General features: G+C 35.0%; 8 protein-coding genes and 2 long non-coding RNA genes across 14 annotated transcripts; 3 read left to right on the top strand and 7 right to left on the bottom strand.

Moving 5' to 3' along the window:
* Positions 1-1,212: 1,212 nt before the first annotated feature.
* On the top strand, positions 1,213-4,184 carry LOC119084693 (protein sister of odd and bowel-like). Its single transcript, XM_037194773.1, has 3 exons — positions 1,213-2,159; positions 3,483-3,664; positions 3,734-4,184. Exons 1-3 carry the CDS (start codon positions 1,324-1,326, stop codon positions 3,934-3,936), a joined length of 1,221 nt encoding a protein of 406 aa, XP_037050668.1. The 5' UTR covers positions 1,213-1,323; the 3' UTR covers positions 3,937-4,184.
* Positions 4,185-61,510: 57,326 nt separating this feature from the next.
* LOC119084704 (protein drumstick) lies at positions 61,511-80,468 on the bottom strand. Of its 5 annotated transcripts, XM_037194787.1 has the most exons (4): positions 79,760-80,447; positions 72,132-72,534; positions 66,303-66,419; positions 63,312-63,927 (listed from the first exon to the last, which is right to left on the bottom strand). In XM_037194787.1, the coding sequence occupies exons 2-3, from the start codon at positions 72,350-72,352 to the stop codon at positions 66,395-66,397; spliced, it is 246 nt and encodes an 81-aa protein (XP_037050682.1). In that variant the 5' UTR covers positions 72,353-72,534; positions 79,760-80,447; the 3' UTR covers positions 63,312-63,927; positions 66,303-66,394. The 5 variants fall into 5 exon arrangements, with proteins under 5 accessions (XP_037050677.1, XP_037050679.1, XP_037050678.1 ...); XM_037194782.1 differs by lacking the exon at positions 66,303-66,419 and having other exon boundaries at positions 61,511-63,927; positions 79,760-80,468; XM_037194784.1 differs by lacking the exons at positions 66,303-66,419; positions 79,760-80,447 and adding an exon at positions 78,854-79,100 and having other exon boundaries at positions 61,511-63,927.
* Positions 80,469-97,882: 17,414 nt separating this feature from the next.
* On the top strand, positions 97,883-100,820 carry LOC119084699 (FAS-associated factor 2). The gene is made up of 6 exons (XM_037194775.1): positions 97,883-98,195; positions 98,268-98,651; positions 98,720-99,167; positions 99,798-99,969; positions 100,048-100,191; positions 100,262-100,820. The coding sequence occupies exons 2-6, from the start codon at positions 98,276-98,278 to the stop codon at positions 100,424-100,426; spliced, it is 1,305 nt and encodes a 434-aa protein (XP_037050670.1). The 5' UTR covers positions 97,883-98,195; positions 98,268-98,275; the 3' UTR covers positions 100,427-100,820.
* Positions 100,821-102,258: 1,438 nt separating this feature from the next.
* LOC119084561 lies at positions 102,259-102,635 on the bottom strand. Its single transcript, XR_005089084.1, has 2 exons — positions 102,517-102,635; positions 102,259-102,369 (listed from the first exon to the last, which is right to left on the bottom strand). It is a non-coding gene; the product is annotated as an uncharacterized LOC119084561 (long non-coding RNA).
* Positions 102,636-104,016: 1,381 nt separating this feature from the next.
* On the bottom strand, positions 104,017-105,167 carry LOC119084677. Its single transcript, XM_037194755.1, has 4 exons — positions 105,008-105,167; positions 104,787-104,942; positions 104,557-104,724; positions 104,017-104,340 (listed from the first exon to the last, which is right to left on the bottom strand). The coding sequence occupies exons 1-4, from the start codon at positions 105,071-105,073 to the stop codon at positions 104,164-104,166; spliced, it is 567 nt and encodes a 188-aa protein (XP_037050650.1). The 5' UTR covers positions 105,074-105,167; the 3' UTR covers positions 104,017-104,163.
* A 3,396-nt stretch (positions 105,168-108,563) lies between these two features.
* On the bottom strand, positions 108,564-109,661 carry LOC119084701. The gene is made up of 4 exons (XM_037194778.1): positions 109,389-109,661; positions 109,135-109,324; positions 108,982-109,070; positions 108,564-108,909 (listed from the first exon to the last, which is right to left on the bottom strand). The coding sequence occupies exons 1-4, from the start codon at positions 109,527-109,529 to the stop codon at positions 108,649-108,651; spliced, it is 681 nt and encodes a 226-aa protein (XP_037050673.1). The 5' UTR covers positions 109,530-109,661; the 3' UTR covers positions 108,564-108,648.
* A 133-nt stretch (positions 109,662-109,794) lies between these two features.
* LOC119084663 (probable prolyl 4-hydroxylase 3) lies at positions 109,795-112,441 on the bottom strand. Its single transcript, XM_037194740.1, has 2 exons — positions 112,320-112,441; positions 109,795-110,547 (listed from the first exon to the last, which is right to left on the bottom strand). Exon 2 carries the CDS (start codon positions 110,515-110,517, stop codon positions 109,849-109,851), a length of 669 nt encoding a protein of 222 aa, XP_037050635.1. The 5' UTR covers positions 110,518-110,547; positions 112,320-112,441; the 3' UTR covers positions 109,795-109,848.
* Positions 112,442-114,709: 2,268 nt separating this feature from the next.
* LOC119084690 (histone H1E) lies at positions 114,710-116,886 on the bottom strand. The gene is made up of 5 exons (XM_037194770.1): positions 116,730-116,886; positions 115,665-116,230; positions 115,464-115,591; positions 114,998-115,174; positions 114,710-114,919 (listed from the first exon to the last, which is right to left on the bottom strand). The coding sequence occupies exons 1-5, from the start codon at positions 116,758-116,760 to the stop codon at positions 114,835-114,837; spliced, it is 987 nt and encodes a 328-aa protein (XP_037050665.1). The 5' UTR covers positions 116,761-116,886; the 3' UTR covers positions 114,710-114,834.
* Positions 116,887-123,316: 6,430 nt separating this feature from the next.
* On the bottom strand, positions 123,317-123,897 carry LOC119084689. The gene is made up of 2 exons (XR_005089116.1): positions 123,712-123,897; positions 123,317-123,655 (listed from the first exon to the last, which is right to left on the bottom strand). It is a non-coding gene; the product is annotated as an uncharacterized LOC119084689 (long non-coding RNA).
* Positions 123,898-124,714: 817 nt separating this feature from the next.
* On the top strand, positions 124,715-143,776 carry LOC119084672. Its single transcript, XM_037194749.1, has 7 exons — positions 124,715-124,737; positions 125,102-125,274; positions 126,371-126,457; positions 136,779-136,919; positions 138,641-138,858; positions 141,745-141,914; positions 142,557-143,776. Exons 1-7 carry the CDS (start codon positions 124,715-124,717, stop codon positions 143,596-143,598), a joined length of 1,854 nt encoding a protein of 617 aa, XP_037050644.1. The 3' UTR covers positions 143,599-143,776.
* Positions 143,777-144,179: the final 403 nt, after the last annotated feature.

The following is a 144,179-nucleotide window of genomic DNA, read 5'->3' as shown; positions in this document are numbered from 1 at the left end:
CGTTTTCACCACCGTGGGTGGTCAAAAACAAGCACTTTTTTGTTCCGTGTGACATATACTATTTTTCATTCAGGCTGACCAAAAGGTCACATTCCGAACAAACCATAACAAAAAACTTGAATTGAATATTTTGTTTACTGTGTTTACAGTGATCATATTTTTTACGTCGTCAAACAAAGAAATCTATTCAATGTTTCGCAAATATTAACTCAATTCTTCATAACAAATGAAATCCGAAATTGTTTCAACGTTTAATTTGTAATTTGTACAGAAACAAAATTAAATGTTACAAATTCCTTAATAAAATTGACATAACTGGACACGAAAAGTGACGTGAGTGGGAACGAAAAGTGTAAAAAAAGTGGGAGGAAAAGTTGTTGTTTTGGTGCTCTATCTGGTGAGAGAATGTGACGTTTTCGGTCCGACTGAATGAAAAACTATTTTGTGCAACAGAGTCCCAAAGATTTTGTGATTCAAAGTTTCCTTTCCTTTACTACTTCTTGATGTGTATAAGAATATATTAATTTTTAAACCAAATCTTCAACTCAAAAGACATTATACAAACCGATTGTTTCTGGTATAGTTTTGCCTGTTGATTTCGAATTGGTATATTATGTATATAGGTGTGTAGGTGTGCATTTCAAGAATCATATTTCTTTTACCTCCAATAATTCGTTCTCTTTTCCGTTTTTCGTAAATACATTCAAATATCTACCGTGTAAGACGTTTTATGTATTGGAATTGAGTGTATAACCGAAAAAAAAACTTGAATAATTTTGTATACATGTAGAGGGCAGCAGGTCCGCGAGTAGCTTTCGCTTAGTGGCCGTTTAGTCGATTCGTGGACTTTGGTTATATTGCGTCTCTGTGTACATCGTCTCGGTATTATTTTTGGTTGTGTTACGGCTGAAGACGTTGTGTTGAATGTATAATATCATTAAGATTAAAATAAATAAAATTAGTTCGTTAAGCGGCAGTGGTCTTGTGATAAATTATATTGTTAAACGAATTTTAAGTAATGTAACTACATTGTGATCGATGTCAAATTGAAACTGAAACTTGAGACTGTTTACAAGGACCATATATGTCCTTTTTCGACTTGTTTTGCCATACCGGAAACTCACGATGATAAGCCGAACATTCAAATTAATATCATGACTTTACAACAGAAATTGTAGCTCCAAATTTATTGTAACATTTCTTTTTCTAAAATCGAAGAAAATGTTAAAGAATCGTTGCTTCTTTGAGGTATAGTGAAGACAGTGATACACTTGTACGTTTTTTACAATCAACTGATAAAAAAAATTGAAAACGAAAATCTAAATGAAAAGAATGGAACAATCATCGACCTCAGTTACTACATCGTCGGACAATGGTACCGTCAATAAATCACGAACAATATCAGCACCACCATCGGGAGAATTGGCTGCAGCGGCAGCTGTTGCATTATCATTACATGGTGCAGTAATATCTAGCCTACAGCAAGCAGCTATGTTGCCTGCAAATTCTGCCGCAGCAGCTGCTCTTAATCTCCAAGCACTTGAATCATATTTAGCTTTTCAAAGGCTTACAAGCAAAGCAGATGCATTACGATATACATCTTGTAGTCCAGTGCAACATGCTTACAACAATCAATCACAAACCGGACAGCAACAGGCTATTTTCCTCGATCAAATACTAACCAATGATGAACACACCAACGATTTGAAAGACGTTGATGATTTAGCCTTACTTGACAATGAAGATAACATTTCCTTTGAATCGCCTGTCGATTCGCCGACTGATCTGACCCCATCGTCATCATCATTGTCACTGGACAATGCACTACCCAGTTTGCTACTGAACACCGCCTATCATCATCATCAAATGAACGAGGCCATTCTTCAGCATTCGCTCAATTCATCCAGTCCAACGGACAAAAATGTTTCGACTCAGAAAAAAGCGTCGACAACGACGACATCATCATCCGTTTCAGCAGTCACAACGACAACAGGCACCCAACGCCCCAAAAAGCAATTTATATGCAAATTTTGCAATAGACAATTTACAAAATCGTATAATTTATTGATTCACGAACGCACCCATACCGACGAACGACCATATTCATGTGATATTTGCGGAAAAGCATTCAGACGACAAGATCATCTGAGAGATCATAGGTAGGTGGTGTATATTAAAAGACATTGTTTGCGTTTTCAAAATTTAAAATAACAAAAACGTCCTCTCAAATCTTCGATTTTTTCTTCTTCTTCAAATTGGTTTCTTTCAATAACAAAAAAAAAAAATGGTTATTGATGAAGCGGATAGAAGAGGAATTGTGAATATTATTGGAATTGAATGTAATATTATTTTGACGTGTGTTAACTGATGATCTTTGACCTGGCACCTACAGCACACACCGATATCTATTCTTTCAATTTTGATTTATGAATTTTTTGATTGGAAAGTTTTTCCATTTATCTAAATCTTTCTCTTCGTTCTCTACGAAAACATTTTAAAATACAAATTATTATGCATGTGTAACGGGAACAATATAAATAAATATAAAAAAAAACTTCACTCACACCTTAGAATATATCATTCCGGTGATGTTTATATGGATGTCATGCAGGTACTCAGTTGATTAGTTGAGTTGGAAAATGGTATCTACATTTTTCGAATTGCCGACGGCAATTTTTGGTTTCGTTGCGCCCGTTCATTTATTCTACGAAGCTTTCCGAAAGCTTCTGTTCTTCCAATATTTGATTTTGAAGCAGAACCAATGGCAGGTTTAGAAACGTACCCTGAATTTCTGTAACTTAATATCTAGGTTTTACGTTTTGATAACAAAGGTTCGGTCATGAATCGGTAAAGCTATTATCATTCGTGTTTTCAATTCGGTAAAGTAAAGTTTACATTATCGAGCGAAAAATTGTGTTACTTCACATGTCATATCATCATATTAAAATATTGCTGTAACGTACAGTATGACAGTAGGTGCTTGAACCGTTCTTTTGACAGTGGTTGTGACGTATGTGTTTTTAGCGATTTTCGCAATCAACAGATGTCACTGCTTCATAATGTTTGATGTGCATTTATTATTGACGATAAATATTGCTTCCGTTTCTCATTTATGTCGCCACTTTCTATGTTCAATTTGCACCTTTTGGAGACGGTCTTTGTTATTGTTACGAATTGCCGATATTGGCAGTTGGAAATAAATTTAAAGAAATTTATTTTGTATTAGCGGTGTTTTGCTTTAACTAACCCAATGCCGGTGCTAAAACATATCTGACATTGGGCACAGTTAGGGTCGATCGATTGTAGCACGAGCGTTTTGAATTAGAATTTTACTTTCGGTTACTTCTGAAGATTCGTTCAAAATTCGAAATTTTAGTTAATTAACTCCCTGCTGTAAGTGCACGTTCTTCGAGCAATCTTAAACACTCTAAAAAAAATTGAACACACTCATTAAAGAACCATTCCTTATCCTCTAATTCCAGATACATCCACTCAAAAGAGAAACCGTTCAAATGCCTGGAATGTGGCAAAGGTTTTTGCCAGTCACGAACGTTAGCTGTCCATAAAATACTGCACATGGAGGAATCGCCGCACAAATGTCCAGTGTGCAATCGAAGTTTCAATCAGCGATCTAACTTGAAAACCCACCTATTAACACATACCGGTAAATGACAAAGCTAATTTCGGGACAACAAAAATGCCATATTTCATTTGGAATCTTTTATTTGTATAGACATCAAACCGTACCATTGTATGGCCTGTGGCAAGGTATTCAGAAGAAATTGTGATTTGCGAAGGCACAGTTTAACACATAATTTGGCGGGAATTGCCACAATCACAGATCATTCGAGAACTAGTGGAGCAACATCATCATCATCATCTCCCATGGGAACGATTAACAGCACCACTAATTTTGACGTAGTTGCTACACAGTAATTCTGGTAGATTGATTATTTCGGAAGAGACAATAAACATTTGAGAAAAACCGAAAGTTCTACTCTCACATTGAATCGGAGTAGATTTTTCTAATTTTTTTTTTTATTTTGTTCATAATTTTATTAGAATTGCGATTTGTGATTATTAATTTTTTAAATTAAAAAGTCTCTTAGATGTTAAGATATAATTCGAATATTATTTTCATATGTACAAAATGCAATAATAAATTTTTTGATACTTTCTATTTACAACAATGTTTATGCTGTGGTCAATTGCTTTTGAATCCTATTTGGTTCCTGAGGTGAGCAATATTTGTTACTGGTTGAATCTTTCGTTCAAAAAATTTGAAATAGTCAACAGATTTCCGATGTAAACGCCAAACTTTTCTATTAAATGATTATAACAGATTGACTTTCACTTTGCTTGTTGGGTTCCAACACAGCACTGCTACTAGCATGAACACTGATTTGTCAAATTTGGAGGCTTTTGTGATAAGAGCTACCGCTTACGATTGTTTGTATTGTATGTTTTAACTCACACATCGAACTCATCTATCTATCTATACAAAAGAAACACAGTGCCTACTGTGATTTCATCAGCCTCCGAATATTTTGTATGTTCATGCTAGTAGCAGGGCTGTGGTTCCAATTAAATGACCAGTCCTCGAAATGAATTTTTGACAGAAAATGTATGGACCATCTGTCAAAATTTTGAACTTGTGTGGAAAAATGAATGAGAATTTCATTTCACCGAGTGGTTGAATACTTGATTTTAATAATGACTCCTTCCCCATTTATGAATCTATGAATTTCGTGACACCTAGGGTATGTGCGACAATGTGTCTTGTCATGACACTAGGCTTGTTGCACGAGTAAACACTGAACGTAAAACGAATCTTCGGTGGAAAAATGTGGAATCCAAGTTTTGCGTGAATTTAGCAGCGTCATATTTCCTAAGGAAATTTTCCTTTGGTGTAGCGCTAACGATTTCTATAGAACTGATGGAAACTCAATGAAACTTGGATTTGCATTCATTTTTACGAAGGTACGATAAAGCTGCTGTAATCAATATGTCAATAAGTTCTTCGCAGGCTTCAAGTGTTGCTGTGCACAATCTCTTGTATTTCATTATTTTAAACACTGTCTAGGGAGCTTTGCTAGGGATGGGAGGCGTTCAAAATTATCGATAATATCAATCGAAAGAAATTATCGATAATCGATTAATCATATCGTTATCGATAATTTAATAATTATCGATAATTATCAAAATATCGAAATTCGATAATTATCAAAATATCGATATTTTGATATTTATCTGAAAATTCATGATAATATACCGATATATCGGAATATGTAGATAAATATCGGATTTCCGGACCGAAATATCGATATATCGAATTATCGATATCTTGATAATTATCAAAATATCAATAATTATCGATTATCGATATTTTTTTGATAATTTTCGATAAAAAAAGTCGATAATTATCGATTATCGATAATTGATAATTATCGATAATCATTTTCATTATCGCCCATGCCTAAGCTTTGCTGTTAGTTCAATTTATATTCACATAACACATGTTATCACACGCTGCGATAAGCTTACGAAGCACACACTACAATTTGAGTGTTCATAGTAATATACTGTTTTCGGTGATTTAATATCCCGCGGATATTTAAATCCCCTCAAAACGAATGTGTTCATTCCAAACATATATGCAGGAAATTTTTCGGTAGCATTTTCAGACACGAAACTCACAAATTTAATTTAAATTATTGGACTATAATTTGGATCATTATACGAATATAATCTAATATAAGCTAAAGAATCATTTATATCATTAAATTTTCAAATATAAGATTAATGACACCCCAATATCGTTTCCAAGCTTTAATCGATTTATATTATTTTTCAACATGCAATCATACATACGCAACACATTGTAACGTTTAATGTAGGAACCTACTACACGGAGGAAAATCTCAGGTTAGATATAACACGGTGTGCCTGAACCGATTTTAAGTGATAATTTTGGAAAAATCATGAATCATGAGTCAGTGCTCAAATCCAATATTTACCATTGACCATTGAGATTGACAAAAGTTGTGTTAATTTGTGGTGATTATGACTTTACAGTAGATTAAAATATTATTGCTAACGTGCTAGTAATGTGGTTGTTTTGAGCACACAATGTGTTGCCGATTCGAGCGAAGCAACACCTCTTGTACGCAAAAGAACCCCATTTACCAACTAGTTCGCAAAATAGCTATTTTCGAAATGCAGCACATTGTTTTTGGGATATTTTCTAAATTGTGGATTGAAACGAAATATTTTGAAAGTTTTTAAATGACGATTAGACCCTTTCCTCCACGTAGCTGTGAGTGTATACTTTCAAGAAAAATTCAATCTTGAAATTATGATTCATAAAAAATGACGACAAAAAAATGTAAATGAAATAAACAACTAAAATTACGATAATTTCAATAACAAAAAACGACTAATAAATATTTTCTCATTCACCGAAATCATTTACAATTATTAGCATTGTGTGTGCACAGTACATTTTTTGTGTATCTCCCGATATGCCTAAGATTTGTTATGTTTATGATAAATTATCGCATATTCATCTAAATCTACAATTCCACATAAATACTTTATTTGTATCATAACTTTATTTTTATCTTTCAAAACAAAAATGCCGACCTCACATCAAGATATTTCAATAATTTATCATAGAGAGGAGCGCATTTTCAAATGAGTTGAGACGATTCGTCAAAAGTTGTAGTTTTTTTATGAATATTATTCTTTAATAAAAAATTTCTACGATTTTTTGCTCGAACAATTAAAATTATTTATTGATTTTTGATTGGAATTGTATTTATGTTTCATTTACTCTTAATGCCAAAAATGATTCGGTAAATTGCAATCAATTTTAAGACGGAAATCCTCAATTAGGCGACATCGTGTGGCGACATCTATCAATTTTCAAAGTTGAATATAGATTGTGGGAATTGTTTTCGTCCCTTTCCCGCTTAAATCAGCGGTGGCACTGTCGGTCATTTCAAGGCTGTATACTTTGGGGAGGTCACGCAGATCGCCATTTTATTAGATACGCGGGAACACACCTTTTGCATACAAACAAATTCACCAAAATTAAATTTGTATGGCGTGGTGAATTTTTTGTATGAAACGTGGTGTGTAACCCGCGTATCTGCATCTGCGTGACCTCCCCAAGGTATACAGCCTTGGGTCATTTGACCTCTATGATTTAAAAATAGAAACTATTTGATGACAAAAATTTATTATTTCATCAAGTTGTCCATTAAATAATTGTTCTTATAAAGTGACATAACTGACGCGTCAATCAGTGACAGTACTGAGAAATCGAACTAGGGGATTTTCGACAGTGACGCCACTCATGCTTTCATAGTAGAATACGACCAAACATAAAACAAATAACTTGATTTATGCACAACTATCTGTCGATTTTAGTAGTACTGAATCTGCACACGCGTTTGAGGCTGTCAATATTACCTCTAAAAGAGACGTATTTCACGTCTTACCAAAACTAGGTCTTCAAATTTTTTTAACGATTTTAAAATTTGCCTTCTTTTAAATGTCAAAGAATGCGATTTGTTGGACACCGAATCGGTGTCACCGATGACATATACTTAGAACAGTAGAAAAGAAAATTGGTTGATAGCGATAAAATAGATCCAAATTTTCACTACTGGTATGGTAGTACAATCGGACACCACAATTTTGTGTGCTAACGAAACACAGGAACACAGCAAAATACAGCAAAACTTCGCAAAACGGCGTCATTTCTGTTGTTCTCTTTGAAGTTAAGCAAAGTAAAATAACTAAATTTGTTGTTAAATTTCTCAGGAATTAAATAGTATGTTGTGTTACAAGTATTGTAATATTGATTTTTTCAGCACTAGACCCAAGTTTTCCTTACGAGCGGAGCGAGTAAGGAAAATTGGGTCGTGTGCTGAAAAAATCTCATTACAATACGTGTAACACATCATGCTTTGTGCCAACCGAGAATTGAAATAGACAAATGCCCAAAAAATCATAATTTTCATGGTAAACAATCACTCTTCAAATTTGATCGATCACATTGCTTTGCATTTTCTCAAACGAATGCTGTAACAACTCATACAAATTCCATATCAACACTGCTTTGAGTGTTGTAATATCACATCAAACGGGTGCTGAAATAAGTCACTTTACAACACTAAAATGAGTGCTGAAAAGAGTCGTATTTCAATTCTCGGTGGCACAAAAAAATATTCCGGCATCGCATCGTGAGGTTAATCAAAGTGCACAAGGTACTGTCATTAGTTTAGCCAACTGAAGAAATCTATTCGCACGGGCGGGCGATTAGTCACTTCGAAGAAAATTAAGCGTACAATCAAATAGTGTGTGTTTTATCAATTCTTCGATTTAAAAATGTTCAAATAATAGTATCTAAATTCTGAAAGCATTCCATTTAATTATTTTTTGACTCACAATAATCTGCATCACTTTCAACGGCACATCAATGACTTCAATTGAGTTAATCCTGAGCGAACGCTCAAGATTAAATACCAAGGAAAAAAATCTTAAAGATTTTCAACATTTTGTTTCACACAATGCACAAGAAAATATTAATTCATAAATTATCCGTCCGATACACACAAAAGGTGGCATTATCATCTCTTGATTATTATCTGTTATTAACTCATATTTGACACATTCGTTGTATTTTAAATAATAATAAAGACCCGTATCATGTCAGAATTATTACTGAAAAGCAATGTAGTTGTCGTTGAAATCGGAATTTTAAAGGGACAATAATAGTTGGAAGATGAAAAAAACATCGAAAATGATTTTCAATTCATTCAATTTTGAAATTGTAAGCCATCCAAAATGGCAATTTCACTTTGATGTGGTATTATACCCATCTTCAGATGGTTATTAATAGATTCTTGAATTGGGTATTTAGCTTTTTTTACCTTACTGTGTCATTATGAATGAAAATAAACATTTTATCAATAAAAACAGTAAATAGCGGGTGGGTAGTGCCTATTAATATATTACATTATTATTCCCTTGACTGAAAGTCAGGGTCTTATGAAAGAAAATACCCTTAAATGTCCGTAACGCTAAGTTCACTTTGATATTTTGAAAATGTTCTACATTGGCAAAAAACGTTAAATACAGAAAACGTCCGTACACTTGTGGACTCGATAACTCGAGTAATTCTTTACCGATTTGCAAAATTTTGGTTTTAATCGATGGAGAATGAAAATCATGAGGTTAAGTTCGTAGATGGGCAATATTGGGGTAATGAGATGGGAGTAATTCTCAAGATAATTTTATTCCTTGTTACCGCGATAACTTCCGTAATTCTTATCCGATTTCCAAAGATTTTGTCTTAATCGACGAAGATTGAAACTCTTGAGGCTGAGTTTGCTGATGGATAATATTCGAACAACGAGATGGGAGATATTCTACACAGACGCTTTTTCTTGTTACCGCGCGATAACTTGAGTAATTTTTACCCGATTTTCAAATTTTTTGTTTTAATTGACAGAGAATGACATATTGGAGTAGTGAGTTTGGAGTAATTGTAAAGATAACTTGTTATACCACGACATTTTTGCAACGGATTTCCAGAAAAATTTCTTATTTGACGAGTTGTGAAATTCTGGTTTTCTGGTCTAACAGTTTAGAAGTACTTCCCAAAAGAGTTTTTGCTTGCTTGAGAAACCGATGGCTCGAGTAATTCTCAGAGGCTTCAAAAGTCAATTTCGACCAGCAGCGTAATTCATGTGGTTAAACTCGAACATTGCAATTTAATTGGACTAGTAATCTGGGATATACGACAATTTTTGGGTGAAATCCGTAAAAGAATTTTTTTCGTTCGTAAAATGTTTGAACGAGTGTGAACTTTGCGGCCAGAGCGAAGCGAGGGCCGTAATTCACACGAGTTTTATTTTTTCAAGAGGTAGGCAAGAAATACGCCGCCTTTTCAGCGCTTTTAGTAGACTCATATTAGGAGTTAAACGTACCTCGCTGGACCTTCCATTTATAGTGCTTTTTAGAAGACAATATAAACGACTCGTAATGGAGTAAAAGAGTAAAGAGTAAAGAGTAAAACTATTATTTTGTGATCGTTTTTACAAGATATGGGAGAAATTATACTCAGACGCTTTTCCTTGTTATCGTGATAACTTAAGTAATTTTTGTAGATGGTTAATATTGGAGTAGTGAGGTTGGAGTAATTGGGATTGTAAACACAACTTGTTACGACATTTTTGCAACGGATTTCCAGAAAAATTTCTTATTCGACGAGTATGTGAATCTGGATTTCTGGTCGAACAATCTAGAAGTCTAAAACAATCTTGCTTGCTTGATAACACGATAACTCTAGTAATTCTCAGAGGCTTCAAAAATTGCAGATTTGAAAATATGAAGTGTTTTCGACCAGTATCGTAATTCCTGAGGTTAAATTCGAACATTGGACTTTATTGGACTGGTAATCTGCGATATACGACAATTTTTTTTCGTTCCTAAAGTGTTTGCACGAGTGTGAACTTTGCCAGAGCGAAGCGAGGGCCGTAATTCACATGAGTTTTTTCCACAGGCAAGAAATGCGCCACCTGTTCAGCGCTTTTAGTAGACTATATAGGAGACTCATATTAGGAGTAAGACATCGCTCGCTGGACCTACAACACATAGCTCTTTTTGTTTCTTCAGGAAATTAAATAAATATGAGTAAAATGAAGCATGTGATGACTGCTGTTTTCTGAATAAAAGAGACATCACCTTTTCATGTGACTTTAGTTTTGTTATCTCAAAAACACCACCTTATTTAAAATTGGCTGGAAAACTAAGACTGGAATTATAGAAAAAAAAAGTCAGTCAAGGGACCTGACCCACCCAAGAGGTGGGGCCTAGTAGTGAGAGCATTACAACTGGCGTGTATATTACACAAAACGAGTGAAACGAGAAGGTATCAGAAGGTATGGTCGTACTAAATATTGACATATAAAATTGTGCATTAAATTTGTATCTATAATGAAAAATGGTGGCGACACTGCTCACATAAAGCGTGTCATTAGTTGTAGCCTTACATTTTCTCGTAAAGATAGATAGACTACACACAACACATGCAATCGTACACTCATATATATTTGAAAATTTGGAGGCTTCTTGACGTTGGAAAAATGAGTGTTCGTGCTAGAAGCAGTGCTATGGTTGTATGTTAGTTCGTATGGACCTGTGAATGTCAGGACGGAGCAATAAGAAAAATGAGGACAAGTTTTATGTTGAACTGCAATTTGCTATGAAAATGAACAGATGTCGCCACTTTAGAAATGATGAAAATGATTAGTACTATCTGATGCAAGACTCGCCCAGACACACATTTTTTGCTGTCTCATTTGTCAGATTGTACAACTACTGCGAAGGTTGTTGCAAGAAACATTTTCGTTTTACGAGTTTTGCAACTTCTTTTACAACTAGGTACTTCATTTTTTATTCTCTCACTTCATGGTATCTGATAATTATTCTCGAAGATTAATTTCTATTTTTTTTTCCTCTCTTCAATGCTTCATTGTACTTACTCTTCAATTTATTTTCGCAATTGATTTTCATAGTTGGCAAGGGTATACTTAAGTTTCGTATGGATCTATTCTTCCGACGAAAAAATACAATGCATCTTTTGCTAATAGTGTCAAAAATCGACCTTTTTGCACACTGATGGCAATGGATTGCTGTTTAGCTTACGCAAGAATTGTATTTAACAATGCAATAATTATCAGAAGTAAAATAAATATTTTGGCTCAATGATGCAAAGTCATTGTTCGTTGGTTGCTTTTCATACTTTTTTTTGTCACATTTTTATAGACCTACACAGTGAATGAGTTTAAAAAAATCTGTACAACAGTATACAACTGTATTGTATAAATATTTTAAATTTTTAGAATTCATTCCATTCAGATCCATCAGTAGAAAATATAATCTTGTAGGATTGAGGCTTTGGATATGGAGAGGCGACATTTTTACACGGTAAATATCGTCCTGGATGAAAATATCCGCTGGACGATATTACCATTACTTTCTTTGCGAATTTCTTTTGGACGATATATATCGCCCTGGGTGATAATATAGTCCAGATTTCTTCCTTGACTGAAAGTCAGAAAATAACCTAAAATGTCCAGAACGCTAAGTTCACTATTTTGAAAAGGTTCTACATTGGCAAAACACGTTAAATACAGAATACGTCCCAGTGGCGGATTACCCTATGGGAAATTCGGTACCGTGCCCATGGCGCTGGAAAGATTTGGCGCTGAGCTCAGCCACAGACAGAATGGAAAATTATTGTCTGAAGAGAAATGGTTTTTTAGTTTCAAACTGAAATTTAAAAAAAAATTGCCTGCGGCGCTCGTAATCTGTCACAAACGTATAGAGAGTTTGCGGATGCCTAATCACGTAAAGCACAGTACGCACGTAGTTTTTAAAATTTTTATTTTGACGAGTGCAGGAGTCCACGGGTTAAAAGTGAAAAATTCAATTCGTATGTCATAGTATTCAGTCCAAACATTTACAAAAAGGAATTATTTTGCGAGGAAACATGAATGGGGAAGTCTAAAATGAAACATTTAGAACTATAGTTCTTCACATCATGGAAAGTGTCAAAAAACGAGGAAACAGCGCCTCTTCGATCACTCGAACTAGTTCAGAATGGATTGCTGAGCTGATGTTCATTTGCCTCTTACACACAAGAGCGTAAATCAGGTTAAAAAAGGAAATCTGATGCCTCGAAAAAGAAAAAGCTCGACCATTGAATTAGCGTAAAAACTACGAATTGTGATGTGGTCTTCATAAACTAAAATTTGTAACTTTCACACTAGTCAGTGCTATGCCAATAATCAAAAAATCATTTTTTTTATGGTATCAGAATTTGTGTAGTGATACCTTATTTTTGAAAATTTTCTTGCTCGCTGCGCTCCTAATTACATTTCTTTCACTTCTATCGTAACACTATCATTCATTTCAATAGTCTCCAGAATGCACGTCTTGAACAAGCAGCAATTTTCATTAGTACCACCTTGTTATATGAAATTCATATAGGGGAAATTCCAGCGTAAGTCATGTTACCAAATCAAATTTTGTCTCTTTTTGATGTACGAATACGCACCAAAGAAGATGCGAAAAAACATACCGTAAGTCATGTTACCAAATGTGACTATGCATATTGTAGAGCGCCATCGCTACAATACAATAGGGATGTTGTGAGAGTGAAAGAGAAAAATTTCTGTCACAAAATACGTGGATTTACTATAGAAAAATTGGCCCTTAAATTGCGTTTTCCAGTGGCGCTGAAAACCTTAATCCGCCCCAGATACGTCCGCACACTTGTTACCGCGATAACTCGAGTAATTCTCAACCGATTTTCAAAGTTTTCGTTTTAATCGACGGAGAATGAATAATAATAATAATATTAATAGCGTATGGTTATTGTTCAGCCGTAGTACCTATAGCAGTGCTAAACCCACTAAAGCGCAGTAGGAGTAGAAAACCGGTAGCTCCCAACAATGTCTTGACCGGTAAGCCGTGTGACAGCTCTAATACACACACAACCATACCAGATTTTTTATGAATCGATTCAACCAGCTGTGTATTTGTGTACACGTCTGACAACCGATTTTTTTTGTGGCCTGGTTGAGGCTCGAACCACCGACACTGACAACTCAATCGACTATTGGAAAGCAAACGTGCTAACCATTACGCCATTGACGGAGAATGAAAATCATGAAGTTAAGTGTGTAGATGCGCAATATTAGAGTAATGAGATAGGAGTAAATCTCAATAGATCTTTTTTCCTTGTTACCCACGGTGAGCTTGAAAACATTTTATTCGCCCTCTCGTGGACAAGAAATGTTCTTAGAGGTTTTGTAGAAGTCAGTACCATGAGTAATAATAAAATAACAAGAAAATATTTCGATGGGAAATTTTTTTGGTAGGTCTATTTTTCCCTTTTTTTTGGAGCTTCGAAGACAGCTTAATCGCAAAAATTTAGTTGCTTTTACCCTGAGGTCTAAGCTTTACAAGGTTACCAATCATGATATTCGTGACTATCAACAAACATCTTTTTTTTTTATTCTTTCATCTCATTTTACATAAATACATTGTTTTCTAAGTTAATATAACCGAAAGTATCACGGGTGCTGCAGGAGTTGCCCCTCTGAATCGCTATTGGATTCCGCTGCAAGAGGAAATCGAGCGATCTATTCTCGCCTGTCTTCTTCTTCATAAGGTTACCAACTTCTTGAGGAAAATTTGTGTTTCGGGCCCGACGGCGCCAAAAGTTTCGAAAGCTAGTGGCGTGAACTCATAGTGTTGTTTGAGGTCTAAGTAATTATTGTGCTTAGCTCGCTCAGCTTGGTCAGCCGCAGATCCACATTGCGCCGATGTCAGGTTCAAATAAGAAGAAGCGGTTGTATTGACCACGGTAACGTCCCATATTAAAGATCTACCACGGCTCCAAGGATAGCACATTAAACCGTCTGGTCTTTTGCCATCACGACGAGAGAGTCCATAAGGTTCAAGGTCGGTGGGAACACCCGCTGAACTGAAGGCCATCGAAAATATTTTGTTTATTTCGGCATGTTGAGCGTATTTACCCTTCGTCTTGGGATCGACCATTTCGCCGCAGATGCATTGATGCGGTTTGCATACTTTGGTGCCAAGACGTAGCGCGACCGCGATCCTAGCTGAGTCGTTATCCAGCAAGAGACCTAATTGATGGGATGGAACTGCTTGAAGCCACTTTGAAGATGTTTTAGATGATGACGCAAGCAGTCGGGCCCGATCGGTAGGTCCACTAGTCGAAATTAACTCAGCAAGAAAAACTTTACATCGGAGATTGTCCCAGGCTCCTTGTACCATTTTTGTTTCCAGAGTCGCCGGAGTCCATTCAGCTGGGTAAGCCTCCACCAAGGCCACAAAATCTGTGTCGATGATGTGCACGTTTGATTTTGCCAGGATGCGGTCGGAAATTGCTTCTGATTGGAACATCGAGGAAAAATATGCGGGAAAAGCCAAATCGACTGTACTTCTGATGCCCAGATCAGACAACGCCAATGGTAGAGTGGCTTGTCTCCATGATGTGTCGTGAATTTTGTTGTTCGTAATGGTTTCCAGCGTCCTCCGATAAAATTCGTCGATTTCAGTTAATCGGGATTCATGTGTAAAAGTCGGGCTGGTGCGAAGCAAATACTGGAACCTTGGTGATGACAGCGAACACCGGAGTAGACGCAGAGCTGGGTGAGTATCCAACAACGGGAGTCACGATCATAGTGTTTTCACTGTGTCCAGACCGGAAGATAAGGCCTCATCTAGTCCTTCATCCAAAATCGGCGCACCAAGCAGTTTGAAATTAGCAGCATCAATTAATCTGATTCCCGGCAGCAGACTTTTCAATCATTTCTTCCTTAGCCTCTGGCGATGAATTGATGAAGTAAACTTCACATTTGGATGTATTCAACGTTAGGCCGGATACTTTAGAAAAATCAATCACTTTCTTGATGTCACGCAGAACCGCTTCGAACTCGTCGCCAATTACCCCATCATCCAAAAACCATGCATCTTTTATAGTAAGTAATATAGTATTGGAATAATAGGAATAATCTGAAGGCTCTTAAAGTTTCTCTTGATTCCCAAATTAAGCGGAAAGTTTTCCTTTTAGAGATTCATTCAGAAATACTTCCTAGAATACTTCGCGAACTCTGAGATTCCTAAATAGCTTCATTGTTGTTGTCGTTATTGTTTCACCGAAAAGAAAATAAACCGATTTTCTATCAATTCATTTCAAATGTCGTTTTGAATCATTTATTTATGTGAGATCGAACCCCATGTTAAATAAAAAGAAAAAAAAATATTTTCATTTCATCTTGCGTGCACATAAATATCAAAATGATTTAATTTGTAAAACTACATAAACAAGAATTCGGTACTGGTTACATTAAATATACCCACCAGTGGAATGGTGCACACCCTAAGAAATCAGAAATAAGAAGACGAAAAAAAATGATCATCGATCAACAAACAAACGTCGCTTCTGATCGAAAGATAACATTGAATGAATGAAGACACACTCAACATTATGTTTAGCCACATGAGCAACAAGAGCCACAAGCCAGAATATAAAAATGTTTAAAAACTCTTTGAACGCACGACCCCGGCAAATCGTGATATCGCTTTGTGGGAGGAGTATTCTTATTACTGTTGTTAGATGAGCCACAAAAAAAAAGTATTTGTTGCGTGGGCCGACGGGCATATGCTGGCTTTGGTACATTACAATTTAATGTACCTACAGGCACATCCAACACCCACGGCATTTTCCGAATGTGCGTTCATATTCGCTGTGCACTCAATGTAATTTCTTGGACGATTATTGGAAATGAACAAATTTTTGTTTTGTTTTCCTATCCCATGAATTAACGACTTAATTACCACATTGTAAAATAATTATCTATGAATGCCGACCTCGTCACTTTAACCAGCTAATTTACACATTTCAACAGCATAAAAAGATCCCTCTGCATCAAGGATTTATACTTCAATTATGCTTCACTAAATAAACGTTTCCTCAACAATCGTGCGTACCAGTTGTTAGTTTTACCATTCACATCACTCGGTTATTGATATCCTATTATTAAAGTAGCTACCCCTATGCACATTAACTGATGCTAGAGTGCTCTTTTCGTGGTAAAACCCCAACCGCATACAATGTCAGCCAGCTATTTTATGAAATGAAATTTTAAATTTTAAAAATGTCTAAAAAGTCTAATCCTTGACACGCCCTTTGCTATGAGTTTAAAATGGAATCATTAAAAAAGTTGTCGGATAATGTTGTTCATTATGTTTGGAAAAGCGGAAAATTTCTCCAGCTAAACATCTGTTCATGAGTTGGCTTATTTGACTGATAAAGATGTGTGTTTGCACCAGTTTTTTTTTTAGATTATAATTGGGCTTCTATTCATCAAGAAGAGGAGAAGCTTGGATTCAACAATTTGTTCGCCATTAAAGAGTATTCGATTTGTTTTTTAATGTGTGAGGGACTGAGGGTCACAGCCAACTGAAATTAGTTTTAGTGAAATGAAGAAGGAACGTTAAGCTAACGATAATATTGGACATGCAAAGAAAGACGGACGGCGGGAAGTAGGGTGTTGATTTGTTCAGACAGCGAATCAGCGAAAGATTCGCCGCCTTCCTGCAAATTTTCGGCTTAATCGGCTCTCAAATGTAGAGAGCACCTGAAAACATTATCGGATAACAATAGTGTTTCTCTGGTATGCGTGTCTGGGCACTCAGACATAGTGGGTAATGAAAACAATCTATGAATTGGCAAGTTGATTCATGCAAGTATGACAGTGCAACAATGTCGACTGGTTCTTTGTTACCTTACAAACTATCGTTTTCCTTTGGACCAGAAGGGGAGTCTCGTGCCGTCGGGACAATTGTTACCGTCGTTGCGTGAAAGACCATTCGGCTCTAACGTTTAAATGAAATGTTCAAATGGCCCGATCCCCCAGGACGATATAATCATTGAGTATCGTTCAGACCATTTTAAAATTTTCGACGATATTTTGGTACATTTAAGACTAAACCTATCTTGCCCCGTTTCTCTTCTATATACTCATTGAAGAGTATAATCTGAAGTGAATCATAACTCGCCAATCAACGTAACAATCGCCTTTTCTACCTCTTTACACATTCATTCCTGGACCCAATACCACATAGGGGTTTAGTTTGGCTTAGTTAGAAGTGAATTTTGGCCAACAGTTCATTCTTCGTAGGTGAAAAATTTTCAAACGATAATATGGTTGTTTGAACGATATTATCGTTTTTTGACCGTGCAGAGATGTCGCCTCTCTGATCTGCACTTTGCATTTGATTTCACAAGTATCCGAAACTTATTATCTCAAAGACTGACATGTTACAAAAACTGTTGATGATAGGTCAGGTAACCGGGTAATCTGTATGGAAAGATAATAATTCATTTTATACATCATTGAGCACAAAACATCTATCAGAATTTATTTAAATTAATATTTTTCGAACATTAAATTTATGTTAAACTAATATCGATTACAGATAATTTGCATAAATCTTTGATGTTGGATCTCGCAGATATTGTAAATAATTAAAATCTTCCAAGTCAAAAATTTTATCAAACATTATAATAAACACCGTGTGTGTATCACGTATCGTTTGTCATCTGTCTCTGATAATTGATTACCTCGATTTTTATGACTAAATCAAACTTTTATTTATTTTAGATTTTTTTTTTCTTTTCACAAAAAAAAAATCTTTTATTCCAGTTTCATTTTTATCGATATACAGGTTTTGAAAGGTCTCAAATTATAGCTATTAATAATCGAAAAGTTGTCAATTTTTTTTGGGTTTATTGTATGATCATCAGGTTGTCGAAATTGAAGTGCTATGCATTACTACATTTATGGCAACGGAAGAAAAACCTTCTTCATATTTAGCATGTATTTCAATAACCAGCGTTACAATAGTACCACTCTTTTAGTTCCTTTTTTTTCCGTAAAAGGGAAAAAGTGGAACTATTGTAACGCTGCATATATGCAACGTTACAATAGTTCCACTTGTATAAGGAAAGTGGAACTAAAAAAGTGAAACTATTGTAACGCTGCATATATGCGGCGTGAAGATAGTTCCACTTTTTCCTTTTACGAAAAAAGTGGAACTAAAAGAGTGGTACTATTGTAACGCTGGTATTTCAATATAAATTCAAAATTCTATTGAAAATTAATTAATTAATAAGGTGTACTATGAGCGCCTATACTCTATTACATCTGAAATGCAGAAGTGTACCCAGAAGTGTATCGAATGAAATGAGTTCTTGATTCGAATTTCATTGTAAAATCAGTCATTCAATGACCCGTAGCGAATGCACTTACATTTTATGGAACATCATGCAAACAATTTAAGAGAAATGCATTCTATGCAAATTTGTAGTCTACATTTAGGCGGAAAAACATTCGTTTTATGATGATTTCTTTGAACAAAAATCTGTTTTCAAAAAGTAAAACCGTTGAAGGACCGGAAATGTGTTACTTTAAAAGGAAAAATTGGTTTGTGTGGGATAACGTGTGGGGCAGAAGAAACCTTTGCAAATTGTTTTAAATTTATATGTAATCTGCCGAGGTTTCTCGGCGTGGGTTATGTTATCACCCACAAACCAATTTTTCTTTTAAAAGTAACCAGGGCTTACTTTAGAGAATTTTAATTCTGAAAATTCCGAAAATTCTGAAAAAATTCCGAAAAAGTTCCGAAAAATTCTGAAATAATTTTTCGGAATTTTTCAGAACTTTTTCGGAATTTATTCAGAATTTTCGGAATTTTCAGAATTAAAATTCTCTAAAGTAAGCTCTGAAAGTAACACATTTTTGTGTGCTTTAATGGTTTTACTGTTTCAAAAGAAAGATTTCTGTGCAGAGAAATCATCTAAAAACGAATATTTTTCCGCTTAAATGTAGGCTACAAATTTGCAAAGGGAACATTCCTCTTAATTTAATTTAAATTAGGCTGTCGTTGAAATGGTCCCTAGATCTCAAAACGGTCTTCGCTCTTCAAATCTTAGGTCGTGAATGCAATTGGTCGAATTCGATCTCACGTGATTGAATGTGACTTCTTTAAAGAGAAAACGCATTCATTGTTACTAGGAGAATTTCTGAGGTAAATATGCGTGCGCTTTAACATGTCATTTACGTAGAAAGCGACAGACAAAAATAACGTTAAGACCGAGATGTAGTTCATTACTTACCCAAGGTACAACAACTGGCCAACAAATGATAATTTCGTGTTTGTTCCGGTAATTTACCAATATTATTTGTTATCACCAAACTACGAAACCCTATTACCTAAGGTGTTAAATCCATACAAATAAGCGTGAGGTTTTTTTTCTGGTCACTTAATCATTTCAGAAAAACGGAAAACACTTATTTGACTGAAAAAATACTCAAATAAGTTCTTCCTGTTATAAGCAGTTTTTGACACATTTTTTTTTCTTCTCTCGTTTGTATAAACAAACTTAGAAAGATTTTATTAAACAAATAATTTAATCGGACATAACATTATCTTCTTAAAACAATAAAACCAAATATCCAAGAAATCGTATAGCGTCAGCCGTTTGGTTTGTTTTTGTGGCCTTTTTTTTGTTTACCTTATTTTTCGAATTCAAATTTAGTTTTTATTTTCGGTTTTCATGCCATAGTATGGCATTGCCATACCTCAATAACTAGATGCACACAATTTTTTTTTTGTGTTTTTGTTTTAACTAAAATATTACTAATTTTCTCTTAGTTTTGGGTCTTATTTTAAGAGCTATTCTTTCTTAAATAGATTAAAGTACTTCCTGTTAACACCTACGAGGTTGTGCTTCATTTTATCAATATTGACATCCGTTCATTAGATATTTCAAATAATATTGTTGCCAGCAAACAGCAGGTAATAATTATTATGACTGTGCAAAATATGGTTATAGCTGTTCCTCTATCACATAATGTTCGATGGAAATGATTGCAAATAGAAGGAGGTGGAATAAATATATGTACAAGGCGAGATGAGGATGCATCTTAAATGTGTCGGCAGATATTATTCGATTTGACATGTATCCATTCACGTACAAAAATTAAAAATGATTCAGGGCTCCTGTTCACTTCCTTAGAGCCTATCAAATTTAGATGATCCGCCAATATTGTGGCAACAACAAAACAGGAAGCAACTAAGAACAGATAAAATCGACTCGTCTAAACAACAATAAATAACTTTCTGCAAGTGTGTCCTCAGCACGTTTCACATAACGCCAAAGTTTTCGTTGATCACTTCAAGAGCTTGTAATCTGGAAGTTTTTAGCCCCGTACGAAGTACAAAGGGGCTAATAGGATTACGATGTTGTGTGTAATTGATGGAATTCGAAGCAGACGGTAAGGGCAAAGTGTTTGCCTATGTTCATAGATGACGAATCCGCAATAAAAATTTTGTCTGTCCGTCTGTCCGTCAGTCCGTCTGTCCGTCAGTCCGTCCGTCTGTCCGTCTGTCCGTCTGTCCGTCTGTCCGTCTGTCCGTCTGTCCGTCTGTCCGTCTGTCCGTCTGTCCGTCACATCGATATATCTTGAGTAAATCAAATCCGATTTCAAAATTTTTTTTTTCCCTGAAAGATAGTCAAAATAGTGAGGCTAAGTTCGAAGATGGGCATATTTGGGTCGGCCCTTCGTGAGTTAGGGCCGCCTAAGTGCTTTAAGGTCTTTTGGTGATATTTATGGCAAAATAAACGATGGAAATGTAAATGACACGGCAAATGATAGGTATTGTCAATACTAATACAGAAAAAAAAAATTTAAAATCGGGTGAGTGGACCGTGAGTTAGGGCCTTAGAAGTGAAAAGCTACTAGGGCCCTATGTGTATTTTACATATAACTCGAGTAAATTTCATCCTTTTCTCGTAATTTTTGTTTCATTTGAAAGGTAATCGAAGCCCGAATATAATGTGGCGAAAAACGTTTTAAATTTGGGTCCTTGGACTGAGGCCGCTCCTCGGCCCTAAGTGTATTTTGCGTATTTTCCTAAATTTTGTTTCATTTGAAAGGTAATCGAACACCGAATAGAATGTTGTTGAAAAAAACAAAAAAATTTGGGTCCTTGGATTAAGGCCGCTACTCGGCCCTAAGTGTATTTTGCATATAACTCAAGTAAATTTCATCCCTTTTTCCTAATTTTTGTTTCATTTAAAATGTAATTGAACACCGAATAGAATGTTGTGGAAAAAAATTTAAAATTTGGGTCCTTGGACTAAGGCCGCTCCACGGCCCTAAGTGTGTTTTGCATATAACTCGAGTAAATTTGATCCGATTTTCCTAATTTATTTTTCATTTGAAAGGTAATCGAACACCGAATAGAATGTTGTTGAAAAAATCAAAATTTGGGTCGTTGGACTAAGCCCGCTACTCGGCCCTAAGTGTATTTTGCATATAACTCGAGTAAATTTCATCCGATTTTCCTAATTTTTGTTTCATTTGGAAGATAATCGAAGGCCGAATATAATGATGTTGAAAAAAAATTAAATTTGGGTCGTTGGACTAAGGCCTCTCAATAAATTAAAATTTTAGGTCAACTTGAAATTTGTGTTACATTTGAAAGGAACGTCGTACGGGGCTTCGTAATTGCGCTATGCACAATTTGTAAGATGTACACATTTCATAATAATTTGACTTCAACTACGTTTACGGGTGCAATAGGTCTACGGTCAAAGTAGGGTGACAGACGCACTAGGGTCACGTACGCAATAGATATACGGGTTCGTACGGGGTTCAGTCGCAGCAAACGCTCCGACTGTTCTGATGGCTCGTTTTTTTTTTAATTTGAGGATGAAAACGAACTCAAAAATTTTAGTTTTAAATTTAAATTCAATCGACCGAACACTCAGAACTATTTCCTCGTTGTCGCAGGCGAGAATGTGTCGAAAAAAATGAATCCATGTTCCTTAAGTTCTTCAATATTTTTCTTTGTGTTCCATGTTGTTACGGATTTTTCAAAGCTTTTTCTAGATCAATACGAAAGCTTTTTCTCATTCAAAGTAATGGAACCTGACGTTCCTATAACTTCTTTGTTCTAGATAGTAGATATTTCTTAAGTTATTTTCTTATTTTTTTTCGGACTTTTAATAAATTTGAAGCTTCAGAGAGGTCAGTTCCTGAAAAGAAGTGACACCATCATCACTAAAAGTAGATCTGCAGGGAAGTCGTAGTGATTTACTACATTATCAACCGATTTTTAGTAAAGTAGGTTTTACCGCATACCTGTGTTGCTGATCATCTCTGGACTCACGTTAATCTCACCACTAATAAATACTTGGCTGAATTCAGATCTCTGAAGGTCTTTGATTTAATTGGCGACATTTTGATTTTTTAATTAATTGGCCAGCATTTTTTCACTTAAAATTTAAATGTATTCACACCCTTTAAAGTAGCGATAACACCGAAATTTATCTCTTTTTAAAAACTATTTTTTTTTATTATCAACTGACAATGTCAACCGGTTAAATTAATTGTTTACCTGCCGGCGTGAAAATAATCACTTTAATGCATGTGTGAATAATACATTCCTGAAAATATGGCATCAATTTACATAAATTGCCTACTAATAAATCCACTGAAAGGAGATACAGTTTTTTGGTCAGGCGATGAAGAAGACGATGAAAAAATAACCTATTTGAGTCTGAAAAATGTGCCCAAAAAAATGAAGAAACAAAAAGAAAAATTTGCGAAAAAAAAACCTTGTGTGTGTAAATTCCGAACCTCTTAATACTTTTTTTTTGGTCTCTTCTTTCATTTCGGTTGCATTAAAATTCAATAAATTTTTTTTTCGCGATAAAATAAAAAGAAAGAAATGCTAGCAACACTCACATTCAATATATTATCCGAACATTTATTTATTTATTATTAGGTTGTTTGCTTTTTGTTGTTGTTGTTGTTAAAACGAATCTTATCAAAAAGACATTATTCTTGGCCGAGAATATGAACGAACAAAAAAACGACACTTTAACCAAATATAAAGCGTTGATCATCAAAGACATGATGATGATATTAATTTAGTGGAATTTGTTTTCTTATACACAAAGCAAATGACGGATTTTTTTCTTCTTCATTCTTTCTTGTTATATTTTTTTATTTTATTTTATCTATCAGGTATCACATCTAACGTTAAAGATATATCCTCAACCAGAGCTCACATTATAACAAATGTCGTTTCACACTTTGCCCGCTAATTTGTTTACATTTTATCAAGATTAAAATTGAGTTTTATGTGTTTGTAGTATTTAGGATTTTGACGAATTTCAAATTAATTTGTTTAATTAATTTCGAGATTTTTGTGGTTGATAACGCGACATTCTTTTATTGGTAAATGGTTGGGATGTTTATGGAAAATAACTTTGATATTTTGAATGGGAATAATTGGGTGTTAATAAAGAAATTTTGAGTTATTTCATCACGTCACATGTTGGATCCGTCACACTGATTAAGACAAGATTTTTTTTTGTACATATACGATTTGTCTGTGGTCATGATCCGTTTGTTGTGTGTTAGATGATACAGCTGTTGGAATATTCAATAAACCAAATTCCTAAAATTTTGTCGCTCTCAATCTCAATAGACATATGTGGCAAGGTCTGCTGAAATGGTTGTTCACTCAAAATTCAAATTTTAGGCACACTTACGGCGTGAATTGTCAGACTACTTGTAGTGCCTCTAGTGCAACACCCAAATTATTACGTTAATTTGTAGAAGGAAAAATCAATCTGTCAATTTCCTCCGAATGCAAGATACAATTTTCAGGTAGGATTACAAACTGACACATGTTTTCTGATTGCTCATGACCGCCCCAATTTAGTTAGTACGTGTCTACTGTGCCTGAAACAGGGTAGGAAAATTATAAAATTTCGTCGGACATTAAGGACAAACTCAGAACATTTATTTGGTAACGGCTACCGGTAGCAATCAGAAAACAAGTGTCAATTTGTAATCCTACCCAATTCGCAGGTTGAATCTGTAAGACGAAAAATCCATTTGCGTCTGGTGCACCAACCAAATTGTTAGTTGAGAAAATAAGGTTAATCACAACGCGAGTATGAAAAATTAATTTAATTTGCCTTTGTTGTAGCACCTAATTTGCAGGCTAAATTGTAGAAGGAATATAAATTTTCTTGTGATGTAACAAGTTATCTTTGTCCAGAGTACCACAAGGTGCAAATATTGACTACGTTTTTTTTTGGAGATATTCTTAGCAAGTATTTAACCTTTGCTAAATCTTCCAAAACTGAATTGTAGCCTGTATTCGAATTATGCATAGCAATCACAGTAGGTTCTTAAATTATATTAATTCAATCAAATTCTCCAGTTTGTTTATTTTTTTAAATAATTTTTAAAATGAATTTCAATTTAAATCAACAACGTTTAAAGCACGGCGAAAGTGTCTTTGAAGCTCTCCTCAATCTGGGCGGCAAGGCCACCTACTCCGAATTAGTTAAATTAATCGCCGAATCTGTTGGCAAGTCAGAAGACTCCGTTGCATCTGAAGTAAAACCTGTCTTGCGGGCTGCTGTAATGAATGGTTACCTAGTCAGGCATGGAAAAAATTATTTATTTTCGCGGTCATGTCGAACAATGTGTACTGACTCGGTAAATAAAAAACCCAACTCAACGACTAGTGGAACGAAAGAGGAAGATGCAAAGGGAAGTAGCTTCACCACCTTTGGCTTTCCACTTTGGTGGAATAGGTTTTGGAATCGATTTGTTGTTTCTAAAGAGAGAAATCCGATGCGCTGCACCCGAAACACAGAAGAAGATCTAAGAACTGAGTCAGTGCAAGAATCAAATCCTTTAGAAAATATTATTTCGAATCCAGATTCCTCAGTCCAAGTAAATAAATCGGAAGAAAATGAAGCCGACAATTGTGTAATTGTCCAGAAAATTGAACAAAACCAATGCACTGAGGAACTCAAAGAGGAGAATATATTCGGCTCAGTATTAACGGACAGCAAGCCCACCACTACAAGGCGCGACAAAGATTTAAAAGCTACCAATTCGAGTCATTCAATTGAATCTGGTAAAGAATCGGATTTCTTTTGGATAAATGACGAATTTCAAAATGACTCGTGGATGGATTGACGAACCAACTCAAGCTACTTTCTTCAAATAATAAATTTTTGTAGTAAACGCAAATGCTTTTAACTTATGTGCTTTTATAGGAAAGTTCAATAGGCTGATGTTTGTCGTTGACAAATTATTTTCAAAAAGACAATTCTCTGGGGATTTTCACTGATTTTCTGTGTATTTTTTACTGTTTTTACTGGATTTTTAAGGATTTTCTTTTAAAGTTTCGAGGATTTCCATGGAATTCCAAGGATTTATTTTTAAGTTTTCTGAGAAGTTTTTGAAAATGTTTTGATGAAATTTTCCACTGACAGAGGATTTTCTACGAATATAATGCCCCTTTGGGAAAGTCTTTATAAAAATCTTGAAGTAACAAGTGAATTTCATGTAACTGACTATTCACTATAATTTGCGGCTGTGAAAGATTGAAATTCCCAGACTCTTACATGGTCACTGGCAGTAATATAATAACATGTTTTGTTGTCCGAGAAGCAATTATCCGCTTAATTTCATTAATTGAACAGACAAAATTGTTTATTTTTGATTAGTAACATATTTACTGTAATGAAACTCGAAAGCGACTCTGGATCGCTTATAGCCTACAATAATTCATCGTATAATGTGCCGTTTTGTATAATGAAGTTCAGTTGATAGAATTGAAAAATTCATTCTGTTTGATAAGAGTTAAAACTTCTCCAAACAAACAGTATGCGGGAATGTATAAGTGGAAACCGTTCTCACCATAAATTCGATCTTAATTATCAACAAACAAACAATGTATGCGATCGCGCAACACGTTAATAAAAACCTACATCAACTAATAAACGATCGGTTAAGTGGTAACGTTTACACTACATTTGGCTATTTTTGCTTAAACAAAATAATTGATTTTACCGATAACTATGCATAATAATTGTGTATACGATGGCCATCCGACTATTGCTTATTATTTTCATTTTGTAAATATCAAATGAGTAGTCGTGACGTAGCGATCGCATATTGAATTGGATAATTAATTGGACAATAAATTATCAAATATAATTACACCATTCAGCAAGTGTTGCTGCTGAAGCTCTAAGTGTCGAGAACTTAATGGAATATAAAATTATTTTTTTTCTCACTTAAAGCATCTTGCTTCTTGAAGTGGCATTTTTTTTTCCTTTAAAAATTTATTGTCTTGAATATTATACTATTTCAGAATCACATCGTCTTCCTCGGATGTTTAAGTAAAAAGTCAATAAATATTTCATGTTGTTTATAAATACTCACGAAATGGTGTAAAAACAACGTATTCAAATTGACTATTAAAATTGAAAATATATTCTTTTTGTATCTCTGGTGGTCCATGGGCATCAGCCAGCATTAATATCGGTTGTGTGCGCGAGATATAAAACGAATAAAATTCTTCTTTTTTTTTGAAATTATAAAAAAGCACAACAACAACATAATAATAATGCATTAATATTGAATTAATGCTTGGGAGGACCTGCTTTTGTCTTTTATCTTTAGCGTGTGGGTGATGGTATTAAGATATCTTGATCATTGTTTGGTGTTGTGTGGTTATCGAGTTCTTAAACAATAAATGTTAAATTAACATTAAATTTTACTTTTTTCTTTTGACAATCGCATGAGGGTTCAATGGATTTTTTTTAGTTGGTTAGTCTAGGAAGTGCAAGCTACAATTCACTTTTATAAAGTTAGAGTTTTCGTCTCGGAAGGAGTCGAGGGGTGTATAGTGTACATTATAACAGAGACATACATTAGTACTCGTTTTTGGCTTGCTCTTGACCAGGCGCGGACTGACCCTATGGGACTTTTGTATGAATGAAGGGCTTTTTACGAACGTTCTTACAAAGACGGATGGGGCTTTTTGAGCCAGTCTTTGGTATTAATTGTCAATACAAAAATTGGACTGTCAAACAGCCATCTAAATTGGACATTGGACATCCACACGAGCAGTGTCCTTTTTGTGAATTTTACTTCTAAAAAAATCTGAAAACTCCAGAAAATAATTTTAGAATTTTTCGCAACTTTCCTGAAGTTCTCGGAACTTTCTCGAATTAAAATTCCCAAAAACTAGGTCCCACCTTTTGGGCGGGTCAGGTCCCTTGACTGACAATTTTTTCAATATATTTTTTGACCAATTTCATTGTTGAACTTTTGATGCTTTGATGCTGATACAAATGCCTACATTTAACATATCGATTACTCTAAACATTACAACGAAATGTGACAGAAAAAGTTTTTCAAATAAACCTTCGAAGACCGAATGATCTTTGAGTTCTCATTTTTCTTATAAATTTGCAGCAAGATTTTCAATCAACCACAAATCGTAAATAAAATGCGACTCGTGTGAATACGCAAACTTCCCACTCGTATAAGCTATCTATTATTCTGTTTGATTGCCATTTTGTCATATTTAATCAGAGTAGATGCGAAGTTTTACAAATGTGGAACGATGAGAGGACTCTTTCACTTTGGTAAAAAATTTGAAAAAAAAACCGATAGATGTTCTTCTCTTACAGTTTTGTACAAAAAGGAAGTCCCCCGGTATTTTACAAAACCGTCACTCGTGAATAAAATGTGGATGGTAATAAACGACCGATAAATTAATTTAATTTTTTTTGACGTTTCTTCACTTTTGTCGATTCAGAAAACGACAAAAGTGAGGAATCGACAAAACGTCTTTAAGTTACATTTCGTAGAAGGATGAATTTCCCTAGGAACGAACAAAACGTCTTTAATTTACATTTTGTAAAAGGATGAATTCGCTAGGAACGACCCGCCTTTGCTTTATATTTCCAAAATCGACAAAGAGTGAACGAAAGCATTTTTTTTTACTTTTTACTGATTTACTGAAGAGGTGCCAGCGACATGTACCACATTTCTATCGGTATTTTATTATTTTTATCGGTAAAATTGAATTTTTCTATTGGTCGAATATAATATCCCATAAAATTATTAAGACTCGTGAGAATTACGGCCCTCGCTTCGCTCTGGTCGCAAACTTCACACTCGTATGGGAGTTGTAACATATTTTGTTTGATTGTTGGAATAATGAATTTAAAAAAAATATTCAGAAATTTGTTGAGAATGACTTATCTTATATTGCCTACAAAGAATGATGGTTACATCTACGTTTTTCATAAAATTTTCTACACTTTTCAATCATAGTGTGCTCATGAAATTTTTCTGCCGTAAGACCTTGAGTAAAAAAAACATCTTTCTTTGGTAGTAGACGCATTAAATTTGTTAGTCAACTATCAAGTTGATAGTCAACTATCAAGTTGTTAGTCAACTATCAAGTTGTTAGTCAACTATCAAGTTGACTAAAAACTTGATAGTTTACTAACAACTTGATAGTTTACTAACAACTTGATAGTTGACTAACAACTTGATAGTTGACTAACAACTTGATAGTTGACTAACAACTTGATAGTTGACTAACAACTTGATAGTTGACTATCAAATTTGATAGTCAACTATCAACTTGATAGTCAACTATTAAATTGTTAGCAGTTCACTAACAAGAAATGTTTACCGGTTACCGCTGGGCATGTAGTGCCGAAATTTTTCTTTCTACTTGTATCATGCACATTATCGAAAACATATTTATACGATTTACACACACTACGCAACAAAAACAAATTTCATCAAAGTAATCTTTTTCGATTGAGGCTATAATCAACAGTGTAAAATCCTGTTTTTCTGGGATAGCTGCCAGATCCTTCGTCCCACATAGCCGATCTTCGAACTTAGCCTCGGTATTTTACTTCCACAAATTTAAAAAAAAGAATCATCCAAATTGGTTAAAAATTACTCAAGTTATCGTGCCCTCAACGATTTTTTGTTACCCACATTTAACGTTTTTCATACAGTTTCATTCATTTTCAATCATAGTGAACTTTTTTGTTACCCACATATTTCGGTATTTTCTGGTGTAAGACCCTGACTTTCAGTCAAGGGAATAAGCTCTGCGCACGAAAGCGGGAGTGGGACTGGTGACAAAACTGAATGTAAGAATTGGAATAACCACAAATTCTGAAAAAAATAGAGTTTGAAACCTAGTATGATAACATTTATGTCCACGATCATTAGCTGTAAAATACAATGTTATTTCAGCATAATTCTGTCGTTGATTCTTAACTTTAAAAAAATAGAACCTTGGAATGTGTGATAATCTAAAATACTTTAAGGCTAACGTTCTTTTAATTACGTTAAATGGAATTTAACATTTAAGTAGCTTCTGCTGAGCTTAAAAAAACGTGCAAAGCAAAACTTGTTGTTGTCGAGCTACTAAAAAAAATATGTGACAATTTTAATGAAATTGCTCGTTGATATCCCATGTACACGAAACCCGTATTATAAATTTTGATATCATTATCGTTGAAAGATAAAAAGAAATTTTTAATAAAAAGTTGAAAAAGTGAGTAAAAATGTAACGAAACGTAATCTCTCAACGAAAATAGGCTTATATTGGAAATTCCCGTCATTGTTTCCATGACACACCTATTACCGTGATCCCTTAAAAAAAATTATTATTCATCCAGGATATGCTAAGATGACATCCTCAAAGAGAAAAAAAAATGTTTTTCGTAAATATTTTGAAATTATGAAAAAACAGCATGCCATTTTTTGGCCAATTTATACAAACAATGAAATGCACAAAATAACCGAACTGTGGTGACGCTGGTATCTTTTTCGAGATGGTATAGTGGGACCATCACCAGGTTTTCTTTTACATTTTATTCTTCACATTCTATTTTGTAGAAGGACACAAATAACCATTGGTTTCATTATATAAATAAATGTACACAGTAGGTGGAATTTGTACGTATTCTTTTAATGTTTTCGTTCAAACACATTTTCCTCAGAAGTGTAGCTTAATTGGTTAAGGTCGAATAGACCGAATAGGATGCACCTTGTGAGTGAATAGTTAAGTTAAAAATTTATTTAACTTTTCTATTATTATAATTGCAAGTGATTATGAGTGTCGGGTGGGCTGTGTGTGCTCTTCATTGATTTATGAAGCTTAACAATTTTTTTTTCCTTCAAACGATACGCTTCGGTTTTTTTTTGGTGAAAATTATATTCAAAAATAATGCCACCTAGTTTGAACTACATTTTTTAATTAAATGTCCGGTCCGGATTGAGGTCAAAATTATCTTATTTGAATCTTTTACAGTTGGAAAATTCTGTATTTTCCTATTAAATTCATCATTTCCTAGTTTCAAGTTTAGTCTGGTATCAGTCGCCCAAAAAAAGCGTTTTTCGCAATCGGGTTGCTAAAAGCAATTTTATGATTACATGTTGTAGAATATCCTCAAAATGAGGTCGTTGGTAGCGTTACCAATCAATAGGAAATCGTTGCAGTCAAAGGCACACACATTTTTCTTCATTTTCAAATACGATCATTATTAAGCTAATAACCCAAAATTAGGCTAACAAGTACGGAGGTTAGAGAGAAAAAAACGGAGCAAAAGCGTTGTCATATTCTGTTGCATATGCATGTCTAGCGAATCATAAGTGAAATTAAAGTAAACTTTCATTCCGCATTCTGCTTCATCAACAGCATACGGTACATGAAAATGATTGATTTTTTCGGTTGACTCAATACCATGAAAACGGTCTCCAGCAGCAGTACCAGAAAGAATCGAACAAAATTTTTAGGGAATTCTAAAAATTTGCGTCGATAGTAGCGACTCGCTACTGAAGTCTGTTGCACGGGTTTTTTAAATATTTTTTTTTAGTTTTAAAATTTTAGATTTGACCAAAAGTTGATCGTTTTCATGGCTCGACATGTTTTAATTGCATTATATCATCGGTATTCTATTTGTGAACGAATAAAACAAATATTTCTGATGATCAATGATCTGTCATTTAACATTTAAGAAAATATCTTACACATCAGGGAGTATTTGTTTTACAAAAAAGTGTAGAAAGACGAAACTTCGATTGTTGCTTTTTTCATCTCTTCTTAATTCGAAAAATCAAACCACTAAATCAGATTGTTTCGATCAGATAAATTTTTACGGTTGATTGCTTCCCAATATAAACAAAATGCTTTAAAAAATTATGATTTTTTCGGCTGTGTTTTTCGAATGGAATATTTCTGTTGATGGGTCTGTGTGTTGGGTATGTGTGTTACAAAGAGGAATTTGTTTGTCATTCGAATCGAACAAAAAATGCGGAAAATCAAAATCATTCAACAATAATCAATCGATTGATTCGCTGGAATAATGACTTTACTCGAAGTAACTTATGGGATACCACGACCCGTAATTTCTTTGTTTACTGTTTTGTTCTTAATTTTTATGTTAATAAAGAGAATTGTTTTCTTATTTATTTTTATATATCAAAACACAGCACGCCTTCACTTTATTATAAATAATCTCTAATATGTGAACATTATTCGGTTATATGTTCAAACTTCACATCCTATAGCGAGATTTATTCAAAGTATTTATAGTGGCCTGATGACAAAACTTATAAGAATTGAAATCGAAGAGAAGTGAAATAAGACAAATAACTTTGAATATATACGCTTTTAAACCTTGAAATGCAATCTACATTCTTAAGCTTCTTGTATATAAATACATAAAGTGAAGCAGTATATAGTCGAGTCTGATAAAGGCGACAACTTCTGCTGAACACAAATAATGGTAACAATTTGAAACATACACAAATGGTGGCGTGGATCGATGGATACTGGATAGAGTCTCGGTGCCTTGAATACGAAAGACGCATCCGTTGATCCCAATGACGCCTGAGGCTCAACTGCAGCAGCTTTAAACGTAAGACGTAAAATCAAATAACCACAACATAGGTAGATCTCAACTACCTATATCGTTACTACAATATTGAGGGAAAACATGTATGACGAGCAATTTCTGTCTTTCTTCGATAGTGTACGAAACGATAGGTAGTAAAGATACACTTAAAAAATAGTTATTTACGTATCGATTGAGTAGGCCGAAAGAGTTACGTATTAAGTTTTTTATGCCAAATACTGCGAAAGTTTGTATTTTCGGTCCTCAAATGGTGACCGAAAGTAAAAAAATTCAGGCCTTGGGCCGAAAGTAAATGTCACTGTCATCATTTTACTTTCGGTCCTCATATGTCTCGAAAACACATGTTCACTTGATTGAAAGTACGCATTGAGTGTAGTGTTGTGTTGACGATAGCCAAATGTTTTGTGAGCAAGTGAATGTATGTTTACAGTAATTTCATTTGTTAAATTGTTTTTATTTTTATACCAGGGGGCTGCCGCCCCCTGGACCCCCGCGCTTTTCGGCATTTTAGTGTTTCTTCAGCAAGTTTTGTTGATAACTCAACAGTTTAATTAAAATTATGTTTTGTTTTGGACCGAAAATACAAATCTTCCTCAGTATTTGGCAAAAAAAATAGTATGCATCACTCGGGGCAAAAGTAAAAAAATTCAAATCGTGTGATTGCCGCCCTTGCCTGCGGCGCGGGCTGCAAACTTCACACGTTTGAATTTTTTTACTTTCGCCCCTTGTTATGCAAAATACTATTGTATGCTTGCTAAGAGGAGCGAAAGTAAAGAAATGTCAATTCAAGGGGCGAAAGCGAAAGCCCTCGCCCCGCGAATTGACAGCTTTACTTTCGGTCCTCTTATTAAGCATACAAATTTACTTTTCATGTGTCGGGGCCGAAAATGAGGGAGTTTCGAGATTTTTTTCGGGTTTTCGACCCCTTACATGAAAAATTTTTTGAGTATCTGTTTTGGACGATTGATTTTAGGCACTTTCGCATGTAGCCCTCACTTCGTTCGGGCTACAGCTCGCAAAATTGCCTAAAAACAATCGTCCAAAACAGATACACAAATAACTATTATGTCACATTTTCGTTTTCAACAGATTCTACATAATTTCTAGATCCACAGATTTGACAGTCTTGATATTGAATGGTTTTTTAGTTTGTATAAATTAAGATTGGCTCACCTAGTTTGTGTATGTAGTTTGTAGGTGGAAGCACGGGGTTTCAGGGGGTTTCGAACATTTAGTTTTTTCATGTTGCAGATATTGCAGTGTCAAATTTTGTCCAAGATTTGCAAGGTATTGGCCTTTTTCACAAAGTATAATCAGCGTAACCTTCGTAAAAAGAATCTTGAATCTGACAAGAGCACGTGTGCCAACGTGTAAAAAACAAATGTTCAAAACCCCCTGCTGAACCGTGGCGATCCTCTTGTCAAACGGACAGTACATAAACAAATTCCATCATTTATCACAATAAACTGGTCGTTACATGTGTGCGACAAAAATTTCGACTGGGAAAAAATTCAAATATTTAATTCAATATAACAGCTGTCAGAGTCTGTCAGAGACTAGAAATATCAGACCCTACATAAAACAAAAATGTGATATTAACTAATTTTTGATAGCTGTAGTAAAGGTAGTGATCAAAATATTTACAAGCCTTGCGTAGATTTACACCATTAAAGGTTGTAAAAGGTAGGATGCAGTTGCAAAAAAAAATTGCAGACAAAATGGGGAGAAATGGAAATACCAATGAAGGCACCAACAAATGCGATTTTCTTGCAAATGCAAAGGCAGCCTCGACTATGCAAAACTAAGCAAATGGAAAATTAAAATCAGAAAACCGTTGAAATATTGCTCTTGATTTGCTGGCAAAAAATATGGTGACAATTACGATTTATCAGAAGGATATGATCGGTAAAGTGGATACGTGGGCGTCAGGGAGCATAGAAAATCTTGATTAGTTTATATTTGTCAACAAGTTTGTAACAAGAAACGATTTAGACTAATATGACACGGCACAAACTTGTACATTGAAAGCGTTTGCAATTAAATAAATGAATGATGCAAATAAATCAATTTGCAATTGTGAATTGGCCGTTTTGTACGCGTTAAGTGATTTAAATCGAAATTGAAACGAGCGACATATTCAGTAATCAAAGTGAACTTTTAGTTTGTAGTCTAAACAAGCAAACAAGCCACATGATAAATAGCTATTTTATTACAAGGGGTTGTTTTGCGCAAATTTGAGACGAAGAACGGAGAATTGGTTACAGCTTAATGGCAAGATAGTTATGAATAAGAAGAACAATATTTATTTATTCAAAGCGAAAAAAAAGACTGCTCGCATACGGCGCAGTCAGTAAAAAAACGATCTTTTCAATCAACAAATATTACAATAAATAAAAATCATCCGCTCTATTACTTCCTAAAGTTCCAAGAATACATGCCGCATTGCCTCTTTGTATAGCAATAGAAATTTTCTGCAACAGATAATCTTTGGAACGTGGCTCCCCTGATGCTCTCTTCATCAACGATCCCAACTTGTCAAGGGGGGTAAATAAATAGTTTTCTTTAAGACGTATATAATGATTATGCTTAAATCTCTCCGCTTTATCTGCAATAGACCCTGCTTTCTTAGAGGATTCACTGATGTATGAAGGAGCCAAAGTATCACGTATTGTTACATCCCATAAAAGTGATTTTCCATGACTCCACGGAACTACTGTCATACCATCAGGTCTTTTACCGTTGTCTCTAGAAATACCAGGTGGTTGCAAAATATTGGGAAATCCTGCAGAGGAAAATGCATGACCAAAAACATTATTGACAGAATCGTGTTTAGCAATAATCCCCATCTTTAATTTGCACGATAAACCATGCAAACCGTCCTTCTTAACCACATTACCACAATTACACTTGTACTCTTCACACAACTGGGATCCTAAAAGAAGACCAACAGCAATTATCGCTGCATTGTTATCTAATAGTAAACCTAGTTGACTCGATGGGACAACCTGCAGCCACTTTAAAGATTCTTTGGTAGATGACGCAAGTAGTCTAGCACGAGTAACAGGTTCACTAGAATCTAACATCTCGCTAAAACTGCTCCTAATCACCGGTAGGTCCCAGTTTCGTTGCACCTTTCTCATTTCATCATTATCTGGAATAAAATCGTTAGGAATGGTATCTACTATGCTTGAAATGTCATCATCAATTATTCGCAAATTAAATTTACTCAAAATTTCATTCGACAAATCAGATGATGAATACACAGATGACAGATAGGCAGGCATTGCCAAGTCTTCAACTTTCCGAATCCCCAATCCACCAAAAACTAAAGTAAGAGAAGCTTGATCCCAAGCAAAATCTGACAACCTAACATTCGTAATCGCCTCAAGCGTAGAACGGAAAATCTCGTCAACACTTTTCAAACGATCGCGCAGCAAGTACGCAACAAATAATTAAACCTACAGCTCCCCAAAGACTTCGTAAAAATGCACAAAGCCGGATGATCATCCATTAATTTCAAACGGTCGCATGAATAAGTATTTTAACATACTTACGTATTCAACGTGTCCCACATATAAGAAACATTTTCCATGTATCTTATACGTCGATGAAGTATATTACACCTCTCCGACGAATTTTACACAAACCTGAAATATTGTCACAATTTTATTTTTCTGTGTGATATTGCCAATACGAGCGAAGCGAGTTCGGCGACACATTGGGTGCGAAAATCTTCTGTACTAACTGACTAAACTAACCCTCTGTCCTGATCCACATTTTGAATTCTCGTTTGAATACTCAGCCCTTTGATGTTTTAACAACAAAACTTGCAGATCTATGCAATTTGTACCGATATGTGTACATGTTATATTTTAGCATCTCATAAATTAATTGGAATTCTCTAACGCATCCACTATCTACCTCTCTCGTAAAACAACATTCCAACCATATAAAGGAAGCAATAGATTTTACTTAACTTCCATTTCATTTCTGTACACTCGGTGCGTAAAAGACGGAAAGTAAATAAACAACGACCAAAATGGAAAACGAAAAGAATTTATATTTTTTATCCAACACTCATGGATTTTAAAGTGTGAATCGCACACGACCTATAAATGTAAATTTTATTTAAACGATAACATAATTAGGTGTGGCCGAGAATTAAATGAAATATATTACCAGGGATTCGCATGGTGTTGAGTCGTGTAATATAAAATGAAAAAAACCAATATAAAAGGAGATCACTTTTGTAAATTTGTATATAATGTTAGCTGTCACTGGCTGGGGCCTTTTCTACGATATTAATGTGCAAGGTGTTCACTTCACAATCTGAGAATCCAGGTGATTTACATACAGACAGTACAGAAGTTTACATTACAAAACATTAAACGAAGGTATATATTTCACTCAGCTGTTGGGTCAAGCAACATTTTATGCCTTCAGCTGGAATCAGTTTAGTTATTTTTATACTATAAGACCCCCAGCAAGGTGAGGTACCGGTGCTGGTACGTTTGGTCTTACGTTCGTAAGGTTTAAATTAGGATCTCGAAATCGGTCCATTTTCTTTCGGCGTAATCAAGCGAAAACCTTTATACAATAGACCGTGTTTGGTTATACGCGTTTACTGATTGTGTCGAATGAAAATGTCAATAAACTGGTAATCTGAGATAATAGCACTCGGCGCAGCCATATGTTCTTTTAACCGAATTTTCTCTTCAAAAGTACGAGTGATGAACCCCTAACAACCGTAATGTTAAGTTGGTTCTAATTTACAGTATCGTTATGAACGATTGAATGATTATATGCTTCAGTGTCCTAGCACCTTTTGCTGCAATCGACACAATGAACGAAAAATAATTATTTTCTTTCTTTCAAAATAGAAAACATATTTCGGTAAAAATATTTATATTCTTTCCCTAGAAGTGCCACACATTGTCAATTTTCTTATTGTTCTTTTTCCTCTTTAAATTGTTTGCAAACATTTCATGACAAAAAACACCGATTCTTCCATTGAGAAATTGCATAGATACTTTTGGTAAAACCTTTATCGATCATTACCAAACATAATGTATATGAGAAAGGTTATCGTATATGGAAGGCGATTATAAACGGCAGGGGTGTTCAAATGAGACAGCTTCTTCATTTTTGAATAAACGTGTTTTCATCCTGTAAGATATCCTCTGTCAAGAAGTGTCATCTTTGTGTCTTTTTCTCTATACAATTGAACGTAAAATGTGCATGGTCGGAAAATAAAAGGATGAGATAATAGCATTTTGAATGGTTACACACCTATATTGGTAATATACACAAAACACTCATCCGACCACCTTCATCGATTTTGCATGGCTGTAGGTAGAACTGTAAATAAAAATAGTTGCAGGAACATTGCAATTTAAACTAAATATTTGGTAGAGGTTTTCGGGGTCGTTATTGTCCCATTGAGTCTCATAAATTGTCTTTCAAAGTAAAATATTCCAGTAATACTAATGAAGGTTGTCTGAATTCGGTACCTCGCTTGGTACACAATTTTTTTTAAAACTGTTGATAGCCCAAAATGCACACCGAAAACCCAATTCCAAATTAATCAAAATTAAGCGAAATAGACGATCAGTTCACCAATCTTTTGATTTGAAGATGATTGTCTCAGTGATGTATATTAAAATTGGGTTTTTAGTGGACAACGGACAAGGGACCAAAAATTCAAACTTTACCGGTTCTTCTCAACTCAGTGGCGAAAAGAAAAACTATCGTCACATTTTTTGGGAAAAACTCGGCTCTGACTCGGATCGACAATCGACATCTATTGCGATAAAATACCTTCATATCTACCTTGGCAGAAAAGTTATTTATGAAACCAGAAACAATTTTACATACGCGTCACTCACTTGGACGTCAGTGTTTGATGTATTTTGGGTGCGACAAACGTTTTGTCGCACGCATCAAAAAATGCGATTCCAGAACTAGCCTCTTACTCGTGCTGGAAACCTCTCATTCGCTAAAAAAGCCCTTTAGCATGCGTTAGGAAATAGTATTTTTCGTACCAAGACAGGAAATGACGATTTTTTCAGCACCAGTCTTAAGTTTTCCTTAAGAGCGAAGCGAAGCGAACTAGTTTACATTATCACTTTTACAGATATAGAAGTTAACGGTCCTAATATACGCTGCACATACGTATATTAGGTCTAGCCCAAGCCCCAGAGCCTAATATTTGGGAATTAATTCTCTAAATTCCCAAAAATTTCCAAAAATTCACTAAATTCCCAAAAATTCCCAAAAATTCCCTAAATTCCCTAAAATTCCTAAAAATTCAACAAAAAAAAAACAACAAATATATCAGAACATATTGAATATAATATATTCAGTAAATTGAGCTTAAGCGGGATATCGCCAAAACTGGAGGTGATGGTGATAGGGGAACAAGTGGTCTCCGATTTTTATGAGTGATAGATTCGTCTTCAATTCTAGAGAATCGTATCTTTCATTTTTTTCGAACATTTTTTTAAATTTTCGGTTAGTGTTCAAAGGTGAAAGCATGTCAGAGGGTACCGAAAACCCTTTTTCGGCTATAACTCAAAAATAATTATTTTAAGAGCAGTCTACACTCCGACCTTCTATGAAAAACATTTTCGATGATAACTTCTTATTAGAATATTTTTTGAAAAACGTGGTTTCATCGTTTGGTGCCACAACATATAAAGTTTCGATAGCCACCAGAATAAACCGCGAGCCTTTTTTAATAAAAGTTTAGTTTTGTAATAAAAACTTTTTATATTTTTTTATAGAAATTATTTAAAAAAATCACTGCCATGATGAACTCACGTACGGGAACTCTAAAGAATCGAAATGGGATATTAGGTATCTGTCAGCTGATAGGAATATTTTGTTTGTTAGTGTTGGTTTTTTGGTTATCTCTGTGATCACAATTAAAACAAACTGTCAACAAATAAAACATCCCAATTTGTTAAGTCACGAAATTTTTTTTTTTTAAGCGAGAGATTTTTTGAAAATTGGAGCGGCTTTTTAAACTGAAATTAAAAATTTCAAATTTCACTTAAAAGAAATAAAAATAATATGGACTAACGCTCTCGGTTTATTGTCAAAATTGATGCAGTCTACGCCGAGAAAACTCAAAAGTCCAAAAAATATCATAAAAACACAAATTTTAGGAGTTTTGAGTTTTTTCGCATCAATCTGGACAATTCCAGTGGCTATCTTTTACGAGCATTTAATTATAAAAATGCAAAGAAAAGAAATTTTTTGGGAATTTTAGGGAATTTTTGGGAATTAATTCCCAAAATTCCCAAAAATTCCCAAAAATTCCCTAAATTACCAAAAATTCCCAAAAATTACCTAAATTCCCAAAAATTCCCTAAATTCCCAAAAATTTTCAAAAACGATTCCCAAATATTAGGCTTTGCCAAGCCCCGTCTAAATCTATTCTAAAAAAAGCTCGAACTTGAACTTTCATATCCAATCTAATGTTGTTGCAATGTAGTCTTCAAATCAACTTGTGAACTCTGCAGTTTTCACCATTCATCCCATCGATCTCTTGACGCGCGCGTATAGAAATTGAGCAACAAAATAGGAACACCATTTGTGTAACCGAAATTTATGGCATCGAGCTACTAAAATTGAAAGAATTATGGATTTACGATTTCATTAGTTTTATAACTTGCCAATAAAAAGTAGAAACCCGAACGCACCAAATTAAACAACAACAATAAAGAGTAATAATTTAAAGAAATCATATGCGCGTAAATATGCTAAGTGATTCACTACTGAAGGAAGTATGAAACAACATTTTATTAACTTGGAATAAAAAGGTAATAGTAAGCGGTTCTCGTTAACATATTATGACCCAATTAGCTTCCTTCACACCGTGAAGACTTCAGTGTAGAAATTGTCATTTCTCACAAAGATGAACAAACAGAAAAATGTTATTCATTCATAAAAATACCCACATATGAATCATGCACGTAGAATTTAGGTAATATTAATGAAATTTATGACCGAAAAAATATTTCACACGTTTCGTTAACAGAAAAAAAAAGAAAACTAAACAAAAATAATCATAAAAAATAAACGAACGCAAAACTAGTGTCCGTAGTAAGAATAATTTAATTCTTTTTTTTCGTTTTAAACAAAAATAATTACTTTATTCGACAGAGTTTCAACAAATTATGTAAATGATTTGAAAATGGGAAGTCAGACCGCAGATACAGTAATCCGGAGTTACGAAATAGCCAATGTGTGTGGATCATAAAAATAAATTAATTTTTAAATGCACACAGATTGTAATCGCAATTGTTACACACGTATAAATGACACACCTTTTCATTAAGGTTTTTTTCAAAGAATTCTCTCTGTTTCATTTAGTTTTTTTATTTTAATAAAATGTTACATCTCATTTAAATTATGATCAGTCATTAATGATCACCATCGAGGATAAAAAAGCGACACTTTATATGCATGTTGTTTTAACATGTTTTCTTTTTTCAAAATCGTCGGTCATTAATGAGCGCAAAGTTAACTGTGTAAATGGAAAATTAATTTTAATTTCTGGTTATTTTATGAACCAACGAGGATGATTAAAGCCCTGATTGAAGTGGCGCATTTATATTTTGCTACAAATGAAGAATAGAATTATTTTAAGGGGTAGATTGGGAGAACCAGAGACAAGAAAAATTCCCCTGAAAGTATACATCAATTCACACCATTTCCTTATTAGTCCATTATACATTCCTACAAATGTCAGAAGTCAGAGAATATGCCTGAAGACCACAACTAAGCTTGTAAAATGTCATTGACCTCAGGCGTTAGAGATCAGGAAAATCAGATGATTTCCAGGACAGAATCTAGGACTCGGAAGTTAATGCCGATTAGAGGAAGTTAGAAACTTTAAGAATTTTCTATGCCTCTTTTGGGAAAATCCCTATATCGACGCCTATTTGTTTCATTATAAAAAAAATTGTGTCACTGTTTATACTTGAAGATTTTTTAAAGGAAAATAAGACGAATTTTCCAAAAATATTGTTTCGTTTAGGAAACTTTTGAATTTTCAATTTTTCCTACAAATAGCTTTTCCGGCCGTAAAAGTGATTTTCCAAACCGACTCTTTCTGAATCAGAAATTCTGACACAGCCAGCATGTCGAACTAATACTCCACTTCTCTATCTCTATACTTTCATATATTAGATAGTTTGCGCAAATGACGTATAATTTATAAGTCAACTTATAATTTGAAAATTATAATTAACCTTCCAGAACTTCTTGTATGAAGATGTGACTTATAATTTCCAAATTATAAGTTGACTTATAAACTAGGTCCCACCTCTTGGGTGGGTCAGGTCCCTTGACTGGCTTTTTTCTATAATTCCAGTCTTAGTTTTCTAACCATTTTTAAATGAGATCACAAAATTAAAGTCACATGAAAAGGTGATGTCTCTTTTATTCAGAAAACAGCAGTCATCACATGCTTCATTTTACTCATATTTATTTAATTTCCTGAAGAAACAAAAAGAGCTATGAGTTGCTGGCCCAGCGAGCGATGTTTTGCTATTTTGCTCTATTACGAGTCTTTTTTATTGTCTCCTAAAAAGCGCTATGAGTGTCAAATAACAGAAAACATACAAAGCATACGCTATGAGTGGAAGATCCAGCGAGGTACGTTTAAGACCTAATATGAGTCTCCTATATAGTCTACTAAAAGCGTATTTCCCGCCTACCTCTTGAAAAAATATAACTCGTGTGAATTACGGCCCTCGCTTCGCTCTGGCCGCAAAGTTCACACTCGTTCAAACATTTCAGGAACGAAAAAAATTCTTTTAAGAATACAGAATTCAACCAAAAATTGTCGTCTATTCCAGATTACTAGTCCAATTAAATTCCAATGTTCGAGTTTAACCACTTGAATTACGCTACTGGTCGAAATTGATTTTTGATACCTCTTGAATTACTCGAGCTATCGGTTTCTCAAGCAAGCAAGCAAAAACTCTTTTGGGAAGTACTTCTTAATTGTTAGACCAGAAATCCAGAATTTCACAACTCGTCAAATAAGAAATTTTTCTGGAAATCCGTTGCAAAAATGTCGGGTTATAACAAGTTATGTTTACAATTACTCCAAACTCACTACTCCAATATCATTCTCTGTCAATTAAAACAAAAAATTTGAAAATCTGGTAAAAATTACTCAAGTTATCGCGCAGTAACAAGAGAAAGCGTCTATGTAGAATTTCTCCCATCTCGTTGTTCGAACATTATCCATCTGCAAACTCAACCTCAAGAATTTCAATCTTCGTCGAACAACACAAAAAAAATTGAAAATCTGATAAGAATTAGGGAAGTTATCGCGGTAACAAGGAATAAAATTCTCTTAAGAATTACTCCCATCTCATTATCCCAATATTGCCCATCTACGAACTTAACCTCATGATTTTCATTCTCCGTCGATTAAAACCAAAATTTTGCAAATCAGTAAAGAATTACTCGAGTTATCGAGTCCACAAGTGTACGGACGTTTTCTGTATTTAACGTTTTTTGCCAATGTAGAACATTTTCAAAATATCAAAGTGAACTTAGCGTTACGGACATTTAAGGGTATTTTCTTTCATAAGACCCTGACTTTCAGTCAAGGGAATTATACGTCATTTGCGCAAAATGTCTATTACTCATTGCTCACTTTTTCTGTTTCAAGAATAATCCAATACAGTCCATATGAAACATAGCTCGATTACAGCACTTATGCGCGCGAGACATCAGTATCAGTATGAATGTGCGTAAATTGTACGAAGTCTTTTATGTGGTGGCGGGACATTTCCACACCGTCAATATCGTCAGGAACGATGTTATCGACGATATTATCGATATTATCGCCCAAAAATTTTTCATCCAGGACGATAATATCGTTCTAAATTGAAAAATTCTAAAATATTGTCTGGACGATAGTATCGTTTTCTTGTCGATATTATCGTTCAAAAAACGATATTATCGTTTTCTGGACGATATTACCGTTCTAGAAAATCTAATGGATATTTTCGTTTTTTAGACGATAGTATCATCAAAAAAACGATAGTATCGTCCAAAAAAAAATTATTCGTGTGAAAACGATAATATCGTCCTGAAAATATTTTAAAATTTATAATTTTAGGCGAACTTTCCCGATTTTTTTTTGCGTTTGTCATTTTGCATCAATTTGCTAGCCGTTTCTATAAGATCTATTAAGATAATCGACGTAATGCATTAACTGATCATCTGATCAGCTAATAAATTTCCGAAAAAAGTTTTCCCAAGATCATCAAAAATATTCACAAGACTCGAGGTTTATAAATTATTTAAGAAAAAAAAAATTATCAGCTTCATGACTCATTGCTTTAAAATATCTAACTCCTACCTTTTTAAACAATTTTTTTTTTCACCGATTCTATTGAATCAATAGTATTAACAAAACAAAACATGAAAAAAAAATCCACCTGCCTACAGTTTGATAGACTGAAACACCGATATGGTATTCAACATAGGATAATACAACAATGACTTTAACTTAATCATTTATCGATCTTAAAGCCGACAAAAATCATACTCACTAAGAAATAAAAGAAGAAGAAAAATTTACTTGCATTGTTATAAATGTGTTATTTTTACGAATTATTTGAGTCAATTGAGACTATAGAATTTAAATTTTATTGATCTGTGATGATTTGTATCGCCACACACACAAAATTTTTTTATCGAAACTCTACGATTTGTCATGACTCAAATTATTCATTTCATTGTCATTGGATGCGGTTATGATGAGGGGTATAAATTAGTGAAAATGTTACAATCAACTGTATTACGATCCGATTACGATGACACGGATATTTCACGAATGGCTCATTACATCGGAATGATTGTAACTGATGAGTTTCGTTCCATGGAGTCGTAAAAAACTGAGCAGATTCGTACAATCAGTTAATTTCCTTGAAGTGCAGAATTTGCAACAGCTGATCTTTTATCAGCTAGTGTTCATGACAGACCAGTGAAATTTACCTAGTGTGCATTTCACTTAAGTTCTTATCCTTGTCTTTGCTGTAGCACTCTCAAAGGTATTCCCGAACTCTCAACAACGTCGAAACAATCTTAAGATAATATTTTAAAATCGAAATGCGTAATGGCAATGGCCACTTTCCAGTGGCTGACAAATATCCCAAAGAGGTACTGCGCTGTTTTCCAATCGAATGAGTGATCGTGTGAAATTTTTGACCAAAAAGAATTAATTCACGGAATTGAATGAAACCACGAACGTTATGTTTTTGTTACCACACTAAACAATTTATCATAAAAATTCATAAAAGTAAACTCGGTAAAAATACCATCAATTAACCGGAGCACAAAGAAAACGAAAAATTTCTATTTTGGTTATTTGAACAGTCATTAGGTAAATCAACTTTGTGTGTGCTTGACTGGCTCAAAAGCTTATAATTGTGACTCTGGCCATCGAATACTTCATTAGATTGTACTCTTTCATAATAAAAGCCAGCAGGAGGTTGTCATTTGGTTTTGATAATTTTTTTTTTCTCGTATTTTATGAAAAAGACAAGATGCGACCAAAGTTTCTGCGGGATATCAGTGAAGAGAGAATATGAGGAGGAATAATAAAAAAACACGTCGATGAAACGGTAATGTCATTTGCACAGACCGCGGCATGAACTCAGCGTTTTTATCTCGACATTTATTTATAGTCGATATATCGAGGATAGTGATCTTTGCAGTATAATAATTCTGACTAACGAACATTTCATACGATCGCGCGGAGATTACTTTTTGATTATATTCGTACAGTGGCTTATGGACTTTTTAGTCTGCATGATGGTACAGAAAAGTAAAGTAAAATAAGAGTTGGTGTTGATTCATCAGATCTGGTGGTTTCTAAACTACGAGGGAATGTGAAATGTATCTGCAGATTCAAAGGGAAAATATTCAGTGATTTACTCTTACTGATCCTGCTATTTAAAAAGCCTAAACCATTCACCTGATGTACTCACATTTTACAACCGTTGCTCAAATCTTCCGCTGCGTCATAAAATAAGATGTTGGCTTGCTTCTTCCGTTTTTTTTACCAATATATCGACAATCCTAAAACAAATATCAATTTTCACACTTTTTCTACGTGGGTGACATTACAGTGATTCGAAACGCAAGATACCGATTACCTTTATGGTTATGGTTTATTTCTTCAAAGGAGAGGAAAAAAACCATTTGTTTGTACAGACTCCGAACACCAATCAGATAATTATTGTATTTTGTAGGTTGGTTAACGCAGGAAGTGTAATAAATACTGACATCTGAGCAGACCATCTTAAATTATTTGAAACTGCTGGTCGTATATTATTCCCCCTGTTTCCAATGGCCCATAAAGTCTTTTATTATTCAATTGAATTTTAATTTTAAACAAACCAAAAACCCGATCTTCTATATTTTACAGCTACCTAGAGAGCGAGTTTACGCGTTGTAATCAATAGAGTAGAATTTAGAATTCATTTAAAATTCACAGGATGACTATTCCCGTTGAAGACTGATAGTTTTATCTACAAAAATGTTATTGGACGAGAGACCTTCACACCTCAACTCCTCACTTTTACGTTTAGCTTTTCAATGTTCAAGCTAACATTTTAGTGCTTCACTCTTCCACTTACTTTATGTCATGACATTGCAATTCATTTATTCGTGATAAGTGCTCGTTGTCCATGATACTACAGACATTTACTCAATTTATGTTCAGTTCCAGAAAGCGCTCCTTGCGTGGAACTTAATACCATTAACATACAATCATATCATTGAGCCAATAGTTCCAATAATAAAAGGAAACGAGAAACTGGTTAGACATATTCGATAAACAACGAGTAAAATTCAATTTTATGAAGGCATAACATTTTACGAGACATTTTTGTACCACACATGGAGTATGCTGAAAGAATAATTTCATTTTATTTCGTTCATTGATTGTGCGAAAATTTATATATCTGCATACTGTAATGGTAAACTGCAAGCTGGTTTTTATTAACACTTATCGGGCTCGAAGCCATTTTGTGCGACTCTTTCCAGCAATAAAATAAAGTTAAAAGGTTTTACCTACTCGTTTTACAAAATATTATTTGATATGGTAGATATATCAACGAAGGTTCAGCATTTTTTAGTTTTTTTTTTATTATTATTTCATATTAAGTCATGCGCGAAACTGATCTCGACCAACACGGACAATGTAAGTATTTCTTCTGTACGATTTTAGTCGATTATTGACTATTGATTATTAATTTAAGATCGATTTTCTTCGGCATGCCACTCCTAGAAGTTGTTGTTCCCACTTGTGAGATGCATTCGTTAGGGGGTATAGAATAAAGTGAAATCGAAAGATCTCAGTAACATGGTGGCTATCCCATACGTTTCTGGTCTGTTCATCAAAAAAGAACTTCAAAATCATGACATTCGAGCTGTGGCTAAACCGGACAACAATCTCAAAATGTCAGTGTTTAGCCGAATCAAAGATCGAGCGCCCATTCAACAACGAGCTAATGTGGTCTACGAAGTTCCTTGCCAATGTGATAAACGATCGGCGGACGCCAAAAAGTAGGCAAAAGGATGGACCAGCATGTATACCATATTGGAAAAAACGATGAATACCACAGTGGTCTAAACGAACATGCAATTCAGACTGGCCATCATGGCCCTACGTTAGTGAAGGGCCATGACGCAAGTCCGTTCACACTGAAAAATTTGACAAAATTTTTTTCCGCAGGACTGAGGAATACACGAACTTTTTTACTTTTCCCCCTTTGCTCCTACTACCCCAAAGTAATTTATTCGTAATCTGAGAGTCCATACGAGTTCAACGAGCGACACACCTCATAAGGTTAAGATTTGGCCGAGATATTAAATTTCAAAACTTGAAAATTTGTAGTAATTTGGATGAAGAAATGGATTTTCATACATTTTGAAATTGATGAATTTTACCTACATTTGTCACTTTTTGTCACTCTGTTACTTTGTTACAACGAAACTTTAGAATTTACCGGTGAATTTGGCTGAAATTTTCAGGGTATGTCAAGGACGTAATTCTAAGAAACCTATTTGAAGGAATTTTCATAAAAGCTTATAATTTCGGAGCTATGAGCGTTTTAAGCTGTTGAGCTATAGGACCCATAACTCGGAAAATACAGCAGATGGAAACTTCGTGTAAAAGACAAAGTTATAGAGTTTTAGATTCTAGTCGATACGTGTTTCATGGTTTTCCTAAAAAGGCGTCTATTTGGGAGCTATGAGCGTTTTAAGTGCGTCAAATTTTTTATTTTCGTCAAATTTTCGAATTCCGTCAAAGTCTCAAATTTCGTCAAATTTTCGATTTTCGTCAAATTTTTGAATTTTTGATTTTCGTCAAATGAAAGCTGGAAGGTTCAGATCAAAGAGAAAGTGATATAGTTTTGTTAGAAGAATATTTTCGTTCAAACTGCACAGTATGATTGTCTATTATCTGCGACCAAATTCTAAAAAATCACACTTACAAAAGAACTGATATCGGTGTATGTGACGCTTACAGATTCGACACGCAAAAAGATATGCGTCACAAATGGCAGCTGATGAGGAAAGTAGGCGAAAGTTTTATCAACAAAAATCTTACCAGAAAAATTTTAGGAAGAACATTATAACACAAAAAAAAATTGCGTCACAAGTGACAGATGTTGAGGAAGAAAAATTTTTATAATTATGAAATATATTGCTTTAAAGAATGGAACTCAAACGGAAGAAAGCCGAATCATCTGCCACTTTTTGACTCAATTTTTTTTATATAATTTTCTTGCTAAAATTATTCTGGTAAGATTTTTGTTGACAAAACTTTCACGTACTTTCCTCATCAGCTGCCATTTGTGACGCATATCTTTTTGCGTGTCGAATTAACCGTCACCTACACCGATATCCGCTCTTTTGTAAGTGGATAACAGGACTTTCGTCACACCTCCACTGTAAGTGGTTTTGAGCGATAAAACTAGATGGAGCGGTGTTCGTATGAACGGAACGGAACCAAAACAAGCTCAATATTTTGGAACGCATCGCTATCAAAAATACTACTTCGAATCTTAACCGATAACTCGACAGTCAATTTCTTCCCGTCACCTACAATCACATTATCTAATCATGTAAACGCAACCCGTGATTAACACCGAACTGATAAAGTGTCATTGACACCTACCATGTAAATCAACAAGGTCCTTCTGTGATTAATTAGACGCAATTCTTTTTGAATTTTAGTGATTTCAGTGATTTGCCGATTAATCTGGTCACACGCTGCTATTCATATGTTATCGATAACGGCGACAAAAATAATGACAAGCTCTTATCGTCGTTTAAAAAAATTGAAAATTAAAAAATTGAAGTACAAGATTTGAAATGAACAGATTAAACATACTTTGATCGAAGTAAGTAATAGACCTGAAAATAATACTACTGGTAATATGCTTGCCGTCTGTAACAGGTGAAATGGTTAACATGATTTCAGCCATTGATATTGCCTATGGACGATAGGCGAAATATTTGGCAATAAAGAAATTTAAACTGAGCGATTATGGAGTTCTCCATTTAATATTGATAATACGTGTTTATACTACACGTCAGAGTTGGATCGGTTATCCGAAAAACCGAGAATTTTGGTTCGGATTGAACCGAACCGAAATTTTCGGTTCGGTTTGAACCGAACCGAAAACTTTGGTTTTGTCGTAAAACAATATGAAATGAAGGCAGACTCGTCAAAATTGATTGATTTCATTATGAACTAAACAAAAAGAAGTAAATGGAGCAATTGCATGCGATTTTTGTGAGAAAACGAATTTGACAAGAGCTTATGAGATTTTCAATTCTTAATAAAAGTATCATGCAATTGCTCCATTTACTTCTTTTTGGTTAGTTCATAATGAAATCAATCAATTTTGACGAGTCTGCCTTCATTTCATATTGTTTTTCGACAAAACCAAAGTTTTCGGTTCGGTTCAATCCGAACCGAAATTTTCGGTTTTTCGGATAACCGATCCAACTCTGCTACACGTTAGACTAAATCCGTGTAAAACACTTGTGAAACGGAACTTTTGCTGAAAAACAGCTGAAGCTAATTTCGTCATTTATCTGACTATATACTCGGCTAGATATTGCTCAACACTTCCGAAGTGATGTCACAATTATTTCGTTTTTGTCTCAGGTAAATTTGTCATTTCACTGAAAATCAAAAGTTTTGTGATTATTATATGGAAACAAGATACATTCGAAATAGAAACGGTTACTGTACAGCTATAATCTTCGGATTAAAAAGTACTGAACTATGTATTCAGCAGACTTTGTTTTCGCTTCTTTGATTTTCATGTTTCTTCATTCGTTCGTCTGCGTCTTTTTATTCTCGATCATTAATAAGATATACGTTTATGAAATAAGGCAGGGAAGTTGATTAAATTGTTATGTTTTGATGGCGATATTTTAGATATGGAGAGAGAGGTATAATATCCCATCAGCACCATTCCTTCTTATAAACAAAATATATGAACAAATCCACTGTGAAAGATTTGTCTCATGTCATACTCAATTATTGAATAAACCAGTGAAAAGTGTCACCGAAATGCTTATACGTTTCGATGCACAAAATAAACACTAATCTGGGAACTGGATTAATTCTTTTATGCTTGCAATGATGCAAATGCTTTTTTTTTCCTGTGAAGCAATAATGGTAGGTCTTCGTGTTCTTTTGTACCAAAAAAAAATACAGTTCTTATTCTGGTATACTCTTGAGGCACTTCGGTTTTTAATGAATTATTTATTTAATTTATTTAAAGAGCTCGTCTTGTATAGTTTTTGGATCTGGGTGGCCTTAATTGGACAGAAAAAGTTTTTAAAAAAGAATCTCTTTTATTATGGGTTGAGGTGTGGGTTATAAATATTTTATATTCTATCCCATTCGGATATTAAGTTACAAGAAGTTCCAACCAGGTTCTTAAAATTAATAATTCATGTTAAATTCCTGACGAAAAACAAGATCCTCCACATTTAACAATGTTGGTGTGACATCCGCACCATATTAATTTTAACAAATGAGAAATAGATTCAGTGAGCCGATCAAATCAAATAGGTTTGATAGAAGCTATGTCTGCATTTGTTTGCTGGGACTATAAAGAATGGAAAGAGAAACGACCGCAAGCATTGCATTTATCTTCTATCAGTGAGGTCCACATTTGTAGTTAGATCATGGGCGCGCGTTAGCATAGCGCCCGTGACGCAAGTCCTATTACTAGAAAAAATTTAAAAAAAAAATGTTTGTCGTAGACTGCAGAACCATATATACAGCAAATATTGAAGTTCTACAATTCAAAGACAAATGACTCCAAATTACCATTAAAAAAAAACTAGGCGTCCGTACGAGTTCAACGAGCTATCACACGTTCTTGCAGCTTAAAATTTGGCCACGCAAAAAATCTTCCAAGAAGCCCCATTTCCATACATTTTGGTCAATTTCAGTACTTTAAACGAAATGAAAAAATCCTACGTTACTTTGTCCGTCCGTCCGTCCGTGTTTCCTATCTTCTAAAGTCTTCTTTAGATTTTGTTGAAATTTTGCGAGTAGATTCTTGTCGTCATTCTAAGACATATTGGCCATATTGGCCCCATATAAGAACACCTTTAAGTGTGTGTGTGTGTGTGTGTGGATGGGTATGGTAGAACAAATTTGTTCGCTTTTGGTATTTGGTAAGCTCTGCTCGCCTCAATTTTTTTTCCTAAATTTAGTATTTTTTAAATTTTTCAAAATTTTTTAAATTTTTTTAAATTTTTAACTTTTTCAAAATTTGTCAAAAATTTTTAAATTTTTTAAATTTTTAATTTTTTTTTTAATTTTTCAAATTTTTCAAATTTTTTTAATTTTTCAAATTTTTCAAATTTTTCAGATTTTTCAAATTTTTCAAATTTTTCAAAATTTTTTAAATTTTTCAAATTTTTCAAATTTTTTTAAATTTTTCAAATTTTTCAAATTTTTTAAGTACTGTTAAGAAATTTTTTAAAATAGGCAAGAATATGTCCTAATACGTCCGAATCATCTGCCACTTTGTGACGCAAATTTTTTTTGGTAAAATTTTGTTTCTAGAATTTCTTTGGTCAAATTTTTGCTGTTACAGTTTTTGCGTACAAGCGCAGAATGCGTCACCTCCAGCGATATCAGTTGTTTTGGAAGTATGCACAGGGACTTGCGTCACTTTTACTCTTTTGAGTGTTTTTGACTGATATTATTATTTGTGTGTTACAATTCGGGTTGTGGTGTAGACATTTGACGTTATATGTTTTATAATCGAGAACTTATTTCCCTCAGACTTTGACTTATAAACTGGTCTGAAATTGTCAAGCCCAATAGCTGAATGGAAGCTTATAGTTGCAAAATGATACGCGTGTGCTATATAGTCTAATTTTAGAACCGAACATATTTGTAAAATAGATCAATATTCCAAATTTTTTGCATCTCTGGTTATGGTTATTGCTGAAAGCAACGAACTTCATACATGAGTGGTACTCTAAGTAGACTGTTGAAACTAGACTAGGAAAAAGTTCTTACAAAAAGTACGCTATTTGGTATTTGTCTACGATCACTCATGTCTGCAGTGCGTTGTGAAAAATGTTTTCGCTGCGACAAAATTTTCATGTGAAGGATTCTTGTGAAAAACAGCCTACCGAAACCGGATCGATTTTTTAGTGCAATCACTTTTATGTGCCTAGACAGGAAATGAACCTTAAAGTCCAATGCCACTTTCAAAAAAAAAAAATTCCGGCCACTGTGTCCTGTGCATCATCACCTGTGGGAGAAAAACAGGTAAGAAAATTGCAATTTTCAGCTTTCAGAAACAGAAGAGCCTTTGTAATTCCATAAAATGGATTCACGTTCTCGTAGCACCTCTTTCGCTTCTAAAAATCATTATCATGACCATAATACATTCGAGTTTGTAGCAGGATCTAACATAATGTAATATGTCGAGACAATGTTCAATGTTCGGCTCAACAAAACCGCAAAAAAAGACGAAATATTTCAATCATTTAAAAAAGATAATGCTTGAACACAAGCCATTTGGTTGAATCACGTCGTCAGTTTACACAATTTACGAAATAGCTTCCCATAACTCATAGCATCGTAACCTTTTGCCTATATGGAAACCAACTGGTATACACCAAGACACATAATTAAATTTACGAAATTATTACCTTGTCTCGTTTTTTTAATAATTTTTTTTTCTCTCGCTGTCGTTGATTCGAGTGGTTTCGTGCTATGCTTTTTTTTTGTTCTTAAATAATATTTCTACCGTACCTCTGGTTTTTATGAACACAATAATATTAATATTAGCGATTATTATCGTAACATAATATCAAAAAAAAAGAGAAGAACAACAACAATAATTAGTTACTGAAGTAGAAGTAGCTGCGGAACTATAATTTATAAGATTTGAAAAATATATTGTATTTTATACATCTTCTATAAATATACTCCTCATCATATATACCACTCATATATACGATAGATAAATGTTGTGTAAAATATATTATTAAAATGTCAAAACTAAACATTTTTGTGGCTTATATGAAATGGAAAATTAAACTTTTGTTTGAGGTTCTAAAGGTCTCTCTCAATGATATAATCTTTAAATAATTGGTTAGGTTGATAGCATAGAGGATGAAATTCTGTTTTTATTTTAATATACAAACAGATTTCTTTTATATTGTTAATCGTGTGTGAGGTAGTTAAAACGGTTTCGGTTGCCTTTTTACTTTATAAGTATATACAACCAACAAAAAAAAACATCTAATGTGTCTGCACAATGCACATACATCACCGTGTCGAAAGTTTCGAAGGTCAATCGGAATGCATTTAATGAAACGGTCATAAACAACTGGTAGAACTACGAACATTAGATAGATGATTTTTTTGTGTATTTTTGATATAAAATTAAAAATTGGGTTTAATAACTATCCTTCTGATCACAGCGCTTTAAATTACTTAACCCTTTCGTATAGTCAAATTACTCTAAATTATACATTTTACTTTGAAGACTACTCCTATTCTACCTTTTATGGAGTGGTTAAAACTTTCCTAATATTAAAAATCCAAAAAAATGTAAGAATAATTGACCGTTCCTAGTCTATAAGATGCTACTTGCAGGCGCTTGTGAATAGTCTATAAGATGCTTTTTGCACACGCGGGCTATGATCGCACTCCAACAAAACGTCTGTAAGATGATATTCAAAGGCGAGAGAGAATAGTCAATTCGAAACTATTTGTCCGATTATATTATCCAAATGCTAACGGTATTCAAATGTTTTTGTCACAAACATCAGCACTATTTGTCATATTCGATTTTCTAGCAATAGATATAAATCACTAAAATAACAAATTACTTAAAGAAAGACTTGTGCAGAATTAGCAACAGCTGTGGCACGCCTACCCCACTTAAGAATATTTTTATTTATAGCAATTTGAGCGAAACCTGTATTAGTTTCCAGTATTTTTTACGGGAAAATATATTCCAGGAATTTCTGAATTTACCAATGGAATTATTCCTTCTATAAATATGGAGCATTTCACTGTTATTTAACTCAATTTCGACCAATATCCAGCAATATCGGGATATTGTAACGGTAATTCTATTAATTATATTGGCAAATCCATATAAACCAACGCTCGAAATTAAATTTTGGCCAACAAGAAGTCAATCGTGTCCTAGTATTCCTAATAAGAATTTCTTTTGTTATCTTGCGGCCAGAAAACGATTCATTACCGTGCAAAAACAAAACCAGTTTTTTTGCATTTTATGGCCGCAAGACAACACCGCACTGTCTCACTGGGAAATTGTTTGTTTCGCCTTTGGCTCGAAATACAAACTTCCTACACGCCTCAACAAAAAATGTCACAGCGATAATGCATTCTTAGTAGTTAATTTTTAGAGTCTGAAATAGTACATTACTGTCCAAAATGTCCAATCGAGACAGTACATTGAGTAATTAAATAGAAATACTTCGTTATGCTTGATTTCCACTTACCAAAAAAGTACTCCGTGAGAGAGACAAAATTGATTTTTTTAATTTAATTTTTAATTATACAAAAGCCAACGGTAGACAAAAACCTACTGGCTCAAATCACAACAATATTCGTACATATCATCTCGGTAGTTCGTCAATAACATTACAGCTCAGTCACAGCATTACGGTGAAATGACTGAAAAGGCAGAACCGGAAGCAGCCATGTTGGCCCAGTCGACCCGTCGGAACCTCATCTGCCCTCTGCCTTGTATGCCACCAATGAAAGTTGGTTAAATTAAAGACGTCCACAGAAATCGAATGACGCATATCACACGGCTCCACAATGTCGTTCCAACGCAATTGACGTGAGAACTGCCAACTCAAACGATCAATGAAACAAAATAAAAAGAAGAAATTAACATGATTGTTAAGTCAGGTCAAAAGAGTAAATATAAATCAGTCTAACGTCAAAATAAATCCGTTTCTTCTCATTACTTCGTTCGATAAGATTGCCGACTTCACTCTCTTACGAAACACACTTCTGGAAACATCATCGTCATAAAAAGCAGCAAACAAATTAAACGTTCTAGCCACGTCATTCAATGGTTCAAACTGGCCATAGTTCGTACGATGCCTTTCTAGACGCAAACCGCCGATATTCCGCGACTGCCTAACCGGGACACTCCAGTTCAATCTCGATGCTAAAGCGGGTGCGTCTAACTTAATTTCATTTAAACAACATACTCGTTCGTTGTTACTATATCCAATCCACTCTTTGTTTACTTGACAGCTCGCTCTCTCACAGAATACGTTCCAGAGACAAAATTGATTTCTTTTTTCAATTTTTGCTTTGTTTCAAGCATGAGTGGTATTCTAAATATGGTACTGAAACTGGACAGTGTATCGAACAAATGTTGGCACTGTAAAAAAAATTCGAACACGTTTTTGATACAAAGTAGTATAGTACTCTATTTGGCAGCTGTCATCAATAGCACTTTTGCTTGAAGTGCGTTGGTGGAAACCATACTTTAGAGAAATTACTGTATGAAGAAAGTGGTCGAAGTTGAAACGCTTTGCTATATTGAACAACATTGGTAGAACTTTCTGTAGAACGTTTAAAATCATTCTACGGTAACCTAATCACTTTCGAAATATATTTCTGAATCTACCCTTCAGAAGCTGATTGATTGATTGATCAGACTTTTGTGCATTCATAACAAAGTAAACAACAAAATGATTAGTAATATGATTGAATTAGAAAATATCCTGATGCCTCGGTCCATCCATAAATACTTAATTAAGCAATCATAAATTTCAGATCAAAATATTTTTTTGAAAGTCACGTTGAACAAATTAAATTGACTTTGCTGATATGCCTTAGCTTGATGAGTGGATTGGATATAGTTAAAACGAACGAGTATGTTGTTTAAATGAAGTGAAGCAACGATTTTTTTTTGGTATTGACGTCGGTCGCGTCTACAGCTACCGTTTCGTTTTTAAAATTTGAATTTTGGTGGAATAAAGGAAGTTCGAAAAGTGGGGAGTCGAAACAATAAAATCGTGAAACAGACTAAAAATACATTGAGAAACGTTTGAAAGACCTTGCAAACAATTTAGTTAATCTTAATCCCTTTTATGGGACTACGACTACTCTTGTAGAGATATATTTGCCGGATCATACGATGGAAGAACTTCACGCGAACCAGGTTACGCAAAAAAAAAACTGAAGAGGACAAATACGAACATTACAATAATCTGACAGATCAATTCTATTTTGTCCCTGTAGCATCTGAAACGTTAGGAATTTTCGGTTCTAAAGGCAGTGCTTTTTTGAAAAAGATTGAAAGCAAAATATCTATTGTCATGCAAGAGAAAAAACCCACCAGCAACCTCTTTCAACGTATTTGAGTTGCAACACAACACGTGGCAGTGAGGCATACATTGAAACAATTACACTGTCTAAAAATCTGTGCGAAATATTTGATCTATAAAAATTCTACATCTTAGGGTATGCGTAAACTACCACGGTTATTATGATTCGAGGCCCATAAAATTTATCGAACGGGTAAAAAACAGTATTTTCTGTACCAAGACAGGAAAAGTGATTTTTTTTTCAAAACCAGTCCTAATGTCTTCCTTACGAGCGGAGCGAGTGAGGAAATTTAGGACGTGTTCAGAAAAAATCATTTTCTTGTCGAGTTACAAACAACATTTTGTGCACAGGCCAACTCAAATAGACAAACACCAACAAATCAAATCAAATAATCAAGTATTCTTACCCTAACTTTAAATCGAGAAGCACCTGTAATTCAATGCTATCTGCAATTGAGAAAAACGTCGTATTTCAGTTGTCCTGTGTCAAAAAAGTATTTTTCCTTCGTCGCTTCTTTCCCACTTTGTTTAGGAAAAACGTTGTTCCAAACTTATATTAAAGGGATTTTTTAAGCAAATTCGAGTGCTGGAAACTTTACCGTACTCGGATTCGACGTGTCACAAACGTGATAGTAAACCTATAATACCCCGGTACTTTGTACGGGTCCAAAAGTCAGTTCATAAAAATGATTCGGTATAGAGATCGAACAAATCATTTACTCTATGACGTGGTTAGAAAACATTTCTTGCTGGTATGCTTCCATTTAGATAAAGATGTTGATTTGTCGTTGTTGGTTCACACAAAAAATGGCTTTTTACCTAAATGTTTCAGCAGAGAATCATCAAAAAAATGAAATATAAATTAAACAAAATGTTAACAATGGTTCTTGACCTGACGTTGCATTTTATTACATACAGTAGCCGTATTTCTGCAACTTGGTGGCCATGTAAAAAGAAACATTTAAACGTTAACTCGTACGGTCTATTGTGTGCTAATATAAAAAGCAGAGATGACAAAAGATTTGAGAAATATTTAATTTAGTTTTAACCGAAGCACAATGTTTCTGACCTACATTGTTTACCACCATGTGGCATACACAAAAGAAACGTATTTTTTTGTCGAAATAAGATTTAGAATTTCCTTGACTTTGGATGATGATTATGAAGATGGTATGGAAAGAAACGATAAAAAAAATTTCTCTTTTGGAAGCAGTTAGCAGTGATTCGGTACCATCTTGGTATATCGTAGCTCTTTTATGACTTTTTTCTTTTGAACTTTCACTCTAAAATAAATAGTCATCAAAACGTTGAGTTGAGTTTAGCTGATACACGAAAGAAAAAATAATACTTTCGATAGCTGTATGCAAATGTAGGTGATGAATCATAGCGTCGATGTAGTCGCGATGTCTTAAAATTGCAAGAACTCAGTGAAGAATGAAGGTTTAACATAAACACGACGAACGTGTCTTATATTCGCATTCCGTTTTTCAGATGAAAAATCCAGATGAAAACGCTTTTTTGTCTCAGGAAACCGAAAGTGGATTTTCACATTTTACAACCCTAGAGGTGGAAATTATTTATTATTTCTTACTTCGTGAGTAAAGTGAGAATGGAATGACGATCAACGTTGGGAAGTGTAAAGCTATGTCATTCTACAGGATCAAGGAACCAGTCGTCTTCGTTTACAACATCATTGGTGCTGACTTAGTGCGAGTGAATCTTGTGACTGACCTCGGTGTACTTTTGGACCCCCAACTTACGTTCAGGCCTCATATTAGTTTGAAAGTCGCCAAAGCGTTCTCCATGTTGGGCTTTTTGAAGAGGATTTGTGCCGAATTCCGGAACGTCAAGTGTCTGGCAAGCATTTATAATGCTCATGTCAGATCACATGTTGAATATTCCTCAGTGATTTGGTCTCCATCCAGCAGCGACATGAGTACCTACATCGAGTCGACTTTCTGAAAGACGTAGGAATGCCCGAGTGATGTTCATGTACGACGTGCTTACTGGTAGCGTGCACCGTCGCTGGTTGAACTCTTTGATTCGTATCGCAATAGGCCGATCCACTCATACAGCTTTCGCCGAACGAACGTCTTTCGTCCTCCTTCGCATAGAACCAGCTACGGGTATAATGAACCAGTCGCAGCGACGTGTAGGGAGTTCGAGAGGTTTGTCGACGTGTACAACGAGAGTGCTTCTCGTGAGATCTTTCGTCGCAGGATAAAACTTGCATCACAGTGATGACGCAAGTTATTGTGTTTTTGTCAGTTAGATTCAATGTTGTTTTTTAACAATTTTTGTAATCGTTTGACGAATAAATGTTTTCAAATCAAAATCAAATCAAAAGTTAAGTACAAAACTGATAAAAAAATTCGTCAACATTCGTCCAGTATTGATGAAATGGCTGGCAGACAGCGTCATTTCTGCCTTACTTCGGATATGTATATTCCAACGTCTGACATGTATATACATACTGCTCGTGACTATTCGTGTAACTCGTATGTATGTACTGATATACATATCAGACGTTGGCATATCCGAAGTAAGGCAGAAATGAACCTGACTGCCACCCATTTCATACATACTGGGCGGATGTTGACGAAATTTTTTAAGCAGTGAAAAATTCGGGATTACCGAGTCACACGTAAACTCAACTTTTAAGCTTTTTATCGCTATTGCTACTACCAGTATCACAAAACTAGTGATCAACTAAGAAGTGTCTTAATCTGTTCTTTCAGAACCTTGAAAATTACAAACCTGGATCAAGTAAGTGAGTCATGATTGTTTGAGTGTGTGTGCTTGTACAAGAGGCAAGTGCAGAGAGCCGTTGATATTGAATTTCCGTTGTTTCATCTGTAAGGCAAACCAATACATACATATGTACAATCAGTTGTTGTGTCGGCATACGAAATTTTGCCTTACGACGAAAACCACAGACTTCCACCGTATATCAACAGGTGTGAAACGATCAATGTTGAACCGCTAGCTCGACGTAGAGTTAATGCGTGTGCTCTATTCGCTTCTGATCTTCTAAACGGAAATCTTGACGCCCCTCAGATAGCTAGGAAGATGGTTTTAAACCCTCACCCTGATGATTTTCTTCTTGTTGATGATCACAGTATGGCTATCATGAACCGATAAATAACATGTGCAAAGAATTTAACCGTTTCTCACAGCTTTGGTTCCAGGGCATGCCGCGTGAATCATTCAAAGCGACTGTAAAGATGTTGAAGATTCCAATCAAATTGAACGGTAAGACCAAGATATCATGATTTACACTGATTTAATCTTGCAATTATGCAATTATGAACCAATGGTTCTCTCTCTAATCCGTAACGATTAGTATAATCTGGTCTCACGACTTCTAAATATTAAACTCCAAGTCTCATCGACTTGTGCAAAACCGAGCCTATCTAGTCGATTGGCTCTCGCTAATCCGTTCTTTTCCAGGTGGCTCGTTGACGCAAAACGCATCTTCTTGGTCCTTATTCCTTGGTCACACAAACCAGAACTACCCGCTGCTTTTAAACGTCATGTTTTTTTGTGTTATATAAATCTTGTCCTTTTTATCTTGTAATGTAAACAATTGTAAATGTAAGTAGTCAAAGGGCATGTTGCCATTGATGAAATGAATAAATAAAAAAAAAAAATAAAAAAAAATGTCGAGCTTTTCTTGTCTTACTACTTTGCTCACGTCATGTAGTCGATAACGCAATGAACGTTTACCGAGCGAGTTCCGGCAAACGAGTTGTTGGGTACATCGAAGAAACAATTTTCTGAAGAAGAGACAAAAAATTCCTCCTCGTCCTTCCCCTCCCCACCCCTTCAAAGTTTAAATGCAGAGGTGTCTTTGTCGAATTATTGACAGGGCTGTGTAACGGAGAGATACGTGTGATAGCTCATTTTAAAGGTAAAGGTTCAAAGTTTTTTTTTGGCGCAGTTAGATTTTCCGAATTTTCCAAATCGTTTAAGACTTTTCCGACTTTTCTTCAAATTGATGTTTTAAATTTAAGGTTAAAGTTAAATAATTTCTTAAATATGTTCCGAAGTAAAACATTTTTTTTGGTAATATTGTTCTCTGTGTCATCTGCTACAATTTTGTCGAAGAAAGTATAATTGTATTTTGCAAAGTGTAGGCGCCACATTGATTTTTCATGAAAAAATTCCATGGTTTCGCATAGGATTTTTAGACCGGTTTTTTGGTCAATTTTTTTTTTTTTGATTTTCTTGTTTAAATTGCTTTGAAATCGTAAGAAATACATAGAAACACAAAATTTACGTCTTTAAACATGTTTAAAACGTCATTTTTGTCCATTTTTCAATAACATTTTTCGATTTCCTCGCCTTCAGGAAAATTTGAACCACTCATTCATGCTTGTGATGGAGTACACAACTCCAAAATGATTTGCTAACTAAAGGAGAAAGCTAAGGAAGTCATTTTGGTATTTCATACTCCATCACAAGCATGTGAGGGTGGTTCAAATTTTCCTGAAGGCGAGGAAATCGAAGACTTTGAACCTTTACCTTTAAAATGAGCTATCACACGTATCTCTCCGTTTCACACAGCCCTGTCAATAATTCGACAAAGGCACCTCTGCATTTAAACTTTGAAGGGGAGGGGAAGGACGAGGAGTAATTTTTTGTCTCTTCTTCAGAAAATTGTTGCTTCGATGTACCCAACAACCTCCAATCACTCGTTTGCCGGAACTCGCTCGGTAAACGTTCCTTAACAGAATTTGCGTTATCGACTACACTATTTTGTATGTGAGCTGTCACAGTTGTTACTCTCTCCGTTTATCTGATTTCTCTCATTTCGTATTTTATTTCAAATGGCAAACCAAGGAAATCAGCTGAGATACGACAGTGGGATGTTTTACGTGTGCAAAAGAGTGTATAGTTTCATGTTTCATGTTATTCCGAAAAATATTAGAGTGAGAGCGAGACAGGTGATATTTTTTTTCTTCAGTCCGGGTGTTTGCAATTGAAACGCTCATTTTTGTTATTTATATTTTTAATAAATTTATCATAAAATATATAGGAAATTTTACAAAATTGTATACAATATTATTTGTGGTGTAGGATTTTGAGTTTTTTTTTTTTTTTAAATTATGCTTTCAACTGTGATTGACAATACATCGGAAAATCAAAGAAAAATATTAGAATTTGTGTTAGATGCGGTTGATTTATATGAAAATAAAATGTGGAAAGTTAAATTGCGACAAATAGTTTAACAATTCTAAGAGGAATATATTTTTGATACTTAAGATGATGAGATAAATAAATTGGAACATTTTTTCTTCTTCTTTGTTTAATTAATTTTTTTTTTGTTCATTTTTGATTGATAATTTTTTTGCTTTTAAATTATATTATCCAAATATATAGCTGCAGACTAGAATCTATTCTAAGCACGGCTTAAATAAAACATAATTAAAGTATAATAGTAGTTGCTTCTTCGTCATTTTTCGTTATAAATCTAAATTTAATATTTTATATTTTGCGTTTTCTTATCTAAAATTTGATTTGATTAGAGCTTTAAATTTTAAATTGAGGTTCACTGAATGTTGTTTTTGTCTAATTTCGTTTGAAGTGTAATGGCAATAAATTCGATTATTTTTCTTCTTCACTGGATGATTTTCGTTACTAGGAGAGGAATTGCTTTGAATTTTTGTATGTAACCAATAAACAACACAACTTCGGAAATAATCTCTTCACGAAATACAGTCTTGAGAAACTTGTACAACGTTCACAACCATCTCCACGGCAGAGGGATTACGTCATTAATTACATTTCCTCTACTTTATGTCAATTCCACCTGATAGGGTACGGTTCACTATTTTACTATTAAGATGTCGTTGAAAGCCAACGTCAGCAGAAAAATAATTAATTTTTTACTCGACGTATTCTAGTCAACTGTAATATTATAGGACATGACCCCATGACTCCGCAACAGTCTTTTAATCAGTCCTTTATTCTCTTGGATATATTAAAGAGTTTGAAAAACGTTTGCTACCGTTTCATCATATCCTTTTGTAAGTCTCTTATCGCCAAGCCGATATTTGAAAACTGATTCCTGAGGTCATGTGCTTTACGATGGCATTTTGTTTGACTAAGATCCGTCGAGTAAAAAATTAATTATTTTTCTGCTGACGTTGGCTTTTTTGCAGCGACATCTTTCAGCAAAAGAGTGAATCGTACTCTATCAGGTAGAATTGAGAAAATAGAACTGATGCCGTAATCCATCTCCAGATCTTCATGAGTTGCAGTTCCATCAGAAATTTAGATCTTTTGCGCTATCACTGTGAGACTATGCAAAACTGGTATTCAAGTTTGGTTTCAAGGACAATATAGCAGATAGTAGGTAAATGGGCTAGGCCCCGTAGTTGCCCTGATTGATTGATTAGTTAACGCGGTCGCCAAAAAAGTAAATTACTCAGTCTTCATAAAAATTCGATTCGATTCACTAAATTTCGAATGTGGTAAATTAAGGACAATGCATGCAAGAGTGGCGCTTGAACAATTGCACAAAATGCGAGGAAAACATGTCAATTTAAAACAAAACAACTGAAATCATTTTTTCAAGTTTTTGTGTTACATTCCACGAAATTGATCAATGAGCTTCTTAGCGAAAGATCAAAAAGTTTGAACTTAATTGTTCTTTCCAAAAATGTACTCATATCATTGTGTGTATGAATATTGTTGCGTCGTCGTCGGTAGACAGCAGTGTTTCGTGTCTTTCTTTTTCGTATATAATTCGCCGTGGTGGAAATGGGAATCACACGAGAAACAGAGAAGGAAAATTGATATCCAATGATGCATAGCATACCGAGCGATCATGATATAATAATGGAATAATTATTTTTGTAATTAAATTGAAATGAAACCGGTATTTTCCATGTAACAGTGTCCATTCAATAAAGTATAAAGTACAAGCGCAACGGCAATAATAAAATTAAATATTTTTTTGTTTGTAAATCGTTGAATGGCAATATTGACAATTAATGAAATTAATATTTTGATTTTAATAAGTTTTATTAACATGTTTTCGAACTTTAGTAAGTGATTTTAATGTGCCTTTACGTAAGTGTAATGTTTAAAAACGGTGTAAACCTACTTTATAGAAGATGAGATGCACAGCTTTTTTTAATGGTCACATATTGCGATGTAATAAAACGGCGCAAATGTTGATGATTATTATTCTTTTCTCTGCTTTTTTGTTTCGCCATTATACACATATCGTAGGTGCTGTATAGAGGCATAATCACGTCGTTTATGCTTACAAAATATATAAATTAAAACTCATTACACTTCGCTTGTATCTTTTATCGTTTCTTCTTCTTCTTTTAAATTATTTATAGACAATAATTAAATTAAAAACAAACAAAAAAAATATCTGAAAATAAATTTAAGGAATTTTATTATTATGTACATATCGTAGCGGACCTTTGTCATTATATATTTCTTTCTTAAGTGCGTGTGTGTGTGCGTGTATTTTTTAGTATCTTCGGTATGCATCCATGTGTGATGTCCTGCAACAAAATAAAATGGAAAATTCTTACGTTAATACGCGGTAAAATTATGGAAAATAACTCAATTAGGTATGTGCATCATTAAACATTTTATGTTAATTTATGTGTATGTTAAACATTTGTTATGGCCAAGCGAGCGAATGCATTCGGGAAAGAACATTCTTACAATATTCCATTTAGAACACGATCCATTTAACATTAGTGCATGCAATGAAATTGTAAAACAGGTATGGTCTATTGTCCGCCCGGAGAACATAAAAATTTGATTTTCGTACTTAAACGCACTCATTTTCATATTATTTTGACATAAAATGTGAGTGCGTTTAAGACGAATTCGCCGATCGACCATACCTGTTCTAGACTTTCATTGAGTGCATGAGCTATTTTTCCAATCATTGATGTCGAAGTCATGTTTCTTCTTTACTTATTTAACAGTTATGTGGTTACATGCTCGTATAAACGGGAAGAGGCATAGCACTACTCCTAGCATTAACGTAGAAACTGTTTGGAGGCTGATGGTATCAGAATATGCTTTGCATTTCTTTCGTCTTGGATTTCCAACGATTTTCTTTAGTTTTCCGAAGATTGTGTTCCATTTTGAGGATTTTGTGATGAAATAATTTTTTAGTTTTCTAAGGAGCTTTTTTGACTGACAAAAGATTTTTTATAATTGTCTGTCCCTCGCGTTTGACAAACGATGCTAGTAGCGTGGCGGTATTTTTATACATTTTATTCTGTGCACAATCTAAACAAACTTTCTTCGAGGTGAACCACTTTGATTAATCAAAAATTTGATCTCGACCAATCAATGACCTTTCCGGTCATTAATATGGGTCAATCGCTATTTTACGTTGATTTATTACGACTAAAAACTAATTTACGACGATTAACATAGATCATCACTTTTTAATCACTTAACATGTCACAGACGGCAAGCATATTAACAGATTAACTATCTGATCTATTACTTCATTTGATCGAAGATTTTCATAGATTGATTTCAAAAATCTTTTACTTCATTTGTTTTGAACATGCTTTTTGCTATAATAAGACTTCTTTAGCCCATCGTTTATTATTACTGTCGCTGTCGATAACAGATGACAGCCGTCTGTAACAGGTGAATTAACAATTGGTTGATCTGATCATGTCGATCATCTAAGTGGTTCTCCTCCCGACATTTGTTTGTCCTTATGACTCACTTTTGTGTAAATGTACAAAAATGTAGATCATGTTGGCTTCTATGAGCCATCATGGCTTCATGGTGAAAATAAAATGATTTGTCTCGGCCAAAAATATGTCACTAAGTTCTGTGGTTAATGAAAGGCAATCATTTCATACTTTCTTCCAATATGTCGCTCACAGGACCTGCTGTCATATTTTTGTTCGATTTATCAATGAAATTCGATTCCATTTTTTTTTGTCGCTGGCTTCAAACTGTTCAAACCGAAAATCAATACGAATGCGTTATCTTTTCCCAATTTAACGAAAAATTTTGGTTTTATTATTCCAATTCCACATCTGAATAAATTTTGAGTTATGCTCAACTTCAACACATGAAAAACACAACGAAATAAGATATAAGACAACAACAACCTACAGATGTGGTAACTAACCGGTGAGATCTCAAAGAGAGATGCAACAATGACAGTCATAATAATTTAATTTCGGTAAACATAAAAATGCATTCATTAAAAATTACAATAGAGGCGGTTATGGGGTATAATTATACCATTTGGAAGAAGAGTTAGGATTTTTATGATGTTGACATTTTAATATTTTTCTTTGTTTTTTTTCCCTCTTCGTCTGTAAATATATCTTGCGCTCGCGTGTCTCATAATATTTATTATGGTTTTCGAGTTGAAGATGCATAAAAATGCTCGTGTTGGTTTTTATAACAATATTCAAATCCAACACAACTTGTTGTCATTATAAAATTTATAATTCGTTTCGGCACATGCCGTTGATTAAATTTGAAGCGAACAAATCGGACGCAGAGATCCATCAACGAAGTTCGGATCCATTCATGAAAATGTTTAAGCCGAAAACACACGAGCAATTTTGCGTTGATGGGATCGACAATTGCGGTGCGTTTTCCATTATAATTCATGGAAAACGCATCATAATTGTCAACGCAAAATGGCTCGTGTGTTTTCGGCCTGAGCTGTGGTGAATATTAGATTACAATGGAAAACGCAGTATAGATGTCGATTTCATCAAAGCAAAATTGCTAATGTGTTTTCGACATTACCAAACAAATAAAATTAATTTAATGTGAAGTGATGATTAAGTCATTGTTTTCACGGCGACTTAGTGTTTTAAGTCTAATATAAGAAAATGTTACTCTTAGTAAATTATTGAAATCAAACTTTGCTTACGTATAAATAATTGCGTTTTTTCTAGACAGCCGCCAATATACATAGTCCGCCCCATTTTAAATTGCCCTTCACCGTCACTGAGTGTAACCAAGTTATCGCCAAACACATTGACTACATCTACAACAGAAAGAGAATAAAATTTATGTTAGAAGGTACTATAAGTTTTTTCGGCAGACGATTTCGTCGAAATATCTGCAAATGTCAGCAAAGCCGAAAATAGGATGTTGTTCGCAAAACTTTTACTTTTCGATTAATTTCTTGGCATGCGATGTAAGTAATTTTTACCTAAAGGGCGTGTTAGTTAGTAAAAATAGTGTTTTAAAAATTTGTTTGGTTAAAAGCGTGAAAGACTGCAGCGGAATAGGAAAGTATTATAGTTCATATAATCTACCATTGGAAACTTTTGGATTTCCCTTTTAAAACCCACTGCTCGGCTTCGCCTCGGATCAAAAAAATTCACACGAAACTTTTCAACTTTTTATCCTGAGTTCTGTAATGGATTTGATAGTGTACGTGCTTTGTTTTCCTCTCAAAATTATTCAACTGTGATGCGTAAAAGAAAATTATTCTTCTGTCATGTGTCAAATATGTCATTCCCCTATTTTGTTGTCTTTTTTTCGCTTACAATAATATATATTATGCACCTGTTGCCAAGATTGGTATTTTGACGTGTAGGACATTATTGCCCTAGCCGAAGGCGTGGGTCATAATGCCTACACGTCAAAATAACAGTCTGGCAATAGGTGCATATCATATTTTATCTGTCGAGAACAGACATATCGAGATAAACAAAAACTCCCTAGAGGGATAAGCTCGAGATTATCGTTCTAGACAGATAAAATATCTTACTGGTATTTAAGGGCAAGCCTCGATGCTCCCCTTAAATGGCAGTAATATTACATGATTTCAAAATCAAAACCAATTTTCTTGTTTTCCCTAGGTGTGTAAAGAGCCACTTTCGATCCTAGGGAAAACCAAAGCATGCAAATATAATATTCTTAGGTTAATATTTCTATGTAGCTGTTTGTTGTACAGCAAAGATATGTTAATGTGGATGAGTAAAATTTGCACCAAAAACATCTCAGCAATACGTTTGACTGTTAGAAGTGAACTTGATCACTCATTTTGTATTACGTCTGGGATTATGAATTTACGCAGGGTAAAAAAAGGTGGAACAACCGCAATAAATAAACGAATTATTATTAACGGCTTGTCTTCACTATTTCGATATCTCTCTAGTTGGGCCTAACACAATTATAGAGAAAATTCGCATGTTCTCGACTAACCAGTAACCAATCAATACAATTGGCAGAAATATCCATTGATTGTTGGAAGTATACGACCTCGTAAAATATTACCATGTGATTATGAGGAGCTGAACAGTTTTGACATATAAGTATAATACTTGGATGCACTCGGTATGTGTATTGATTCAGTGTTACCTAATTAATGTTCCCAGCATCGCAAGCAACCGTAGACGCGAATGTATACAAATATTTTAATTTATTTGCCTGCTGTTTCCATACAACATATTACCTGCAGTTTGTTGAGTAAATATGTGCTCACAAATTGCAGATACATTATACGATTTGCAGGTAAATAATAAAATATTTCGTATTGATGAACGTGTTGAATTTAAAATCATAACAAAAGCTGTTGAGGGGATCACATGCCAAGATCGTGTGCAAGGGTTTCTTTCACTTTATTATAGATCAGTGTCAAATAGAGGTTTCTTCTCTCAAAAAGTGTCAAATGAGTTGTCAATTTCACAAAGCTAACCTCAAAAGATGTTTCGTTCACAGAGCCGCCCCTTGAAATGTATGAAAATTTGTGTGGCGTCTCACCATCCAATACTTTTTTTGTTCGATTTGAGGTTAGCTTTGTGAAAATGACAACTTATTTGACAGCTCAAACGACATTGACAATGATCTATTGTCCGTTGGATGCACACTATTTGGTGTCTAATAATTTCTCCAATAGATCATTGTCAATGTCGTTTGAGCTGTCAAATAAGTTGTCATTTTCACAAAGCTAACCTCAAATCGAACAAAAAAAGTATTGGATGGTTAGACGCCACACAAATTTTCATACATTTCAAGGGGCGGCTCTGAGAACGAAACATCTTTTGAGGTTAGCTTTGTGAAATTGACAACTCATTTGACACTTTTTGAGAGAAGAAACCGCTATTTGACACTGATCTATTCTTAGATATTATCAACATATTACTGCGCGATCTAAGGCGGTGCAACACCGGGGGAAGTACATGTTTTATAATTCACTGATTCATCAAAAAAAAATCAGTACAAATAATCGGTGCTGACGATTATTCAAACAATTCGTCAGCACCAATTTTATATTTTAGAGAAAGAAATACAAATCGTGAAACTCTGATGGCAATGAATTTGCAACACACGTCATATCAATTGTGTTATCAATTTTTTTAAACGATATAATTGTTGCTCGTAAAACCAAATACCGAGGATTCCATTTCGAAGTAACGCATCCATATGTTGTCTCGTGCAGGTAATTAAAGCTTCACTACTATTTAAATAAGAGAAGAAAATACCTGAATCTGGTTAGGTACAATAAAGATTAACTACAACTTTTGATAAAAGACTAAACAATGAGCACACCGTTCTGGCAACTTACTGTCTAAATTCGTTTTTCTGATTAATAGTAGAAAAAATGTTTTAAGAATGTGATTCAATTTTACGTGACTTTACTTCGGTGCAAACAATCATAGCAAATTCTTGTATTGGATACGAAAGGCAATATAAGAATAATTCTATTCGCCGACAGCACCGGTTGCGTGCTACCGAATCTCTGAACATTTGAAACGTATGTTTATATACTGTAATGTCAACAAATTGGTATTTACACCTGTTTTAGTATATAAATGATTAAAATGTGGTAAATCTACACACTGACAGATATGTAGTAGATGCTACATTGCTACATACACATCTTGCGCGAAAAACAACCCCACTTACTAATTAGTTAGGAAAATAGCTATGCTAATACCGTAAGCAAATGGAACATAAGACTTACTGGCCATTTAGATAGCGGCGTATGAGCAACGTATAGTGTCAAAATTGACATAAGAACAATAGAATTCTGTCAATTTTGACACGATACGTCGCCCTCTAAGTGGTAAGTTATAGCCAATCAGTTTCGTAGCCGAAATATATAATTTGCTTTTCTGAATGAAACGCAAATGTTTGACAAAATTTAGAGTAAAATTTGAATATTTAATGATTTACGTATGATCATATGACCAATATTAAAGCAAACCTAATGTTACCTCAATCAAAACACGAGCCGAAAATTTTAGTTGCCTTCAACCTCTGTTGCACGTCTTGTTTAACCGATTCTTGGACCTCCTAAGTAATTTCACAAACCGAGGAGACTTACTGGAGGTAGAAACGATTTTTTTTAACGGAAACGTTAAGTTGTAATTATGCTCCATTATTTTTTGCATCGAATAACTGTGACGACCGATCACGACCAGTCTCAATAACAGTGGCACAGACTGTCGAAATAACTCATATAATTTAGAAATATCCTACATGGTTTCTGAGGCACTGACACGGTTTGATGGTCCAATGATAAGAAGAATAAATCGTACAAGACAACTCGACGGTACACGCTATCTCGTTTAACCAATTCTTTTACTTGATGTGTTTTCGCTACTGTTGTTCTTCTGTTTTGTAATGGGAATGTTTACGTTCGTTGATGTTTTAAAAGATTTTTTACCATTGTGAAGGTTGTGTTTAAGAAGTGTGTACATCTTCATTTCATCGGCTTGTGGTCGTGTTTCGATCACACCACATCTATTAAATTTTTCTTATCAATTAAATTCCCAGTCAACCACAACCGCACAAAAAATGAGGCTATTCCGAAGTCCGCAAGCACAAAACAATCTAATATAAATAGTTCATTTTCTTGAGACATAAAGTTTCACTGGTCTGGTCACACGTTTACAAGCGTGAGAACATTGCCGGCACAATGTACGTTTCCATTTAAATAACACCTTATGTCTATAGACATTATAACTCGCTACACAAAACTCCAATTTTATACAAATTTACTCTTCTTTCTTGCATTTTTTTGTCCACATTTGTATTCTCCTACACATTTGAAGTAATTTTTTTTTCTAAATTTTTTATTTGTTACTGTAACAAACAATGTGCACACTTCATCAAAAACGGTCGGTATAAAATCCAAGTGTGACGTGTCTTTTATTTTACGTTAACATTATACCATATCGAAATGTAGGCTTTATTATTAAACGGAAAAACAGGTTAAAACATTTTCGTTTCTGTTTTGTGCATGGCAACGAGGAATGCACTAAAGCGCCCATTGCACACGCAAGCATTCTTTCACAATGGAATTCTATGCAACAAGTAATACGATTAAATTGTGTGTAGGATGGCCATTAAATGCTTCGATGTAACAAAATGACAGACTTTTTGTTTTTAAATATTATTTTTCTATTGATAACAACCAGAAAAGCACTCTTTTGTTTTGCATGACTTTGAAGAACTATGAATTGATTAAGAGGGAAATAATAGATAAACGTGTCTAATAGACACATTTAGGAATTAAATTAACTATCGAGAAGGGTGGTGTTTAATTGCACGTAAAATCAGCTAAAACAACGGAACGAATTTGTAAACAGAAATGAATTTAAAATTCAATTGAGCATATCACCTGAGAGGGGCTTACACATAAAATTGATATAACGAGAATGTGAAGCTATACAGTGTTTAAGGAGAGCGAAAACCAGTTAAATTTAATTGGTCTCCGGGTCAGCTGTCAAATATTCATCAATGAAAAAAGAAATTGAGAGTTGAGCCCAGTTTAAATTTGTATGTGATTTCACTCATTTTGACGTGTGACCCCGAGACCAGTTTAAACAAAGTGGTCAAAAATCGCTCTCCTTAAACACTGTGTAGCGCGTTTGAATTCTGCAAAACACGTATCTTTAACTATGGTTTCGACTCAACAAAAAGTACTCCGTGTGAGAGTCGTGAGATAGCAAGCTGTCAAGTAAACAAAGCAAAAATTGAAAAAACTCAATTCTGTCACTCACAGTGAGTGCTTTTTTGTTAAGTGTTCAATAAGTCGCCTGTTTTCGCTCTAAACTAGACATTGCATTTAGTGACTTCGGTAAAAAGCTCCTGCAGAACATGTAAACTAACGTACTATTTCGAATACAATTGCCATCAGCTCAGTAATATCTTTCGGTGGAGTCATTGTCGTGAGAGATTCTACCTCGCACTGGCCCAAATAAAATACGTTTTAGTGGACTATGACGTATGACATTTGCCGATAATTTTTCGATACGTTTCCCCAATATACCTCCTCGCATTTGGACCAATGCGACAGGATATTTCACGACAATGATTCTAACGATAGATATTACTGAGCTGTATTAGCAATAGTGCGTTAATTTACATATGCTCTCTGACTTACAGGTGGTATTTACCGTGGTCTGTAAATGCAATCTCTACTCTAAACACGTCAAAAGTTTTGCTTTTTTTTTAAATAAAATAAAAATTGCTAAAAACCGCGCATAAATCCATAATTTTTTATAACAATATTTTTCGTACAGCAACGTCCTGATTTATTATTATTTGATAAAAGAAATAATAACCGAAACACCAGCCAACCACCAACAAAATACGGATAATATTTTAAAGCAACGATCAAGTTAAAAAAAAAGTGAAGAGATAAGATCTTAACCCAATGAATCTTTCATTCATAAAGAGATTTTTTTTGGTTTTTTGTTTTTGAACAAATAAATAAAAATGCTTTTGTGTGGCTTACCTGTGTTGACGTAAATTGTCTTGTCTCTTAAAATATTTGCCACAAACTTCACAGGAAAACGTAACCTCCGGACTCTTGTGGGTGCGTTCGTGTATCATCAGGTTATATGGTTTGGTAAATCGCCTCTGACAATATTTACAAATGAACTCGCACTTTGGTCGCATTTTACGACGAAAGTCTGACCGACAATCATCGTTGTCAATTCGCATCACCGCGAACATTATGGATGAGTTTTTTTTTTTATTTGGCTTTCGTTCGTCTGTGTCGTGAAGTGAAAAAGGTATAGCACTTCCTTTTTCGCGTTCGTGCCTCTCGTACGGGTTCGAGAAGAGAAGAAAAGAAGTGTACCACCAAAATTACATAAAACGAATACTGCTGGTTGTATTTCTCTTTTGTTGTATGCCTAAAACCAATAAAACAGAAAAAAAAATGATTGTTATGGGTTTAGCGTCATTATTTTATCTTACGAAACATTTGAGACAAAAAAAAAAGTTATAAAAATTACTCTTTTTCCTCTTGCTTTTTCTTTTTCTTCAAAATTTTAACGACATGACTCAGAGTTCATTTGCTAATAAACACTTCGGTGTATGATCTACGTATGTACATTGTACATTCATATATTTAATGAGTGGCCATAAAATTATTGACACTTTATTTGTGATAAACACCTCGCTTTTCTTTGAGCTAGTAAAGAGTGTCGAGTACATAAGCTTTTCAACAAATTACTTTATCTCTGTTCTTGTTTCAACTTATTTTCTTTTAAATGTGACAAAGTATCAGATATTTGGTTGTATTACACAAACAGAATTTCTGATAGTTAGGCTGAACACAATTTGTCGTCTTGAGATGATAGGTTACGCAAATATACCAAAAACATTTTTATGAACTTAACCAACTATGAACTATCGGAAGCCTATCCGACGAAATAACTTTGCTGGAAAGAAAAACTTCAGCCGATTTTTCATATCCTAACATGGGCACTGCATCAAACGATTTGTTTTAATGAGTGAGAGCCAAGATGAAGCCAGTTATTAAACTAACTTACAAAACTACGTACGCAGACTCTTGCAACTAACTTGGAAAAAAAAAGTTGGAAATTCCATATGAAAGTGGCTCAAAAGCATGTAAAATGGGCAACGGTCAAAATGTCTACACAAGAATGTATACACGTTCGAAATGTCTATCGTCTTTTTCATGCCTTGGACATAAATTACGGAATTTTTCTCGTAAATTAGGCCCTCAGCATGAAAAGTTGTATACGCATCTGTTGTCGCCCTCACTTCGTTCGAGCTACAATCTGCGAAATTGCCTAATATATACCGTCCACAACAAATACGTAAATAATTATTTATCGCCTGTTATGTAATGGATTTAAAGCATGTTAACCTAGCTTAAAATTAGTTTACTTTTCATCCCTAGGGTTGTAATAAGCTACTTTTGACCCTAGCAAAAACAAATGTGTGTAAACGTCTATTTTCTCACCTGCGTTGTGGACATAAATTATCTTTTTCAATTCACAATTTACTATTACAAGTGAACATCAACTACACATCGCCAACGCGTTCTTGAATAATAGAAATATGTCAAAGTTTTACGTTCATAAAAGCTTTAATGACAATTTTATGGATAAAGAGGTTCTGTGGTATTTGAATTATATTTATCTTTGCTTAACGTTTTTATAGATAAAAAGACAAATGTTTCACCGTACTTGTTTAGACGCAACACTATTTGGTCATAATAATGTAATTATGTTACCGTCGAAGTGATTTTAAATACTAAAATAATTTTTTAATTTAATCAGACTGGAACATTGAAATGACAATAATCATTTAGATAATAAAGAAAATGTGCGCAGATTTATCTCAAACAATTGTGACTGTGTTACTCATGAACCTGACAGGTTTTCAGACGTGATTTAAGTTGTTAAATATAATCACATTAAATGACGAAGATAGACGTACCGCTCGATCATTTTTAGATTGTAACTATAAAGATAAACAAACAAAATTTCTACAAAATAACCTTTTCCGATAACAAAAACCTCAAAAGTGATAAATATTTGCCTAATCTAACATAATTCCCTACTCTTCTTACTGTGAAAATCGATTCAAATGTTTGATTTTTTATGCGGTTTCACTAAGACCATAAACAGCACAAAAACACTACCTGAGTGCTTAAAGATCGACTCGTTTTGACACATTGATTACCACATTTTAAAAAGTAATTCCACATTTCGATTGTTATACCTTTTCGTTTGATACAAGGCGCTAGCCAAACGAAAATTGAGAGAAAAAAAAGGTTCACCAAAGGTGTTCCAAATAACATTTCGTTCAGTGATTCTTTTTGGGAGATTAAATTTTCAATTCTCTAACTTGATAAACTTTGGTTTGGTGTTGTCGGTGAGCGGTGATCACGAATCGTTCTTTATGAAATTTTAGTCAAATTCGACATCTATCAAGAAATTGCCCTTTTTCGGGACAAAATACATTTAAAAAAAAATCGAAGAGATTTAAGGAAATTGAAAGTAATTATTGGTTTCGGAAATGTTTTTTTTTTACTAAAGAACGATCTGACATTTTAGATTAATTGAGAAATGATTTTAGTTTTGTTTAAAAACCTCAATTCGATTTTATGTTGCATTTTGAGGCATCCAGAGTATTTGGTTTATTTTTTGCAATATGTGGCTCGAAGATTTAATCTTTTGACTGATGCAGTCCTTGAATTGTAAACTTCAAACAAAAATTTCTACATTTCTTCTCTTGATAGTCTAGAAATCCGTGTAAATTACACATAAATATTACAACTTGTAAACGTAGAGTACAGCATCTGAGCAGAAGCCTCCCCCACTAGGTGTCTTATAACACGACATCATCATTACCACAAGAAATAATGTTTAAATAAACATATGAGCACTGCTCGTATTTGAATGTTTCACCATAAATGATTACAACACTGGTGCTGAAAAGACCTACATTTCCTTCCTCCATACCGAAAGTAATATATTCTCAACTCAGTGACGAAAAGCGAAACTTTCTTCGTTGGCTTTTTTGAGAAAACGATGTATGCAACTCGGTGTTAAATCAGTTTAGGTATACGAGAATTCAGAAGATGAATAGTTTTCATTTAATTTTCAAAAAGTAAAGGTAAAATCCCCGAAAAAAGGAAATCTAGAACTTCTTCTAGAGTAAATCTATAACAGAAGTTTTTATGCAGACAAAACAATTGACGCAGCGAAGTGGTTTGCGTTTCGGATGACTTGTTAATTTTTGCTATTCGAAAGACAATCGAATCGAGTAGGGATCTCAACCGTTCGAGAGGTTATTGAAGAATCGTATCCCATTTCAGACAATGATTGATTTGCTCTTCATGTTGTTTGGTGGTTTCTATTCCGAATTCGTGATATAAATGAATGCGCAGACTTCCGCCTATAATTTTTACCATTTTTCGTCGACTTCCTCATTTAATAGTTCACTTTTTTATAATGCTCACGGATCATCTTTCTTTGTAAATCTTCATCTACTTTCAAGTACACCAACCGAGAGAGCTAATTAGGCAATATGGCATTTATCATCACTAATTTAAGAGAAAAAAGAATTAATTCTCAATGCAAAGAAAAATCTTGGATACCTGTGCGACGCACCCAGTAAATCATGTAAACTCTATCGATACCATCAACAAATTAGAATGACTAAAAGTTTTTTTCTTCATCAAAAATTCATTTAAAATTCAAACTAGCTTTAAAACATGCCACCAGAATTCTTTTCCTTTTTTTTATTATTTTCTATGATTTATGATTATGATTTAATTTCAGTTATATATATGACGTTATTTACACATGTATGTGTAGGTAGATTTAAATAAAAAGCATATGGGTCGTTAGAATTGGAGGCAAATATCAAAATTTATGCCCAACAATTCGTTCGCTTCGGTGAAACTACTTTACACAGTCCGAATGAAAATTAATTAGGTTTCTGTTTTCATTCTTAAATTTAGTTTTTGGATTTATTTTCGGTTATAAAAATAGCTATTTTTCTAACTAGTTAGTAAATGGGGTCGTTTTGCGCACTAGATGTGATATTGTTGATACGAGCGAAGCGAGCTCGGCAACACATCGTGTGCAAAAAACAACCGGACTTACTAACGTGTTAGCAACAAGATTTTATCTTCTGTGATGTCAAAATTACCACAAACTATCACAATTTCAGTTAAAAGATTCCTTATTTTCATGCATCGTTAACTATAACTAGTATATGCTACACATACATGAAGCACCTACAATACCAATATTAGATTTGCGCACTGATCTGTCAATTTACGCACTGATATGTGTAGCATCAACGCTTCATTGGACGAGTTAGTAGCATCCACTGCAATACGTAAAATCTGCTACAATGGATCTGTCAGTGTGACTCCATTTAACAGGGGTACCAATTATGAATATTTTGACATTGCAGTAGATAAATTCTATTTCTTTTTGTGTAGTGGAAATAAATTATGAAATTTTAGTGTTAGGAAATTTATGAAACTACATTCTGTCTACCTAGGCATAAGACCCGTTCCGCGTTTCTAAATCCACAATCAAATAAATCATATTTAATCACCGCTCATAATCTGTACCAATTTTTTGTTTTCGTCCAGTTATTCATTTAAAAAAAAAAACTATTTAAGATAAAAACAGATAAATTCAGAACTGAATCGATTGAGTTAAAACAAAAAGAACGAATAAACGATTGCAAAAACAGCCTGAACGTTATACTCAATAAATTTATGGAAGCTTTTTTTTGTCTTTAGACTTTTTTTTTGGGATTTTTTATTTTTTATAAAAATATGCAAAAATCGTTGACTAATTTAAAGATATTTTTATATTGGTACCAATAAAGTATTTTTTTAAAACAACAGGTTGACAAATTCGGTGAATAAAATACACAAATTATTTTTTTTTCTTCATTTGGATTTGCAAAAAAAAATTACATTTACGTGGGTTGGTTATGGTATTTGGTTGTTTTTTTTCTGAAATTGTATCCACAGTTTGGTAAATAAAATAATTCAGATAAATTTCAAAAGCTCAACCAATTAATAATTAAACTCATTTCGGATATTATTAATTTTTACATTCGACCGAATACCATTGAATATTTCTTAGTAAACTGTTCGGACACAACGAAAAAAGAATGTTTTAGTCACAATGTCATACTTCGACTTGCAACACGTAACTAATGAAAAAAAAGTAATTGAAATGCATTCCACTATTCCACATCACATTGGCTGTCTAATTAGGGTGGTTTAAATATTAGTAAAATACTGAACTCTGGTCTGTGGAGTTTGAAACACTCCCACTCCCACTCCCTCGTTTTGACATAGAATTTCTATGGAACGATAGATTGACATGCCAAAATCGATATGTGATATTTAAAGTTGCCAAAAATTTTTAATAGTTCAGGGGAAGCGCTCCTGAATACTCGAAAATTCTCGAATCCACTGAAATTCCTTACGGTTAGAGACAGTGAAATTTCAGCATGAATTTGCTTCAGCTGTTTTTCAGCTGATCCACACAAATAATCAAAACTGTTTATACGGTTTTACCACTACATCACGCGTGAGTGCAGCAGCCTTAACAGTATAAACAAGTGAAAGCCGTATTGATTGCTGAAAAACAGCTGAAGTAAATTCATGCTGAAATTTGACTGCCTGTGACAGTATCACTGAAATATTTTTTTTAAATTGAGCCACCCTACTACAAATAATGTTTGTCTGTCGCTCATGTATAATCATTTGAACTCCGAATCAATGTTGTCTGACATGATTTCTGAAAATGGTCCGGGTGTCCAATAAAAATATTATGAATTGGCTCGTTTAAAACAAAGCGCAAAAAACAAAAAGTTTCAAAATTAAATGTAATTAAAAGTCGCACACGAAAGAAAGAGCAAAAAATTAACAGACATGATGTCATACACCATAAGGAGTTTGGTGTGTGCATTTGAAATTGTGTTCATCTTGGTTGTAATATATAGTGAAATTGAATGTGGTTTTGATAAACACTTAGATTTAGTTTATTGATACAAGTTGTATTTTACCCGTCTGGCATTCGGTCATGCGGTTTTTCTTTTAATTAATTAATATCAAGAATGACTTTTTCGTTGTTTGTTTTTGGTATGCGCAAAAATGCGGTATATATAATACAAGATGTAACGACATCATGTCTCATGTCTAAAAGGTGAGCACACAAACATCATTTAAAAATTAAGAAATTGCAATTAAGATTCGTTATGCTTGCATTGATTTCGGACAATATAAATTGATCACGACTCACGTCGATCTGAGTTGTGCGCTAACATTATACAAAATTATACCAAGACTGTTATTTCGTACGATAAAATGTGTGATAAAACATCAGTTTGTGTAAGATGCACATTTCGTACGATTTTACGTAGAATGAGGGGGACAATCGGATGCCTGACATTATTTAAAGGGCATACGACTTTAAGGTTCGACAAAATAAATTGTTGGATTACAAAAAAGCGCAGAAACCATTGCGTACCTGAACCTGATATTAAACGTTCAGAAACGGCTAGTCTTCTGTTGACAATGAGCACAAAAGTAACTCACAACGCGAGAGATAAACTACACTCTCGAATTAACATTTCCGTTTCAAAATAATTTTCTGGTACTGTTCGTTTACCATTTCCAAACGAAATGATTGGATCCAATTTTCATCCAATTACCTGGTTGTTCCAATATCGCTACCAACCGACCGTTTTTATACCACTCACCGCTATAGCATGCACGCAATATCGACGCAATATCGAAAAAATTACACCAATCCCATTTAACCATAAATATGTTATAGCTTCTGTTTACACATCGATATAAATATAATAAACAAAATGAATAACCCGAACAACCAATAGCGTGTGTAGTACAGTAGCTCTGCGCTGCATACACGCGCACACGACGCGACGATACAATTGCAACTGATGAAGCCTCATTGTGCCTGGATGGAATCAAACAATGTTCTTTTTTTTTATTTCTTTTATAAAAAGAACTATATGTTGCGTATGTGTGTATGCGGCTGTTTAAAACAAGGCGGCGCAAAAACCGGTAGCATCATCATTGCACATACAAAGATATTTCATTCATATCGTATGTACATGGTGATGCCCGTTCGCTTTATTTTACATTTGTGAAGAGTCTCTTTCTTAATCAACAATATTCATGGTGTCGCTGCTACTATTGGTTATTACGCGGAGTGCACAAACACCATGGTATGCGTAGTCAGTACGTTCATTGGTAATTGATAAATCATCTTCGTCGTAAAGAATTCAATGGGTATCAAATTGTTTCACGATCGTCAATATAGAGTGAATAGCGTTGCGCCGTTGGTATACCTGAACTGAACTGCTTTACATTTTAATTTCAATTAAATATTTTCGTTCATAAAAACTTTCGCTACAAACAACAAAATGATTCACGCCCAGATTTAGATCTTTCCGCTTTGTATTTCATCATGTCATAGCCAAAAACACATTTAAAAACCGACCTACCAAGCGATATTATGTTTTCATAAATAATAAACTACGAAAAAATTCTACCAATTTGAAAGTAATAAAAACGTATAATAAAAATCTCACCTGAATATTTATTATTCACCTTCGTGTGTGTCTCTCTCGAATCAGCTCTTATACACAAAATAGCTTTATACCGAACACAGTCATGTATAGATGCGTAAGTTTTTGTGACAATAAAATTGCTTCGTGTTTTTTTTTTAAATTTTATTATACTTCTCTGGTACAATAAACACAAGTTTATCACATTACAAGCACAGCAAGTTTATCAGGTCGTTTATCAAAACGGTAATGCACAAAAACCCCAATCTATATCCAGACACTCATAATGACACTTTTCATTGCCGTTGATACGTTCTTCTTTCGAACAATTTTTTTTTTTTTAATTAAATTTCGATATAATTAAACGCACAATTAAACCAATTTCGAATTCGTAACAACTTTATATAAAAATTAATCGTCGGATTTATAATTAATAAAAATGTTTTTTTTTGTGTGTGTACAACTTCCGTATGAACCGCTTCCGTGTTGCGTATCAATGTTGTTTTTTTTTTAAGTGAATTGATCTTCCGTAACTAAAGTGAGTTGATTTTTTTTTCTCCACTCGAAAATCTAAATGGTCGAGAAAACTTTATGGAAGGTGGCTACCATAAACGGCTTGCTAGTAGGTATGCTGGACGTGGAATGAGTGCGAGTTGCTGGTAACAGAAGTCAAGACTTTCTGGCAAGTAGCCGAACTGGAAACTGATGATTTCTACTGTACTTAGCGGTGCAGACAGCCGTATACCCAAATGATTATGCGCAAACGAGATATGAATAAAACCTACACTGGTAGCAGTTAAGTGCCCCCCGTAGCCCGAAGCCCCCTGATGTGTTTCTTCAGTGCAATATGTTATTTTCCCCCTCTCTCTTTCTCTCTCTCGATTATTGTGGTTTTTTTTGTTTGGTTTCTGGCATACAACAGCACAGGTAATATAGAATTCGTTAACGCCTTCCCGATCCAACAATGATATTGTATCATAAACTCCGCCTGTATGTATATATATAATATGTCGAGAGCATGTTTTTATAAATTTTATTTCTTAAAAGAAAGAGGTTCTTGCTTTTGTTGTATTTTAATGCTTTAAGATCTTGATTTTTTTTCTGAAATTTTATTTATAACATTCAGAGCTACTACATTACGCGAAAAATGTTATTCATTGATGCGCAACGGATTTTCGAAATTAAATTCGATTATTTATTGACTTGAAACATTCTATTGGATATGGTGAATTCGTAATTTTTTACTTAATGCACAATCAGCTCGAATTAAGTCTAAAATTACAGAGAAAAAAAAAACTGAAACAAAATCTGAACCGCTATTATTATGAAATTTCTGTAATTCTTTAATCGCGGTACACTTATGTGCTTCAAATACCGTGAATATCGACAGAAGAAATACACAAGGTAATGCAGCCAGCTAACTCGACCAATTGGAAATTAGTATGTATAGGCACACCACATCAGTGAAACATTTTTATTATACAATTTGTTAAACTGAATACTTCACACCAAGCAACAAAGTATGTTTCTTATGCAAGTCTATTAACACAGCTCTGGCGACTCGAAGTTTCCTAAATATTTGTAGAAGACAAAAAACATTCGCTTTTAATATTTATAATAAATAATTAGAGTGATGAATGATGTGATCTGAGAGAGAATTGAATACGTTTATCGACGTTTTGCATTAACATGCAGTTCCAAAAATGGAATTTCAACTCATCACCAAACTTCCAACTCGTTGCCAGTAAAAGCACCTCTAACTGAATTTCCACTAGGGGTTTCCAAATACATACACGAACCTATGAAATTTGTTCAGACCTTCACACGCCCATGCGAACTTTCGATTCAACAAATGGACTTCGTATCTTATCTGCAGAAGAATCGAAAAGCCGCATTGGTACAATTGAGCAATAGATTCACAAACAATACAAGCTCTTCCATTGTTCTACGGTTTGTGATTTTATTGATCTATTGTTCACTTGTACATGTGTGTGTATGACAACTAATGCACCTATTCCATCATCAACAAAGCATTTAACAAACACCTCTATGATATACTGTTCGTATCGTATAGAGTATTAAAAAACAGTGTGTCCCCATCGAGCTCAGTTTAATTATAAATTAATTTGTTCCTAATTAACTGGACTTTTACAAACAAATTTTACATTGCACCCATCGAGACCAGTCAAATAAGTGGTCTTTCTTTTCTCGTTTTCTGCTCTTAACACTATACAGTGTTCAAAGAGCGTAAAAGAGAGAAAAATTAACTGGTTCCGTTGGGTGATACGTCAAAATTTGTATGTAAAAGTCCAGTTAACTAGGAAAAAACCAGTTAATTTAACTGAGCTCGATGGGTGAACACTCTTTTTGACATTCTCTTTGAACACTATTTATACACTGTTTAATCTCAGCGAGTTTTTCTTCTAGCCTTTCTCTGCAACTATGTGAAAAATTTGTTAAAAGAAAATGTCTCAAAGAGTGTTCCACCATAGAGCTCAGTTATGTTAACTGGTTTATTCCAAGTTAACTGGACTTTTACATACAAATTTTGACGTATCATCGAAACTAATTAAGCAACTGGTCATTTTTCTCTCTTTGCGCTCTTTTAACAATGTATTAATGAAGTTTTAAGTCGTAACACCAAGACAAAGTTTCGTTACGTTGAGGAACCAGTATTACACGGTGTGATACTCAGGCTTACTCTCTCTTTAATCATTTCCGACGTAAGAGGTCACAATGCAACCATTTAACAAAAACAGTCATGGACGTTCATGAACATGGACCAGTGAAGTCCAGTGAACATTCACGATATCATTATGACCGAAGAGAATCACAAGCCTATTAGACTAAACGATCAGTAAATTCATTAATTCGAATACAGTCATCACATTTACTACGAAAAACAAATAATAATCGAAACCATCAGACTCAGGTATTAATTATAAGTTCCAAATCCAATAATAAATAACGAGCTAAAGACCGCGACTAAAAAAGAACCTCGATGGATTCGGTGTGTGTTCGTTAAAATGGAATAAATCAAAATATTTTTTTGGTAATTAAAACCAATTTTGTCAATCAAAATATTAAACGAAACGAAGAGGGAAAAAAAACACGTTACTCTCTATGCAACATTATCCATAAACATAAATCTTCAAAAATATGAATACCAAAAACTCATAAGGATCGCCTTCAACATTTTAAACAGAAAATCATTAAAAAAAAATAATTTCATCAAAAAGAACCGCTGAAAATCTCCCGCTGAATATTTGTAAAACCCGCATCATTTTACAGATAATATTTGATTTCTAAAAAAAAACGCCAGAAAAAACAACGACTTTACATCTTCTCTACACATTAATAACAGTGCAAGTTTTGTTTATAAATTAATCAACAAATAAACAATATCCTAATTTAAATAGTAATGATCAAAAATATTTAACTAATATTTATTTTAAGACTATAATCACCGAACGAAATACCAAATGAAAAAAAAAAAATCATCCGAAAAAACATTTTGGGAATGAATTAAGTATAATGTGCGAGAGTCTTTACAACAAGAGTATGGTAATATATAGAAATTTCTTACAGAAACCGAGTCCAATGGACGTTCCATAACGTTGAATTTATAAAAATGTTGGTCAGCACAGCCACTCATCATAAAACAAACCAAACGTTTTATAAGTAGGTAGCTAATTGCGTGAAGATTGATGATCAGTTTTTTGTTGTTGTATTATGATGTTCAGTGTTCATGTTTTTCATCATCAACAAGAACACAAACGGATAAAAAAGCAGCATTTCGTATTTCATTATAATTAGTTTTGTTGTTTTTGATGAGTGTTTACATGGTGTGCAGACGGACCATGTATTTAATAATATATTTTGTCGGGAAAGCCTATTATTCACTGGTTCACCAATATATGCTAACTATTTGAACTGCAATTTCTGCTACTACAGAATCGTTAATTAGGTACGAATCAAAGAAGGTATGCTTTATACTGCAGACACTTTCAAATTACCAACAATTACCAATCGCTCTCATTCGTTTTACGAGTACCTAACGAGTAAGGATGTTGAACTTACAGGCTATCAATAATCCTTTTATGAGGACGATATGTCTTACTGTGGGATTGAACCAGGGTCACTGGATTGCTAGTTGAAACTCAGGCCATAATACAATTGTTTGAGAAAATGGCCTTTCCTTTAATTAAATTTTCTTCGAACAATCTCAGATCAAGAATTAAGATGAACAATTTTTTTTAACATTTGGTCACGTCAGTAATGATAACTCGAACAAATTTTGTTTTGATTGAAATCCCTACCCTAGAAGGCAGTCTTCAAATGAGAATTAACAAATATTTTACAAGAAAAACAAGAAAAATTCGTCACATTCGTCGAGTACTGGTATATGAATCGAAATAGTCATCCCAAAAGACAAATTCGTTATCTTTGAAACTTCTGTGCACCAGGTTCTGTTTTGACCACTGTACATTACCATACTTAGAAAATCCTTTGACAGTCAAAAGAAAATCTTTAACTTCATAAAAAAATCGTAGGAAATCCTTTAAAAGATTCAAGAAAATCGAACGTATTTAAACAAAAGCCTTTGGAAAGCTATAGGAAAATACTCGAAAATTCTTTATCAACAAAATTTACAAAAATCTGACCTTCGGCCAGGCTTCATTCCATCGGAAGCAAAGCGCTTGTGAATTATATTTTTAGCCCCGTACAAAGTACTGGGGGCTTATAAGATTAATATGCCGTTTGTAACACGTCGAATTGGAAGCAGACAGTAAGGGCAAAGCATTTGGTTATGTTCATAGACTACGAATCCGCAATAAAAAAAATGTCCGTCCGTCCGTCCGTCTGTGACCCCTCTAGCTTGAGTAAATCACAACCTTTTTTCAAAATTCTTTTTTTTCCCTGATTGGTATCGACAAAAGTAAGGTCAAGTTCGAAAATGGGCATGGTAGTGTCGGCCCTTCCAGAGCTAGGGCCCTATAGGTGTTTTTCAGTCTTTCGACGATATCTACCGAAATACGCACGCAATAGCTGCTTGTGATATATCAAATGAAAGGTATTGACGAGTAGAACAAAGTTGCTGAACATTGTTTTTGTGTAGGATGCAACGCGAGCTTGTTGGGAGGGCTCAAAGGTCGTTACTCGGCCCTAAGTGTTTTTTCCACATAAATCCAGTAAATCTCATCCGATTTTGCTAGATTTAGTTTTTTATAGAAGGTAATTGAATACCGAAAAGAACGTGGCGAAAAAAGTTTCAAATTTGGGCCCTTGGACTAAGGCCACTACTCGGCCCTAAGTGTTTTTTGCACATAAATCGAGTAAATCTCATCCGATTTTGCTAGATTTAGTTTAATTTGAGAGATAATTGAATGCCGAATAGAATGATGGCAAAAAAAGTTTCAAATTTGGGCCCTTGGACTAAGGCCGCTACTAGGCCCTAAGTGTTTTTTGCACATAAATCGAGTAAATCTCATCCGATTTTGCTAAATTTAGTTTTTTATGGAAGGTAATTGAATACCGAAAAGAACGTGGCGAAAAAAGTTTCAAATTTGGGCCCTTGGACTAAGGCCACTACTCGGCCCTAAGTATTTTTTGCACATAAATCGAGTAAATCTCATCCGATTTTGCTAGTTTTTGTTTCATTTGAGAGGTAATTGAATACCCAATGGAAGGTTGGCAAAAAATTTTGGGTTTCTAAAATAATGTCGTAAATTGTTGGTTTTATTTGAGAGGTACTTCGTACGGGCTTTCGTAATTGCGCTCTGCGAAATTTTAAAAATGAACACTTTCAGTAAATTTGACCATGCCCAACTTGACTTGCATTTTGGTAACAGACGCATTAGAGGGTTGTAGACGTATTAGGGTTCCGGGCGTATTACGGCTACGGATATATTATGGTTACGGACGAAATAGGATTACGGGTCGTACGGGGCTAAGTCGCAGCAAATGCTCCGACTGTTCTGATGCCTTGTTTTAGAAACAGCAAGTATTTTTCCTCACAGACATCAAATCTGTTTGAGCTTTTGTTTAAAGTTACGCTTAGTTTTCCAACTCTAGAATCTTTTACTTCATTAATTTTAACAAGTTTTTTTAGTTAAAGGCCACTGAGAAAAATTATGGAAATGGCTTTTTGTGTGTTTACCTTGACTTCGCCTCGGATCGGTAAATTTCACACAAGAAGTCCAATTTCCATCATTTGTCCCATTATCGGTTAGTAATGTACCATTATCTGAAATGCCGAGGCACGGCAGAGATGTCGAAATTTCGTATTAATTCATGTTGGAAAAGTTTCGTTCGATTGCTTTGTGTGTGTGTGTTGTTTTCCTTTCGTAATTGTTATGTACCTACTTTTTTAAGTTATGTGGTTACGTTACAACCAACCTATTAAATCAAAGAAATTGCTGCATGGTAAATAAACTTTATTTAAATTTCTTTCTCATGTAAAAACGCAAGCAATGTATAAGTCTCATGCAGAACAGCAACAAAGAAGTAACAATGTAAAAAAAACGACCAACAAGAAAATTCCTCAATTAAACATATAAATCTCGTCTGATGTGAAATTATATAAAATCTCATTTGAATCCATAAGCAAATCGTTGGGATGTAGAAATTACTTTGTTTCAACGAGAGAAGTCTTTTTTCAATGTGGCCATATTACTATGTGGCTATCAGGTTATACATTTTTTTTTTGTCTTCATTCGTATTACGCTTGTATATGGATTGGATTATGTGCATACAATTTTCGAATCGAAAATGCTTGTGTATATACCAAAATAGACCCTGCGGCCAATACACAGTGCCGAATATATATACGTCTAAATGGAGCGCACCGATTGAACTGAATGATCATGCAAGCGTGAGATCGCTATTCATATTATTCGTTTCGGAATCCAAAGTAATACACTCTCACCCGTGGGAATTGAACAGTAGTTGGTTGTGATGATTTTTTTTTTGTTCTCGTCTCTCTACTTTGAATTTTTTTTGAGTCGCAGTTTAGGCGGAGCCAGTTTAAATGTTAATTTATATTGAATTGTAGCTCCACCTAAACAAGCGAGTTATTGGCGCAAGATGAAAAACCCGATTCTTCCAATCGTGTAATTTATTTCAAATTCATTGATCACGATGGAGCATGTTTTATTATATGGAGTGTCACCGCACATTTTATAACATTTGAGTGCGTATACCAACATTATAGCCGCCGATTTTATGGATCTCTGGCAATAAAGAAACTAAAAAGAAAAAATGATTTAAGTCAAGTATAAACAGAAAAAACAACGAGAAGAAAATTCCATATTAATGTGTCTGAGTGCGGTTTTATTATTAATGTCAGCTATATAACTGGGACCTTTCATATAAATGTTGTTGATTGACAACAATTTAATGACTGATTCCACAAGTTAATAATTAAGCGAATATCACATAATTATTTATAAGTTTTTCTGTTATTTGAGAGAAATTAATTCTTTACATGATCAACGTTATGAAAGAAACAAAAAACGGCTTCCTTTTGTGCTTCTTATCAGCATTTTTTTTATGCCTTTTAAAGAATGAACATACACCAACACATGATTTTATTACACAGAGGTCCGATGGTACACAATACCTGATAGTTAAGAATTTAAAAATTTGCTTGCTAGAACAGTGAAATTAACTCACTTATCTTAAGAGTCATATCGCCAAGACTTCAGCCGATTGGCTAACAAGCTGTCTCCGATTTTAATGAGTGATAGCTCGTTTAATTCGTCTTTCAATTCTAGCAAACACGTATCTTTCACTTTTTCGAAAAAAATAAAAATTTCTGTGAAAAGCCTTCAAAAGTAAAGACATGTCAGAGGGTACCTAAAATGGTTTTTCTCGCGACATAGGGAAACGTTTTTCTATTGATAAGGTAAAAGAATATTAGACGATAAAAAATGACTGTCGTCGTACTTTTCCAGATGCTGTTCCAGCTATAGAACCTCCAGAAAGAAGGAAAAAATCTGCACTTTGGCACAAACTTCTTTTCCAAGACTGTAAGCTCGCAGCACAAAACTACTGGGTTCATTTATACGTGGAACGATATTGGGTGAGGCCAGCTGCAACAACCCATACTCAGTTCCTTGGACCATCGATGCGGCAGGGAAAGCGGCCTCTCCAAACATTATATTTTTAGTCATAGCTCTCGTGGATCTACTCGCACCAAGCAGTGTGTATACTCTAGCTGTAGGTCGTTCCAAGGCCGACATTGGTACAACATTACGATAATTCAAAATAATTTTTTCTTGAGTTATTGCAGAAAAACTGTTTTCGGTACCCACTGACATGTCTTGACTTTTGAACGTTTTTCTCAAAAACAAATATTTGTTTTTCGAAAAAGTGTTTCCTAGAATTGAAAGACGAGTTCAACGAGCTATCACTCATTAACATCGGAGAACGCTTGTTCCCAAAGGTAATAAAATCACCTGAAGTTTTGGCGATATTACTCTTAAAAGATATAGATCTATAGATCATCTTCAAGATACGGTACTTTCACACGTGACCTCACTTGAGTTTCGTTCATTCATTCATTCATTTGTACGAGATTTTTTAACGTGGATGGTATATTCTAAACGTGGATGGCTTATCAAACGGTCTTGAAGATGATCTATGGAAATAGACAGGAACTCGATTCTCATGCAAGCTGTACCTCCAAATATTTGTAACTTGACAGTTGCTTTAAATTACTAAGCTAAAAAAAATGACAGTTGCTCGTATAAAATCCCATAACTGTCAAGTTACGAACGTATGACAATAATTGGGGCCAGACTGTCACCTTCGTCTGAAATGGAACCTCATCTCAAAAATTTTTAACACTCCAATATATTTGAATATTTAAATGCAGAAAGGGTATTAGCGAATTCCAAGAAAACTTCATTGATTTGACCAAGGTACAACATATACATAGTGAGGATGTAATGAGACAAGAGCAATGAATTTATACACTGATAGAAGGTGGTAAAATACTAGAAAAAAATTAGCAACAAAAGTCAAGAGAAGCAAAAGGAGTTGCATTGCTGTAGATACAAAAGGTCACTTGGAACGGAATTAGTTAATGAAAATCTTCACATTTCTTATTTGCAGTGGTGTATTGCAAGTTGTAGGAGAACTTCGATAAGGGGGAACCCTGTTTAATGTTATCGTTATCGACACATCAACCATATAATATACACAATAAACTTGTTTGTTTGATGTTTGATACCTGATGGGAGGTTTTTTGATTCATGACGCCGCTATGCTAAAGAATTTTTTTTTGTATTTACTTTTCATTTGACTTTGTTGGAATATAAGTTCCATAAATCTAAAAATCCATATCTTCTACCTGTATAATAAAAATGATTTTTGTCGCTTTTATTCTAGATGAAATCTGATACCAATAAATAATTGGTGTTATCTGAAGTAAGAAATTGTTTCGTATGTGGATATATTTATTGGTTTTTCGTCTCTAATGGGGGTTAATTCTTAATACCATTCTCAGATATACACACCACGGGAAACGAACGAAAGGATTCAATTAATTAAACCAAAATTAACTTAGGTTCAAACGCGATAATAACAAAAAATTAATTCTTATGAATCAATGCCCAACAACGCTTTTAAATTATAAGAAATTCCTTATAGGGTAAAGTTTAAATTCGGGAAGTTAAATTTATGCTCTATCTCTATTTGGGGATTCAGATGTTATGTATAGTTCTTTCGAAAAGATCTTTTTTTTTGCTGACTGATTACGTCTATTGTGAGCAGTCGGTTTTCGCACTTAAAGAATCAATTCTTTCGCAAATTATCTTGCAACATTTTCTTTAATAATTTACTTACTGTCAAATTAATATCCGGCAAACTAATTTCAGATTATTAATTTTTAACAACTAAATTTTCTTAAATGAACTTGTAAAGAATGTGATATTCCTCTCCGGAAAAGTGGCTCTTTCGCAATAATTTATTTTACCGGAAACGTACATATATAAACTAAAGCGTTTCCGCCAAAACGTAATTTTTAAACATTACCGCCACACATTTTCTAATTACTGGGCATCTCTTTTGCAGCTCACATCACACCCAGAACTACAAAATTGTTGTTTGTTTACATGATTGGCAATCATAAATTTTTCATATTTTCGGTGGCTTTGACCAAAGCACCGAGCAGCGTAATATAGAGGTTTTTACACGTCAAATCGAGTAGTATTTTGATACCAATAATACCATTAGCAGCCTTAATGCAGGGCCTATTTTAAGGAATTTAATTTCCAAAAATTTCCAAAATTTAACAAAAATTCTCAAAATTTCCAAATTTTGTTTTCTGTTAGATCTCATTCCGAAGTAATCAGTTAAGCTCAAAGCTTAGATAAAATGACGAAAAGTGATGGAAAAATTTGAGAATTTTTGGAAATTTAATTTCCTTAAAATAGGCCCTGCCTTATTGGTAGTTTTGCAATGTCATTAAGAAAAAAAAGGTATGGAAATATTCGCATACTTCGATTAAAGTACAACTTTATTTTTTTTCTATTACTCTGCTAGGTGCTTTGCTTTGACGAATAACGTCAACCACTGTAAAAACACAAGAAGCACACTTCCGCAAATAAAGTACAAACCAGGTATGGTCTGTCCATACAAGGAGATTTCATTTAAAAAGACTCACCTTTCAATGATTGTCAATGACCATACCTATAGAGAATACTTTCATTGCATTTCCGCACAAAACCTAAATTAAATCGAAATTACTACATTTTTCACAACCAACACTAAATTTTTAAGTTTCTGATTCGACGTTTCAAAAACAAATTCATGATTAATTTAACGACGTTTTTCTTCGTTAACCCCTATTTAACCATATTTTAGAAAAGCCCTATAATAGATTTGTTCCAAGGCCATACGAATTGTCAAATTTCATCCAGAGAGACACAATCTCATCCAAATTTATATAAGAACCAGGGTCTAGTCTATGGATGAAATCGTGTTCGTTCAACCAATGAAAAATCGTGTTTACAGTAACTCAAAACTAACCGTTTGAAATGCCAACCACGTTAAGAACTGCCATTCACGTTAAAAATAATGTCACTTGAACGAAAGATTTTGAACCGCCACCGATTGTTCGTTCTTTTTTTACATAGGATTTTTAATTTAGTACTCAAATGGCAGTTCTTTTTTGATTTAAAATTTTGGGTTAAATAAAACACAACAAAAATAATCTGAGGTTAAGTTTGAAATTACCGTAAATTAAAGATGATCTATATCACCTGAAAATCATAGAAATGATAAGTTGGTACGCCTATGCCGAGATCGTCAACTTCTCATTTCTCTGCTAAAAATAGAGCGCAAAGAATGAAGTACTGAAATAGTTATTTGTGTACTTGGTTAGGACGATGTATTTCAGCTACTTTTGCGAGTTGTAGCCCGAACGAAGTGAAAACAAGCGAAAATAGGTAAAAAACATCGTCTAAACCAAGTACTCAAAAAAAATTCATGCAGAGGGAAAAAATCGAGAGAAAATTTCCAAAATTGACCTCGATTTTTACCCCAAGTGTAAAATAAAACTCATCTAAAACTTCACCTTTGTAAGACAATTCAACAAATTTACAACGAATAAATATATCATCTCCGTGTAGCTTTGTTAAATGTCGGTCTGATGATTATTTTCATCAATTTATTAGATGATTGTATGTAAGTAGTAACAAATTCAAAAGGTACCGACAACCATCACAAAACCGTCATTTACGGATTCATCAATGGAATATATTGCGTAAAGTAGTGCTTTTGTTTACGATTATTGACTTCATCATAATGATCCAACCAATTTCGGCACCGACAACCCGATCAATTTTTACCGATAAGCATGAATTCGTGACCGAAATATCACTCAAACAAACCAGCAATAAGCAAAAATTCTATTCAACAAAAGATGAAAAAAAGGAATTTATATTAAAATTCTAGTTTGATGAACCACCAGGTTAAGAACAAAATGTTCAATAAAAATTATAATTTACGACCAAATGCGGTAGGTATTGGCTATCTGAATAAATACATTTTAGTTAGTTTACAGAATTTCGTTAGACGCCATTATTCATCAAACATTAGCATCGCATAATTGAATAATTAATCACAGTTAAGTTCGATAAATTCTGTAAATATTCTTTAAGAGAAAAAACCGACAAGCTGCGAGGTGCACATTTATTTGGGATATATTCATACATTCATATGCTAACTGCCACAGATGAGTATATGTGTTACGTTGAGCTGTTTTAAAGTTGTTAACGAAACATCAGAAAACATGTTGAAACACAAAGTAACAATCCTACCAAGTTGTTTTTGGTTTCTTCCTTTTTTATATATTGCCTACCTGTGGATTCAACACTTACATTTTTATTGTTTTATAAAAAGAAAAATGTTTTTGGGAACATTCGGTATTCAGTTAAAAAGCCTTACAACTTTGGCTTTTGAATTTTCTCAAGTTTTGTCACTTTTAATTTATTTGCCAAAAATTGACACAAAATCTTACGCGTGCGATTATGATAACACTATGCGGTAACACACTTCCACTGATGTGTTGGTATATTGGGCAACAGGGGTTAACTTAGAACAATTTTTATTGTCGCTGCTTAGAACATTTTTGATTTTTGTACCAGCCCTGTTGAATGTCGTTCAAAAACATCGAATCGTTTTTTAATTTTCTGAATTTATAGTTTTCGGCAACAACGATTTTCTGTTATAGTAACTTTTAATTGTCTTCGGTAATTGCCTAACATCGATGGTATTTTACGACAATTTTTATGGTAAAGTGGTACACCCGTGGCTTGATATAGTGCGGACGATAATAATATAAGTATCTTCAAGAGTTATTAAGTCAAGAGTGATGACAACTATATTCAATATGGTATACTGATAAAAAATGTTCAGCTATAGATCATGTTTTAAGTTTCATTTAATGTTTCGTTCATTCATTCATTTATATGAGATTTTTTTTAACGTGCATGGCATTTCTTGACGTGGCATTTCAAACGGCTTTGAAGATGATGTATACGTCGTCGGGTATGAATGAAACGGATTTCAGACAGTACTTACTTTCGGCAAGCTTCGAATTACTGTACTTATATGTACAATAAACTTAGCGGTATGTGTAATCGTACGAGTGAAACGAATACTTACAAGCAAAACGTATGATTATACATACAGCAAGATCATTATACATACCGCATGTCAGTAGCATACATGCCTGAAGTGTGCACTGTCAGAAGTCCATTTCATACCTACCCGACGTATATAGCTTAGTTTTATTTTATCAGTGTATTACTTTGTGTAATTATTGATAAGTAATAGCAACCCCTACGATACACACAGACTAGATTTTATTGCAGTTCAATTGTTCATTGTTAACAAGATTAAAATGTTATCGAACTCTGGATTCCTTTTTTTTAAATAACTTGTGTATTCGACGCAAGCGGTCGATCGACTAACTACTGTGCCTTCACCCAGCGATGCGAAAATGACAGATGCGAATTTTTTCTTTTGTCCTAATGTCAATCGCCTAATCGGTTGGCCTGTAGAGGCGCCACATTTTTTTATTAGTACTTCAATCTCATGAAATGTCACATTATCCATTATCCTAAAGAAGAAAAGAAAAATTTCGCATCTGTCACTTTCCGATCGTTGTATTTAGGCACAGTTAGAGTCTCTGGGCACCATCGTTCAACAATCTTAAATATGCGAAATAAGAAGTGGTGTTACCGGTTTCGAAAATACCCGTTGGATTTCCGAAATGAAACCATCGCTTCAGCAAAATAGTAACAATCTCATTTGTGACAAATGATACAATAAAGCTAATCTGGCTGAAAAATTTGTGTTTCTCAACGCAGTTTATGTTGGTCGCTTCACCTCAACACGACTTACTTCAGATTGACAAAATATTTATTTTATAACACAAGGCGCCACATCGGAAACCGATACGGTATTGCATACGTGTACTGCATTAGATATATACTTGTGCAAAGTAAATCAAGCTCCGTTTATTTATTAACGAAGTGATTTCTCATGTTTTATTTTTCGTTAAAATTTGTATTGCTTATCATTGTCTAAGGTGTCACGTTATTATAGAGGTATGTGCCGCAGCACAATTTTCTCTGGAAAATATCTTTGAAATTATATCTAGTTTCTATCTAGTGTCAATATTGTTCACACCGAAGTCGGCATGGTTAAAGTTTTTTTTAAAATAAATTCCAGAAAATATATTCTTTCGAAAATATTTAAAAACCTGGTAGGTAGAATTGATAAAAAATCGGTGTCTTATTATGAAAGTTCTTGTGAGATTCGTTGGCTCAAAACACGACCTGTACAAATATTGCTATCTGAGTTTTATACCGAATTCTTTAAGAAAAATTTACTCATTTTGTTGTAGTTAGTACAATTTGAAATGACTTGTGAGATGATCAAAGTTATCTTAAGAAAACATCTTGTAACAAATTGGTAATAGATGCAGAGTAAATATTCACGAGAGCCGCCGATTCTTAGCTGAGAATTTGAACAAAAATCCAGTCTTTTAACAACAAACGCTCTTTTTTTGATACCAACATCGAAATCTGTTTCTGAACAGCTACGCGTCTGGTCAACAGTTTTCAGGGAAAAAAAGTTTACCGAAATCGGTTTACATTTGGTGAAAATATTTTCAGCAGTCACAAATTAGCTGGAATGTTCCATTAGATGCAGAGAGTTGCTAATATGACGGCTGGGACGCCGTTTCGACGGATAAAGGTAACATGAGTGCCGTTTCCATAGGTTTGTTCCAATTAACTAATTAATTAAAATTTTGAGGCGCCGTATACTTATAGTGACCGCTTTTAAAAAAATTTACTGCTTCGCGCTAATTTCGGCAGCTCATTTTGCATGAGCAATTGTTTAGGTTATGTTGTCTATGGATGAAATTTGACAATTCGTATGGCCTTGGAAGCCTTGGAACAGACTTATACAACGAATGAAATGTCAAAAATGGCTGACTATTTCCGAAATCGGTCGGTTGTTTACAAAATAATTAATTTTTGACTGCAATGATTAGAGGTGTGCGTCGAAGAAAAACGACCTGGCGCACACCTCTAGCAATGATTCGAGAAACAGAAACTTTTTCATCGGTGTCAAAATTAACGTAAAAGTATTTATTTGCAAGCTACTTCCTTATTATCTGAGATAATACGCGTTCAAAAATTGGTCTCAAAAATTGTATTTTTCAATTCGGCAATTGTGTACAAATACAGAATCTGATTTACAGATCTTAGCAGCTGCTAAGCTTAGCATTTCTCTGATTCGAGAACTCGTTCAGGAGCTAAAAATTCGTTACACAAAGTGAAGATTTTGACATATTCTATATATAAAAGAAGTGTCAAAATTCTCACCAGTGAAGCTTGAAGAGTTTCTGAATGAGATCCGATGCTAACTGAGTTTCGTTAAGTTAACGTTGACAAGTTTATTGCGTGAAGTTAGATCCCTCACGATGTATTTTGGCAAAGCACTGCTCCTATCACGAACATATGAAATATTTGAAGGCTTTGCCAATCAAAAATTTTGATTAAAAATAGGCACAAAACACATGTAATCGTACACCCATACATTTATGAAAATTTAGAGGCTTATAGATCTCCTCGGCTTGCGAAACTGATGACAACACAGTGCAGTGGATTACTTTGACGATTTTGTGTGCAAACTAATCATAGCCAACCTCGCAAAAGAGGAATATTATTTAAATTCCTGCAATTACAGCAACAAATTTTAGTCATTTTTTCGAGCAATTCAATTCTTTTATTTATTTTCCTGTAAATGTAAACATTTCACGGTTACTAAAAGTGTTTAGTTGAATCGAATTCAATTTTCCATAAGCAATTTCTATGTTAAGGGCGCGTACAGAAATTGTATTTCTTCCACTGGCGTTAACTTTTTTCGCTCAGTTAAATCTGTCAAAGTTAACTGTGAGGTTAGATTTTTGGCTGCACATTTTGTATAAGGAAAATGTCATTTTGTGGGTTATTGTGAATGATGCGGCGCGATACTTGACATTTTTGATGTAAAAAGGTGTTCGGTTTTCGTATTAATGCAAAATAATTATTTTTAAGTGGTGACATTGTGTTTAATTAATTGAAATCAATGAAATAATTTATGTTTAAGTTGCAGCTGTCTGTTCTTGTCAAAATTTTGTTTCTTTAACTGAGCGCATTAACCGAGCGACGAAAAAATAGATTTTCTGTACGGGCTCTAACTGTTTTCTTAAAAAATATTTCAAAAACTTCCCCTGTTTGCGAAGTTGGCTGTCTTTAGTTTGCACACAAATTTTGGCATACGATCTCACTGCCAATCGTCAACCGAAGAGATCTATTGACGTTTGAAATAAAAGTGTTCGTGCAAGGCTCTCCAGCAATATCACACCGATTGTTTACAAAATTTGGAGGCCTAAAATCATCCAGTGAGCCTTGCGAATTTCATACTGTATTCAGTATGTGCACTTATGTGATAGGTATATGAATTTATTTATTACAAACATATAGATAAACACATAAGTGCAGATATAACAGACCCTACTTGGCAAGGGAGCGTCGGTGGATCGTTATTTTTACTAATGGGCTTGTTCCAAGTTACTGTAAACACGAATTTTGACTTGCCGAACGAACACGATTTCATCCACAGAGATCGGTTTTCATATAAATATTGATGAGGTTATGTCTCTATGGATAAAATTTGACAGTAATTTGACAATTCGTGTGGGCTTGGAACCAAAGTATATAAACACTGAAGGTAATGCAAATCCGCAGTTACACACGGATCCAAACTTTCTGGTGAATTTTAGCTCCGTCATGTTACACACGTATTGAACTCGTTTGCGTCAAGTTGCATCTAGTGGTGAATTTGGAACGATTTAGCGGCGTTTGTTGCACACATATAAAATTCGTTTGCGTCAAGTTGTATTTAGTGGTGAATTGGAAGTATTTAGGGCCGTCATGTTGCACAAGTCTAAGTTAGACAACATACGAAAATGAATTCACTTGAAAGTTTGGATCTGTAATTTCTCTGATCCGTTGAGGGTCTGCATTACCTTCAGTGTTTATATACTTTGCTTGGAACAGACCTATTTCGTTAATTTTTCAAGATCCTTTGTATACAGAATCGTTTCTGCAGTACTCAGTGGTAAACTGTGCTGCTAACCTAGTGACATCTATGTGGTGTACTAGGAACGAAATTAGTAGGAGTAGAAATACCGGCGGCTCTTAACAATGCCTTGACCGGTAAGCCGTGTGACAGATGTAACACAACTACAACAGATTTTTTGAACCGATTTCATCATGTGTTTGGTATAAACGTCTGAAAATTGTTTTTTTCTATTGCGGTTGAGTTTCGATATCTCGCACTGGCAAATCAATCATGTAGTAATTTTTTAATTAACGAAAGTGAACGAAAATAATGAAAAGCGAACCGATTATAGCTGTCAATTCAGCCCCCCAGACCATCTAGCCTTTTTTCAACGTAAAAGGTCTATTATCCAGAACATTCATTCACAAATCTAACTTCGTCATAGAGTTATACTCTATTCGCCTAGTCGGTTGGCCTGTAGAGGCGCCACATTTGTTTCATAGTACTTCATTCGCACTGAATTATTTTTTTGTGTAACAACTATTTCAATGAAATGTAACAGCAGTGAAGTTTGCTCATGAAAAAATAATTCAGTGACAGCAGACTTTTTATGAAGAAAAGGACCAAATTGTAATAGATTTTACCCTTTGTTTCTAAACTCCATTCATCCTATACACTTATTACGTACATATGTACACATTTTCCGTCACACCAATAGGTTTTTTCCAAGGTGAAATGAAATGTCGTCATCCATAGAACCATAACCTCAACACTATTAACAATGCAATCGTCAAAATAACAAACAAAAATAAGTTGTGGCTATGGTTCTATAGATGACATCGGTTCGTGTTCGGTTCATTTTATTCGTCTTAACAGTTGCTTGGAAGAAACCTATGACAGTGCGTGTCACCCTGTCCTTAACTTTAACGGCGGTCAACTCTACACTTGTTAACGTCTACGAACACACGATGGCTCTGCGCGTTCTGCGTTACGGAAATATGTCTACTCATGTCGCACGACAAGCTCATATTGTCGTTCGTTTGTCTAGTCAACTTTTTAGTTTCCAAAATTTTCGAGAAATAAAGTTTTAAAAAGACGATAGGAAGGTGAAAATAACCGGTAATTTATGATTTTCCGAAGAAATCCATACACGTTTCAGTGATACAACCGATACAAGTTAGTTACGGTGGACAGTAATTCGATCAGTTCGGAAAATAAACAAAAAAATTTTTGTACACTGTTTTACTATTGACATTATTATTTTGAATTCCAAGTTCATTAGCTGTGTGTGAAGAGGTGTGCTGTGAGAAACGTGAAACATTTTGCTACGGTAACATTTGGTGAAGTTTCCATTCGAGACTTTCCATTAATCAATTATTTGGTTAAACATTGTGGAAAGCAGATCGAAAAATGGAGGGCGACGGACTAACAAATAGTCAAACGGAGAAGGTGTTACAGTTTCAGGATTTGACAGGCATTGACGATATAAATATTTGTCGTGAGGTTCTCATACGTCATCAATGGGACTTGGAGGTGGCGATACAAGAACAATTGAATATACGAGAGGGTCGACCATCTATGTACGCTGTCAGTGATAATCGAGCACCACAAGTCATAAACGATAGATTCCTGCAGCACATATTTACAAATAATCGGCCAGATAACACTCCCAACGGCCTAACAGCAATTGTCCGCTATTTCGTGAATTACATTTTTAATTTTTGCTATAGTACGTTAACCACGATAGTCACAACAGTAGTTAGCCTGTTTAGGAACAATGAACGAAGTAAGTGAAACATTGATTTATCTCACAATCGCTGCATCATCCAACAATTCCATTTTGTATCGTTTCAGTTGTGACAGATCCACTGGGTGATGTACTCAATTTCATTCGGGCCTACAAATATCCATCACATCCTGTATTCTATCAGGGAACCTATGCCCAGGCGTTAAACGACGCAAAGCGGGAGCTAAAATTTTTGGTCGTTTATCTGCATTCGGAAAACAACAGCGAAGTGGCCAATTTTTGCCGTAACGCGTTGTCTGATCCGGCTGTGATTGAATATATCAACCAGAGAATGCTGTTCTGGGCATGTGATATATCTTCGCCGGAAGGTTATCGAGTATCGCATTCGATAAATGCTCGATCGTATCCGACAATGGTGATAGTGGGTTTGCGTGCCAATAAAATGATAATTATGGGACGCATGGAGGGCGACTGTTCCGGTTCGGAATTGTTGAGACGACTGAAAACGGTGGTGGACGAAAATGACGTTTGGCTGAGCCAGGCGAGAGCTGATCGGTAAGAATCTTCATGTTTTCTTTGTGTGACAGCAAAAGCGATTAAACAACATAAGATACCGTGCGGGCACATCAGTTTCTGTGTGAATTTTCAACACTTCTGGCACCTCCGGCCTTGTTCCGGCCAAATTCATTTTCGAGACAAAATAGCAAATTTCAGAAAATTCCAGACGGGATCAGGGGCGCCGACTTCTAAGGACAAGCGAGGCTCGGGCACCACTACTCGAATGATGAGCACCACTACATCTTTCCAGTTTTACTTGAAAGAGCACCACTACTCCCAGATTCGCTTGTTATATGAGCACCACTACTCCCAAACACAAGTCGGCGTCCCTGGACGGGATTAAGATTATGGATGTCCAATGAGAGACGTTTCAGTTATAGAACTGGAAATCGAGAAGATATCTTCGATTCGCCTATCCAATCCAATAGAAAATATTGTTTTGGCCAGACTTGACTGGTCGTCTTTGCACTTACATCAAAAGCATTTCCAATATCCTCTTCCCACCAAAAACGTCATGTTTCGACAATATCTTTGGGAACATTTGATGGTTCTGCTCGTTTCTACAGCCCAGTCTGTCATTAACCATTACGAATCGATTTTTTCCTCTAACATTAACTCAATCTACAGATTAGAACGAAATTTAACGCAGTCATTGAGACAACAACAAGACGAAGCGTATGAACTGTCATTACGGGCTGACCAGGAGAAGGAGCGTTTAAAGCAATTGGAACGGGATGAGATATTGCGACAGCAACGAGCTTTCGAGGATGAACTTCAAGCAGAACAGCAACGAAAAGAGGTTCGTTTGTTTTAACCGTTCAATGGTAGCGCACGGACAGTTTCAATAATGTTCTTCTTTGCTTTATTGATCAACCAGGACATTGCACGATTGAAAATCGAATTGGCTTCACAAGTGCCTTCCGAACCAGAACTAAACAATCCACAAACCGTTGGCGTTCTGTTTAAGTTACCGAATGGACAGCGGATAGAACGGCGTTTCAAAGATACGGATCTGTTAAAAGTAACGAACCTTGTTTTGGATAGTTGGGAGTTTATCGGATTCATGATTTTGATTTCCATTTTTTTGCCAGGACGTCTACAATTACATTTTCTGTCATCCGTCGTCGCCCGACTCCTTTCAACTTACCACAAATTTTCCAAAACGTATTTTAGAAGCCAAAGATTCGATTCATACATTAGCGGAGGCTGGACTACGGAATCGGGATGTGTTGTTTGTGAATGATCTTGATGCGTAAATTGCACGACGTCCGACGTTCATTCATATCGAATTTTCTATACTTAAATCAACCATATTGTCTTAGTTAAATCAATTGGCCAAAGTATATTTTTGCGGGGAAAAAATGTCGTTAATTCAATTCAGAAAGAAAACCCTAACTATGAGTCCTACAATGACTGTAAGCTAAGATTAACACTTGATGGAGGACTGGACCAAATCATTTTTTTAATTTTTTTTTTTGGCTAATTGAAGTTTACAGAACTTATATTTGTAACGCAAGAATCCTTCGTCCACAGAGTTCATTGTATTGCGTAAAGATTTGTTTTCTATTTTTTAGGCTTAATTTGTTAAATTTTGTTTTACATTTCAGTTAAAATTTATTTGTCTTCGCCAAGCAATACAAATTTTGACATCAAAAATTGAGTTCTTTTTGATTATTGAATGTTGAAGCACAATCTTCATCTCTACTTACACTACGTACCGAATCGCCTCCCTTCAAAGCAACAGACTTTCAGTTTACTAAACTTCGATAGAACTTCCATTTCCACCACCACGCCAGTATTTTCCATTAACAATTTTTCCACATTTGGCTGATGCATATAGACGACCGATAGGAAGTTTTCAACTCCATGTACCAGGCGACAACTGGCTGAAACATCAAGATCGACGAGCTGAATGCAATTCTTCAGAAACATTAAAAATTCATCGAATTGCAATTCGTAGCAGTAGCTGACGTCTAGAACTTCGACATGATTCATTTTCTGGAAGAACGAACCATTCATACAACTGTTGCCGGCAAGTTTTAGAGTTTTGATATGTGGGAAATTTTCGCTATCCAAAGTCAGACCCAAGCTATTCTCATCGATGCCGCATCTAGACAGGTCGAGATAGATCAAACGGGTAAAGCATTTCTGCAGTTGAACGAAATTGGTCGTGGTAAATTGGGTGTAGTTTATCGTTAAGCTGTGCAATTTCGGACACGATTCGGTTACGCCATTGATCATAGTCCGTTTAACGTTCTCGTTCATGATGTACCCGCCGGAGAATTCGAAATTTCGTAGCGTGTGTCCGATTCGTTCAAATATATCGCTGAAATAATCGGTTTTTAAGTCTCTCAGCTCGATTCGCATCTTGTGGAACCGTCGGGTTGTGTAGACATTATTGCACGTTGATTTAAAAGCCTTGCAAACTTTTTCCAATTCAATGAGCTCGTAAATCGAAAAGAAATCGAAGACGCTCAGAAGACAGTCAGCATTTAAATCCAATATTGACGTCATGATTCACTTCATATTCAATGGTACTGAGTACAATTTTAATGAAAAATGTTTGAAGGCCTGCGCTACTTGCCAAACTTTTGTCTGTACAACTAAGGACTGTTCGTCACGACCTTTTTTATAATAATTTTTTTTTTATTATCTTCAAAACATTCTTTCGACAGTAAACAGCTGATCTTTGACGCTAATGAATGTGCAATACAAAAAATATTTGAAAAACCCGCGCGAACATCAGAAGAATTAACGAGTCACAGTGAAAGTGGTGTAAATGTCTTTCTTAGGAAATACTTCATAATGTAATTTGCAAAGGCAGCTAAATGCACGTCTTTCATTCCATTCAAATTATGTGTACTTCACATGCTTGACGCTGATCGTCTGGTAGGTGGTAGTCATATGTAGTTCCCTTGACTGTAAGTCATGGGTTTTACGAAAACAAATACACCGTACATAACACGTTCACTATGATTAAAAATGTATGGAAATGTGATGAAAAAACGTTAAATGTTAAAATTTTGTGCCCTTTGTTAACACGATAACTTGAGTAAATCTCCACCGATTTTCAAAAACTTTTTTTTAATCGACGAAGTATTGAAATCCTCAGGTCAAGTTCGAAAATGGGTGGTATCGGTTGAACCATCTGGTAGTAGTTCTCGACAGAAGCCTTTTCTCCTCTTTGTTGACACGATAACTGGAGCAAAGTTCAACCGATTTTCAAAATCTTTTTTTTATTTGACGAAGTATTGAAATCCTCAGGTCTAGTTCGAACATGGGTGGCATCGGTTCAACCATCTGGTAGTAGTTCTCGACAGAAGCCTTTTCTCCTCTTTGTTGACACGATAACTGGAGCAAAGTTCAACCGATTTTCAAAATCTTTTTTTTATTCGACGAAGTATTGAAATCCTCAGGTCAAGTTCGAAAATGGGTGGTATCGGTTCAACCATCTGGTAGTAGTTCTCGACAGAAGCCTTTTCTCCTCTTTGTTGACACGATAACTGGAGCAAAGTTCAACCGATTTTCAAAATCTTTTTTTTATTTGACGAAGTATTGAAATCCTCAGGTCTAGTTCGAACATGGGTGGCATCGGTTCAACCATCTGGTGGTAGTTCTCGAAAGTAGCCTCTTCTGCTCTTTGTTAACACGATAACTGGAGCAAAGTTCAACCGATTTTCAAAAACTTTTTTTATTTGACGAAGTATTGAAATCCTCAGGTCAAGTTCGAAAATGGGTGGTATCAGTTCAACCATCTAATGGTAGTTCTCGAAAAAAGCCTTTTCTGCTCTTTGTTAACACGATAACTTCAAAAACTTTTTTTTAATCGACGAAGTATTGAAATACTCAGGACAAATTCGAAAATGGGCAGTATCGGTTCAACCATCTGGGAGTAGTTCTCGAAGAAGCCTTTTCTGGTTTTTGTTAACACGACAACTGGAGTAATTCTCAACCGATTTAAAAACAAAATGTTTGGTGGAGAATGGAATCAATTCCTGAGGTTAGGTTCTAAGATAGATTATGTTGGTCTAACGAACAAGCTGATGTTGCTAACAGAATTTTCGTATCTATCAATAGTATTTTTCTTGTTATGTGACTTTGCCTTGTAAGCAAAACCGAATAAATAGAACAAAAATTAACGAGTGTGAGGTTTGCGGCCAGAGCGAAGCGAGGGCCGCAATTGACACGAGTTTAAATGTTATTGAAAACATACGTCATTTTTTACCGTGGCATTTTATATACATAGTTTCGAAGAATTTCAGTGAAACTAAACAGAATTAGATCAACAATGAGAGATTTATTAGACCGTTCTAGAAGTTCTTCTTCTAAATGCGTTTTTGTGGCAATCAACATACAAAATTACATTTCATTGAAAGAAATCAATAAATCATTGTCAATAAAAATACTAATGAGAAGCTCAGACAAACAGTCAAGGGATCTGACCCACTCAACAGGTGGGGCCTAGTTTGTTTGGATTATACACAAAGAGTTAATTACTAGAATCAGCTGTTTCTTTCGGAAATCGAACGACATTTCTACTAGGAGCCACCCTCTGAAGCACTGCAACACAAACGAAAGTTTTTAAATTTACTCTCCAAATTAAGATGAGTGTGATAGGTGTGATAGAGATGACTCCTGTTCGATTTTGTAATTTTTTATTGTTTCTCATTGACATTAATGGCTGTCAAAAGAAAAACCGTGAAAAACAGCTACGATCTATGGGCAGTTTTTCTAAAGCACTAATAAAATAGTCAGAGGTTCCAAGGCTCTGAAAGACCTTGAGAGGTTCCACTCAAAATCCTATGAACAAATGCAGTATACGAAAAATTCTCGATTCTATTTTTCACTTTCCTTTATTCAAACAACCCTTGAAGACAATGAAGATCGAACTAATCCTATTTGAAACAAAAATAATTTACTGCACCGCCACTGAAATAGCTCAGCATTACAGTGCATTCGAAACTAACAGGTTCGGCAGTCAGTGATGAGATCCTTAAGTGATCACGACAAATTCCATGTTAACACATGCCCTCGGATGTTCATTGTGTCCAGTCTCACCAATTTTATGAAACAGCATTTGTATGCGATGACGTGTCAAATGTGGATCAACGACCAAATAATTTTCCAAATATTCGGGTAATAATTTAGCCGACAACAAGTCAAACTCGCCCTGTACAGAAAAAAAATGAGAAATTCAAAAATTTAAGAATTTCTAAATGATGTGGTTTTCTAGGTATACTTGACTTGTCGTCTATGTTTTAGTGGGTAGCGAAAAAATTAAGAAAAATGGGATATTCATATTAAACCCTGACACATTTCTGGCTATAATTCGTTTGTTTGAAGTTGCGCTTAGATTATAAATGGCATTTTCGTGCCTAAAACTTACAGTCATTTCACCACATTTAGATCCTTTCATTGCTTTCGCCAACATGTACCATGGTCCGCTACTATCACCATGCAACTTTTCGCAACGCAACGGCACTACATATTTTCGTGCGTTATCATTACACTGATCATTGACGGTAGATGAGCATTGATAGAGAGTCATCCACAGCTGAGTTGGTTAATGCACGTTAATCTTTCCGATTGTAGGCGCGAGTATGTCGGACAACTTACTTCATAATTAAGACCGGGGTCTATCGTGTGCACGTAGTATCTGCCATGTATTGTGTCACACAGTCCGTCATCGTTGTAATCGTATCGGACGCTGGTTAAATTGACCTTAACATTCTGTACATCGTCACAGTTTCCGAGATTCGTTATGTTCACTTTCTGGAAAATAATATTTCATAAGGAAATGAGTTCAGAGTTAGAATCTACTGGAATTTAAATCCCACATATCCCTGTGCAGATGTGATGAGCAACAGGAGTGTAAATGTTGAGAAATGTACAACCACCGACATTGCAGACTTTTAGCACCGTACAATCTACAGTTGAATGAGTCTGATGTTCTGGTTTCCAATTTATTTATGGAAATTTAATCGTCTCGGTGCAAGTCTTTCATGTTGAAATTATTTTTTTCTTCATTTCTGGTATTAGGTATAGGTTGTGCTAATGATATGCATTTCGTCTATCGAAACATATCATTTTATTTGAGACATTCATTTACTACATGCATGCATAACTCCGATGACATGAAATTTGGTGCTTCGGCTTAACAATGTTGCGCTTTTTTAATGGGATTCAATGTAAACCATGTTTTACTTTTCCGTTTCTCATTTATGTTTGTTTAGTTAAATCGATAATTTCATGCAATTTAAAATTATCGTACCTCAGAATGCACTTAGTTAAGCAGCAAGTCATTAATGATTCAACAACTTTTATTTAATTTGTCGTTACGGTAACACTTCATTAAATCTATCCGATTATGAATCAACGTGATTTTTACTTGAGATCCCAGATCAGAAGAGATAAAAATTCTGCACAAAAGAACATTTCACCACCATTTTATTGTCTTACTCATTTCGCTCAGATTGATGTTGTGTCACTAGAATTTTAATTGAAATTATTTTTGAACAAAATCTCGTTATTACATCATTTTCATGACCTCGATGCCAGACATGTCGAAAAATATCGAATGAATGGAACGAACGATTTTCATGTAAAAACCAGTAAATTGAACGCAGTTGGTAAGCGGGCGTGACGCAAGTCCACTACCAAAAATGTTTTAACAAAATTTTTTTGAGGACGGCGGAGCATATTTACAGCAACTTTTTGAATTCTATCCCTTAACTCTAACGACCCCCAAACTATCACACGTTACTGCAGCTTCGAAATTGGCCGAGATATTGAACTTCGAAATATTGATGTTTGTATGAAAATAAGCAAAATTTCGTATTTTCAGATAACTCAAATTGGCTTGTTAGTTAGTTAATTAGTTCCTATGAAAAAGGACGATTTCATAACTCCTAAACGTTTCTTACGATTTTCCTGAAATTTTGGTTTTAGGTTAATCTCGGGCCCTAGATCAAAAGAAGATTTTAAAAAATGGGGGTATACAAGCGTTTTTGGGAGCTAGGACTCCAGGAAGTTTCCATACAATGCCATATAACAGCGTGTTTTGTGTGTGTGTGGGTGTCAGAAGAAATATTTTTTTTTTCAGATAGTAATTATGAATTATGTTTGGTAAATGTTGGAAAAAGTGTTTTGATGGATTTGGGTTATTTTCGTCATGAATCATGTGTTCCAAGGTTGGTTCCCAAATTTTGGGATGAGAGATGATTCTTCTGGCACTTCCTAACTTCCATTCGATTTTTTGATGGTTTTGAGTTATTTTCGATATAAGTGAGGTGTTCCGAGGCTGGTTCCTAAATTTTGGGATGACAGATGATTCCTCTGGCACTTCCTAACTTCCATCGGATTTTTCGGTGGATTTGGGTTATTTTCGATATAATTGAGGTGTTCCAAGGTTGGTTCCTAAATTTTGGGATGAGATATGATTCCTCTGGCACTTCCTAGCTTCCATCGGATTTTTCGATGGATTTGAGTTATTTTCGATATAAGTGAGGTGTTCCGAGGCTGGTTCCTAAATTTTGGGATGAGATATGATTCCTCTGGCACTTCCTAGCTTCCATCGGATTTTTCGATGGATTTGGGTTATTTTCGATATAAGTGAGGTGTTCCGAGGCTGGTTCCTAAATTTTGGGATGAGATATGATTCCTCTGGCATTTCCTAGCTTCCATCGGATTTTTCGATGGATTTGGGTTATTTTCGATATAAGTGAGGTGTTCCAAGGTTGGTTCCTAAATTTTAGGATGAAAGATGATTCCTCTGGCATTTCCTAGCTTCCATCGGATTTTTCGATGGATTTGGGTTATTTTCGATATAAGTGAGGTGTTCCAAGGTTGGTTCCTAAATTTTAGGATGAGAGATGATTCCTCTGGCACTTCCAAACTTCCATCGGATTTTTCGATGGATTTGGGTTATTTTCGATATAAGTGAGGTGTTCCAAGGTTGGTTCCTAAATTTTGGTATGAAAGATGACTCCTCTGGCACTTCCAAACTTCCATCGGATTTTTTGTTGGATTTGATCTGTTGTCGACATGAGTTGCTTACAAAACTAGTTACCCTTACACCTAAACTTCGAAAAGAACTGATATCCGCCAAAAAAACCCTAAAGGGTGAAAGTGTGACGCAAGTCCTTGTTTAATTTAAGATAGAAAATTTAAGAAAAAAATTGCGTCACAAGTGGCAGATGTTGAGAAAAATAGTTCAAATAGAGAAAAATATGTCCTGAATCATCTGTCACTTGTGACGCAATTTTTTTCTAAAATTTTCTATCTTAAATTTTTTGGTTAAATTTTTTGTTGATTTATCAATTTATCAACTGTTAACGGGATTATTTGTCTTTTCCTTTTTAATTGTACCGTTTAGTCAAAGTAATTGCGAATGGGTAAATATACATCAAGCTCGACAATGGGTTTTGAAGAGTGTAATAAATCTCGTTTCTAGGTGAACGATGGAAGCAATCAGATTATAGAATTTGTTTTCATGGTGTGGCTGACATCAGCAATGATATCAGGTAAGATGACTAGAAATTTATAAACAAAAAAGAGTCTGTGAGGTGTTTACATATGTAACAATGTTTTTATACCTGTTAGCGCAATCAATACCAAGACAATGCAATGTTGATCAGGAATCCGATCAGCATTTTCTTGAAATCATAATCAAAGTGCTGTAGCATGTTCCACTGTTGTCATACATGGCGTTCAACACCATCAGTCAAGCAACACAAATCTGGCAGTTTATTCTTGGGGCAAGTGACCAACACATATCATATTTTAGCTTTCGATGATTTGATGTCTTATTCAATAGACCGACTACCGAGAATTCGACAGTCATCAACTATTCCAGATCTATTCTGTACCTGATTTGTATAATAACACTGATGATGATCACTGTATGCTATTGCTATTTAAGTGATTATCCGATTGTAGAAGGTCTAATGTTCCTGAGTGGTCTTCATATTATACGTACGAACCATTTCAAAGATCAGGATAAAAACAAAATAAAAATAAAAATAGGAACAAACAGAGTTTAAGCACTCTTCCCTTACCCAGGATTCACGTTAAATGAATGAATTGAGAAAAAGAAGGCTGTTTCGACCTCGAGAACTAGCGGCGGTCCAAAAGCCAGAGTGGACTGACTATCTTCAGTTGTTTCCGCTAGACTCTTACACAAGACAGCAGTAAAACTTTCAATTGAACAAGTGTTGAAAGTCAACTTAAAAAGGTTGCCATCTACAGATGGAAAATTCGGACAATGTGGAAAGCTACTTCGAAGGAAATAACACCAAATCGTAGCAAAAACAGACCAGTTCATTCACAGAGAAAATTTGTTGCCGCATTTGATGAGATTGTCTAAAATTTAAAAAAAGAAAAAGAAAATCGAATGGAAGCTTGGAATTTTAATTTTGAGCAAATTGTTTACGAATAATAAAACCGCTACCGACACGTTAAGCTGAAAAAGGATTACGGCTCAATTGACTTCATTCCCTTCCAATTTTTCGGTTACATCTGGTGGTGGTGATGGTTCTGTCTCTAAGTATTCCGTTTTCGGTTTTTGCGACTCATTCATGCGAATGTTCATTTTTTGGTTCTGATAGTCATACGATCCAAAGTAATATCCACAAATTGAGCAATGTAAATTCTCTTGAACCGGTGCAGGGAATAAAAATGGAAAGAAACAAAATGGCCAACACGTCATAATAAGGGCAGCTCCTACTGAACTGTGCGAAACCTTTTCCGAAATTGGAAGAGGACAGAATTATTCATTCGCCTGCACTTATTAGAATTACAAATTCATACATACTCTATCAGCGGATCTGCGTATTATGGGTCGTACAATTGCATCACACTTGGGACATAAAATTTTGTCTCTGCCAGGTTTCCAAGTCTCAACTGAGAATGAGATAATTTCAAATAAAAGTCGAATCGCGGTTACGATATCGAAAAGCATTTGTACCCGACGTTTTATAAAAGCGTCTCCTTTTGGTGTCGTTCTTAGACGATCTTCGTTTTTTCGACATTCCATTTTCTGTGTACTTTGGAACGACATTCCCATCCATATCATAAAGCAATTGATTCTCCTCCATCGTTTTCTTGAGAGATTTTCTGGTTTTTGGACGAGACGGTACGTCTGATTTGGGTTTTAACTAAGTAGAGATCGTAGTTTTATGACAAGCTTGTTCGATAGCAAGTCGTGAACGATAAACAAACCTCTTTGGGTAAATTGGCGATTTTGATGTCTGGATGTTTTAAATTAACATGATCTACTAAGGTACTGGTATCGTTCTGTTGACACTGAATTATTTCTTTACATAATAAGCACTCGACCTCTAGCAGTTTAGGTAAAGCCATCAGCGATCATTAGAACGCTGCAAAAAAAATATTCTGATATCATTGACGAAAATCCGATGACACTACAGTCATTGCTGCTGTGATAGATGGGATTTTATTTTACTGATACATAATGCAAGGTTCTGAAAGTTCTTTGAGAACCTTGTCTGTTCAGATTTTAAACGATTACCGTCGGGATTCGTACCAAATCGATGCTGCACATGCCCTACTCTATAATGCCAATGGTCAGTGCTATTTGGTAGGAATAGGGACTCATAAAGTGAAAGCCTCATGACGTTGAGTCACAACAACAAAAATTTAATTTCACATCATGTATGTACTACAAGGGTCGACTTAGAAAATTATACAGCACATCCGTACGAATAGTATACTTAAAACCAGAACGAACAAGCGATCCTTCATGATAAAGATCATGTTCAAACACCAAAATCATTCCGGTTTTCGGAATAACCGGCACTCTCATCACTTCATCATAATCCATAAATGTTGTCTCTCCACCATCAAATCCTTCGTTTAAGTAAATTTGCAACGTTATCAACGTTCTCGCCGTGTAATCTGGTCGCACATACGATGCATCGCAATGTGGCTTAAATTGTCCGCCAGCCGAATAACGTAGAAATCTTAACCGTTCATTGATTTCCAAAAAGCGTCGATTTTCAAATTTTTGCGGTAGAAAAGATTGGATGCGAGATTCTAGAATTCGAACGAATTCTTTGTCATCGATCATTACCCGATCACCGTCTCTGTATCCAGGAGCGGCAACTGCTTCATCACCATCGTGTATAAGAGCTGTTGTGTAGCCAGCTAGTTCGGATAGGGCTATTAGTTTCTTGCATTCTTCGGCGCTAAAAATATTCTCTAGCACGAAGGCTAGACTCGGATGGTTTCCGTGTACCGACGTTAAATCAATTTCCACTCGTCGGATACGAGTTAGGTCAAAGTCTTTGTCAAGTACTTGTGAAACATTCATTTCAACTGGCTCTGCCATAATGATTGGATCCCGTTAGTATGGAAAAGTCTGAAACTGAAAAGAAAGAAAAGAAATCTGCAAACGAACTATGTCTACAAAGCTACATGCTTATTATGCAAAATTCTCTAAAATATTCTTGTGCATCTTTTTGAATCTTTGAAAACATATAAGAAGAAAGAAGGAAGCCTCGTCCCGTACGCTTTTTATAAAGACAGCGACGAGACACTTGAAACTGATATACGACATCGAAAATGTATTTTCAAACAATATAACAGTAAGCTAACTAGAGACGAACGCGTTTTCACAAGATAGACGAGTGCGAATGAGTTAATTTCTTAAACAAATTTGACTTCGAGAGTATGACATAATAACATCGCGACTTCATCAGGAAAGCTGAAGAGATTTTATTGCGATGCAAAAATAACTTTAATTTTGTTTACATTCATATCATCGGCCGTTCCTCGGTACAGAGTCAAACTACCAACGTTTTTCTTTCTATAAATTGGTTGAGAAAACAGTGTATGCTGATTCATTCATAAAATAGTTATTTGTATGTTTTTGCTTTCACTAGGGTCGAAAGTTGCTTATTACACACTCGCGGAAAACAAGGAATATTAAGGTGGGTTTCAGAAGAATGTAATAGTACATTACTATGCAAGGGAAGTAAAGTGATATCTCGTATCCAGATGAGAAAAAGTATCCGAGGGCGGCAGCCCGAGGTACTTTTACTCATCGTGATACGAGATATCACTTTATTTCCCGTGTGTAGTACGACGTTTTACTATGCGAGTGATGTAAAGGTTATTGCATATACATGTAATAGCCTTATTACATGCACCAGCATAGTAAAATTCATTACAAAACTCAGGATAAAAAGTTGGAAAGTCTTGTCTCCGTGTGTTTATTAACCTCGGCTTCACCTCTGATCAACAAAAAGGTGAAAGAGTGGAGTTTTCGTGTGAATTTTGTTGGTCAGAGGCGAAGCCGATGTCAACAATCACACTAAAACGAGAATTTCAACTTTTTATCCTGAGTTATATAATGGATTTTATCCATCTAGCTAGAACGATGATCTCGAGCTAGATATATCTGTTCTCGACAGATAAAATATGGTATGCACCTGTTGCCAAGATTGTTATTTTGACGTGTAGGACATTATTGCCCACGTCTTCGGCTCTGGCAATAATGTCCTATACGTCAAAATAATCAAAATAACAATCTTGGCAACAGGTACATATATAACATGCTTTTGAGCTTAAGGACAATTTTCTTTTCATCCCTAGGGCGGCAATGAGCAACTTTCAACCCTTAAGAAAACAAAACAATGTTTCTCACGCCTTGAGTATATATACGTTTTGGAATTTTTCTTATCGCCTCACTTCGTTCGGGATACAACTCAGGAAATTGCTCAAAATATACTGTCCACCACAGCTGCGTAAATAACTATTATTTCCCTAATAACGGGATTAACGTTCAAAGTAATTGCGCTATCATATAACTGGAACATAACATGAATCTGACTGGAAACGCATAAAATGAATTAGAGAAATTACTCGTCGACTCAATTATGTCCTTTTCAACGTGCAACAATACTTTGGTGGACGTTCCGTGTTTGATGGGTGTTCCCGAAATCATTTCTAAATTTTTGTCACGAATTATTCGACGTTGCGACATCATTTACCATTTATTGCGAAATTCACTAAACCGTTGACTCATTCCTCGTTATTTCACAGTAATTTCACCGGCATTGCCAATTTACCGAAAGTATTTATCCAACAAATCGCTATTAAAGGATTTTTGCAAGAAAGCAGTCTACTCACCGATAAAATACAAGTATGATGGGGAGCTCAAAACTCGCTCATCAATGACTGACGAATAGAACTCCGTTGTTTTGTTTATGCGTGAATGGTAAACAATGTACTGTATCATATTATATGAACGATTGAATCCACTCTATGCGGCTGTTATATTCCATCTCACTCGAATTAATTGATGAAAAACGAAACAACTATCTATGGTCGCAGTCGGTGTACTCGGTATCTTTTCGTATTTTTTGCTTAATTAGAAATGCTGATAATGGTATTGAGGTCCAGTATTTACAAAGATAAATTACCGCGGATAATCGACGTGGATAAATCACTTTCGAAAAATGTATTTTTCGTATTTTTCATTGACTACCCATAACAGCATTCAATACCAATTAATTAGTTATTTACAGAACTCGAGATTAAAAGTTGAAAAGTCCACAGTTTTTGCGTGTGAATTCTGTTGATCAGAGGCGAAAACACACGAAAACTCTACTTTTAACTATTTATCCCGAGTTTTGTAATGGAATGCTGAAATTCGATGAAAAGAACGATTTTAGACCTGCAAGCATGTAATAGTATGTTATGTACCTGCCGGAAAATTTGCTTACTCACGAGAGGGAAGTTTGTGTCTAGAGCCGATTCGGTAGCACTTTTTCGGCGTTCGGACAAAATAACTTTCGGACAAAATAACCCCGGACAAAATAACTACGAAACACATATTTTAAAAACAAATTGTGAATAACACCCGCTAGCAGAATATATGGCGTAGGGTCAGTGTACCAATCACCGAATATCTATGAGTTGAGTAGTCAGAAACGAGTAATTCGTGTAAAGAACTGGAATTAGGCGCAGCCGGTGTGTTTGAAATTTCATTTCGTGAATTAATTGTGCAATGAACCAACATTGAAATTGAAAACATGTGCAACACGAAATTGCCAGGAGGTCACTTACCTTTTGCTAAATTTTCAATTTTACTCGCTGCTCTCGCTGATTAAACATTTCTCTTAAAACACTATCCCGCCCAACTAATAAGCTAGTCAAAATGTCTGCAGGACAAAAGTTCGATTCTTTTTGGGGGGGCAGAAACAGATCCCTCCCATACGACTATCACTGAACTTGCTCGTAGAATTTTTCGCTTTTCACACCAAAAAGACCTAATTCCGGGAATTATTCGTCTAGAAAACATCGAATGCTCAATGCACCTGACCAACAACGGTATTTGCGTTTACAACCCGTTCGTTCCTTGAAAAGATCAAGCGTTTCATTCGATTGTTGTAACTGGAAAAAAGAGAGAAAACGGAAACGGTTAGTCGACCATTCGTACACACAATGGGAAAATGGGCAATCATTTTGGTGGATTCAGAAGTGAGATTATGTTTGTTTTCATTGTAAAATCAAAGAGATTCCTACAAAATTGTTATCATCACATTAGGAGTCCACTATAACGATTTCTGCTTGACGTGTCATCAACTTACCTCAAAATTATACACCCAGTTCTCCGCCCATTGTAGTATGGTGTTCGAAGTGTTGTAACGCGTTGCAGGAAGAGGCCAACGTTTGCATTTACATTTTGTTTTCTTCCAACTCCAGTTCGTGAAATTCTAATCCGAATGAGACGTTCGAATAACTCGAGAGTTTTATTGCTGAATGCAAGAAGTGTGCGGCTCTCGTTTCGCTAATTGTCGATGAAGGTAGCGACATCTAACAGTACTTAATTCAAATATCTCCTGAGACCTACAAGCCTAATGACCTTGATGGATCCTTGATCGAATCAAGTCTGAACAATTAAGGTTGTCTTATTAGGATCCGTCCATTAAGTATGGACTCGTTGAGGGAAGTGTGACAGTGTGGAGCATTCGCATGCAAAATCATTTACGGAAAGGAAAAGGTCGAAGAATCGATCATACACCCGCTCGTCCCCTCAATTAACTACGTTCTAATCATATGCGAGTTTGGAATATTTCTGGAATGGTTCGCCAATGTAAAACTAGATTTCATATTTTGAATCGTAGAGAGCATCAGTCTATCTTCGTCTCTACTGGCACATCAAGAAACAAATTCAAAATCGACAATTTCAAGGTGAACTGAACTGTGGAAGAAAGGTGGACAACTGACTGTTTGTTGGTTGCGATAACATCTGAAATAGAAGAGAAAGAAATTGATAAGAATCGGTTGCCTCCCTCAGTATAACACGCAAATGGCAGTGTTCAATCAAATCAGAGCGATTTTTGTTTTCATTTTATAAAATCAAAGAGATTCCTACAAAATTGTTATCATCATAAATACGAAAGTCGAGAACGATCAGACATAATTAAATACAAAAGAAACTCACCACAAAGATGCTACAGCAACGCCGACTTCAGTTCCCCAATACAGCTAAAATTTTTACTCGAAAGAGGCGGTTCGATTTCTCTTCAATTTGTTTTATTTGAAAATCATGAAACAAAAACGCGAATGTCCACGACCGTAATTCACATAGAAAAATTGAAAAGATTTTCCAATGCTCCCAACAGCTGACCACGCGCGTTTATATGATACCGATTTTGTTAGCAATATCAAGTGCATCGTAATCTCTAGCCAATCGGACGTATGCTTTCTTCTGGCCATCGGGTCTGTTTGTTAGGAAAAAAAGAAGATTTTTTTGGTGAGAAAGAATGTTAAAGTCCAAGGGAATGGCATAAGCATCGTACCTGATCAACAGATTCACTTTAGCTACTTTGATGTCGTACAATTTGCGGACAGCAGCACGTACGTGATTTTTGTTTGCACGTAAATGTGTTAAGAATACTAAAGTATTGTTGTCTTCGATCTTCTTCATGGCCGCTTCCGTTGTCAATGGATATTTGATGATGTTGTAAGCGTCCATGCTGTGAATGAAAAAAAGCAGGAAATTTTGGTTCAAGATGTTTGGTTAACCAGCGGTCGATTTGACTCGGTAAAGTTGTAAATTTGTTGTCAATAATAAGTCGCCTTCGCTCAAATCAACACATTGCAGGAAGGACGTGCCAATGTTTTGACAATTTTTTGTTGGAGAATGCGGTAAGCGAAAACCGATGGACAAACAGTTTCTCTATTAAATTCTCCCCACCCGATTCAACGGAACTACTTGGTTGTTCGGTTGAAAACTCGATTGAAAAATCACACAAAAAAACTCACCGATTTCTGGTTGGAACCGATTTGCGTGGATACTTCGGCTGACGGGGTAGCGACAGGGTCTTTGGTCGACGGAATGTGACCGAAGTGCGTACCTTGCGTGTACGTGTACCGAATGGTCCCTTGATTACCTAAGTATTGAAGCAAAACGGAGAGATTTTAGAATAAAAATTCAGATTCATTGCGGCCAATCGATCACTTTACCTTTGTTTGCACTTTCTTTGCCTTGATGATTGCAACAGCCTTGGCTTTAGCAGTTCCCTTTTGCAATTTACCAGCACCTGGTTTGGCCGATTTCTTTCCAGCGAATGCTTTCACTTTCAAGGAGGCCTTAGCTCCGGGTTTTGGTTTGCCAGCAACTTTCTTGGCAGCTGGTTTCTTGGCCTTGGACGCATCCTTGGGCTTGGGCTTAGCAGCAGTTCCAGCTACTTTCTTTGCAACGGCCTTCTTTTCGCCAGTCTTTTTAGCATCGGCTGGTTTCTTGGCAGCAGCAGGTTTTTTGTCACCAGTTGCTGGTTTCTTGGCTCCAGCTGTAGCTGGCTTCTTTGCTGCTGGTTTCTTGTCATCAGTTGCTGGTCGTTTTGGAGCAGCTTTGGCAGCGGCTGCTGGTTTCTTATCAGCTGGCTTTTTGTCAGTTGCTGGTTTCTTTTCGGCTGGTTTAGCTGCTGCTGGTTTCTTTTCAGCAGCAGGCTTTTTAGCCTTATCACCTGATGGACCAGCAGCGGCTGAAGTTGCTGGTTTCTTCTCTTTTTTTTCGGCTGGCTTGGCAGCTAATAAAAGAAAATTAGAAAATTGTCAAAAATCGCACTTCCACCGCAAAATATAAAGAAATCGTTGGCTGAATGGCTGAATCACTTCGCACACCGAAGTAAAATTTCAAAATGAACTTGCGTGACCGAAAACCAAATACGATAAACAAAACACGTCAGGAATTTGAGGTTATGTTGATCGTCATTGAGTAGGATCATAAAGCATTTTTATGTGGAAGCAATCGGAAACGTGAACAATTTGCGGCACAGCCATGGAACATGATAAATGAACACAAATAAATTACAAAATCGTCGGTTTAGTGGTTAGTCCGTCGACCACAAGTGACACACGACCGCGTGGCTCTGGTAAATTTTGTCAACACATTTTTCACATCATTCTTCTGGTATTTTCACAAAACTCCAACGCTAATACGTATATTGCCATCCAATAAAATCATTGCCAGTGATTTCAGTCAACAATTTCTATTTTAACAGCAGTAAAACTGCGAAATTCTCTTACCGGGCTTATCTGTTGGCTTTTTTGGTGCCATTTTAGTGGAAAAGAAAAATGTGAAAGAGAATGATTGATAGTTGGATGTATGCTCATGGGGTGGCGTAATTGTTCGATGAAAATATTTATTCTTTTGACGAAAGTCGATTTCGATTTCGATCAGTAGTAGATACCCAGTCGTTTTTTCTGTTTGACAGTTGGCAGACTTTTTTGAATGTTTTAAAGTGAATCCATTTGTCATGAAATCTGATAAGGCGCAGATAAAAGAGTCGCTTGCAGACTTTTTGGTTTACAAATTGTCCATTTTGTTAACTGAAAGCATAGAGATAAAGTATGTGTAGGCATTCCGAGCAAAATTCAATTAAAAAGCACCTCAAATACACTACAGACATAAATGTCAATGTCATCCAGTGACACTTGTTGTGTGAAATATTTATTTCAATTTAAAGGTGCCTCACAGTCATCCATTTTCATTCCATTTTGCCTCCTTGTACGTGACAGTTGTCATTTCAAACAATATGCTCTATTGTATGAAATGTCAGCTGTCATGTACTTGGAGGCAAAACGAAATGAAAACGGATGACTGTGAATTCAGACAAAGAGGTTCTGAGCATAAATGAGAAATTGTAGCTTGGTTCCAAGTTCCATCTGTGTATTTCGAGCTGTAAAACTTTGCGCTGGTATTTTCAAATTATTGAAATGCTTCGAAAATACTATACCAATTCTGACTTAAAATCATTCAATTCTCGCACAAATCTAATATTGATGGTTCCCTTGACTGAAAGTCATGGGTCTTATGGACGATAAACACTCTAAAATGTTTGTCACAAAATGTTAAATATATGAAAATGTTTGTCACACTTTCATTCTTTGATAACACGATATAATAACTCGAGTAATTCCTAACGGATTTCTAAAAACATTTTTTTTATGAGGGCTGAAATTCCTGAGGTTGGGTTCGTTGAGGAAATGTATCGGAGTATTAACCTAGATATTATTCCTAAAACAATTTTTTGAGTGATTTAGCAGTAGTTTTTAATATAAAAAAACAAGTGTGACCTTTGCGGCCAGATCCAAGCGAGTGCCGTAATCTTTCAATTTCATTTTTGTTCAAGCCATAAGCAAGAAATCTTTTCACCGCCTTCAAGACTTCAGACACTAGTATTTACGATCGTTTGAAAATGTAAGACATAGTTTGCTTTGTTTATTCTGAAAACTTGTTCCATCGTACGGTAAAAACAATTTTTGACAAGCCGAAAACGAACGACAGCATCCACAGGGCCATAACCTCAACGCTTTTGCGAACAATTTGTCAAAACTAATTTTTTGGTCATGATGGCTATATGGATGACGCTTTGACAGCTCAAATAACCTTGGAACAGACGAACAGACCTATAGGTAAATGATATTTGGAAACTAGAGCTCAAATGTAATAGATTTTCGCAAATTTCTATTACATTTCGTCATAGAATTATTAATGTCAGAGATCTATATTTTGTGAACAAACTTCAATGTAATGACGTTTCATGGAAATTTACCAGCGTGAAGTTATTTCATCTAAAAAGAGAGCGCAAATAATGAAGAACTGATAAAATTGTGGCGCCTCTACAGGCCGACGTTGTATCCGTTCTTTATGTTCTTATTTAAAATTGAATTGAGCGTTCAAAGTACATACTCAATACTCATACATATGACGATAGAAAAGTTGAAGGGATAACACGACTAACAGTACGGAGACATACATTTTTTTAAATTTATTTTTGATGCAAAAGTGCAGCTATTTAGTGAAACGACTGAATGACAAGAGTAAATGCAAGCACTTTGAACTCTCATTACAATTTTTCATAAAACAAAAAGCCTTCTCTTACAAAACTTTGTTCAGTTCTCTGCGCACAATCTACATTTAGTTCATATTTCCACTCAACTTCTTTCATTACATATCCTCTTCAATTTCTCGTAATACTTTCTATGATACACCATGCACAAAGGACGATCAGTTGTTTTTCTTACCTTATTCGATTCAGAACTCGTAGGATATTGGTTTCAGCGTTTGATACGGGCGTGTGTGTGCTTCCATACATATGGACAAAAAGTAAATATAAAGCGGAATGTCGATGGATCTCACTTGATAATTATGTTCAATCGAAACTAATGACTGGTGGAAGTATTTGTTTATTAATTTCTTGACGTCGTCTTAATGAAAACATTTGCCATCCGAATCCAACATTGCAAATCATTTCAACTAACATGCCGAATCTGTAAATCATTAGTGAATCTGATTTATATTTCCTCTGATAAAGAAACGGAAGCAAAAAAAAAAGATGCGAGAATATCCAGCCGTGCCAAACGTTTTTCGGATCAATTCATCATCAAGCATTTTGTTAGACGATAAGCACAAATTTTCCAAAAATAGTGAACATGAACATTTGACTATGAATGGTGATGTGAATTATCGACATCGTAACAATAGTCGTTTATCTGATGGACCCAACGGTACCGCGTGTGCCTTTATTAATGTTGATGGTGTGGGCGGAAACGGAAATTTCGCTTTGAATCTGGCCGGAGACGATAGATTTCTGTCGCCTATCATAAAATCGACTAATGACAATGCGCAACAATCGCAGAAAAAGAATAATTATGCGTTATGGATAGTAACACCTGTGGCTGCAAGGTAAATAAATTAGTTGTGGTCGAATAAAAATTTATATTTGAAATATGTGGAAGTTTACTGCAAGTGCAGATTCTTTTAGAATTTATTTTGCTTCGAATCGTTTAAATATTTGTACAGTGATTAAAAGAGAGAGGCGACGTTTCCACACGATCACTGTCGTCAGGAACGATATTATCGTTTGCTAAACGATATTATCGTTGTTTTATGAACGACACCAATAATATCGTCCTGGATGAAAATATATGATGGACGATATCATCGGTATTATCATTTTCTGTACGATTTTATTGTTCTTTTGGACGTTTCCAAAAGTAATCCCTGGTACAATCTTGTTCCATAAAATGTTTTATATACAATTTAAAAAGTGCTTTTCGATGAATAGTATTGACTGAATGTACATTTCAGTACACTGCACACATTCTCCTTAATATCATAAAAATGATTGTTCGGATATATCTCACCATTGTGCATTTTGTACAATACAAAATATTACTAGAAAATGGAATTTAAACAGAAATGATTGTTATATGTCCTGCGAAGTGAAAGTAGCTTCAGTAATTCGAGGCCGTGTATGGGTTCGTTGGAAAGCTGAAATCGAATACTCCTGTGGCAAATATTAATTTCAATAAATTTGATGATAAACGCCCGAAAATATGACATCTCGAAAATTTCTCAGAATGGTTGAGCCTCTGTGAACTTTGACGATGGCTGTGACCTCACTAATGCAATTATTTGATTAAATTATTATTTATTATCAATGTGGAGGACCTCAGCTTTACAGCGATACAAATATGTATGTAATAATGACAAGTTCTAAGTAATATGGTCGTTTATATGGTAAAATACATGTTAAAAAAGGCATCAGAACAGTCGGAGCGTTTGCTGCGACTTAGCCCCGTACAACCCGTAATCCTATTTCGTCCGCAACCATAATACGTCCGTAGCCCTAATAAGCCCGGAACCCTAATACGTCTACAGCCCTCTAATGCGTCTGTTACCAAAATGCAAGTCAAGTTGAGAATGGTCAAATTTACTGAAAGTTTTCATTTTTAAAATTGCGCATAGCGCAATTACGAAAGCCCGTACGAAGTACCTTTCAAATAAAACCAACAATTTACGACATTATTTTAGAAACCCAAAATTTTTTGCCAACTTTCCATTGGGTATTCAATTACCTCTCAAATGAAACAAAAACTAGCAAAATCGGTTGAGATTTACTCGATTTATGTGCAAAAAACACTTAGGGCCGAGTAGCGGCCTTAGTCCAAGGGCCCTAATTTGAAACTTTTTTCGCCACGTTCTTTTCGGTATTCAATTACCTTCCATAAAAAGCAGCAAAATCTAGCAAAATCGGATGAGATTTACTCGATTTATGTTCAAAAAACACTTATGGCCGAATAACGACCTTTGAGCCCTCCCAAGAAGCCCACGTTGCATCTTACCCAAAAACAATGTTCAGCAACTTTGTTCTACTCGTCAATACCTTTCATTTGATATATCACAAGCAGCTATTGCGTGCGTATTTCGGTAGATATCGTCGAAAGACTGAAAAACACCTATAGGGCCCTAGCTCTGGAGGGGCCGACCCTACCATGCCCATTTTCGAAATTGACCTTACTTTTGTCGATACCAATCGGGGAAAAAAGAATTTTGAAAAAAGGTTGTGATTTACTCAAGCTAGAGGGGTCACGGACGGACGGACGGACATTTTTTTATTGCGGATTCGTCATCTATGAACATAACCAAATGCTTTGCCCTTACTGTCTGCTTCCAATTCGACGTGTTACAAACGGCATATTAATCTTATAAGCCCCCAGTACTTCGTACGGGGATAAAAATTGAAGTACTAGATTTGAAATCAATCTATAAAAATACTTTGATCGATTGAAGTAATAGACCAGATAATACTATACTGGTCATATCCTTACCGTCTTTAATAGGTTAAGTGCGTATTTTCGAAGTTACTAAAGATTCGATTGTGATGACAGCACTGAATAAGCGTTCCGTAATTTATAAACATTTATAAACATTTAGACAAAGATATTCTTGGTTATTTTCGTTAGATTTCATTCAATCAGTTTGGTATTAGCCTTATTCGTTATACGCTTAAAGTTGTATGGTTGTTAAGGTTGAATTCCAATCACGACAGCTCAAATTTAGGAATAATGGTTTTTAAAACAGATAAAGGAATTTCACAAAAATTCCCGAAATTTCTCAATGCTTCACAAAATTTTCTTACAATATTTTATGCTCGGAAAATTGTTCTCACGCATCTTTAATCAAATTGTCCAAATATCAACTAACATTTTACCTGAACATAGACGTCTTGTAAAAGAAACAGCCCGAAAAAATAAAATCTATCTTAATTGCCGATAGTATTCCACACAATATTACAGCCAATATTGGACTCGGTTTCATTTATTTTCTTTGTTTCATCCGGTATTATTCCACACCGTCGACACCTTTTTGTACATAGAAAACCCATTCAGAACACTCATTAGACACTTGTTGGATAAAGTGACTGTGTAGTATAAATAGTGTTGTATATTGTAAGGCTCGCTGTGCGAATGTGGGAAGTAAACACAAGTGCATAAAAGTACGGGAAGTATATTAATTAATATATTATAGAAGTCTACCGCGTGTCTGTGAGATGGTATACTAGAACGTGAAAATTGAAAATAAATAACAAATTCACAAAGACGTAGATATAGATTTTATTTCAATCTTTTCCCAGAGAATGAAAACATCTTAACATTCAAAATGTCAGAATGCATTAAAAAAATTTTGGTTTCTAATTTCACACAATTTTTCGTTTCATCTATATCGGTTGTCCATTGATCCTAATTCAAGTTAGGAGGAGGAGGAGAAGGAATCGGTCCCCTCATTTGTATCGCAACCTGGACTATGTAATTTGTTGAATTGTTGCATGAATAACTTTTCGGATAAAGAAGAAAATTCGTTTCAACAATCTAGTTTTCTTTTATTACCCCGTTAGTGAAGGACCGTGACGCAAGTCCGTTCACATTAAAAAATTTGTAGAAAAAAAATTCCGCAAGACTGAGGAACATGTATACACAAATAGTTTGACTTTCCACCCTCTGCTCCTACTAGTCCCCAGTTATTTTATTCGCAATCTGGGCGTCCATACGATTATTCGCAATCTGGGCGTCCATACGAGTATTCGCAATCTGGGCGTCCATACGAGTTCAACGAGCTATCAAACGCCACACAAGGCTAAGATTTGGCCGAGACATTAAATTTCAAAATTGGAAATTTGTATGAAGAAATGGAAAATATGGCAGATAGAAATTTTGTTTAAAAGACAAAGTTATAGAGTTTCACATCCTTGTTGACAAGTGTCTCATTGTCTTCCTAAAAGGTCGTTTATTTGGGAGCTATGAGCGTTTTCAGTGTGAACTATATAACCAAAAATGCCACTTTTTGACGCAATTTTTTTTGTCATAATTTTCTTCCTAAAATTTTTCGGATTAAATTTTTGTTGATAAAACTTTCGCGTACTTTCCTCATCAGCTGCCATTTTTAACGCATATCTTTTTGCGTGTTGAAACTGTAAGCGTCACCTATACCAATATCAGTTCTTTTGTAAGTGGATAACAGGACTTGCGTCACACTTCCACTGTAAGTGGTTTTGGGCGATTAACATTCTTGCAACGAAGTTGACGACAGTTCAAGTTCAAAATGACTGAAGAGTAACTAGTTAAATAGTAAATAAATGACTTTCTGCAAACGTTTTCAGTAATTTTATTAAGTCAAACTTTCGCTTCTAGGCTGGACAATTATTAGGTGGAAATGAGCAACCCGTTTGATCTACTGCCTTCAATTCATTAAGGGTTGATAGTCCGAGAAGTCCTAATACATTATTTAAAAGTAAATAAAGGCTAAGTGGTAGTGGTAGTGATTTTTCACGGCACAGAATATAAAACGCAGTATAGCCACCCGAATGACATACGACAGTTATCAAGCATTGCGAGCTACCATTTCCTATTGAAGCCAATAATTTCATGGATCCATTCAACGTACCAGATAAAGGTATAGCACAACCGGTTGTACTATAACCAGGTGCAGGACCGATGGAATAGCTGAGTTCAGTCGAACGAAAGTCGAAACCATCAAGCTTCAAGCAACAATTGGGTGATTCGACATAGCCAGTTGTAATACTGTTGACGTCGATTGTATATTTGATTCTCTCACATTTGATAACGGCTCCGGAAGTGTATACAATTAAGAAAGTTCCATTTAGATTCTAAAAAGAGAAAAATTTGTAGCGCTTTGTGGAAACATCGCATTTAATAACATTACCTCCTGCAAACCATTGAGGCTTGTATAAGTTGAAAAATTTGGACACTCCGTTTGACCGTATACTACGCTAGTTGCTATTAGAATCAACAATACCAGTAACATAGCCAATCAGACCTTTTCAGAACCGTTTAATTTGATAATTAAAATTTGTCTGCAAGGTTATTAGTCAAAGGCACAGACATTAAAAACGGAATGACTTCAATAAATTGAACACCCGACTTTTAGTGAGTCTCTTCATCATTTTCCTGAGAAACACCTGTGACAACATCTCATTTTATGTTAATATGTTATATGTTAATTTATCTACGCACGTCGAAACATTTTTAACGAAGTGACTATTCACAGGTGGCTGTGAATAGTCATAGTATTTTTAGGATACCATTCGCAGACGCGTAAGCAAATGAATGTTACTTGTAAAAATTGTTTCGAAAAAACGTAGCATCACGTGAACTAGGCATGTTCGATAAATAATTCATTCGATTGATAAAATATCGATTATTTCCCTGGAATCGATTATCGATATTTTCAGAAAATCAATATCAATCGAATGTTTTATCGATAATCGATAAATATCGACTGAAAATCGATAAATATCGCCTGATATTCGGTACATAACGACTGATAATCGGCAAATATAGACTGATAATTCGATTTTCAGTGGATATTTGTTGATTATCAGTCGATATTTATCGATTATCGATAAAACATTCGATTGATATAGTATCGATTATTTGAAAATTTTATCATCGATTGATGATATTTTTCAGTGAACATGCCTGTAAACAAATGAATTGTCATACCTAGGACCCAAACGGAGCGACTTCGTCGCACTTTTTCTTCGTCCCATATGAAAAATACTATTCGTACCACGGACTAAAAGTCTTTTCTGTGATTTTTTAGAATCATAATTCGACGTATTTCGTCACTGCACGTACGATCGAAAAGTGATTGCTAAGAAAAGCTGAAATTGTTGTAATGTTTTTGTTTTGTTTTTCGTCTCATTATGATCCTTACGGCACAGAAAACGTAGTTCGTGACTCGTGACGAAAGCAGAATTTTTTCAGGACACGTCTTAAGCTTGTTCTACTCGGCTTCGCCTCGTTAGGACAAGCTTAAGACTAGTACTGAAAAATTCTACTTTTTGTCACTTGTGACGAAAAATACTGTTTTAGCGTTCCATACCTCGCCTTCGGCTATGCCTGGAAACTTCCTACACGCTAAAAAAGACTTTTAGTCCTAGGTACGAAATGTTCTATTTCATTGGACGAAAACAATCTACTCACAGTATTTATTTGTCCTCCTCATGGTCGAATAGAATCTACGAGTAACCTAAATAGGCAAATTCAGCAAAATTTCCCAATTTTCATTTCATTTTATCACTTTGTTCCAGTTTCGCCGTTGCAGTTGTGATAGCTTCATTAGCTGGTCCGCAATGGTTGTTGACAGAAGAAAAATTACCAAACCATAACTATAATGGAACCGCAAATTTCAATGTTGCGGATGATGGAATTTATATCACAAAGCACACAAAATCAAGTCTTTGGATATTATGTGCATCACAAGGTAAGCAATTGGTCCTGCTGAAGGGCTTGTAGCCGGTTATTAATTGTAAGTGTAAACTCCAACTGATCCATCCATATTGAATGCAGAAACAGTAATCGCAAACCTAAAACCCTCACCATATCAGATTTTCGTTCGTTTCTCTTTAATTTATTGACTAGAAATTTTTCCTTCTACTTTAGTAATCGTGGTTCGTGGCAATCTGATTTTTTCTGTTAATAAGAAGTGCATGCACTGCGTTTTAAAATACATTTTTTTTTCTCTCGAATAAATCATCGTGATTTTTGTCTTTTATCATTTTCTTCCACATTTTCAGTTCACTAATTCCACAGAGCGACTATATTTTTGTACGTAAAAAACAACGCCATGTTCACTGCCATATAGAAATATTTTACGTTTATGTAGATGGAGGAGTGACGACATCCGTTAAGGTCTCTGGGAAATCATTTCCTTTCAACTAAATCTAATTGAGCCTACGGCAAATAACCATTCGTTGCATCGCGTTAGATTTCGATATTCTTTTCTCTGGGGCATTTCTTTTATCTCGGAGAAAAATTTTTATTTCCACTTAGGAAAACCGTAAATATACTCGTGTTAAGCACATGTATCTATAGATGTATCCACTTTTATGACACGACTTGAAAAGTGTTACACAGTTTCGTTTGTTTTTTATTTCATTTATTTTTTTGTGAGCATTTGCTTCAGTTTTTTTTCTTCTTCTTCTTCGTTTCATAGTGTTATTTTATGGCTATTTATGTCGAAGACTGTCAATGTGTATAGATGCAGAGAATCGAATTTCTCTGATGAAATCTCAGGAATTTCCTTTTTGTAGATTTTCGTATTAAATTAAAAATTATTGAAATCTTATTCAGAGATATTGGAAAAAAGCAATCTCATGTTTGAGGGTTCTAAGCTCATAGAAATTACAACTTCCAGAGAATCCCAATTATTCTTTATGCGATACCATTGTGTCCTAATGTTGATTTTCATGTGAAATGAGTAGAAAAAATCAAACAGCAATGACATCAGTGAATGCTATTAAACCATTTATCTTTAGTTAGTAGAAATGAGATTGTGAAATTACTATCGTACATTTCAGGTTTAGATTACTATTGCTCGACAATAGACTACTTTCCCAACGAGGAATACAGTCCAGATCCCAATGACTCAACAATGGCAATTCCATGTAAGTATCAGAGATTGTAGATATTTATGTTGTTATTTGGATATGTTGTAATATCAGGATAAAATGTTTAAATAAATGTCCGAACTAACCTGATCTGAATTTACCTGAAAGCGGAAGAGTTCATGTAAATCAGGTCAGTTTGCAGGTATATTTGGAAAAATCACAGATATACCTGAGATCTGACCTCATTTACCTGAATTTTCCTAACAGTTCGATATCCCGAAAATGGTGAACTAGTTATCAGTGTAGTAGACATACCTTTCCCGGGAAACCACGCACTGGTTTCGATCACCTGGATTCCGACAAACCAAACCTTACATCTTTCCCATCCTCTACCAAATTTTTATTTTTAAATCCGTAACTAACTGCGGTTTGCTATACTACGCTTCTTTGCACGTGTAAGCATAAAACAATCCACAACAAAATTTAAATAATTAAACTTCTGAACACATGACTTACAAAATTTTATTGTTAGCAATTTAAACAAGCAGGTCCATCGCACCCATATGACTCGTACCCTTAACACTTAATTTAAATTATCATTGAAAAGTTCATACTTTAAGAGCCGTTGAATTTTCTACAAAATTTCCACATCATATATTCATACCTACTAACCCACATTTTCCGTTTATATATAGATTAGACGGAAGAAAATATTGTCCCCAATGAACTGAACCATGCATATATTTATATACGACAATATGTAGTGGTCTGTATTCTGGGTACACCTTTTACCTTGGTTAGGTGTATCCTTTCTATAGTCACAATATAACTGTTCTTTTGTGGCATATACACTCTAATGTTAGCGCTATTTTTTTGCCCGTTGCCTGCTGCCATACACCGGACAGCATTGAAAGGCATAATGTGTCCGAGTCCATAAACGTTTTTTTTTAGCCCGACAGTTCATTTATAAATAATGTTTCTAAATCACTAAGGCATAAACGAATGGAGCGAAGAAGGGTGCTGGGTGAAAATTGAGCATCCTTTGATTGATTTATCACAGGAGATGTGAATTAAGCTCTTCTCGGATGTTGCTTTTTGTATATTAAATCAATGAAAAAATAGCCCACATGGGTGTCATATCAAGTTATGTGTGCTTTTGATATTAATAGAAGTTCATAGAACCCATAAAGAATCGATTGATGACTAATAATTAAATTTCACCTACTACCCTTTGAGCATGTAAATTGACTTTTCCATACAAATATGTGTTACCATACCCATGCAGCAAGGTATACTATACGCACGTAGAGATCGGGGTTGTTGAAAAATGAGAAGACGAAGCGTTAATTGTAATTCCACTGTAGCGTTGCGACGATACACACACAACATTGTCAATCTTTCACTCAAGAAATTTACAGTCAATATGTAGACTTTGAAGACCACTCAACTACATTAAAGTGCGGAAAGTTTTCGTCTGTCCTAACGAAAGGGGTTTCTGTGCAAATAAAAGGAGAATCTTAGTACTAATGTGGTTAACACATTTCCTCACGTCAGATTGTTTGCAGAACCATTTAGATATAAACGTAGTTGTGTCTGGTAATTTCGATTATTATTTACATCCTGTCTGTCCAAGCATGAAAACCACAGTAAAGCTTTTCAGAAAGAAGGGCTGAGGGACTCGTATTTTTCTTTTGAATCTAATGAATTTACCACGAAAAATATTTAGAGTTTCTCTTCTGTATATCGCCAATAATTTTGAAATTCACACTATTAGAGAAAGGTAGGTTTCGAGTTCGATGACCACATAACAAGTTAGTTTTGGATTTAGAGAGTTTTTTTTTGTCAAAGAATACCAATAGCAGCTGCAGAGCCTAATATTTGGGAATCGTTTTTGAGAATTTTTGGGAATTTAGGGAATTTTTGGGAATTTTTGAGAATTTTGGCACTTAATTCCCAAAAATTCCCTAAAATTCCCAAAAAAAAATTTTTTTTACATATTTATAATTAAATGCTCGTAAAAGATCAAGAAAAGTTCAAAAACCTTTAAAAACTATGAACAAGCAAAAAAAAATTGGATTTTTTTTGGAATTTTAGTGAACTTTTGAGAATTGGTTCCTAAATAATATGCTCTGAAGGATATAATTCTCGTCGATGTACTCGCACCAGCCAGGGCGTATACTCTACTTGTAGGTCTCTCCAAAGCCGACATTAGTACAACACCACAATAATTTAAGAGCAATCTACACTCCGACTCCCTATGAAATACATTTTTGATGATAACTTTTTATTCGAATTATTTTTGAAAAAAGTGGCCAATCGTTTGGTGCCAGAACATATAAGGTTTCGATAGCCACTGGAATTGTCCAGATTGATCTAGTGTACTGAGAAAAGACACAAAACTCCTAAAATTTGTGTTTTTGTGATATTTTTTGGACTTTTGAGTTTTCTCGGCGTAGACTGCATCAATTTTGACAATAAACCGCGAATTTTCAAAAAATCTCGTGCTTGAAAAAAAAAAAACAATTTCGTGACTTAACAAATTGGGATGTTTTATTTGTTGACAGTTTGTTTTAATTGTGATCACCGAGATAACCAAAAAACCAACACTAACAAACAAAATATTCCTATCAGCTGACAAATACCTCATATCACATTTCGATTCTTTAGAGTTTCCGTACGTGAGTTCATCATGGCAGTGATTTTTTTAATTAAATTCTATAAAAAAAATATAAAAAGTTTTTATAACAAAACTAAACTTTTATTAAAAAAGGCTCGCGGTTTATTCTGGTGGCTATCGAAACTTTATATGTTGTGGCACCAAACGATGAAACCACTTTTTTCAAAAAATATTCTAATAAGAAGTTATCATCGAAAATGTTTTTCATAGAAGGTCGGAGTGTAGACTGCTCTTAAAATAATTATTTTTGAGTTATAGCCGCAAAAAGGTTTTCGGTACCTCTGACATGCTTTCACCTTTGAACACTTTAACCGAAAATTTAAAAAAATATTCGAAAAAAATGAAAGATACGATTCTCTAGAATTGAAGACGAATCTATCACTCCTTAAAATCGGAGACCACTTGTTCCCCTATCACCATCACCTCCAGTTTTGGCGATATGCCGCTTTGCTCAATTTACTGAATATATTATATTCAATATGTTCTGAAATATTTGTTGTGTTTTTTGGGAATTTTTGGGAATTTTAGAGAATTTTTGGGAATTTAGGGAATTTTTGGGAATTTTTGGGAATTTAGGGAATTTTTGGGAATTTTTGAGAATTTTTGAGAATTAATTCCCATATATTAGGCTCTGAGCAGCTGTATATCTATAATCTATCTAGGCTTGAAATACTTACACTCATCTCAAAATAGTTAGCATGAAAGCCTTCTCTTCGGTTGTTTTTCTTAAATGCAAACAGTTTTAATTCTCGCAACACCATACTTACATATGAAACATGTCGGACTAAGAAAAACAAAGAGTCGCACAAATATTTCTATGGATTTGGAGGGGAGTGAACGCCAGTGTTTTCTTAAGAATATTTCCATTCTCTTACCGCCATGTATCTGATGGGATTGGAGAGTGAAAATTCAAAATTTCTTTGCGAGTCAATTTTCGTCACCCACTTACAGTTCAACTTCAATATTTTTTATTTTCACACAGAGAAACTTCCGTCTTTTATACTATTACAAAATCAAAATCTAATAAAAACTAAAAAAATCTTTTAAAGTTAAGGGATCCATAGACAAGGAGCTGTTACCTACATCTATTTATGTGGAATAGGAATATAAGCACAATATCATTGTTCGATGTTCACTTACACATTTTTAACAGGAAATTTTCTTTACTCTGACATGTTTGACCAGAGCCGCATTAAGCCGATTGGCTACATGGGCTTAGCCCAGTAGCGCTGAAAAACAATTCACAAATATTGGCGCTTGAAATTTAAACGGTGTGTTAAGGCTTAAAACGAAATAGCTCAGTGGTGCTCTAAGTCGTAAACCGGCCCTGTGTTTGACACACGGACATTGAGGATGGTAGTAATTCAATTCGATACAGTAAATCGATTCTTGATTCACTTTCCAAAATTCAATTTTACAAATACAACGTCTACTAATAACTCAATCGGGATATTTTTCTGATAAACAATAAACTAAATAGAATTGACTTCGCAGCACTGGTTTGGTTTTATGTATAATTGTTCGATTCATTCTGCAACAATTTTGTTCAATGATTTGTCATTTAATTATGTGATCCATTTCGCATACACATTTTCTTGTTCAATTTTGCACGTAATTATATTTGAGAAATGGGAAATCGTTGGACGGAATATGAATTATAATCGTCGATTTTTTGCGAAGCAACTAATGAAGTTGAACTTTTATATTGAGATTTTTTCATTATTACAACGCTGCGTATAATATGATTAGATGGGTTTTTTCTACCAGAACATAATGGGTCGAGCTTTTTAAAAAGCGTATGAAATCTTGTTTTCCAATGGGTGAATACATATAAATCGAGGGGGAGCTCAGAGTAATAGTATATTATACAAGGACCAAAGGCGGAGGCTCTGTAAAACATTATTTAGAGAAAACGAGCCATCAGAACAGTCGGAGCGTTTGCTGCGACTGAGCCCCGTACAAACCCGTATATCTATTGTGTACGTGACCCTAGTGCGCCTGTCACCCTACTTTGACCGTAAGCCTATGCGCCGGTTAAAGTAGTTAAAGTAAAATTATTATGTAATGTGTACATCTTAGAAATTGCGCATAGCGTATCTACGAAGCACCGTAAGACGTTCATTTCAAATGTAACACAAATTTCAAATTGACCTAAAATTTTAATTTATTTAGTATAAGTTCACGTAGACCTTACAAAAAAACATAAATTAGGAAAATCGGATGAAATTTACTGGAGTAATATGCAAAATACACTTAGCGCCGAGTAGCTTTTCACTTCTAGTGCCCTAACTCACGTTCGACTCACCCGATTTTAATAAACTTTTTTTTTGGTATCGACAAGGACGTAATCTACTATTATGTAAAACAATGCGATGAAATTGTTTGAATAAACTGTTCATTATTTTCGTGCAGGAGTTACTCTTCTGATTACAATCGACAGTTCTGCATTATTGTTGTGTGCAATGTTTTTTTATGGGAGGTAACTCATGGAAGAGTTAAATGTTTCTTCTTTGTTAAAAATGTAAACTGGGTAAAATGGAACAATAGTACAAGCAAATTCAAACCAACCGACTGTAACACATCGATTTTCTTTTGTACTCACCAGACATTCAATATTTTGCAATAATGTGTGCCGTATTATGGTTAGTGGTGTAGACCAAAAAAAGACTGGCAAGTTACAGAAAAGTAACGAAAATGCTGTACAGTGCACACAGTTTTAGAATTAAGTTTCTAAAATTGATTTAAATTTTCGTATATTCATCGAATAAAAAATGAATTTTCATTTCGTAGACACAAAAGAGAATTCCACTTTAAGATAAGCATATAACCGACATTGCAGTGGATACAAAAGGACGACTTAAGAAGAAAGTAAAAAATAAATTCCTTTTAAAGAAAGCTTTGATCTTTTGTTGTAATGATTTGAACTGATTGCATCGAATGTTCCATTAAACTTAGGAAATGGATAGCTACAATACTACATGTGTGGTGTATATCAAATGCAAAGTTTGGTACAGATATCACAAAAAAGATAAATTTACGCTGCAATTGCGCTACAGAGGAAAGTACCGTAAGAAAAATTTAAAACAAAAGATTTTCCGAAGCCGCATCTGAGCTTTTCATACAAAGTCGATCGTCGTTGAATTTATCTTTTTTGGGATATCTGTACGCTGAGAGGCAGTGAAATTTCAGCATGAATTTTCTTCAGCGGTTGTACAGCTTATCCACACAAACAATCAAAACTGTTCTCTCACACAGAAAGAACGATGGTTTTAAGGGAATGTTCAACAAAACGAAATTCATTCAGACACTTTTTAAAATGATCGAGTTTTTTCTTACTTATAATTTGGGTTCAACTTACATCCAATTTTCATCATGTTAATCAGCGTATGATGTGACATGTTTTATGCATGTACGAGTCTTTTATTATTGCTTGGTACATGATGTGTTTAGTTACAATTTTTTTTTGGACATGAAGCACCATACCACCACAACACTGCACATAACGTCGGTTTTTTAAGTATTCCTAACAACCTTACAAGCTTTAATCCATTACACCACATCTCCCATAAAAAGTGCAAAAATATATCAAATTCTTGCTGCCTGGCGTTTTGTCGTATTTTCATACCACACATTTCATAAAACCATTTAATACACATAAACATATCAAAAAAATAGAGAAGGTGTAGTGTAATTTCATATCCAACCATTTCGCAAAACTTTCCGCCGAACACTATCCACTAAAGAGAGGCTACACGAATAGCTTCCATCCGAAAAAGTCGGGAAAATGAGACGTACTTAACAGTAATGTTTTGTATATGTACAATCAAGTGTACGTTTACATATGTGTGTAACATGGAACGAGAGAATTTCATTTAAAGTTTTTCCTAAAAAAATGAACTGAAAAGTTTTCCAATTTTTTTTTTTCGTCGGTTTTATCTGCGAAGAAGTTATGTGTGCCAAAGACTGCGTGATCAAGATGATTTTTGAGAAATTTGTTGAAATAAACAAAAATTTACAGGTCAAGTAATATTGAAGTGTTATGTACAACTGTATGTCTCTTCATGAATGCTTGCGAAACAATAAATATCAAAAGAGTCTCTAAGAACCACTTCAATCTCATGAATCATAGTAAATATTTAAATAATATTAATGCGTACTGCGTGGAGGGTTTCAAAAATTAGGTGGTAGTACGTATTGTATGGTAAAGGTTTTGCATTTAATGCAATTTATATTTGTTTTCAATCCTAATACCGGGTCAGTGAATCCAGCACCAGGTTTCCGTTGAATGTGAGCCTGCGTTGTGCAAATTGTTAGCTTCTACTTCAATTATCAGTTTTCATTGATTCTACAATAGAATTTTGTACAGTCGCTAAACCGAACTGGTGTGCATACGTTATTTTGCACCAGCTGGTCACATACAATTCCAAATGGGACCAGCTGGTGCAAAATAACGTATGCACACCAGTTCGGTTTAGCGATTGTATTGTTTCATGTGAATTTTAATGAGTTGCTGCAATGTTGGTCACAATATTTCATTTCATTCAAGTATCGTGTATTCCTCCGTTATCACAAAACTGTCGATGGAAGTGAACTAGCGAGTTTAAAGATTAGTGGGGCGATACGGTCTCATTGAGTAGTATGGGAACTTTTCTTTCTTTTTTTCATTATCGGTTTCGCGCTTAACTAAGACAAAAGATCTAACTCATGTTTGTTGAAATGGTCGTAATTTTGATAAGATTGAACCGTGTGTGTGTATAGACAGCCAGCATGGAACGATAGTGGTTGAGCTAAGCTACAACATCCTATATTTAGTACCGGGAAAGATCCATGTTCCAGGGAAGGTGAACTCTCTGCACATTTGACTTTTTTCTGGTCATAACTGCCGTAGTCGCACGCGCACCAACCGATGCCTATACTCCACTCTTTCCTTCACTAATTTAAATACGTAAACTAGAATTACTACCACACAAGCATTGTGTTATCTTAAAGATGATTTATCTTAAAGATGAGTACACAGTTCGTGAAAAATCCATGAAAAATGATGTTCGGTCCACAACTTGCAAAATGCGTGAAAAATGTGTTTAATCACAGTACAAAGTTAATAATTTATATTTTATTGGAATACAAACTATGCGCTATTGGTACCTTTGGCGAAAATAATTACCAATAGCGCTGAGTTTAGATCCGAATAAAATGTAAATTGTCAACTTTAGACTGTGATTACACACATTTTTCACGCATTTTGCAACTTGTGGTACGAACATCATTTTTCATGCATTTTTCACAAGCTGTGTATTTTAGCCTTAAAGAAACATCAAGAACAAGAAATTAATGTTGTGCTTGAAGGCTGCAGCTGCAAAACACGAGAAATTAAATTGAAATTTGGAAAAAAAAGTGTTTTAAGGGCCCAACCGAGATTTGTACCCTAGACCGCTTGCGTATGAAGTGTTCTACGACCCCAACCTCGACAAATTTTTCACATGTGATCAATCGTGTGTAAACACGTTCTTCAAGTGGAATCAAAATCCAGTCCAAATTCCTTTTTTGTCCCAGTTTCAAAACACATTCTTTTGGCATCAAACATGCATACTACTCGCCAAATTTTCACCTTACCGAACGTCGTCGGAATATTCAAATTCAAATGTATTTATATCTATAATAATGTGCATATATGGATAAAGGATTTTTGGAAGACAGTATTATATACCCAACACGAATTTCCGCTTATGTACTACATAGAATAGTGAAAACGTTTGTTCTACATTTTACAACTATACATAATGTTGTGTGCTGTGTTTGTATTCATTGTCTCAATGGAGCTCTAAATATTTAATCAAATGAAGTATATGAAAGCCAAAAGTATCAAAATACGATACGTCATGGTGTCGAGAAAACTTGGATAATTTATATTTTTACTTTACCAACTCTTTGTTATGATTTTAGGTTTTTGTTTTTTTTTTTATGTTTTCTGTTTTTTTTGTTGTTGATTTTTGATGTTGGACCTTCTCGGCAGTTCCCACTGTGAACATATATTTCTCAACTTTAGTTAACTGACAACGAAAATTCTTTGTTCATTTTTCAAGCAGAGTCCAATTTTGTCGAGATGAAGAAATGGTTACCTTATCTAATTTTATTACACAAACCCTATCACGAACAAGACCACCCAGACCAGTGCATCGATAAAATTCGTGGAAGTTTGCGAAAATATTGTCACTGCTGAAGTGCTTTGTGTTTCTATTTTATATGTACATTAGGAATGATTTCAACGCTAGTAGCAAGTAGCACGCAAACTTATACCGGAATAGAAGCCATCATTTACCGTAAATATGTACTGCAGTGATGATTTTTGCGTAACGCACCCCAATTATTTGATTTTAACTAAATACAGGAATAGGCAATCAAACTTCAGCGGAAATTAAAACTGGCCATCCATGTTTATATAGTTCTTCCACTACCACGCGCATGTGTGTACTGTTAAATCCGTATAAACACTTATAACCAGTGAACCAGCTGAAAATCAGCTAAGCAAACTAACGCTGAAATTCGATTGCCCTTTCCTGTACAGTTCTTCTATTGCAACCGCGTTGGTGTTATATAGCATTTCCCCCAGCATTCATGTCTTTCGCCATTTATTATTTATCAACACGTAAACTTTTCCAACCGTCCTCTTCAAGCAAATAAGCGTTAATTTATAGCATTTCTCTTTACTAATTCGTAGACAATTTATTTCCGGTTTTAACTCAACCCGTGTGCTGTGCGTGTACTTATAATTCAAACCATCTGACGAGTCTCATCACTCGTGATGAATGTTTTAAGAAGGGTTTTTATCAATATAAATACCGAAGTCTTTATTGCAGCTGGAAACGTTTCTTTAAAATCTTTCCTAGGGAAAATTCCTACATTTCCGGCCCTGAAGCATATGTATTGTGAAACAACTAATCGATATTTTCCGATATCCAGTTCCAGTTCCATATTCCAGTTGAGGATCTTATATAAAGCTGACACTTTGATATTCCACATTCGTTTTTGGATTTTGGACAGCACTATTCATGCATGCAACAAAATAAACGAGACGGGGAAAGCCGTAAATCCTTGAGTGGGTTATCTTTCTCGTTGGTTCTAATGAAGAAAGACGTTTTTGAACACAGACACAATCATCATTAGAAAAACGATTCTGAATCGCAATCTGTGTCTTGTCTACCACTGATGCACTTTACAACAGCTTGATGTAAAGCCATACACAGCAAAACTGAAACTTACGTTGTTAAACTAAAAATGAGATGCCATGTAGGACATTTACGTGACTGATTTATATATTAGTTCATACAACTTTAATATAAAAACATTGTCCGATGCTGAATGAAGCACTTGAAGACATCTTTTGCCGTAAATAAAATGATAAGAAATAGAGAACCTGTAAGCAGAAGGAATGCATTTCTGAATTTATTTATTAATGTAAATCAAGACAATGGTAGTTTCTTAACAATAGTCTAGTTCACCGGCACCACCGTCGTCTGACTGCCCTAATTAGTGAAATGATTTGCAAAAAAAAAGATTTGTGTTTGGGATTGTCGAGAACTCTCCCCAGAGTCAATTCACACACTGTAGGCATCGCCTCGGATCAACAAGTACACACAAAAACTCAAATTTTCTACTTTTCATACATTGTTATGTAAAAGACTATTTCTTGTTTTATTTCAGATGCAATAACTCGATCGACACCATTCTTCATTGTATCTGGGATAGTTTTGCTTGTTAGCTACATTGTTCTCATAGTAGCAATGTGTTCACATCGACACAGTCTATACTTTTTTACATCCGGAATTTTATTTATCATTTCAGGTAAGTAATGCAATTCTGTCACCCTACTTTGACCGTAAGCCTATTGCGCCGGTTAATGTAGTTAAAGTAAAATTATTATGGAATGTGTACATCTTAGAAATTGCGCATAGCGCAATTACGAAGCCCCGTACGACGTTCCTTTCAAATGAAACAAAAATTTCAAATCGCCCTAAAATTTTAATTTATTGAGTATAAATACACATAGGGCCCTAGTAGCGGCCTTAGGCCAAGGACCCAAATTTAATTTTTTTTCAACAACATTCTATTCGGCCTTCGATTACCTTCCAAATCAAACAAAAATTACGAAAAACGAATGAAATTTACTCGAGTTCTATGTAAAATACACATAGGGCCCTAGTAGCATTTCACTTCTAAGGCCCTAACTCATGGTCCACGCACCCGATTTTAAAAAACTTTTTTTTCCTGGATTGGTATTGACAATACATTGCCATTTGCCATTTCATTTACATTTCCATCGTTTGTTTTGCCATAAATATCACCAAAAGACAATAAATCACTTAGGTGGCCCTAACTCACGAAGGGCCGACCCGAATATGCCCATCTTCGAACTTAGCCTCACTATTTCGACTATCTTTCAGAGGAAAAATTTTGAAATCGGATTTGATTTACTCAAGATATCGACGTGACGGACAGACGGACAAACGGACAGACGGACAGACAAAATTTTTATTGCGGATTCGTCATCTATGAACATATGCAAACACTTTGCCCTTACAGTCTGCTTCGAATTCCATCAATTACACACGGCATCGTAATCCTATAAGCCCCTTTGTACTTCGTACGGGGCTAAAAACGGTTGGATGTGAATTCGAAAAAATTTCGATTTTAGTACGAAACTGCCAAGACGACAGTACAAAACCTGAGACCGATTTCATTTGCCAGCTCAAAATTATAGGCCAAATTCTAAAGCGACAGCACAAAACCAGTACTAAATTATAGGTATTATCAACGCACTTCAAGCGTGGGTGGTACTCTAAATAGAGTACTGAAACGTGACAGTGTATCAAACAAGCACTGTGAAAAATCTAAAAGAGATTTTCATACAAAATAGTACTCTATTTGGCAGATGTCAATTGAAGCACTTTTGCTTGAAGTGCGTTGGTATCATTTGAACGCATCACAAAAATGTGGCGATGCCAACGACATGCTTTTTACTCTTTTAACCTGTTAACCTGTTGCAGACGGTTGTCATCTGTTATCGACAACGACAGCAATAATAAACGACCTCTGACTAATGCGGTCTTATATTTATAGCAAAAACCATGTTCAAAACAAAAGAAGTAAAAGATTTATAAAATCAGTCTCTAAAAATCTTCGATCAAACGAGTAATAGTTTGAAAGTAAAACTGTTAATATGCTTGCCGTCAGTTACAGGTTAATGCTATCATATTTGTGGTCGGCATAGCGGCTTTACGATTTTTTGAAAAGTATTATTTTGTGCTGTCGTACATGTTAAACAGCCTCGATGAAGCGGGGCTGTTTAGTACATGTTATATTGTTATTGTTAGCAAATCGAATCGCTCTTCAGTCAACGCCCCTAAAACCTTACAGCCAATGACATAAAATTATGTCATTGCTTCAAGCCTCTAGAATATGCGAATAGTGTCAGGTCTTGCTGCTACATTTTTTTTATTATTTCCTTCGTCGTTTTAAGATTCCGTTCCTCCAAACAATTGATTAATTGTCACTCTTTTAAATAGGACTGCTCATGCTAATTGGTTTGATTGGATTAATTTCAACGTTCAAAGCTGAAATTGGCTCAAAACTACGACCTCGATCATCCTTACAACCACCGATGTTCACGTTTCGTTACGGACAGAGTTTCTTTCTTTACGTTATCGGTTTTATATCAACCGAATTTGTTGGAGTTCTGAATGTTTTTCTGTACATTAGTCTTCAGCAAATTGGACGAGAAAAAGTAAGCGAATTGCATGTCTTTTTATGTGAATTTCATGTGTATTGGAGAGGTAATCTAACAACCATAATCAACTGTATGTTTCTGAAAATGAAATAGCAAAAAGAAAAAAAGAAAATTGGAATGATTCTTTGTCGTTCTAGGACTTATGTTTTCCCATGGTGCAATTGATACATTTAAGTTAATACAACCAGCCGGTGAAATGAAATTTTCATACAAAATGCATGGTCACAGCTCTGCTTCTAGCATGAACATAAGAAATATTCGTAGGCTTATGCAATAAAAATAGGCCTTGCATTTTCTCGTTTCTGGAGCTGCTAACTACCAAATAGATGAGTTATAAATAGGCAAGCAGGCATCATATACAGCTGTTGGACAGTAAACCTCTCCACCAACTTTCTATCAGTTTCGTAGTCAACTACCACCAACTCGGTATTCAACTACCAAATTATCGAATTATAGATAGGCAAGCAGCCAAAATAATTTCATTAATCGGGGTGCAGCTCTCAAACCGTAAACATCTCTACCACCTCTCTATCAGCATGGTAGTCAACTACCAGATTGGTACCAAAAATTCAAGCTTTAAATAGGCAAGCAGACTGAATAATATCGTCAGTCGGTGCGCAGTTAATAGTAAAAATCTCTGCCGAAAATTACGTTTGGTAGTTAGCTACCAAATACTAAATCTTCGAATTGCAATGTCAACTCTGAGCTATTATTTGCCTGGTGGTGATTTTGCTCAAAGTGGCTTTACAATTTTGAATGTCAACTACAAACTACCGACTACCAAATTTTAGATTTACAGATGTAATCTCTATGATTTGCGAATCTTCCTAACTTTTCCTCCGTAGACGGCATGTCAATTTCATTATTATTATATAGTCATTAGGGCGTATCGAATTTTGCAAATTTTAAGGACCGCGATAGCCTGTGTGCGGAAAACGTATATCATCGAAAACTGTGTCCGGGCATGTGGTTGATGGATCCAATGGAGCCTTGGAAGAAGTCCCCCCGGGCGACTTTAAGTTTCCGAAGGTCATAATTCGGAAAGTTGATAGTATTTTTGAAAACAATGTTCTAGCGGAATGTAGAGCTTTGAAAACTCTACAAAACTACCGAAGAAACCGATGGTCCAAAAGGTGTCACTGCCAAGATTGCCTAACATCGAAAATGTGACCTTTTGGTTTTTGACTTATATTTCCTGAGAGACAAATGATTTTGTTTAGCCTGTGGTATGAGATGGTAGAGGAGGTCGAGCACTACCAGTACACTAGGCATGTCCCGATCGGATATACTCTTGAAATCACTTTTATAACATTTGTGAATGGAATTTTTAAGAGTGGCCACGTCGCCCACGAAGCAAGTGCAGACACTGCAACCGGTACTGGTGAGTCGAGGACACCTTGGCCAGTAAGTATGCATAATATTCCATGACAGTAGCTGAACTCTTTCACAAAATATTTGTTATTTCGATGTGGCACATGAATTGAAAAACTATACTACGAACTTCAATTTTTCGTAAATATATCGAAAAATATGCATAATCTGTGTATTTGCAACGAAATCGACTTCTTACTACTATTCGTAGGTGAAATAACTAATTAAATCGATTATTTCTCGTTTTTCTCATAAATTCAATTTATTCAGATTTTGTAGTACAAAGTGTGCCACATCGAAATCACAGATATTTTGTGAAAAAGTTCAGCTACTGTCGTGGAGTATTATGCATACTTACTGGCCAAGGTGTCCTCGACTCAACAGCACCGGTTGCAGTGTCTGCACTTGCTTCGTGGGCGACGTGGCCACTCTTAAAAATTCCAATTAAAAAGGTTAAAAAAGTGATTTCAAGTGTATAATGGATCGGGACATGCCTAGTGTACTGGAAGTGCTCGACCTCCTCTACCACCTAATACCACAGGCTAAAAAAAATCATTTGTCTCTCAGGAAATATAAGTCAAAAACCAAAAGGTCACATTTTCGATGTTAGGCAATCTTGGCAATGGCACCTTTTGGACCATAGGTTTCTTCAGTAGATTTGTAGAGTTTCCAAAGCTCTACATCCCGCTAGAACATTGTTTTCAAAAATACTCTCAACTTTCCGAATTATGACCATCGGAAACTTAAAGCCGCCCGGGGGGACTTCTTCCATGGCTCCATCGGATTCATCAACCACATGCCCGGACACAGTTTTCGATGATCTACGTTTTCCGCACACAGGCTATCGCGGTCCTTAAAATTTGCAAAATTCGATACGCCCTAATAGTCATGGTTAGCAAAGCATTTTCATAATGACTCACACTGGCTGTGGCTATTTCATGTAGTTTGTTATCACCCCCATACGCCCCAGACAATTACACTTCGACATAAAATATATGTGAGTGAATAGCGCGAATAGTGTCACACCTGTGTCTGTTATCGACAATGACGCCAGCGGTGTGTTCTGGCTTGTATTATTTTATAAAAATTTAATGAAGAAAGTTGACTTTTCTACCAGCAACATGTACAATTAGTCGGACACTTGTTGTTCTTTCATTTAATAGGTGTCCGACTGTTGGTACATTTCCAGAGACTAGTGCCGCCATTTCCTAAACCCGCACTTGAAGTGAAACACTTTAAACAGAACAACCGAGTTTATATAGAGGTTGGCTTTCCGTTTGTGAAAGGTTGATCATGTTCTTATTGATTTTCGTGCTGTTTTCCTTTCCTCTTTAAAACGGTGTCAGCCAACAGTATTTACTGTAATCGTTGCACCCAGTATTTATTTTGTCTTAAACTTGAAAGAATCACAATCAATATTAGGAAATACAACAACAATGTTTCAAGCTTAAAAAAAACGAATAAATGGCAACAATCCATGGTATTTTTATATTCTTTATGATGGTTTTGCAGATGATGACTTGCTTTCTTTACCCACGAACACCGGAAAAGATTAAGGACTTGGATGTAAATACAAAACAATTTAATGGCGGGGGCAATGGAATTGGTAGTGCAATGAATTATAATTGCAAAAAACATCCTGCACTACCCAACGGATATTATTCACCATTTACGCAAAGACGGTGAGGAAGTTTAAAATGAAAATGAATTTATAATTTGGTTAGATAAACTTTTTTCGATTTGTTTTTTGCTCTTCTTCTTAAATTTAGCTAACGAAGAAAAGATTATGTTAATTGTTAATTAAGGGAGTTCGGTTGGGGATCGGGATATAAACGTTGGAGAAATGATTGTTGCGAAAAATTAAATGGTGAAATAAAAAGCACGATCAGTCTCCTCCACAACCATCAATTAAGGCGATCAATCTCTTCCTCAACAATCAATTTATTGCGGCCTGTCAACTTTCGGCACCCTGGACTTTACTTAAATCGTCGAGGAATGCCTCCAAATAAATTTATTCCTCGACGATTTAAGTGAAGTCCAGGGTGCCGTAAGAGGAATGCCTCCAAATAAATTTCTAAGACCCTAACAAAAGAAATAACTTTTCAACCACCTTATAAATGAATTCTCCACTCAAAGCATATGGCGAGATAACCTATAGTTTTCAACCCTCAGAGAGGAAATAAGAGAAATAAGTTACGCCCTTATTCGAAAAGCATTCGAAAAGTGACTCGTCAAATCAGGCATGATTCGAAGTCCATTCACAAATTCCTTTCTTCAAAGTTTATAGCAAAGAATTAAACGCATGCTCTTAACACCATTTTCAGGTATTACTTCGAGAAATCGCAAAATTGTGGCCTACCCTCAAAAAATCTGGCCAAAAGTTTGAATGAATTGTACACCGAACCGGCGCCAAAATTTTCGCCCTTCGATTTGCCGAACGAATTCCCTCTGACACGAAGTGTTTCCACCACCACCGACATCTATTCGAGCAATTCAAAATCGTGTACGAGCGACCGACCCAATCAAAGAAAATCATCATCGCGGGACAGTTTGAATGAAATGTGCGGCATAACGAAGGGAATTTTAAGTAGTGGCAAGCGAGCCAAGTCGAAAGACGAACTTTTCAGTGAATTTTGTGAACGGGCTGGTAATCGTCCAAAGCCCAAGGACATTTATCTAATCGAATACGATCAGTTGGAGGAAGATAAAAGCATTTACATAGTGGACAATTACAAGAACAGGCGCAATTCTTATGTACCCTCAAACATCCGTAAATCGAATCTATTCAATTCACACACCTCGCTGAAAGATACAAACAATAAATCATATCCGAAAAGCTTCTTCGACCTGGAAAATTGTGATCGAAGGCAGTTGAACAATTGCATTGACAACAACAACTATTTTCAACAAAACAACTCCAATCGAAGTTTATATCAGAGCCGAACGCTACCAAGAGATTTCCTGAAACGCAATCTGGAATTTGTGGATGATTTTGCGACGCGCCGGGTATCAGCTAGTGGCGTTTACATGCCGAATAAGGATCAACAGTATCCTGACTACTACAAAAAATCCTACGATACTCTAGCTTCGAGGAATAGTCGACAGAAGGACGCTTACTCTGGAGAGGACACATTATCCGTACATTGGCCGAATGCTATACCAACCTCGCCATCTAGTTTTTCGACGCGATCACAATTTCAAGCACGATCGAGAAATTTCTATCCGCAAATGTACTATCAGGAATCTCCTAGCGGTAGTGAGGATTTCGGCACGTTCGATTTGGACAAAATCGAAAACGATCGACGAAAGTCACACGCCAATTTGTTTGAAATTGATTTTGATTGTAAAAATGGAACAGCGGTGTAGCAGGAACGTCAGTGTCCTGCGGCGTTAGTAAAGAATTCCAATGAATGGAAAATAAAAATGGAATATCAGTACTGAAGAGGTTGCCGATCGATTTTTGAAATAATTTTTATACGGAAAATGGGTACAACTACGGCAATATTTAATAAATACATTTATACGTTAGACAATTTTCTAAGTGGTATAATCTCATCTTTTTCCTTTTTGTGTTAAATATGTGATCCAGAGAGATATTATTATAATAGAAAAATTGGGTGATTGTACCTCGGCAAAGCACCCAGCACGGTAATAGAAAAAAATAAAGTAGTACTTTAATCGAAGTATGCGAAAATTTCCATACCTTTTTTTTCATAATGTCATTGCAAAATTACCATTAAGGCTGCTAATGGTATTATTGGTATTAAAATACTACTCTATTTGACGTATAAAACCTCTATTACCCTGCTAGGTGCTTTGACCTCGGATTGCCCATAATAATTTTACCACAAATAGTGAATCCGCAAAAACGTCGACCAATTGAAAGTATGCCTTAATGATGACGGTTAAGTTAGCTCAAAAGTTTTCTCAAAATTTTAGCGATATCG

The sequence above is a fragment of the Bradysia coprophila genome, unplaced genomic scaffold (genome assembly GCF_014529535.1).
Source record: "Bradysia coprophila strain Holo2 unplaced genomic scaffold, BU_Bcop_v1 contig_87, whole genome shotgun sequence".
NCBI classification, from domain to species: Eukaryota; Metazoa; Arthropoda; class Insecta; order Diptera; family Sciaridae; genus Bradysia; species Bradysia coprophila.
The sequence above is the reverse complement of the archived record's forward strand: the minus strand, read 5'-3'. Positions and strand labels throughout refer to the sequence as shown.

Coding starts and splice junctions, on each gene's coding strand:
- LOC119084693 (XM_037194773.1), top strand. CDS start 1,324: ATGAAAAGAATGGAACAATCATCGACCTCAGTTACTACATCGTCGGAC. Junction 2,160..3,482: donor GATCATCTGAGAGATCATAG/GTAGGTGGTGTA, acceptor CTCTAATTCCAG/ATACATCCACTCAAAAGAGA. Junction 3,665..3,733: donor CCACCTATTAACACATACCG/GTAAATGACAAA, acceptor TTATTTGTATAG/ACATCAAACCGTACCATTGT.
- LOC119084704 (XM_037194782.1), bottom strand. CDS start 72,352: ATGTTCGCGGTGATGCGAATTGACAACGATGATTGTCGGTCAGACTTT. Junction 63,928..72,131: donor GACAATTTACGTCAACACAG/GTAAGCCACACA, acceptor ATTTTGTTGCAG/GACATCACACATGGATGCAT.
- LOC119084699 (XM_037194775.1), top strand. CDS start 98,276: ATGGAGGGCGACGGACTAACAAATAGTCAAACGGAGAAGGTGTTACAG. Junction 99,168..99,797: donor AGCCAGGCGAGAGCTGATCG/GTAAGAATCTTC, acceptor CTCAATCTACAG/ATTAGAACGAAATTTAACGC. Junction 100,192..100,261: donor AAGATACGGATCTGTTAAAA/GTAACGAACCTT, acceptor TTTTTTTGCCAG/GACGTCTACAATTACATTTT.
- LOC119084677 (XM_037194755.1), bottom strand. CDS start 105,073: ATGTCGGTGGTTGTACATTTCTCAACATTTACACTCCTGTTGCTCATC. Junction 104,943..105,007: donor TCACATCTGCACAGGGATAT/GTGGGATTTAAA, acceptor ATTATTTTCCAG/AAAGTGAACATAACGAATCT. Junction 104,341..104,556: donor CTAAATGTGGTGAAATGACT/GTAAGTTTTAGG, acceptor TTTTCTGTACAG/GGCGAGTTTGACTTGTTGTC.
- LOC119084701 (XM_037194778.1), bottom strand. CDS start 109,529: ATGGCTTTACCTAAACTGCTAGAGGTCGAGTGCTTATTATGTAAAGAA. Junction 109,325..109,388: donor TCGCCAATTTACCCAAAGAG/GTTTGTTTATCG, acceptor ATCTCTACTTAG/TTAAAACCCAAATCAGACGT. Junction 108,910..108,981: donor TACGCAGATCCGCTGATAGA/GTATGTATGAAT, acceptor ATTTCGGAAAAG/GTTTCGCACAGTTCAGTAGG.
- LOC119084663 (XM_037194740.1), bottom strand. CDS start 110,517: ATGGCAGAGCCAGTTGAAATGAATGTTTCACAAGTACTTGACAAAGAC.
- LOC119084690 (XM_037194770.1), bottom strand. CDS start 116,760: ATGGCACCAAAAAAGCCAACAGATAAGCCCG. Junction 115,175..115,463: donor TCGGTTCCAACCAGAAATCG/GTGAGTTTTTTT, acceptor TTTCATTCACAG/CATGGACGCTTACAACATCA. Junction 114,920..114,997: donor AAAGTGAATCTGTTGATCAG/GTACGATGCTTA, acceptor CCTAACAAACAG/ACCCGATGGCCAGAAGAAAG.
- LOC119084672 (XM_037194749.1), top strand. CDS start 124,715: ATGATCCTTACGGCACAGAAAAC. Junction 124,738..125,101: donor ATCCTTACGGCACAGAAAAC/GTAGTTCGTGAC, acceptor ACTTTGTTCCAG/TTTCGCCGTTGCAGTTGTGA. Junction 125,275..126,370: donor GATATTATGTGCATCACAAG/GTAAGCAATTGG, acceptor CGTACATTTCAG/GTTTAGATTACTATTGCTCG.